The sequence below is a fragment of the Melozone crissalis genome, unplaced genomic scaffold, assembly GCF_028551555.1.
Source record: "Melozone crissalis strain CALT ecotype California unplaced genomic scaffold, PUWL_Pcris_2 ptg000045l_1, whole genome shotgun sequence".
Classification (NCBI taxonomy): domain Eukaryota; kingdom Metazoa; phylum Chordata; class Aves; order Passeriformes; family Passerellidae; genus Melozone; species Melozone crissalis.
Window position 1 is genome coordinate 17,374,166 of NW_026535823.1, and position 144,179 is coordinate 17,518,344.

Sequence of the window (144,179 nt, forward strand, 5' to 3'; positions counted from 1 at the left end):
AGTAGTTCTTACATGGTATTTATATTTAAGTCACTTTATTATGTTATTCCAGCCATGTGAAGATGTACTATGAATTTACCAGCTCAGGCACAAAATCTATTCACCAATCCTTTCCCAAGGTGATGATAATGGACCCCCTCCCTTTTCCTCCTTCTTCCCTCAAATTATTATATTTTGCTTGTCTATCAAACAGTCATGTTTGGTAAATAAAATCTTGCAAGGTTTTAGTAGGCAGAATGACACAATTGTTGGCTTGGGGTTTTTTTACATTTTCTTGCCATTGTTCTCTGCAGAGTATTTCGTGCTCCTTGCTTAATTTTTGTGTGGTAACCATCTCATTGAATTTTGACACATGCCACTTTTGATGCAACTCTGTTAATGCAACATCATTTTTCTTCTATGGAGAATTTGGACAGTATTTTCTGATTTTTTAAAATGAAACAAAAAAGGCAAACAAAAGGTATGCTTTAGATAAAATTTTTATTTTTGTGCCCCTAATTTCAAAGTTATTATTCAGGTTTTTGCACTCTGGAAATTTTAACCAAATAAAGCTCTTCCAAACGACATTTCATGGTGATGTTTGTACCCAGACCACCATGTCAGTGCTGGGTACTGATGGGTGCCTGGGTTAAAAGGACCAAACTCTGCCTGAGAGAAAAGAGCAATGGCAGCTGGACAGGATACATGCTGCTCCTGGCCTCCTCAGGATCAACAAAAAGTATTTAACCACTTAACCATTGCCCACTCAGGCTGAAGCATATGAGGGGCTCTCTTTCAGACATATTTCAAAAGGAGCAGCATGAAACCTTATTTACTGCCAGCATTTCTGGGTGTCCTATGATCCACCCACCCTACAGCTCTTCCTGCAGGAGGATTTTCTTCTCCCCTTTGAGAAACAGCTTACTGCAATAGACCTTATTCCAACATTTGCCCCAAAGCGAGGACTCACTTGTGCATTTTGCAAATGGTTGTTTTGGGCACCTTACCTGTTTCTTTTCTATTCAAAAATCAATATGACACTTGCAAAGCAGCTCTTTTCCCCACCTCCTTGCCACCTGTGTTGTCAGAGATGCTGAAAATCAAAAATAAAGCAATCAGTTATTTTAAGCCAAAGCTTAAAAGGGTATTAATTCAGTGGGATAAACTGCAGTTAAGAAACTTTCATCAAGCAAGCTGGGTTAGGTGGTTAAAAGAAAGAAAAAAACCTCTAGAAAACATACAGTAGGTAGCAGTTTATGTGTCAAGAAAACTGAGAGAAATTTTGACACTCTGATGTCTAGCAGATAGCACTTAAATCATTTTTCTCCAAACTTCAGTCATAAAACTTCAAAGAGTTTTAGCCATAATACAAATTTTTAGACTAAGAAGCGGTGTTTGAAGTTATTTTATAGGATTTTGCTGTAAGGGCTCCAATTGATTTGTAGTAAGATAAAAGAAGAAAACTTTATTTTCGAAGCTTTGTCGGAAAAAGCTTAGCTTCCATTGGCCGTTTTGCCAATATGCCTTGAGGGGATGATGATGTCGACACGGATATTATATGCCTATACGAACTGAACTGAGTTTACACCTCCTGCTGTTTGTGTTATGGTTAAAATCTGTCACAAAACTGGCAGTGATTTATTAAATGTTTAATGAAGTAAGACAAAAACTTCAAGAACTACAAACAGAAAAGTAGAACATCACATTAAAGTATAATAATATAGGTTACACTTCTGATTTTTTCATATTTCTTTTGCTAAAAATGTGAAAAACACAATTAGAAATCAAGGCAGTATCAAAACATTATGGGGTGTCACAGATCAGTCTACCAAAGGTTGTGCTTCGCTTGTTCACTTTTTTCTTTCTAAACAGAGGAATGAAAAAAAAGAATATGAAATAACAGTACGCTCACAAAAAAAACCCAACAAACCGACACAAAGCAAAACTCAAGCTGGCAAATGGAGTATCAAGTCTCAGCCACAGAAAATTTTCCCTGTATTCAGAAGAGCAATAATAAATGTCATTCAGTGCTATTTCACTATTGCTTCATGTCCCAGTTAGAAGAATATTCTGCACCACACGTTTTAATGATGCTTTTCTAATAAACTGGTTTTAATTTTGACTAATGAACTTGACTGAAATTGTTATTCTTGTAAAAAAGTAATTGTTCAATGCAGGAATTTACATTATTTTCCAATAGCTTTCAGAAATTATCATTACACCTGATACAGCTTTATGTTTTCCATGTTATAATAAAAGACAATATTTGTATAAGCCTCCCACCCCTCAGTTTGGTGACTGTTAAAGCTCAGTAAGTGAACTCCTGCACTTCTTGGCAGAGATTATTTACATTTCTTTGTATAACAGAGACTAAGTCTATACTTTAGGTTTAATTATTTTTATTGTAAAATGTAATTCCTGTTATTTGATTTGCCGGATTATTTATGTACATCCTGAACTAAAAATTCATTAAACACAGCAGGAGGGGGTTTAAGAGTACAAATTCATGTTTATTCTGTTACTTAACTCAAAGGACATCAGCCATCAGTGCATCCATACCAACATGGTAATTCATTGAGGGATGTATGGTGAACCTTGTGGGGCTATTATGCCTCATGAGCCCCCCTAACCCAGAGGGTTAGAGCTGATCCATAGGCTTCCTCCTCCTGGTTCTCCCTTTTCCTCAGCGACATTTTCACATCCAACATTTTCTGTCTCTGGGAAAGCCAGCAGAGCAGCAGAAAGCAGAACTGCTTTCCAAGCCCACCTTGTGGTCTGCTTTCCAGAAGGGTTTGTCCTGCTCTGCTCCAGTTTCACCTTTCATTCCTCCAGGGTACCGGGGCAACCCCTGGCCAGCTGGCCCTGACAGAGCAAGCAGCCAGCTCTGAGTCACTTGCTTTACATTTCTGTGCTCCACAGAGGGAACATTAATTTGTTAAATAAAGAAGGTTTTCACACAGTGGAGATAAGCACAACCACCAATGTCATTGACAGACCCCTCCTATCATGAATGACTCGACCTTTCTCCCCTTCTCACCCTTTGCAGCAGCCCAGGATTCAGCTCTGTTTGCAGGAGGTTTGGCTCTGCTGCTGTACTGAAAGCCCCAGGTTTTAAACTGCATTGTCTCCTTTGGGGCATTGGTAACCAAATTAATAGCAACAAACCAGGAAATTTCAACAACAACGACAACAACAACAGCAGCAGCAGCAGCAACAACAACAGCAGCAGCAGCAGCAGCAACAACAACAGCAGCAGCAGCAGCAACAACAACAACAACAACAACAACAACAACAACAACAACAATAATAATAATAGTAATAATAATGCCCCAAAATAAATTCCAAGAGGCAATTCTTTAATTCTTGCACTGCTTTGCATATTTCCTGATTGTTGGGTGAAGGGCTGGGTGGCATTTTTCCTACAAGTGCTCAGCAGCCTGAGGGTGGTCACAGAGAAGAACCATGTTTTGAGCTACTTATCAGGTAAATTTAGATGTGGGGAAAAAAATGTTGTAGTTGTTCATTTTTGCCCTCACTACTGGATGTCACTGCCTATGGCTAGGGCAGAAAAATTCAAGGTTGCCATAATGCAGCACACCAAAAATAAAGGTGAATGACATTGGAGATATCCTTAATCCCTGGCCTTATAGAAACTAATCTAGTGGGATTTTTAAACAGGTGTATTTTTTCAGCTAGTTTTTAATCAAGTGAGTCTCATATTCCCTGTAATATATAAATGATCACAAAATAACTCATACTTCTTTTTCTTTTTTTTTTTTTTACTTTTGCTTAAAGAGCAAGACATAAATACTAGCTGCATATTTTTTGCTATCAAGTCTGAATTTTTTTAGCCAGCTATGTATTGTCAGAGGTTTTCCAGCACATAAAACAGGTCCATGGCAATTGGCTCCAGGTGACTATTCTTTCTATTTTTTCCCCCCACATGTGTTTGTCTTATATTAGCTTGCTCATTTCCCCAGTTCCAGTCCCATATTTCTGGCAAGCAAGCTACACCTGTCTCTCTGGGACTCTCCTTAAGGGGCCCTTGAGGAGAAAGAAGTGCAGTGTTTCAGACTTTATTTCCATAATTTAAATGGATTTTAAAAAATATTGATAAATGCTTCCTTTGCTTCCCCTGGTCTAAACATTTGAAAAAATATACGTGTTTGTAGAAGCTAAGGATGAAAGAAAAGAAGCTAAGGATGAAATGAAAGAAGCTACAGATGAAATGTATGGAAGAGGGTTTCTGGACCTCTCGTGGGCAGCAGGGGTTTGCAGAACGTAGTGTCAACTTCCTCATGTTTCTGAGCTTTTTCCTTCATGTTTCTGAGCTTCTGGGCTGTCCATTTTGTAACCCTGGACCTCTCCAGACTACAACAGAAAATAAAAGCTGTCTTCAATTTGTCTTCAGTCTCGTAGAAATCAACATGGAGAGTCTTGCACTCCTCTTGTAAAAGAAAAATGTGGCACCTGCTTCTATTAAAAATACACACCTTTAAAAAGAAAATAAATTAAAGGACAAGCTTGACCGCGGGGCAGGCAGTTCTGTGTGCTGAGAGGCCGTGGAAACCTTAACCCCAGCCCGGTCTGACAGCAGGGCAGCTGGGTGTCTGCCGGGCCTTAAAATACGGGCTCCGGCTCCGGCTCCGGCTCCGGCGCCGCTCCCTCCCTGCCCTCAGCCCTCGGCCCCGGCCGTGCAAACGCCCCGGGCCGGGCCGGCGGTGTACAGCGCTCCTGGGCTCCGCTTAATCCATGGGACATCTAGCGGCGGGCTCCCAAACAGCGCCGGCAGCCGCACCCCCGGGATGCGCAGGATGGCCCGGGCTGGGCCGGCTCCGTGATCCCTCCGGGCACGGCTCGGTGGCCGCTCCGGTACGGGGGATCAAACCTCAGCCTCTCTCGGGCTGGACTCCTCGGCACGGCTCTCCTCCTCCTCCTCCTCACACGGGAACGGGGTGGGAGCTTGGATGCGCAGGTGAGCTACCAAAAATGCAAACAGGCGTCACTTCTGCCCAGGCACTGACACAGCCGCCAAAATTACGGGGGGTGAAGGCACACGACATGTCTCGTAAGGTGAAAAATAACATCAGGAACACTTGAAAGAACACAAAAAATATATGTGATGTTAAAAAAAAAGTCATCAGGGGGTTTGGACTTTAAGCTGAGCATTTTGTTTAGGAGGATTTGTTTGGAGAGCAGTTATTTTACTGGGCCCTTTATGGAAAGCAAATTCCACCACTAATGTATGTGAGGAGTCACAGACACTTTGATAGTATCCTATCTGGCCTATTAATGACTTCAGTCCTGCTTTTATAGTCTGTACTTCAGGTATTCATTTTTAAGGAACATAAAATTATAATGGGCCAGGAAATATCATAGGTTTCCTATCTATGTAACCCTGTAGAAATTTCAAATGGGAGTGTACTTACCTAAACTATTCTGCAAGGGGGACCTCCACTGCTGTAGCCTACATTTCTTGTGCATCTCCAGCTCCCAGTCGCTCTGAGGTTTAGATGTGCAAGGTGTTCAGTCCCAGCCTATCTTTATAAAATAACAGCAAACTTATCCCTTGGCATTCAGCTTTGCTCAAAATTCAGTTCTCAAAAAGAGCTCCTGTTTATTAGAAATGGATTTCCAAATCCACAAAATCACACTTCTCCCCTTGATTTTTTCCAACTATATACAGGAGAGCCCTGTTGGTCGGAGCATGGTGCCAATAATGCCAAGGTCGCAGGTTTGATACGTGTCTGGGCCATTCACAAGGGTTGGACTTGATGGTCCTTCTGGGTTCCTTCCAACTCAGATTATTCTGTGATCCTGTGTCCATTATCAGGTTAATGGAGTAGCAACGATTTAAATTCCAAAGGTTGTAATGGATTTGTTTCAGCATGAAATGTAACTGAGTGTTAAATCTCATCTCTCTATGCCAGGATACCCAAGTGCACCATGCTAATTATTGCTAAAAGAGCTGGCCTGTGTCTCCTGATTAACAAACAGACAATTCCTCCAACAGAGCGGCTTTCCTCTGGGAGTTGTTGGGGCACGTTGGCCACACAAAGCTCCAAAAGCTGAGCTCAGCAGAGGCAGACCCCGAGGTACACCTAGATGGGCTGTGGGATCCCAGAGCTGACTCCTTTGAAATGGATGCTGATTTGGAAAGAGGTACATTCCATGTCTTTTAAATGAAAAGATTCAGAGTAGTCTTTCCTTCAGGAAAACTGTAGGACATTTGCTGCCCTGCCTGATAAGGGGTGTAGCTACATTATTTTACTTTGTAAGACATTTTCACAGAAATCACCCTTTTGGCCTGGTAAAGAGTTCCACCTCCGTGTGGTATTATGGCACAAGAAGAGGATGGGCTTGGAAAAGACACAGTGTGGCTTCCCATGCACTAACATTGTGCAGAGTCTGTTTTCTGCAGGATTTGCTTGTGAACTTCCCTCTGTTGGCTCCCTGGCTCTCACTGCACCCTGCTCAGCAGAGCACTCACTTCTGCACAGGTACCTGCCCCTCCTGTGCTGGCATCACCCTTGAGGAGCCTCCACTGCTGTCTGTGGGGTCAAGGGCTTCATATTGCTCCTTACCTGAGCCACAGGTAGAAGGGTGCACCCTTCTTCCCCACATCAAACTGTTGCACCCAGAAAGATTTGGACTGGAACAAGAAAACAGGATTTTTTATAAAAATTAGCATCCTCTACCAAAAAGATTTACCCCGTGCCAGATGTTCTTACTGGGTATGCATACTGTAAATTACTGTTATACTGTGAATATAAATACTTACATGCACATCCTGCTTTTTCACCCCTGCTGGAAAAACCCCCTAAGCCTTCCAAGAACCAAGGGAGGACTGGCAAAGGCAGAAACCAGTTCCAAAACTATGCAAAAATGCTTTGTGACTTTCCTACCAGCACTCAGGTGGCACTCAGAGCCAGCCCTGCTCCACCTCTGGCAAGGCACCAAAATGTGTTAGGATGTCTCCATCAGTTTCATTAAACCTCAGTTAATGCGATAACACAGAAGGGCTCATTCCTCTGCAGTTACAGATATTGATAACAAATTCTGAAACCTCAAATGCTTTCATGGTGCATAACTGTCTATTTCCAGCCAGCTGTAGTTACAATCCTGGTAACAATGTCAAACCCACAGGCAGAAAGCATTGACTGATGATTTAAGTCAATATACATGACATTAATGAAGGTATTGGATAGATTTTCTAAGGGAAGCAGTGAGTTTTTCACATTTTTTTAGGGTTCTGGTTAATCTTATGTTTTCCCTGGATTCAGGGGCATCAGTTTGAAATTCCATAACTTGCAATAAGCATATTCTACAGTGCCTTGAAAACTTACACAAGATGCACTTTTCTATGAGGAGCATTTTATTCTTCCTGTAGGCTTTTATCTGGCTAAATCTGCTCAATATAATAATTAAATATAAACTTCAAAGCTGATCTTGCAGTGTTCATCGACTGACAATAGCTGATGCTCAAGTATCCTCTCTTAAATGCATTGTTCTTGTTCCTTTGTAGCACAATACACAACCAAAAGGGATTCATAACTAATCTTCTTAATATTATCTCTAATACATTTGTGCTTAATTAATTTATCGAATTATCATCTGTCTGTTTTAAACAATTTATCTTTAAAATCACAACTTGTGTGCAACTTTTCTCCCATGAAATCCAGCTGGAAACAATGGCCTTTGGGGAGTTACACACTCCTAGACTGCATTTCTCCCTTTTTGTTGGGCAGCTCATTGCTCACTGTCTCCATAAGCTGTTGGAGCTGCACTGTGGAGAGGCAATCTCCTATCCACAGCGCATTCAATCAGCCCAGAGCATCCATGCAGCCAGCCCTTGTCCCACATCTTTGTGATGGAGCTGCCCCATCCACTCGTGGCCTGTCTGGGACGCCCCTCCACTCTCAACAGGAGGAGAGAGCAGCCTCAAGGCAGTTCCTTCAGGAGCTGGCCAGGCTGCTGGGAGGAGGAGAGCAGTGCCCAGCAGGGCTGCATCCCCCAGGTTAACCCCAGGGCTGGGTACTGCACAGCCACCTCTGTGCAGGACTGGGCACGGGATGGAGCATGGCAGCTGGACTGCATGCAGGCCGCTGGAACGACCACAACTTCCTATTTCCATCCCTTCTGTGAACAGGGTCTGTCTGTCTCCATTGACCATTGAGGGAACTTTAATTGCTATTTTAGACCAAGTGTTGCAGTGAGATGAATTCCCCCCTGTGTTATGAGCATCAGAACTCATTCCAAGGGTGGGAGCTAGCAGAAAGCAGCTCCTCTGCAGCAATTGCCTGCATCCATGCTCAAACCCTCAGTAAATGCAAGGTACCTCACTCCTCAGAGGAAGTTCACTTTGCATGTACCACAGTAAGAACTTGTACACATGCAATTACTGCCACTGCACTGTAAAATTATCCCCTAGCTGTCTCTTGGTATCTTATTCAGGTGCGCATACCTTTAATCTTGGTGTCTCCTGGCTCCCAGTTTTGCTAATACACTGCCTCTTTGCCTGCCACAGCTCACTGAGGCCGTGTACAGGTGTTAGATCCACCTGCATGAACAGCCTGAGGCTTCAGCCTTATCAAGTACAGAAAAACCTGATCCCTGCCTTTGCAATCCTCCACTCTAAATTCCTGCTGACAGTCACCTGCTCTCTGAACTTCCAGTTACAGGTTGGAACTAAAGCCTGCTGATGCTGTGGGAGTCCTTGCATTGATTTCCATGAGCTCTGGATCACTGTTTCCTGTCAGCCACATACGTAGACAAATACCTGAGCACCTTCACCTAAGTAGCTCAGACAATCAGAGTACCATTGCATTTGGAGATGCATTAAAAAGAAGGACATTGAGAGAGATTATTTATTCTAATTCATTATTAGAAACAAACCAGCACCTTGTATGCAATTGGAAAGGGCTCAGGAGATATCTGTTTACCAATTTTCTCCTGGTATCATCATCTCCACAGAAATAACTAAATCACCTTCACATTCCTTCCAGTGAAGCCATTAAGCCTAGAAACATGCTGGTTTGGGCAATACAGAAATCAAAGTGGTAGCACAGCAGAGAAGATCTGTGTTAAAGAACAAAAATCCACAGGCTGCTTCAAATATCAACAAGGAACCCTGAAATTTTCTATCAATTTCTTTTCATGGCCTTGTGACATTTTCAACTAAAAACTATATTGCTTAACATCAAGGCACTTTGAGAGAGCTTCAGTTGGAAAAGGTAATTTTTGAGTGAGACTCAGCAGAAAAAGGTAATTTTTCAGAGAGGTTCACTGGAAAAAGGTAATTTCAGAACCAATTGCTGCATTCTTTTGCTGTTATTTTGTCTCTTTTCTAAGTAGCCCTAATGTCATTCATGGGCACACTGTGTCAATACATCAGTACTGGCTAAGTCGTTTGTGCAAAGTAAGTTTACAGAAACTGTAGCTTTAGGCTATGTTATTCCAGGACTGTGAAGATCAAACAATGCAATTTCACTTGGAAGTTTCATCAATTTTGCATCAATGTTGATGCCAGAGCAGGAGACCTGCTCGCAGAATCATAATTTCATCCTGCTAAAACTTTTGTTTTTGATAGGGAATCTAATTTCACATTATAGGTTATGCAGTAATACCATTTATTCATAATACCAGTCTACCAGAGCCATATTGCTTTGCTATAAATTGAGGCAAAGGTAGAGAGGAATTTTTAATAGCTGATCTGAACCACATCAATTTATACTGGTTTGGGATATGAAGGGCAAAAAAACCAGTTTTTGAATGCAGGTGTTATTATGTGTTATTTGTACAAGTGGAAGAACAAGAACAACAGAAAGCCCAGAGCTTTCATCTGCTTATTTTCTGAAAGCTTTGGAAAGGGAGTAATGTATTTCAGCTTTAATGGCTTGAAATAAAAATCTCTGAAAATTATTGGGCCCCTCATACATGTATCCTTTGATTGTAGCTCTACAGAAAAATGAAGCAAGTCTTGCAATGAGACACAAAAGTTGATGTGCACATGAAGAAATAATAAAAAGCCTCTTATTTTAAAGTAAAATAGAAAGAATGACAGTCAAAGAGTTAATTCCAACTGATCTGTTATGCCTGCATATATGCTGAATATCAGATTTTCATTCATTTCCTCTTTGCTGCCTAAATACTCAGAAGAGAGTATCCAGTGTTCAGCATGTGGACTGGGATTGTGCTGGGATCCTGCACACAGCATCCACCTTTGGCACCTCTGTGGGGAGATTTGTTGTGGCAGGAACCCAAAGGACAGGGGCTTTCTTCAGCTTTAAACTGATCATCTTTCCAAACCTCTGTACTGGCTGTCTGCAGGAACAGGCTCAGGTACATCCCTCACCTCAGCAGCCCCACACAAGGCAGTAAACCACTCACTCCCTGCTGAGGAGCCTCTCAGAACTGGGCTGAGAGGGATAAATCCACTCCAAAGCCTCACACTTCATTTAGAAATGATTGGTTCTGTATCTGCTGCTATCAGGTGCACACACAGTTGTGACAGTGGTTTCCTGGAAGCACACAAACACAGGAATCTATCAGGATACAGTATTGTAGTGGTTCAAACCCATTTTTGGAAGTTCAGCCTAACTAAAGGCCATATTCATTAAAAAGTTATGTAGCATTTATAGATTTCTTTTTTCTTCTTTTTTTAACTACACAGAAACATGTGGATGAACTTTTCAAAGTAAAGTATACACTTTTCCAATCCATTACACTTCTTTTTTCCCTGAGCGCCAGCAGCTACCTTTCTGCCACGCTCCCAGGGATACACAGGGCAAAGAGGGGGCAGGAGTAATCTCAAAATCTATTCCCTCCTTCAAACACATGAGCTGTTGAAGAATTATTAAAAGCAAACCTGAAGAGACAAGCCCATAGTGTAGCTGGCACAGGTGCCCTGAGGTCATGCTCTGGGCACTTCCAGCTCCTGAGCACGGAGCAACTCTTCCCCTCTGCTGCTCTGGAGAGAGAAACACACACCAGTGTCCCCTGTCCTGTCCTGTCACCAAACTCACAGAGCAAAACTCAGGCCAGAAAGGGAAACAAGGGCCTGAAACTCTGGCTGCTGCTCTGTATGCCTCTTCCATAAACGTGCATATAGGCTCTACCCAGACAGTTTTGGGCAGCATTTTCTGTCAGAAAGGTTTGCCTCCTTTCTGGGCAAACGTCCAGCTGTGATGCTGGAGTTCTCAGCACACAGTCTCTTCCTTCTACCCTCACTTGTGCTGCCCTCACATCAGAGCTTTGAGGGAAAGATTGGGATTGTTTACTTCTACCCAGACTATTCATATGTCAAAATACGCTGCACTCCAAGCTATTGCCTGATTCAGATTACATACCTTTCTAAACTTATTTATAATTTGAAGGATGAATATTCCTAACAAATCAGAAGGAAAAAATTTTAAAAAAGAAAATCATTCCAAGGTAGAATTAAAAAATGCCTATTCAGAGTTTCAAGTGAGGTGGTAATTTCACTTAAAAATTTAAGAGACAGTTTACGGGATAGAATATTTGGCCTTAAGATGTAGGAATGTTCTGTGACTTGTTGCTGTAACACTGATGAGCATGGTGGGTGACAACCCTGCCCATGGTCCACAATGAATAAATCCCTGATCTGTTGATAAGGGTTTATCAACAGAGCCCAAGGCAGCAGGGAGAGGTTTCACTAAAGAGGCATGTGGAGCACCCCCATGGCTCCTGCTGCTCTGCACCTCCTCTCTCCTTGCTAAGGACAGCTTTTGCAGAGAAACCTTTCACTGTAAAACAAAACTTATATTGAGTGAAAGGGAACAAGGGTCTCAAGGTCTCTCAGAGCTTAGCAGGATGAGTCCTCTGTGCTGTGGAAGCAGCACTCGCATGAAGGAGCTCCAGGGTGCCTCACTGCTGCTCTGGCCTGCAAGGACTGGGGTTGTGCTGTGTGTTTGGGATTGCTGCTCTCTGCACAGCCCATCCCATGTGTATTTGGGATTGCTGCTCTCTGCACAGCCCATCCCATGTGTTTTTGGGATTGCTGCTCTCTGCACAGCCCATCCCACATGCCAGTCACTTGGTGCAGAGAACGAACACCAGGAGGACAATTGATTAGTGAGGGAGGGCAAAAGTCTGCTGCACAGACTTAAGGCATTTTATTTTTGCTTTCTGGTTTCTTTTTATCTCCTCTTTCTCATGTGGCTGGCTGGGATCCCTTTATTCTGCAGCTGTGGTGCTGAATGCTGATGACAGTGTGGCATTCATTTTAGGGGCAGTACATGCAGGCTGCGAATGTCTGACCTTTAGGAGGGAAAATGAGTGGAGACTGTGGTTTTATGGCTGAGAGATAATAATGCTTTACCTCTTGACACTTATTTGGGTGAGGGATGTCGATATACACCCGGTCCTTACGTGTATATTCCACAGCACAAAGCAAGTGTCCAAAGGAGCAGTAGCACACATAATTGATAGCTCCTTTGTGTTTTAATGTTGCCCTGCTTTTATGGGATTTTCTTCAAATCCTGTTGCTAGTTCTAGGCTGCTGATGACTTGATACTACTCAATCTCAGATGTGATACTATAAATATGATCCAAAGATGGGGCTGATCATGGGACCAAAATTTCAGGTATTAGTGCCAAGTACCTTTCAAGAATGGGTGCTGAAAATTCCCCCAGAGTGCCCAGCACTTTACAGCCTTATCTCTTGGGTCCCAGGGGAGTCCCAGGCTTGGTTAGTCCCACAGACAGGCCATGTTGAATTACACAACAGGTTTGATATCATCTCAGCACAAAGGCAGCCTCCAGGGATGCCAGCCATTAGTTCCTAATCAACATGCATGCAAAAATGCAGAGCAAGATTTTCAGGATGGAAGTGCTGGGCCTGCCCATGTCAGTATCTAGTCTTTGAGAGCCATTAACAGAGAGAACTTAAGCAAACTAACCTGTCAATGTGCCCAAAAAGGCTGTTCTTGCAGAAGTGGTAAGCATGGAGATGTAAAACACCCAAACATGCCACTCGCTTTTGAAACCTTAGAGGTAAAAAGGTTGCAGTTTAGATCAGATTTAGAGGAAAATAACCACTTAATGGTATTTAAAATCTTATAATATTATTTGCAAGTACCTCTACTATAAATAATAGACAAGTGCATATACATGTATACATATGTACCCACACATTTACATGTGTTTGTATATATGTATGAATGTGGGTACATATACTCACATGCATATATACATATATATATTTGTACTCATATACAAACACAATCTCAATAAGTCCCACCAATTACAGGGGTTTATGAACAGATCTTAATGCAAATCAGGGAAAGATGCCTACAATATGTATATGTAACATACATATAAGGTGCCTGTAATTTTAAGATACATATATTTTTATATACATATGAAAAAAAATAAATATAAGGGGGTGGGAGCAGGAGAGAGAGAAAAAGAATGATAGAGAGGTGATATTGGAAATGCAAACAGACCACCAGCCCAGGGGGTGAGAGATGTTCCCATTACTTGTCTGGAATATGCTGATGGCCTCAGCCCAAGTCCTGACAGACATGTCTGCCACGTCACTTCAGTGGCAAGGCTTGTCACAAATTGAGGGCACATTTGCTTGCAGACAGCAAATAAAGCCAAAGATTGAATGGCTATGGAAGCATTCTTATCCTGGCTATTAATTTAGGGTTTCTGGTATGTCCCAGGTCTACTGGCGGTGAGGACTATCGAACTAGCATCTGTCAAACCACACACTAATTGCACTGAGACAAATGGAAAAATATAATTTGCAGGTTTTGACACGTGGTAAAGTACAGTACAACGACCTGGCTGAGAAATACTTGCTTTTGGTCTCTGCTTCCCATGGAAAGCACATTCTATTAACATTTATGTTTATAATTATCCTGCAATTTTATTTAGGTTCAGTTGAACAGAGGCAAAACATGGCACTTTTCTCACAGATCCGAGCAGCTGATGGGCAAAGGTTAATTTGTCAGTACATGGACACATTAGCTTGTCACATCTGTTATTAATTGCAAACAGATATATTAGTCTAATTAAACATTGCAAAGGACTGACCTAAATTGTTCAATGGTCTGTAGCTACATATATTCTGCTATTAACACACTTCATGTTTCATGTTTAGCTTTTGCATACTGATGAGAAGTAGCACTCTTAATTGTAAAGCTAGTTATGTGTCTCGCAGTCACCACTTACTGCTGGTACAGTTAATGTGCTCCAAATGTAAAAATAAAACACATGTGACACAGCCATGTGAATTTTCTGTCAAATAGCAGCCATTCCTCCTCTGCCTCTGTCTCCATTGCTCGCCCTCCTCTCCTAAATGATTATTTTCCTTGGCAGCTGTCTAAGTGGCTTGTCGCAGTCTAATTTCAAACCTCATTATTAGGACAAACAGTTGTGGCGCATCAATAGCCCATCAGGATTAATTAAACTGGGAATCAGCAGCTGACTGTTAATCAGATCATTTGCAGTTGATCAGTGTAGGGACTATCATCAAGATATTACTGTAGTCATTTTTTATTATGCGTCCACAGCTCATAACAAACCCAGTAATGGCTTGATACAAAATATTTGCCTTGCAAACAGCAGCTTAGCAAGTGTTGGGTAGTGCAATTACTGCTTGGAACAAGACAACCTCCAAACTGTGCATTTATGACCTGATTCACTTTGTCCTGCTGGCTTTAGATGCTCCACTGCATGGGAATAAGCAAACCTCTCCTTTGGGGGAGTCTCATCTGGTCTTAAGACACAGGGTACCCAACAAATCACATCCTCTACTCTTGGTCTCACCTTTCTAAAGCACAGTTTCCCTAAAATACACAGAAGGAAATATTTTTTTTTGCTACAACACTCCTTTTTCTATGGTAGTTCTCTAGAAGAAAATATATATTTAAATTGCTAAAGGACTGTATATACACATATCATTTGTGGTCAATATAATCTGTTACAATGACATGCAAGACCTAAGGAGTCTGAAAATCATTACTGAAAAAAAGGCAACAGAGAGAAAGATGGTTCAATTTATAGCACAGGTCTTGCTTCAAAAATACAATTAGATGTTCCTAAGGACAAATCTTGCCTAAACACCTTCCAGACAAGTAACTAATTTCTAACTTACTATGGCAACAATTGAAAAAAGTTCATTGTCATATAAAAAGACTATAATCTGGCATGATACAAAAACTACCTTTAGCTTGTAGAGTGGTTTCTCACAAAGAAAGCTTGTGCTTCTGGGAACAGCTCCCTATTTACTCTTTGAAGCAAACTCAAACACAAGTGGGAAGTTAGCAAAGGGCAGGCATACAGGGAAGTTTATTCCTGATGGAAATGTCAAAGTAGAAGGTTTCTGTATTGTATTTTTCTGTTGTGTGGACAGACAGAGAGGCAACCACAGCAGCTATTGAAAGATCATCTGAAGGAGCAAAGAAAGAAAGAAATTACATAATTCAAAGAATGTCCCTATCTCAGGGTATAAAACAGAACGACGGAAACTCTCAACTTCATCATCACATAAACAGAGTCAGAGTGGAAGTGACATATTCACTCCTCTTTGCACTCAGGGGAGGCAAAAACCGACTATATATTTATCTAATATACATATGGTTATTTATAACAAACAGTTACAAAATGGTAGTCTGTGGGATTTGTATGAGCCCATAGAAAAAGAAATCCAATCAAGGTGAATTTCCTGAGAAAAGGTAGTACCCAAGGTATGGCAGGAGGAGGTATCATTGTTGATGCATGTCTACATGAAGAGAGACAAGGAGCTACAAAAAGCTATGTGTCTGTGCACTGTCCTCAAATGATTTTCAAATAAGCTGTGTATCAGCCAGCAAGTTTTCTTGTTCTGATCTCTGCAGTCCTCATGGAACTGATGAGATATGAAAATTCCTCTGCATATTATTTTCAGTGATCAGTGGCTACTTTGAGGTGAGGCCCTGGTGCCCTGTAAATTCTGGAGGGCCCCAAAAGGTGACTTGGACTTTGCTTTGAGCCATGCTTACACTAAGGTCGGTTGCCCAAGAAAAAGAAAAACCTCTGCCACTAACAAATTTGCTAAAACTGAACACAGAGTGTGACAGGACCCTCAGACCTCTTCTTCCTCCCTGCCAGCTGTAGCTCACCATGTTTCCAGGGTCCCAGTGGCCCTTCTTAATCTGCACCCCATTGAGGTGGCCATCGACAGCACCTCACTGCATTTCATTCCTTGTAGAATCCAAGATGAGAGAACAGCTGAAAAACAACAATCAAGATCCCCCCCAAGGCCTCGAGGAGAAAGGCAGTGTGTGCTTTCCCCAGAAAATGGTATGATGTGAGCATGCTGTAAGGGCCCCGGCCATTTCCCATAAACTGCACTTTAATGTGCATTTTCCCAAACAAAGCAAAGGGAGAAGTCTACCCAGAACCCTGTCTACTTGGGGTAGCAATGCTAATTTTAATGTGTGCCTGGTGGCTTCATTATCTGAGATTACAAAGATGGTTAAGTAAAATGACATACTCTGTGTTGTTTAGCCAACAGAAAATACCCCTTGGTGTGAGGAGTGTAAGGCAAGTGTCATTCCTCAGTACATTATGGCAGAAAAAAGAAGCTGGTATTAGACAAGGAAAAAATCCCAGTTCTGCTGTTTCTTGCCACCCTATCAGCCTCGCTGCCCTAGGCAGGAGCTGTATTTGCTCACACTGGAGGGCTGCCCCCAGACAAAGTACACACACGTGGCTGATAACACACATGCCCTAGGCACTGTGGTTTAGGTGACAATGAGGTCAACTCTTTACATTACAGATTTGTATAAGGCTCAATTTCTGACTTATCCTGCCATCCTAGAGGTGTTTGCTATCAGGAAACAGTGAGAAATGTGTGTCTGCCTTTAAAGTGTACTACGTGCCTCTTCTCCTTGATGATAATTGCTGGAGGAGCTGGGGAGGCTATGGTGACTAATGCTATGCCCATATGTTCTGGGTGCAGTCAGTAGCACAAAACATTTTTGTGAGCAATCTTTGATCAGCTTCTGACACTGATGAGATGGAAATTAAATTTTACATGCTCTAATGGCACTGTCTGGAGAGAGCATAGTGGAATTACAAAAAGAGACCCAGTGCAAGGAAACATACAAAATCTGCCTTTCTGCAGCCAGTTAGAGCTCACTGGCTGGTAAAATGCTTGTAGGGTGGAAAGGACAAACTTATGCCCCTATTTTAGTCTAGTACTCCAAATATATTCTAGACACTGACATATGAGAGAAATTCACAATAAAAAAGAAGAGATGGCCATATGGTTTACCTTTAATGATTGGCCATGTAAGTAATGTCCATCTGGATATGGAAAGCCATCAAATGCATGACAGTTTATGTTGTTTTAGAAATAGCTATGCATTTTAGACTACCTCTGGATTGTGGGTATGCTTCAGCAATCTGTGTGCCTCATACTGCTGCTATAGGACACAAACACCCACATACAGCAACTCTTTTCCATGGAAAACTGTGTGGAACTGCCTTTCTTTGAGACAGAGTAAGGTGTCCCACAGTCTACAGACAGCCAGGTGTGCTCTGAAAAGAAAACTCTCATCTATGCAAACTCTCAGGCTACAACACTGTCTGCAGCATTTCTTCTGGATCTTACAGTTATTTGGTCTTTTTCCACTTGAGGCCTCAAGTGGACAGGAGTCACAAGAAGTACCTTCATCTTGCCACTGTGGTGGAGCTGCTGCTAACAAAACACCTGGCTAGCAGCTACCAGAAGCCCACCTGCTCATCAGCTCATGGCAGCCCTCCTTCTCTCTTAGAAACAGCCTGACTTGGTTGTGTGATGAAAAGAAAATTAAACTGAGTCCTAAAAATGCAAGGAAAACAAAACTAGTAAAGAAATGTTAGGTAAGAAAATATAAAGAAAAGAAAAGTAGATCATCTTCTCTGACTTCTTGCACTAAGACAGGATCTGGTATATTTAGATGATCTCTCAAGGATCTCTTTTTTTTTGGTGGCTCTATTTAAGATATGGTTTGCCTGTAGTGAGCAACTTCATTCTGGGGAACAGTCAGGGACAGCCAGGCCTCAGAGTAGGCCAAAGACTCAGCACCTTCACCCCCAAAACAGAAAGCAAATCCTGCCACACTCTGCTGTCATCTCTCACCATGATGGAGAATCCTATTAGCCAGGTAAATAAATTGGTGGTTCTGAAAAATGATGTTGGCTCCATGGGTACCAAATCTTTTGATATCAGCTTTAGGAATAAAATCTACTTGTCTAAGAAAGGCACACCAGTATTAACCATGACACCTTACTGAAATCCAAAAGGGAGTGACCCAGCCAAACCTGAGGGGTGATCAGTGAGGCTGCCACCTACCTCCCAGCCCAACAGGGACTAACCCTCCACTGGCAGTGTCCTGTGGGACAGAGCACCCTGCCTGGGGTCTGGGATACCCTGTGCTGGAAGCAGATCACTTTGCACGTGCTCCTCCATGCTATCCCTCTCCCTTCACCCCCTTTTCCCAGGGCAGATCCATGTTCCTACTGTGCAGGACAAAATTTTTGTAATCCCACTGAGTTCTATAGTATAGGAAGACCTTTTCCCCTACTTATCCAGCTGTACTCATCTCTAATGAGCAGCTAACAAAGATACCTTAGTTGCATTCACTTGTAAGAAATGCAGATATTGACCTCAGCTCTGTAATTATGACAATTTCTGAAAAGCACTTTCGGAGAACTTCACTATGGAGATGCATTTAAGAGAAAATGCTTATGAACAAAGAGTTGCAACCCAACAGACTCTTCAGTAAAGGTACACTCCTATTTGGGGATTGGCAACACCTTGCAGTTTCTGGATATACTGGAATTACCTGGTTTTCATGCTCCTTGGGAGTCTCCCCCAGACACCTGACATCACACTCACAAAGCCTTGTGCAGTCACGGTGCCACAGCTGGATACTCAGCAGTAACATGCCACAGCAAAATCTTGAAAGCCAGATGTCCTGGGTGAAGGCCTTCACACAATGCCTAACATCACATGAAAACCTTAGGTGGCTCCAACATGGAAGAAAGAAATCTGGTAAAAGTAATCAAACTGCAAAACTCTTCCTTTTAGGCTATTTCAGTCTGGTTCCCCACAATTTCCCCACTCTCACCTGAAACACTAAAAAGGTTGGGGTGGGGATTACTGCAGATCTGCAATACAGAGAAGGACCACAGAGACAGAACCCAGCCCATTGCCAAGAGAGAAGACTATGGAGAGAGGACAGCACAGATGCAAATAGCCTCACAGCTGAAAGGGAGCAAAAGCAAATCAAACATCAGACATTCAGAGATCAATCACAAGAGAAGCTGGACAGCTGGTAAATCTGCTCACCCCTGTGGGGCTATTGCTTCTGAATCAGTCAGGGGACTTGGCTTTAAATTATCAGGCAAGGTTTAACACTGGAGGGGGATGCTGTCTGGAGGGGGATGCCCTGTGCTGAGCTGCACTGGGGACACTCGTGGTGACAGCTCAGGGGCTGCTGGCTGAGCAGGTGCTCAGTGTGTCTGCCACCAGCAATGCTTGGCCATGCTCTTGTGACCACGTGGAAAGGCCCTGCCCAGATGATGGCACTGGCCAAGGGGAAGCTCAGAGAGGTGATGCCAACCCAGATAAATGTTTTGCCTTGCCTGGGTGTAGGTGACTGAAGTTAAAGTGTAAAAACTGGTCTATTACTGACCTTTTAAAATGTCTTCTTCCTTCCACCACAGTAGGCTGGTACCCCCTTACTGCAGAAGCCACATTTTTGTGACACCATTACAGCATTACAGTGACAGTGTGGTTATGATCAAGCAAATGACTGAAAATTTACAAAAAAAGGGGTACTACTTACCTGTCCATGTCCAACTCCTATGCACCTCAAATTATTTGGAGAGTGCATTAATTGCAAGTGCTTAAGGAGAGGTGATGGAGGACTTAATGCTGAGCTGTGTACTGTGAGCCTATACAGCAGAGCAGCACAGTTGCGTTTTGTCTCATGCAGTGTCGATACAGGACTGGGATGTTTCTGATTCTGAATATTTATAGCTGTTAATGAATAGTGTGCAAAGCTGAAAGAGCAGAGTGTGATTTGCAGTTAACAGGGTGAGTAGGTGTTGCTGGCACCCAGAAAAAACAAAGGCGAGACTTGCACGCTGGACCAGCATCCTGGGGAAGGCAGAGATGGGCACCAGTTATGGGAGCAGATGAAGTCTTTTCTGCAGAAGGGTTTCCCTGATTATACCTATGCATTATGCCTGAATAGTCCTGCCAAAATGCAACTACAGGTCTCGGTCGTCGTGTTGTCCTAACAGAGTTTTGGACTAGGTCACATTTTTAAAGAGGGAGAGAAATCTTTCTGTCATCACACATAAGGGACTTACATTTGTGAACAGATTAAACTCTTGACTGTGAGTCCAAAAATACGCAAGATACAGTCCCTCTTTTATGCCCTCTCAAATGAAACGTGCTAATAACAGACATTAACAACTGAAGCCTTTTAAGATGAAAAGGACTCTGTATTTGTTCTCTTCATGCTTGTTAAATGTTTTATGGTGACGCTTATTTACTGTCAAGAAAATATTTCCAGTGGAGGCAACGTACATAATGATAAAAATAAGCAAGCCCTAAAACTATTTTTTTACTGACCAGAGCACCTTCCAGCACTTCCCCCTGGATTCTTTCACACAAAGAACATATTGTCATTGAGGCCATTATAGGGCTGCGCTGCTTTGCCAGGCTCGGCAGGGCTCAGGGGAAACGGCTATAGATTGCAGCAAAAAAGTCCATCAGACAGATCGCATCTGACCCCACTGTTTCTAGGAAAGAATGCACCAGAACACTCCGGCTGAATAGACAGATTTTCCAAATGTTTTAAATCAGTTTTGAGACAAAAAGGGAAGATGCTAAGGAATGGATTTGGCCTATAAACATTAAGCGATGTGATGCCCATTTCTCTAGGAAGCTGACATTAGGGGCTTTCTTGTTGATGGTGGACCTGAAGGAAAAAACCCACAACAATTAAGCAGCAATTGAAGAAAAGCAGGCAAGAAAAGATGGTTATGTATTAGTACAATAGCTCAGAGGCTTTTCATTTTAGGATACAAAGAGGGAGTAGAGAATGCTGTTTTCTTTTTAAAAACCTTTTAAAAATGGTAACTGCATCCTGCTCTTGTAGATGTATTACTTATGACATCCCAGTTTTCATCCGTTCATGATTTTACATTAGAGTTAAATCTCTGCAGCTTGAATCTCACGGCTGAGTTAGCCAGAGCCCATAAAATATTGAAACCTTTAGAGCAGCAGCCAGCCAGGTTGAGAGAAGTTCATGTCCAAAGCTGAGCTTTAGATTCTGAGACATCCCAATTGGAGTGTAGTACAGAAAAAAGCACTGATAAAATTTTCATAAAAATGAGCTAAGGATATTGCTAGCATGCTTCCCAGCATCTATATGAAAACTTAATCTGAGCTAATGGAAAGGATATGAAAGCCTTTCTCAATTCAAACACAGTCAGTGCATAATTCATAAATTATTGTCAGAGAAGTGATTCTGCTCTGAGATTTATTCTCTTTTGGATAGAAGCAACTGGATGAAAAACTGGGTCTTTTTGACCTTTAATGCCAGCAAATTTTACAGTAGAGCTGTCAATATAACCAAGTAAACCGGTCATTTCTCCAAACAGCAACAAAGTGCCAGTATGTGCTCACTGCAGGCTAATATTAACACAGCCCTTTAGGTTACTTGCAAACCATTCAAAGCAACTGAACCTAAAACATTTAAGTGAAGATAGTTACAGAGAAGAGAATGAAATTTCCATGTTTTCCATGACAGACACAAAAAGGTTCATTATGTTAAGAAGAAAAATCACGCAAAAATATGCTTCACTTCCTAACTCTAGTCTTCAGCTATGATTACCTTTAAAAGCCTATTTTCCAATTAAAAACCTATGCAACATTCCAATAGAAAATGCATACTGACAGATTTTTTGTTCCTTATATATGCCTCACTTCTAAACAACATAGCATAAAGTATGAAAACATTTATCCACGGGTAGTGATTAAATATTTCAGCTCAAGTGAGGTTGTTGCACAGTCAATGCACACAATCTGTAGTGAGTTAAAAGCAAATCTGACAGAAATAGTTGGAAATCTGAGGAAATTGTAAATGCAATTAAGTGCTATCAGTAGAAAAGGCAGCAGCTGGTTGATAACATGGCAAGATTTCTGTTTCCTTCAGTTCTGGAATTGCTATTACCTTTTCTCCAACGTAGCAGGAACTTGAAAGAAATCAAGAATTGGAGACATTTACAAGTTGTGGATCCTGGAGTGTTTTGAAGCTGTAAAAATGTATTACTGATTGGAGGCAAAAGCACCACTAAAAATGACCAACATAATCCCCCCCAAGAAAAACAAAAGCAACAATCCAATAAATCAGTCTGAGAGAGATATGAGGAACATTTCACCAGAAGAAAGTGCATTGGAGTCTGAAAATGATAACATTTGAGAAAACAGACTGATACAATGTCATGATTTCTTTCTTTTAAATTTAAATGTTTAAAAGTGATTAACTTGTGTATGGGTGTGGGGGGCAATTAATTGCTTACAAGCGGGTGCTTTAAACATAGAGTTGCCAACGAAGACAGACAGAAATAAGGGTTGGTTTGGGGTGCTTTTTTTTGTGAGATAATGGCATCAGAAAGCAAAAAGGCAGAGAGATTAATGGAAAACTGGCCAGTAGTACAAGGTAAAAGGAAGAAAAGGAAAAGAGAGCTGTGAGTCATTTAAGACAAATTCTTAGGACCCTACCCTGAGTTCTCACTACGGTTGTTGCCATTCCCCATGTGCAGTATCAGGTCGTATGTGATCATATCCCTCTCACATCTCCCTCCCAGGTACACAGGTACATTAATTGATAGGGCTCTAATGCCAGAGAGCTAATAAACCCAAGCCCTGCTGTAACAGGGAGGTGCTCAGATTAAGGGGCTGATCTCGTGCCCCTTGCTGAAGCAAAGCTCATACAGGGAGCTGGACTTCCTGGCAGAGCCTCATCCTGCACCTGTGCAGTGAGAGATTGTGTTGCCCTGCGCCCAAAGTTACTCTGGCCTTTGCATTCCCCCTTTACCTGTTGGAGAAGGAGGCTGCTGTTCCTGTTGCCAAAGGATTTAGCTGCAGTTACATGGCTTGCCTTCAGCCTAAGCAAGCACTGAATCCCTGTCCTTCAGTGGCTTCCTCTCACACTGCTATGCTTCACTCTGTAATAAAGCTGATTTTTAAAACTCCCATCTTGTCCTTCCCCAAACAAATTTTACTTAATTGTTGGAGGAATTATGCTGGTACATGAAGCTTGCAACTGATTTCCAGGCCACAATAATTAGCTTTATAACACTAATAGTTTTGAGCAAGTAATCTTCTTTGAGTGCTTAACTCATACTTGAAATAAGAATCAATGATTCACAATTCTTGAGAAAACGAAAACAGAAAATGTTTCCTTTTCTCATATCTGACTGCTATTATTTATAGTAGTTGAGTAAAAATGTGACTGACTGAAAAGAGCAACATTTTCCCTGGACCTATCCACACCAGAGAAGAAAGCCAGAATAACATCTTCCAAACAGAGTAGTCTACAGGTACTGCTCCTGTATATTTATTATCAGAATACTGCCTTCTGCAATACTCACCACCATCTTTACCAATATCCCTCCTTTCACTCTACAGAAGGCTTTTTTATTTCTGAAGGAGACATAAATGCAACATTTGTGTTGCACATAAAAAAAATATAAGAGGTAGTAATTATTGTTTCTCCAAAGTGATCTTGGAACTCAAGAACCAGTTAATGGAATTGCTTACCAGTAGATTGCAAACAAATAGGAGGAAAGAAGACAAATTTTAAAATGGAATTTTTTTTTAGTAAGAATGAACATCCAGGAGAGTCCAAAATAATTAAGTACCATAATGCAGTATTTCCTCCAATGTTTCAGTGTAAAGCTGTGATGTGAGCAGGCTGATAACACCCACACAGACACTGGTGGCTGCTCTGACAGATTTGGGTCCTGTTAGTTCGCCAATATAACACCCTGCATTGGGTCCTTCATGCTGAGCTCAACCTCGGGAGCAGGGCTGAGTCCTCAGTGCACAAACCCCCTTCCCACTCAAATATATACAGTGCATGTGTTTGTTCATACACTAAAATATTTTCATTATAAAGAACATGAGATTGACACTGTAATTTTGCCTGTAAACCCTATATTCAAATTCTATTTGATTGATGAATACATATTATACGATTTCATAAAATGAATAAATAAATGCAGCTGCCTAAAAATAGAGTCTTCTTTTCTTCCAGAGAGTTTGACAATGTTCAGCCCCAGCCTGTATTAGTCACTGAGAATTACAAAGCACAGCTGTATTCAGATATCTTTGGAAGGCAAACTGATTTTCTTCTTTCCCCTACCAGTTTACAGAAACAGACATATCTAAATAACATATATTTGGTAACAGAGCTTTTTTAAGCTTCTTGCTCTTGCCTTTTGTTATTTAGCTTTCGTGCAGCTGTAGCCCTGAGAACAATTCAAGTTTGATTTTATAAAACCTGATCTTCACCTCTTTCTTTGACTGCATTTAACTGTTGTGGAAATAAGGAGAGAAGGATGCCTATTGCAGCTGGAGAAGTTAACATACCTAAATGGCACTTCTTTTATAGAAGGAAGGTTGTAGTCAGTCATGTGATTTAGAGTAAAGGCAGCAGTGTGCAATGGGAGCAATTTTCTGCCCCTCAAACAGCACTTCAGGTGATGTTGTTCATCTTTCTGTGACTCACTGTGTCAAAGCATGCCCAGAGCAGAGGTGTTCAGGGACCCGACAAGCTGTAAGTGTCCAGCTGAAAAACCTGGGAGATATCCCAGGGCTCAAAGAATTCACTTTTTCAGTTGCTCTGATTTACTTCAGAATGCACCTTTAGGGAATTTATGTCTTCCATGCCTTTAGTTTCCCATTTCCTTTCTTGTCATCTTTAAAAATCCATTAAAGATCACAGAGACAGTTTCTCTGAGCTTCCATTTCTGAGGGGCTGTGGAGCTCCACAGAGCGTGCAGTTCCAGAGGTGAACTGACTCCTTTACTCTCTGCACCTTGATGTTGTTAGGACGACATTTTAATTATAGGTGATGGTTACAGGCTGAGAAAACATGCGGAATTCTTCAGGGAAACAAACAGTTTTCACTCATAAGGACTTAATGACAACTAGCTAACCAGTCCCTTCTGTCTGAATAGAAGAACATTAAAATGCAAGATAAAATGGGGAGGTTGATTTCTCAAGGTGCTTGTTTGAGAGATTTAAAATTATTGTAGTCCTATGTTTGCCAAAAGCAATCACTAGGCTTTTCAGGTGTTGCTAGAATAAAAATTTAAAAAAGTTAGCCGTCTTAAAAATAGACAGCTGCAGTAGTCCAGTTTGCATTTGTATTTTCTAGAAAAAACATTTTGTTAGCCACATATGTTGATTGGTATTTTCCCTATTTTACAATATCCTTACAAGTTCCCGTACAGTAGAGTAAGTTTACATTAAAATGCCACACCACCTTTGCTATGATTAATTTAGATTTGTCTATCACTGTGCGTGCTTGCTGATTTGCCCTGGGTATTATAATAACTATAGCCTGCTTGTCATTTGCTGCCAACATTGCCTCACCTGTAAAACTGCAGCAGATCTATTTCAGCTTCCCCAGCTTCTGCCATCGCCTCACCTATTACAGGAGAATAAAAGAACATTTCTCGGGTGCATGCATAGATATTTTCATCATATTTCAAATGCATTCAGAAAATGGCTGCATATTGGCACCAAAACAAATGAAATAATTCCCCATATCTTTTCACATATGAAATCTTTCCTTCCCTGTTGGAATGATGGCCAGCCTCTATTTATCCAGAGCTGGAAGGCAATGTTCCCACATACATGCAGAGCTAGTTGGTTTGTTGATACATGCATCAAATCATATGCCTATGCCTTAATATGCCTGTGTTCATACATGTCTGTCTTTTTGTCTTTTTAAAAATATGAAATCAGAAAACCTATAGTTTAAAGTGCAAAATTTAAAAAGAAGTTATAGGTCAGGTCATTTGGATATGGACTTGTTTTAAGGTAAGCAAAGCAGCATGTCATTAACACAAGACCATGACTGTACCCACTGTCTGTGACTGCACCAATTAACTGGGCAAGAGTGGTCAGACCACCACGACTGCCAGTGAGAGTGGCCACATGGACAGACCAGCCATGGGGCACAATCTCTGCATCTTTTGGGGCTGTCAAGCTTTGCTGTCCTGTTATTTTGGAATGAAGAAAATTCTTCTGAAACATTCTTCTGTTTCTAAAAACCTGCAAGAGCAGACGCTGCAGTCAGAGCAATTTTATTCCCATGAAAACACTCCTGTTCCTAATAAATGTAGCAGGGTGCTGAGAGGGGCTCGCATCCTTCCCTGGTGCTGAGCAGAGCCTCACCAGTGGCTATCATGCCTGTTCCTACCAGAGAGAGCTTGGCTCCCCTATAGCACTTGCAATCCAATCTAGAAGAAGATGCAATAAGTGAATTTATTTACCCACGGGGGGTGGGGAGCCAGCAATGAAAACAATGAAAAGACTGTGTGTTAACCTATGTGCGTACCTCGATGGCTCAGGTTTAGTCATATGTGCTAAATTAGACCATTAAACACTGTAAAGCCAATGGTTACTGAAGTGCTCCCACAGCCTTGTAATTTATACTATGCTACACAGGGCAGAGTAAGTTGCTCATAGTAAATAGGGTCTCATTGGATGACTTGTCTCTAACAGTACATTTTCACATCATTAAAGTGGACACAGCTTAGAAAAATTAAAAGGCTAGAATATAAAGCTCAGCTGCAAATAATATTAAATGGCATTATCAATAACAGAGATCCCAGGGTTTGCATATTAATTGTAAGAAGGTGCTAATTTGAGTGTTTTAAGCTTGCATTCACAAGCTTGTTTACATGCTTTGTTCCACCTGGACCTGTTTGGAGGTTTGTCAAAAACCTAACAAGCAGAAAAAGATTGCATTTGAAAATACACATACATGTTTAATTAAGCCAGGGCCACCGAACATTCCTCAATATATTTAGCTGTTGAGATTTAAGCACCACCAGAGCATCAGGCATTATCACCTTTTGAAGTACTGCAGAATCTTTAATATTTAAAGCACAAAGCAGACTTTAATATAAAATTCTAGCAGACCACAGAAGATTAAAGACGCATTATAAATGTGACAGTTTGTAAATGGAACACCAGTATTAAAGGGAACCCCCCTGATATTTTATAGCATATTTTTCAGGTGTATACTAAATTATAAATACAATTAAATAGCAGTAATTATTCTCTGGAAGGGGATGGCAGTTTAACTGTTCTAGAAAATAGTGATTAACAATAATGTAGGAAAGTGGTAATATGTGTTTTACCACACTGTTCTTGCAGTCAAACTTCATGCAGGCTAATTTAAAACCACCCTGGGGCCCTACATCCGTGGGCACAATGTGTTTCCTTCCATGAGGCAGGGAGTGGGAAGGGCTGTTTTCTTGGTGTCCAAAACTCTTGGCTTTTGCTTAGACTACACAGCTGTAATCTCCATTAGTGCAGATGCTGCTGCTTCCAATTGCAAGGGAGGGAGGGCAGCAGGGACACCCCAGAGGAGTTAAGTGGGTACCTCTTGAAGAATTTTAATCCTGAATTAAGATGGTCCAATGCTGTCTCTTCACAGTCATCCAAGGAATTTTGAAAGAAGCTAACCTTATTGTATACCAAATTAATTTGGCAATCACATATCTCTAGACCAAAAAGACTAATTTAATAGGTTGTACCAATCCTTTAATTTAGGGAATAAACGTCATGGGACCAGAATTTCCCCACTCCTTTTATTCTGCTCTGTTTTTCTAGAAGGGTAAATACCTGTAAAAGCAATAGCAACTATTAGAAGAGAGGGGAGACTCTCAAGGACAAGATTTGGGACAGAATTTCAGCTTGCCATCTCTTGTGGGGACTGGAGACTGGCAACCCAAAACCAGAGCCAATCTTTCCAGAAGGATGCAGGCTGATGGCAGTGGGCAGCACAGGGACCTGTCTCCTCCATGGCAGCCAGGATTTGAGCACAGGAGGCCTCTCAAGGAATACCTCTGTCATGACTGAGGTGCATTTACATTTCTCTGTCCTTGTCTTTCTGCCTTGACCCTTGACATCCTTCCCTTTACGAAAGGAAGCTCTTTTTATTTTTTCCCCAAAATAGTTTGGGTTTTTTTTAGGAGACTGTCAGACTATGATTAATAATAATTAGCAATTTACATCTTTGAAGAGGAGTTTTTGGTTTGAAGACCACATGCATCCAGACTCTTTCAACCTCACTGTGGAGAAAATCCCTGAACATTGGACATTTTGGGGAGCTCTCCACAGCTTGAGAGAGTGGCTCAGCAATATCAAGGAGCATTCTTGCAGAAGCCATGGCCTCTGGATCACATTTCTCTGGCCAGAAAAATCTCTTACTCACCCCTTCCCTACCTGGGATTTTGCCTATTTGAGGCTGCAGCATTGAGGTCCATGCCCAATCATCATTTAAACTGTTGGCAAAAAGAGTGATTCTGGTGTTGACAACAACAGTTTTAAGCAGGGTAAAATCTGAATAGGAGTGAAGAGGAGAAGAAATTTAAAACAAGATTCTAAAAGCACAGAAACCCAACAATTTAGCATGAATATTCAGGTCTTTGGTGCTGGGCCATACAACTCCAAGGTCTCAGTGCACAGCTAAAGCAGTTCTCAAATCTCTGGAGTGCCAGGCACATCACTGCATTAAGGGCATTTTAATATGCATTGCAGTACAAAAGCTTAGCATATTATTTTCATTTTTATTATCAAAAAAAGGAAAATATAGTGAATGTTATCCAACAGAGTGCTTTAAAACAGAATTTTCAAATAAAAAGTATAAAGAGATCTTAGTTATATTATTCATTGCAGAAATAAAAAATAAATTATACATATTCTCCTAATAGAGATTAAAATGGATAAATAATGAAAAGATTACAATAGCTATATTTCTCAGGGTCTAGTTTATATTGTTAACCTAAGTACTGTACACTATACATGATTAGGCACACTGCTCATATGAAAAATGCAGTGCATCTGCTATTCACAAAAGCAATACCCAGGCCATGCTTTCCACAAGACTTTATAGGAGCTGGATTGCTCACATTCTGTGCTGGCATAGGCACACCAGACTGTGCCTCATGTCTGCATGGGATTTTTTATCGTGCAAGAATGGCAAAGAAATTTTGGTTTTGCTAAATTACTTGTTTTTCCATCTCCCAGACATTCTTACATCATCTCCCTTTCACTGCAGGTTGCAGCTTCCATGAAAACAAGGATGCCTCTACCTTTTTCCAGATTTTAAAGAGTTAAAATAAACTAAGTATTTTCATTTGGAATAAATACAAGATTTTATATACTTAACAAAACAAAGAAACCCACAGGGCAAAAACCCAACTGCACAACAACCAGCAGCTCCACAGGCACACTGTCTACCAGGGATGCTGAGGATCCCAGAGGAATTCTCTCCCCTGGCATTTCTGCCATTTTTCCCTTCAGCTCAGGAACTGCAACCTGAGAAAAAAGGCATCTTCACTCAAACCCGACATTCATTCCAAAGAACAGCTAGCTTAAGCAAATGGCTGTTTTGTAAAGCAAACTGGTTTGGTTTTAGATGATATTAAAATTCCCTGTGTGTCCAGCTTTGCCTCCTGTTGTGCCGGGGCAGAGTGGGTGAGGAGCAGACCTGTCCCCCAAACCAAGGCGAGATTCCTGACTAGACCAGCCAAGGGCCTCCCTATCTGTCTCCAGACCCTCAAATCTGTGGATTCCCAGGGCAGTTTGGCTGATCTGAGCATCAGCCCAGCCTTGCACTGGCCCCACACACCAACCTCACTGTGCCCCTCCACGAGCTTGGGCAGGGTTTGAAACCATTGAACAAAACCAGCACAGAGTAGATGCTACTGAGTGTGCTCATAAAGAAAAGGCTTTTGCAGTGAACGTTTTTGTCTTTAGTGATGGAAATTATGATCTTAATCTGCTTGCAAAACCTGTATTTAAATGGCTAGAAAGTGTTTCATATTCTCCAGTGCAAGGGCCCAAATCTGTTGATATTACAAGTGTCGTCAACATTCAGCAGCATGGCAGCTGTCACCAGGCAGTTCAGAAAGGCTGATTTAATTGATACTTTCCATTTCAAATACAATTTGCAGTCGGCATGTGGTGAGAAATGCATCTCACCATGCAGATTTTCATGATGCTGGAGCACAAAAAAAAAAAAAAAAAAAAAAGAGGCACTGCTTTTCTTTTGAGAAGCTTGAAATGTAGTCCAGGAAGGAAATATTCAACTCTATATGTGAAAGTTGCTTCCATTTAAAGGAACTAAATCATAGTAAATCCCAGATTACTTATTTCTGTATGTGAAACAGCATATGTGGCAAAATGTGGAAAGTAGCGTACTATTTTTGGGAATGAGAAAGGAGGCCCTGTTTAGCTATGGGGTTTTATCTAAGGTCTGCAATTCAAGCTTCAGCCTGGAATCTAATTCAGGTTAGATGGCTTCAAAATTCTCCAAGACTTTCTAAGGAGTTTTTTCTCCTTTTGCTTTTTCTAAAATAACACAAATCTCACAAGAATAGCTGATCTTATCATTGAATGTCAAGAGATTTTAGCAAACCCAACTCCTATGACTTTTCCTATGTAGTTTAATTAATAGAACCTAAGGGTAGGCAGGACCACTTGACCATCTGAACTGACATCTGCATCTCAGCCCATCACATCGTACCAAACTGCCCTGCACCAAGCCCAATAGCTGGTGTCTGGCTAAGCCAGAACACTTATTTTCTTTCCTTCAAGAGACCTTTTCTCTGAACTGCACCTTTTTGTTTCTAAGGACTGTGCCTGCCTGCAGGGGCAAGTGCCACATTGCAAGACAGGGCTTTGAATACAAACACAGAGGCAAAAGCACACACTGTTCATCTTACTGATCTGACTTTTCATGGCTTGCTCTCCTTTTTAATCTATGCAAAAGAAAAAAAGGCTTTCAGATTTTAAAATATGAAGCTAATTTTTTTGCCTGAGGAAGCCTAATAGCCAGAATTGGACCTTTTCAGCATAATTTCCCACCAGAATGGCTCTTGGATTCCAGCAGTGCAGCCTTAGCCGTGGCTGTGCTGAGATCCCAAGCTGCACACAGCCTCCTCAGCCTCTGCTCAGATCTCCTCTGTGGCTCAAGCCTGCTCAGCCTCAGGCCACAGGGCAAATAGCCCACCAAGGGCATGATCTGTCATGGTCTGTGCCCTTGGCACAGGACTGTGTCCCCCAGGGAATCAGTGGGACTCACATCCTTGAGCCTGGCTGTGAACCCACCCTTGCTTTACACCTCCTTTTTATGGAGGAGATTTAGAACAGGAGCTTAGACTGGAAACTCCTTTGACATCTTTTAATGCATCTCGTTCAGAACCCCTCCATCCAGCTGTTCCCATCCCTGTTTTAGCAGACAAAGCAGTGGCTGAAATCCTTTTTAATTCAAACATCGCAGAATGTTCTTCTCAAGACACGACAGAGTGCTCCTGGCCCCCTCCCCCTCCCTGTGTCTTGGGTGAGCACATCCTTAGATCCCCCAAGCACAGTGATAATTTCTCCTTACCAGCAGAGCCAGTCATTATTTATTATATCACTCTCTCACTCCTTCAGTCTCTCCTAGTGGGAACATTGCAGTGGCTGCTGGCTAGAAAATTAGCCAAGGGAACTTCTTCTGTTGGTCTCTTTCCTCATTATACTAGTAAAAAAAATTTAACTGTGACATTCTCCCTCTCTCTGTATATATATATCAACGCAGGTTGGAAGCACACTGTAGGGGCTAATAGTGAGTAATTTAACTGTGGCTCTCTCGCACGTTTTACCCTCGTTCTTTCTCCAGAGTAGCAGCAGCAGAACAGTATGTTCATGTATTGTTGCTCCACATTACAAGCAGAGCTTGCAAGTTTATCTTACTCTTTCCACTAGGTTGTTTTGTTCATGGGGATGTGATGCAATTTCTTCCAGAGTCAAGGTGCTGCCATAAATTAGAGAGATTCAGGTAACCCTCAAAGAAAAGTTTACATTTTTTCACCATAAAAAATACCTTTAAAAAACCCAACAGGAATATCTGACTGAAACAAAGTTCTGCATATGGACATAGGCTGCTAAGGGCCATCACATTGATATGTGCCCTGAGAGGTTGTTCCCTTAAGATGGGAACAGACTCATTCACACAGCCTGGACAGAACTGCTGCTGCTCCTTGGTCAAACAGGAGCCATGTGAAGCAGAAAACAGAGGAACATTTTTCCTGGCTCCACTCCCGTGCTGCACAGCACAGCTTAGGCAAGTAATGGGGTCTGGTTTCAGTTCAAGAAAATTAGTAAGTGTGTTCAGGTGTTCAAAAGAGCTCTGTGCATGCCCAGGTCACTGTTTTTATGTGCTGGGATATGTCTGTGCCAAGTGCATGCATGCAGCTCCATGGGGAGAACAACCACATGATCGAGTGAATAAAGAAAAAGAATTGAGTAACTCTGAGGGACAATGATATATTTGGGAATGGTCACAATAAATCATATGACTCACTTCAGAATACCTTTTAGAAAGAAACACAGAGGGGAGCTGCAAATGACAGCATCACAAATGCTCAAATGTCTTGAAGACTCAGGATTTTGATGTTCCTGATTTTGACCCAGATTCATTACATAAAAATGTGCATCTTACTAGGCATGTAGACAAAGTACAATTTTCTGACTTATGGTAAGGGTTATAAAAAGACAATCCTGCCTAAGTATTTTGTAGAAAGTGCAAAACATGAGGTTGGGGGGTAAAAAAATCATGGAAACACGTTCACATTTTCCTTTCACCCAAACTAGTTTTTGGTAGTGGAGCTCTGCCGATCACAGATGTGCAACGCTTTGTCTAGAACAGGTGTCTTCAAACCTTTATTTACTAAATCAGCCACCAATGCTGAGGAGAGCCCATTGGCAGCAGGAAGCAGCCCCTTGCCCTGCGCTGGCCAGTGGCTCTGTGTGGGCAGCAGGGCCCCCTGTTTTGCCCGTTTTGCCTGGCGCTGTCCCGCTGTCCCCGAGCCCGTCCCCAGCGCGGTGGCTGGTGTGTAATTGCTGTAACTCCCTGTACCTAGCAACGCAGATGTCACACGCTGCCTCTTGCCCAAAGGGAAGGAGGACAAGGACAGTAAACAAAGACCTCGGTGTCCTCCATTTTGGAGCGCCTGCTGCAAGTTTGACTCTCTTCACTTTGAATTATAGTGGCAGTGCTTTGAGCAACTACATCTGAAGTACTCCAGCAACATCACACTCTTGTTCCACTACCACTCTGATGACCACCAGTATAATTCAAAGAGAAAGAGTAAAAACTCACCTCTAGGTATAAAAACGAGAGAGAGTTTATTCCCTGCCAGAAGAAACAATACGACCAGAATTATAGCAGTTTCTACCCTGAACTGTAAAAGTAATGCTTTCTGTTAGCCAATGAATAAAACTGTCCTTTTTCAGGAAAACCATCTTTCACACTTATAATATTATCTTTCCGATAGATGTGAATACACTGGTTTATTATATCTAGCTTGCCTTTTTTTTTATGAAGGAAAAGGTACCAGAGAACAAAAAGTATGGGGTTTTTTTTCCCTGCTTATGAAAAAGGAGGAAAGGAGAGGAAATCTTTCTATATTTGCATTGCTAATTAGCAGAACGCGCACAGATAATACAGTGATCAGTACTGTACACACGTTTTGAGAGATGAACAAACATTGCACTAGATTTGAATATGCAAGTGTACCATTTGTGTAGTTTATGTTGCATCCAGGCTTTTCCACAGGGCTCCACAAAGGACACACTGGGAACTCCCGATGGCGGACTGGGGGGATGTTGGGGTATGATTTGTTTACCCTGCAAAGGGCAATGCAGGGGCACAGCTTGCTTTTCAATGTCATATTGGTGTTTCTTCACCCCCAAACAAATTCGCCAGCTGGGTTGACTGAGGAAAAGGATTTTAAGAGACTTGTCCAAGGTCACCCTAAGGAATGAGCAAGTCAAGCCACTTACTCAAGGGCACTGAGAGCTTCTGTGGCCCAATCTACCTCCTCTTGCTTCAGGTTGTTTGTGCCAACCTCTGCCCCCTCACCACACAGCCTTCCCCACACCAGCAGGGCAGTGTAAAGCTCACAGCAAATCCAGAGGAGTGCCCTGCACCATCCATCCATCTTCTTCATGAGATAAGAATAGTTCCTTAAACCTTTGTTCATGGCAGATGTTTTCCTGGTTTGATGGTGTTTTTCTAAGTGTCAGTGTCTATCCACAAACCATATCTTGATGTACATCCCCAAGCCTGGATATATGAACAGCTTTACAAGATGAACATAGCTTGAAAAACTGAGGTCAAACCTGAGGAAGGTTGAAAAATCTGGGGTAGTGCAAGACATTATATAGCTTGAAATAAACACAGCCTCATCTCATAGAGGTCATCTCTTTTGGACAATGCAGTAACACTTGGAAAAAACCAGCCACGTTATCAAGCTTGACATAAGCTTTAGCTTCTGCTCATTCACATATGTGGTCTCAACAACAGCAAATACCTCATCTGCAGGTATTTCTTCTCAAAGGTGAATCCATAAAATCAACTGCACAGACATCTCTTTTCTCTCTAAATCCCTAAGTTTCTCTTACCTGAACACAAAGAGTATACAATCAGCAGTAATTTTTCAGAATTTAAACCAACACAGCCATTGTTTTTGCCTTAAACACATCTTCATTTGCCTGGCAAGTGATACATTGAGTATCTACAAGAATAGAGTATCTACTAACAATGGAATCATGTACAGGGTTTGATGTCCAGACTGACAAGTTCAAACTGTTAGAGGCTCCCTCTCCACTCCTCCCTTTCCCTGGCTAGGCTCGCTGTTATTCTGTAGGTCAAACCAACACAAAATCATTTTTATGCAGGCAAAGCTCTTTGAGCACATGACACCAGCTCTGCTGCCACCCAGGTTTAGCTTGATCTTTCACTGATCTGACTCTGGTCTTCTGCTCAGCTGGACTCACTTGTCAGCATGGCAAGAGCTACACACATTGCATGGGGGAAAGCTCCCCAGCCCTTGCCTGGATCCATGGATTTGGGAAGTCATGTCCCCAAGCACACCCCTCAATCCTCACCTGCTGACTTCAGGGAGGATAGCTAATACGTGATTTACCCATCAGAAGATGATTTTTATCTGCTCCTCTTGCTCCCCCTGAGTGTGGCTGTAGAGCTGTCTTGAAATCTGGACTCTGACACTTCACTGCATAAATGTTCCTTGCACTGGAGAGAAAATAACTGAGCTCTGCTGTTGGCAGCTCTGCTCTGACACTGCCACCCTGCACCCTCACATGCACTGTCTGAGGGCAGGTCACTGCACTTCCTAAGGTCCCAACCACCTCCATGCCAGCCAAGCACACAGTGACAAAACCCCTGCAGCAACCCTTGCACCTGTGTGCGGATCTTGCCTGCATCCCAAGAGTCCAGTTTACAGCCCTGAGCCCTGTGCTGAGAGCTGGGGAAGCTGCACATGTCCTTGCAGGTCTAGTGGTCAGCATCAGTCAACTATCATACTCTCCTCCCAGTTACATTAATGGCAGGTGATGAGAAAGCTATTTATGAGCAGTAGTATAATTTACAGCCCTAAATAATGTATTTTTAGAAAAGTGAAGGTATTATTAAATACTGTCAGATCGCAGTATGAAAAGACAGTTTCAATATTTTCTTTTGTAAATCTATTTTCTAATTCTAATCAGATTCTTCTCACCAAGGCTCCCTCAGCTATCTGCTGAGGACAACAGAGGACAACCTGTCATCTGAAGCCATTTCAAATACAGTCACAAACAAATACTTGCATTAATATTAAACATGTAGCGGTTTCAAGAGCATGTATTTTTTTGTATAGAGATCACACTATTCTTTTGAAGAGCCAATAGGGCTTTTGTTCCCAGCTCCTTTTAAACAATCTGGATATTAACTTTTCTACTAACGCAAGCCTCTGAGCAACTTCCCACAATATTCTCCAGACAGGTGTTTGCATAAACTGTGTCTTACAAAGACCTTGGGCAGACAGCTGAGGAGTTTTACCTCGTGCATATTAGCAGCCCAAGTGCTTGAGTGCCACACAGGGCCCCAGAGATCCTATGGCTGGCTCCCTGGTGCTGCAGAGCCTGTTACTTTATTGGTAGTACGAACCAGAGGAATGTTATGTGTTGTTCAGAGAAAGAGTTATGTGCTTTGTGTGAGTGAACGTGAGACGAATGGAGAAGAGCAAACCAGCCCATCCCAGCTCCCCACTTTCCCCTCGGTGTCTCTGTGGCTGCAGACCCCCCTCTAGTACAGGTTTCTTCTGGTCCCCATGAGAATGGAGAGACAGTCTTCAGCAATTAGCCCAGGGAGGGAGAGGCTAATTGCACCAATTAGCGCTGGAGCACCAGGTGGGGAGACTTCGAGGCCAGTCAAGGGGGGACTGATAAAATGACTGTCAGGGTCAGTGAGGCAGCACCATTTGGGGAGAGGAAGGAGACAAGGAGCTTCTGATTGCATCTAATTAGGCCTTTTGTTTCCACCTTGAAACAGTCTTTTCAATGCACTTTGCGAATGGGAGGATCAGTCAGCTCTGTGGCTTGCACCATCCTTACAGGGGCAGCAGGGTGAGGAACAGCCCAGGTACAGCCACCAAGCCCAGCCCCACCACCTTCCCTCTCTGCTCCTGTGGCTCAGAGCAGCCTTGTTCTCCCCCAGTCCCCAGGGCAGCCTCTGCAGAGGCCCAGAGTTGCTGTGTAGCCACACTTGCAATGTTCTCCCACATTTTAAGCACTACAAGGTCCTCACGGGGTCTTGCTCAGAGTATAATGTCTTGCCTAGCTCAGGTTTTCCTCCCTTAGCTCAAGGTTCCTACATGGAAACAACTGTAAATGGAGGGCGCCTCAATCCCCCTGTGCCCTGGATTCAAACTGTGTTACAGTGACACGTGCTCAAGTGACAGAATAACACACCTGATCGCAGTGGATCACATTATAACAAGGTTGTTGCAAAACACTCATCAACCTCGTTTTTGCAACAGCCATTGGTCTCTCCGGGTTTCAGTGCGGTGCTCAAACCCGACTCCAGGACATTTTGGAGTGAGGCACACAGCTCCTTGCTTCAGGTCAAAGCCTGGCCCTCTCCATCAGCTACCTTCCACTACTCTGCATCCATGGGCTGAATTTTTACTCCAAAAGCACACTATAACTAGCTGCTAGTGCTCCAACAACAGCCCAAATCAACTGTATAGAAACTGAACAATTGAAACAATAAAAGCATCCAATCATACAAACTACAAATACCTGTAATGTCACAGCTTAACTACACAGCTACTTACTAAGACTTCTTGGGGGTTTCTTTGTACGAGGTCTTGCTGAGTGATCCTGTTTCCCCTTCTGCTGCTGTAACTTGCAGGCAGACCTCTGCCCTCCTGCAAACCACAAGCTGTCCAGAGCAGGGCTGCATTGAAGGCACATCTCATTCTTTCCACCAAAGGCACCCCATTTTCTAGAAAGGAAGACAAAGTTTGATTTACCACATGCCGGGACTCTGCACACTGCAGCTGCTGCTCTTCCCACTTACCTAAAGGGAGGACATGTCCTACAGTCCCAGCTCCATGGCTGTCACCAAACTGGCCCTTCACATGAATGGCATGCTCAGTGCCTGCAGCAGGGAGCAGAACAGAAGGGTGGTACTTCAGCTCCCCCCAAAAGGCGGGAGTTACCCCTTATTTTCCAGCTTCCTCTGCTGGTGAGTGTTAGCACTGCTCAAAGGCTCCACTTCTTGCATGGGGAGCCCCAGGAGGAGCCTCAGGGCTTTGGACTGCCCGGGATGAAGGCATTGCAATGGCAAGACACTCGTGCCTCAGAGGTTGTCCTATTTTCTGCATGAAACTGAGCCCTGTCCCTGCAGCGGCTCAAGCAGTCCCAGCCATGCTTTCTCACGGAAACAGAAGGTGGTTACTTGGCCAAACGCTCTCTTTCTGAAGCTTAAACTTTTTCAAAACAAACAAGCAAACAAACTAAAAACCCCTTGAGGCTCAGAGAAGAGCAGTGAACCATAAAGACCTAGTGAGACAGCCCAAGTCCAAATTAGCGGCACTGAATTGTGGGTCAACAGTGCAAAACCTTTCAGCTTCTTGCTACCAGTATCAGAAGAAATCCAGGGTGCATTTAAACTCCAGCACCTTTCCACAGTTTAACAGTAAATGGCCTATATTGAATAGCTGGCAACACATGCACTCTCCTTGTTTTCCTTCCTTGTTAAATGTTTCCTGGCATGGTGACAGGTAAAGCATAATACAGCTTGGCAATATGGCTTTTACATGGTGAAACAGCTCCTCCGTGCTACGCTAGAGTACATATTACTGTGACAAGGGGCTTTATTCTGAATTATCTGCACATACTAAAAGCCAGTGGGAAATTGGAGGAGAGTTTAGTGAAAACTACATAAGATTTTGTTACCGCTGAGCGGAAAATTTTGGATGGAAATCACGGAGTGTGGGGCTTAATCACAGCTCCTTCTGCTCGGCAGACTACGGAAGGCAGCCCCAGCCATTAAAAATTCACTTGGGGAAGGTGCATGGTTATCCAGCATTAAGCATGTTTGTGTGGCACTGAATTCTTCAGATCGCTTGGGGAGGTAAGTCATCCACTTTTTAACCCGACAGTGCTTGTTGATAAAAACAGTACAGAGAACTGGATGGAGCACTTACACAAAGCTGATAGTTGAGCTAGATGGAGAGGATTTATCCTGTGGCAGGGGATCTGGTTAGGAATAAAGCTGTGCTGACTTCTAAGCATAGAGATGATGAGGTTATGCAATTATTTCTTAACATATATGAGAGTGATGGAGAGCAGAAACCCACCCAAGCCTGGTCTGTGCTGTACTTCCTTGGACACAATCCTCCCCAGAGCCACTGCTGTGCCTCACAAAGGCATCTTCACTTGGCAGCTCTCTGAAACATAGGAGCCATTCTGCATTTCAAGTTTGTGAGACATTCTGTATCAGGAAGCTGCTGTTTAACAAAGGTCTTACTTTCTCTGTGAACTGGAGATACAATGCTAAATTCTGACTGATAGAAGTTGTTGAGAGCTTGAGCTGAAGAAAATGACCAAGAGGAGAACAGAGAAATTTCTGAGCCAGCAGGTTGTTCTTTCTCTCTCCTGGACTTATTTTCACACTCAAAATTTTCTCATTCCTGCTTTGCCTAGTCTGTGAGAGGTTTCATGCAATGGTCATCTCTAGGGTGTTAGATGGGGTTTTTTCCCCTTGAAGTTTGTTTCTATTTAATATCAAAACAATGTGCTCACTTCATATTCTCAGATTTTTAAACTGATTTTGAAAAATTCAGTCTCAGGTTGTTTTCACCATCTCACACCCACCACAGGCCTCATACAATGACTTGATAGAGAGCTTGAAGACCAAGAGAATGTAAGTAAGTGTCCAAATGAATAGGGCCTAAGGCAAAAAAAAGAGTCTGTGCTGGTGTACAGCACTTTATTAAATGAGAAGATTGTTGTCTTTACTGTCTTGGTTATCTTGGTCACCATGAAATGTCACAGGAAGACAGAAACCATCTCTCTGGCGTCCTCTCTAGAGCAGTGTGGGAAGCACAATCAGAAATACTGAGGAAACAAGTGATTATATTCAGATGTTGTCTACCACTGGCCACACAGGGCATCCACCGCGCAGGGCAACCAGGTAAACTGGATAAACAGAGGTTAGTATTGGGAAGCAAGGATGAACAAAGGCAAGAAATGTTCTTTGCCATTATTGTTACATGAATCCTGGAGATGTGCCTTAGTGGAGACATTCCAGAATAAAGGTAACTCTGCCAAAAACTGCAAGGGAAAATGAGAGACCTGTGGTTACCTCAGCCATTTCTGTTGGATGCTTCTTAAGACCTCCAAGTGACTAACAGAGTTCTCACCAGTTGAATCTCAGCCCTGCAGCCTTCATCTGTGCTCCATGCTATATGACAGGGAGCTGACCACACTTTGAAGTCAGGAGGCATATTTCATAAGTAGTCTGTCAGCAGAATTATTTCTGAGGCCCTTGATTAATAATGTAGGACATCAGTGATCTCGGAAAACTTTAACATCAGCACTGTACTTGGCTGAACAGAACAGCTGTTGACATCCTTGTTGCTGTTTCTTGGCTGAGGACAGATGTTTGTGAGGTTAGATGGAAAAGGCTGGAGTGTATGAACATGCTGGAGTCAGTGGAAAGCACTCACCGCTTCCTTTTACTTTCGTGGTGACTCAGTCTGTATTCCAGGAACAATATTAGATTATATTTGTTCCATGGGTGGAACCAGTGGCCTCTCTCAGGAGCTGAGACACTCCTGATACTTGTATGATGAAGTCTGAATACTCCTTGTACGACAGAGAAACTACAAGTGCATTAGGGAAGGGCAATAAACACCATCAGCTGCTCTACTGGATTAAATTTTTGAAGGGTGCTCTGGTCTCAGAGTTAATGGAGTGGCTTAATTTTCCTTGAAAGGGTCATCATAAACTCAAGAAAATATAATTCAGGGATGAGGCATAGTATCTGGTGTTGAAAACAGGCTGGGTGTTCTTAATGGCTAAAAAAGATTGCCCACCAGAAGATCAGGCGTGTAAAAATATGACCTCTCTAATGCTCCCAAGTTCAAAATTATTTGCTGGGTAAGTGTCATTTGAACAACTTAAAGCTTCACAGTTTACTAAAGGATGTGTTTTGTATTCTGGTCCAAGTATGACTACACCGGAAAATGCTTTCCCTGCATCATCTAAAATACCAAATGTAAGGCAAAATTTTGCTTCAAACCTCCATGAAGAGCTAAAGCCTCTCCATCCACAATAATATACAAACTACATAGTAAATCATCCTTCTGAAAACATTTCATCCACTTTGTGTTTTCAGCCAATGATTAAGGGCTCCTATAAGTAAATCTCTTCTTTCTTTCAGGGAACAAAACTGCCCTGAGCTCACAGACACTTTCACCTTGAGGATCCCATAAGAAAACAATTCTGGGGATGGAGAGGTAAGAACACATCCCAGGAGGTCCTGGGGCCCTGCTGTTCTCAGACCTGTCCCCTCAGACAGTCCCACAGAGAGAAACATCAAAGCAGGAAGCAAGTTTCATCCTGCAGAGGGAAGCACCTGTGCCAGAGACGTGCTCAGGAATGATCAGAACTGTTACAGGTACAGAAATTTTGCTGTGATCAGTCTTCATTCCTCTTTCTTCTTTCCAGCTTTATTTCTCAGGCTGTGAACTTCTCTGCCTGCACAGAAGCTGTTTCTGTAGCCCCTAAAGAAGTCACCAGGAGCCCTCTCTGTCCATGCTGTGGGAGCGGAGACCTTTTCCATGCTGCCCAGTTACACGGACAGGTGAACTCAAGATTTTGAGCATTAATGCTCAAGATAATGAGCATTAAAGCAATAGTGGGAAGTGGGGCTAGCAAGAAGTTTGGTGAGGGTGATCATGGTTTTCTGAAGATCTTGAGGTGAAGGATGGCATGAACTTGTAAAGAAGCCAGAACAAGTAAGCTCACCATGTCTCTTGTGTTGAGAAATAACCCTAAGCAGAAAACAAATCACTGTTCCCAGGCCCCCTGGCCCTTACATTGAAACCATTCCAGCACGTAAGGAGGGTGACAGCCACCTCCCTTCTCTGAGCCAGGAGCCACAAGGCAGAAACCAGCTGGAGGGTGCCCAGAGCTGCTCCTAGGCTACGGCCACGAGGGGGAAAAATCAACTTGTTTTGCTGCTGCAGATATGAGGCAGGTTTGAAGAGGTTCACTGCTGTAGGACTAACAGTTCTAAGCCCTGATTAGCTGATAGAGGATTAAGCATGCATTATTCCAGCCCATAATGGACTTTCAGAAAAATCACCCCGCCACCAGGTGTAGGCGATGTTTGTTATTATGTAGGTGTTACTCAATGACTTGGGAATTAAAACATTTCAAAATTTAAATGCTATAAATTCTAGGGAGAATTAATAGTTTTTTTCAAAGTTCAGTAATTTCTATTATTACATCTGCTTTTGTGTTTTGCAGCATTGAACCAATAATTATCTTCCAGATACACAATAAAACACAACCAACAAAATAGGGTCCATCAGACTGTATCATCTACCATTATTTATCTATGTTTGTGCCACAATTTCATCACTTGATCAAATAATAGCAGATTCCACAATATGTCATTCACGTATCCCCAGTTTATCTATAATGATTTTCCTCTTGTCAGCTCATTTCTTGAACCTTTGCAGAATCTGGTTTCAATAGTACTATAAACAATCATCATTGCATTGTAAAACTGGAAACTCTCCACTAAAATAGTGTTTTGATCTGGGTTGCCATAGTAATAAGTCTGTGCTCCCCTCTTTGGAGGCCTTGTTATATGAAGTATCTGTGATTTGCTCAGAATGGCCCCAGTTCATCTGTCAAAGTAGGTTTTTCCTTTTTTAAAATAATGATCTAGAAAATCCCACAGTGGCAACAAATATTTTACAACCATAACGAGAAACATTGTATCACTCAAGCTTTGTAAATCTATGCCATTATTGCATTAGGATAAATCACTTTCCTTAGGTATATTACTTAGAAATATGCAATTCTAATTTTAGAGCGAGTATTCAATAGGGGGTATTTATTTTTATGTAAAGAGAATTATTAACTTTGACTTCAAAAATACATCACATGTCAGATTGTGTTTAGAGGCCCTGCAGCAAAAAAGAAAAAACCTGAAATTCTTTCTTATTTCTATCAAAATATCACAAATATCCAGTCAGCTTCAGATTTAGTTACTCTAGTCCATTCTTAGGTGCTGATTTTTATAATGAGATCAGATATTACCACAGATTTTACAACTGCACACTTAGATAAATGATATTCAGATTATATACTTGTAAAAATTAGAAGTCCTGAAAATACATCAATGGCATTATGAGAATATATCATGATACATTTTTTAACGCTCCAGTAGGTTACAGTAATTTGATACATGAACTATGATATTTCCTCCTGCAGGAATGAGAGTAAACAAACACTACATCAACACGCCAGTGACAGACTCCACCGAAAAAAGTGAGGACAGGGACCATATTTTACCCAAGACAAATGGTTTAGTTGGTTACTTTATGCAAGTTGCTGCCAGCTACAGGATTACTTCATGTAACTCGCTGTCAGCTACTGCCTCATAATACCTGACAGAGGAATATTAAAATCATCAGTGGGAGAAAGTATGGAAGGTATCTATCTCTCATTCAATGAATTCTAATTAAAAAGCAATTACCTTTCAGTGAGGGCTCTGCCAGCCTCAGCCCCTCCTCACACGTGATGTTGGTTGGCTCCTTGGCAAACAGAGGCAGAGCAGCTGAGCTGCATTTGCATATTTCCTTACATTGTGCCAGTAACTTAGTTCTAAGTAGTGCCAGATCATGGGAAGTCTTCAAAAATAGTTTTATATCATTTTGCCAAGTGGATCCCCAGAAGACGCAGTGGGGGCAGAGGTGCTACACATCTTCTGTTATAATTGACCTGGGCTTTGAGATTTCTCTGTCATGATGTATCCCAGAAAGATGCATGATGGGAAGAAACTTGTTATTCCTCCAGCAGTGCCAAATGGACAAGATCAAGTAGGCCTGGGACTTGAAAAAAAAGCAAGAAATATTGACAGATAAGTAACCACTCCAGTAAATGACAGGCAGGCACAAGAAGCTTGATTTCCTTGGGGTTCAGAGGTAATCTATTAACCTTAAAACATTTCAGTGCAAATGTGATAGATTTTTTTTAAAATGCAAAAATTTAAGATGCTTAATTGAAACTATTAGATCTGTTTTGATTTCTTTTACTCCTTGCAAGTTAGCAGAGTGAGAACAAAAACCCCCCCTTGACTAAAAAAGCTACAGCCAGACTTAATTCAACCCAAAATATTCATTTATTAAATTACCAAAATTCTATCTGTAATATAGTTCGAGAATATTAAAGGTGTCCTCTGAGATGCTGTCATTTTTTATGGCATTGTGAATGACACTGAAACATTTGTTTTGCAATTCTTTGGACAGTAGCTCATCAACAGCCAGGGAAATGCTAGGACAAATTGAGGTCAGTAAGGTGGGCCACACTAATTAAGAGCAGACTTTGTCTCTCGAGACTCCTGTCTCTTCAGTGCACTCTGTGCCAGCCCAGCCCATGCTGGTGCCTGTCCTGGGGCCCAGGAGCAGCAGAATTCCCATGGGTGCTGGGTACACACACCTGGTCACACAGCCAGGACTCAGCATGAAGCACCAGCTCTCCATCCTGGCATGATCCAGAACAGAAGGAATACAATACTCTGGATTTAGGCTCCATTATAGAGGATTTCTGTAACTTTTACTTTGAGATGTTCTCATCTTCCCTGTGTTTGCATCTGGGAATTCTCTTGCACTGAGAGGTATCCTCTTGGCCAGAAGCAGCTTTGCTGCCTTACCCGAAATTCTGTTGACATTTGGCTGAGGTTCCAGTTAAAAAAATCATTCCTGCTCTCCCCTGTGTGTGTCCCTGCTGAATTCTTGTATCCTGCAAGGCTCTCTGGGTCAGCCACATCCAGACTCGTGGCACAGCAAGAGCAATGTTGTACATTGCCTCAGGCCCTGCTAAAGAGGTTGCCAGAACAGAGAGGGAAGTGGATGAAGAGGCCAAATTCCCTGCACCTTGCAACTCTCTAGACAGCCTATATTCCTCCTACAACCCATTCTCGTCTTCTGTTGCAAGACCAGCATGAAGAAAAAGCTTTAAAACAGTGGAATACAAAAGGAAACAGAGGATGAATCGCCTCGGCCTCACCATGCAGTCTACCTCCAAGCATTCTTAATTGACATCTTCCTTGCTACAGTTTAAATGGATTACACTTTGATCTGTCCACCCTTGAGAACAGCGCAGTAATGGAGTTGAACACACAGCACAATAATTTCCTCTTTTCTCCCCATAAATGTTTGCATATTTGTTGATGTCTGCTACACCTTCTTAGTTACTTTCTCTGGGTTAAATTAAACCACTCATTCAATCCTCCCAAGTAGATTATGTTTTCCAGACCACTGGCTGCTTCTGTTCCTCTCCTTTGGACAGTTTCTTATTGATCAGCTATTCTGGAGATTAGTCCCTTGTTCTGCTGTCACAACAAGCCAAACAAAGTAACAGCTGGTCGTGGAAATGAGTTATGTTGATGAAAGAGGGAGGTTTGGTGCTCACTGGGATTGGTGGAGGCTCACAGGAAAGTTCATACAGATTTGGTCCCACAGATCCCTTTTTTCAAAGATGGGGTTCTAATTCTGGATGGATCAATACTTTCTGCCAAGACCCCAACATATGCTCAACATGAAGTACATGAGTAATGCATTGAAGTTAAGGAAACACAATGTGTAGATTCAAACTTATGCCTGCATTTTACAGAAACAGGAACTGCTTACAACATACCTACAAAAAAAATTCCCCCAAATACCGCTTAATATTTCCAATATTTAATTTTAATTTTTTCCCTAGCTCTACTTATACATTAATAAAATTAAATTATATTCCCTTTTGATATCTTCTCTTTTTAAATTACATGACACCAAATTCTCATTTATACCAGGACTGCTTTTGGCTTGCTGTTAATAATAGCATGTAAATTGCATACAATAAAATATACTCCCAGCTAAATGTCCCTCTGCTCTGTCAGAGTAATGTAACATAGCATTAGCAAATGAATCATGGGCCTCAACTTTGTAGATCCATTTTGATTTTTAAGCTTGAGGTCTTAGTATGATGCAAAAGCAGGTATGGTTGTATTTCCAGTAAACGGTTATTATGTTCATAATGCCATAACATACATTTTCAAAAAATAGTAATGTAGTTTTTTCAGTGCATATCTTGGTGGCTTGGGAATATTTGAAGAGGGAATGTGATGGACCAGGATTCTGAAATATACCTTAATACCTACTTGCTAATTATTGTTGGGCCATCTGGAGTGCTCTGCAGTCACTTTATGGGATTTCTCTCTTGACCCATCCCACACTTTCCATCAGCTCAGTATGGACACAGCATTATCCAGTTTTCTCATGCTGTGAGGGGTTAGGTGAGGCAAAGGCTCACACACCAGTCTTATCCTATCTCTTAAATCTTCTTTTGTCCACCTGAAGTCTCCTAATTGTAACAGTGAAGAACATAATGGGAAGAGTATCGACTTGTTTAATTTCAAACAGGCTATGTGAATTATCTTTACAATAACTACGTGTTTCAATAATTTATGACTATGATGCTATACCTGACAAAATGATTCACATAACTAGAGCAATGTGCACTTTAAGTTTAAAGTCAAGGTCTTCCTTGCTCATTTTAATGACTTCTCTTGTGCACAAGATATTAATATTCCTGTGAGCAAACATAACACTGACTCATTAATCAATAGGGGCTGGCTCCTCTACATAATAACAATAGCTGTACTAGATAATTAACTTTTGTTCCATTTGCTTCAGTTTGTACATAATTTCCAGTGTCTGACACTGGATAATAAAAAGCTTTGCAGATGACAGACACCTTTTAAAATCCTTTTTACTAGTTTTGGAAAATGATCCACACCTACTGATATAAGTAAAATACAATGTAGGTGTCTGTGTGTGTCCATGCCATACTTAAAAGGAGGCAACTGACAATAAATAAAAGATCTAATAAATATTGTAAGGCATCAGTGAGTCCTGCTGTTAAATTGTAGCATAGTGAAGCATTTGCATTTTCCTGTCATGTAGTTATAAGGCAGACTAGAGATAAAGGTATATCTACAATTAAATGAGTATTCTAGGCAACTGGCAGATTTCCTGAATCCAGACTGGGGTAAGAAACACAGATATTCCTGCATTAGCTTTTATTTCCTCAAACACATTTTAAATATCAGGGCAAGTTCAGTAAAGGTGGCAGCAGCAGAACCTGTACTGCAGCCCTGAGAGGTTTACCATGGGGTGAGGTACAGCATTGTGCCAGAGCACAGAGGAAAGGGTAACTTTAAATCCAACCCTCTGGGTTACTCATTCTGCAGGAGCTGCAGCAGGAGCTGCCGGCAGCCCAAGGGCTGTGGCACAGGGACAGGCACAGCCCGCATGGAAACAGAGCCCCAGGGCAGGGGCACCCACACCGTGCCACTGAGGCACCAGGAGGGACGGCTCCTGGCACAGAGCATCATTTTCTTTGCTTCCGTTGGTATGCATTTTTAGTAATTGGAGATACTATTTATGCTTTCTTCCTTAAAACAAACAAGCAACCCAAAACACAAAGGGAGACAACTTGGTGTCATTAGCAGAACAGGCTGGAGAGGGATAAATCTGCTGTTTGCAGGACTTGGAGGGTTCACAATCTACTTTCCTTCCAAAGTAAAAGTAAATTTTTCTTTGAAATTAAAAGAAATCTCAAATCACTTAATGCTTTCTTTTGACATTTTACATGTTTAAATTGTTTTCTCATCGAGAATATAACATGGTGTTAAATAAACCACACGAGTGTTTTGTAAAGCAGAAATTGAAATACTATATATCATGGCTATCAATCTGTCTGACAAATAATGAATTTCTGCCACCTCTATATTTCTTTCTGACTCATATGGGTTGTTGGAGAAGTCAGCTGGGCATTCTGCAGTTTCAGAGATCATGGAAGTGCATTTTCTGAAGAAAATAATGTCCCACTGAATTTTCTTTAACTGGACACTTACTGTAGACATCAGTTCTGAAATAAAATGTGCTTATAATCCAATGTAGCAGAAAACAGTTCAGTATAACACATGTATCTCATCTGTAGCTACTGTTTCCTTTGTGACACCGAATGTTGCAGGGCCAGAAACTCAACTACGAAAATCACTGCAGCTCATTGACACAAACTGAGCTGCCATGATTTGCCCAGATGAAGATAATCCCTTAGATCTGATGTTGATAAAGCATCCTCACAAATGTGAGCATGAACGATTTGTGAAATGTTTCTGCTTTCAGGTTCAAAGATGAAGATAGCTATCACCCTTATTCATACAAAACACCACATGCAGAGAATGCCTTGATTAAGCCTTAAATCAAAAGCTAAAGCATGTGAAACAAAGGACCCTCATGCACCTGTTAGGGAAAAATGTAGGCAACAAAGTGAGCACCTATTTGCATTATACAGTATGTTCTCCAGCAGGTATAAAATATACTGCAAGTCAATGGCCCGTCAGCTTCTATATAGAAGGGAAAACATTCTTGTGCTCAAAATTGTGGAAATATCAATATTTCAAAAGGTAGTTTTACGGTTCATTCAAGCACTGATAAGAAATCATTACACTTTTTAAGAATATTGATGATTACGGAGAGGCATTTAATGGAGGGAAAGCCTTTTTTTGCAGTTCATTAGTTTGTGCATGTCTAATTGACTCTTCAAGACTCTTTTGTATGAAATCCTAAACACAGTTTTAACCAGGTAATTTTTATACCATTTATAAGCAAGCATCTCCACCTTATAGTAATTTCCTTTCTATGTGTCCCCAATGAGTACTGTCAAGCTCCAGACAGAGTTCAATGCAGGAAATACATGAAAAATCAGCACTTAAATCACCTATTTTTTTCCTACAACTGTAGGCAAACCAAGGAGCTGATTTAGTAGATTAGACATTAGATTTGGAATATGTAGGCCCCTGGACAAAGTAGGTTCACCTCCTTGTCTATCAAGATAGGTTATGAGGATTGTTTCTGTGGCAGCTATTACATCTTGCTTGAGTTATCTGGGCATTAGGAGTGGGAAAAAAGGGTGAAAGAAAAATGTGTAAAAACTCTACCAGCTCCAGTGGCACAAAGCAACGCAAAAGTACCCACAGAGCTGCCTGGAAGATCCCTGTCCCCAGTGGGGCTGTGTGGACACTCCTGAGGTTTCTCCCCCTTAGCAGGCTGTGGGCTATCTAGGGCAGGAAGAGGATTATGGTACAGCTGAAAGCACAAGGATAGCTGTGCATGTGGGAGGCTCTGGCTGGGCTCTGCAAAACAGCGTCATTAAACATGACCTCCCAGGCTATTGCAAACTTCTGTGGTGCACAATCAACTATTAAGTCAATGAAATCATTTGTATCAAAGATATTGTGACACTGTCTGAACATGGGAATGGAAAATAAAAAGACGGCCCCGCATGTACATATGGTCATGGTCCAGTGCAGTGAGTGTTACTGCTTGGTTTGCTGGAGCATGCTGGACAAGCTTTAGAGCTTGTTATTTTTCCAAGAAGTACAGAGGAAGAAACATCTGATGTGTATTTCAGTAAAAAACACAAGCAGAGCCAAGGCAAATGTAAGGGAAATATTTTGCAGTTTCAGCATCAAAAATGACACTCTATGCAAAGCTCCTGTGATTACAGAGAAATGTCTCCCCTGTGAATATTTCCCATTTTTATTCACCTTGGTTCTTGCCCCAGAAGATTGAAAGCAGAATTATGGGCCTCTGTGCAGAGATCCTGTTCTCACAACATTCCTAGGCCTCGATTTGCTGAACCAACAGATGTGGATCATTGGGATGACTCTGACAAGCTCTAGAATTTTAGTTGCTTAGTGGCATCCAGAGCCTTTGGGGATTTACTCAGCATTAGTGAGAGGAGCTGTGCCAGCCCTATCAGCTGGTGTGCACTAGTTCCCTTTGCTCCCAGTTGGGTCTGGAAGGCACCATTCCCTGCTGGGCCAGGCACAGGCACCAGGGCACTGCCCACAGCAGCTGGCTCTGCCTCCTCGCCAGCTTCTATGGGGACACCAGTGCATGGAGATCCCCCACTGGAGGAGACCTGGCTGCAGAGCCCATGGGGCTTGGTGCCACCTGTGGTAAAACACATGGGGCCCTGCAGGCCATCAGGTATTTTTCAAAAAGGTCCTGGAGTCCAAAGATAACATGACCCATAGCCTGCCTATGCTTTTGTCATATTTTTTTTTCCAGTTCCTTATTGTAACAATATTATGTGAGATTGAATAATAGCACCAGGCTTTTGTCCCCATATTTAGCTGGAATGAATGCATTATCTAAGGAAAAAGAACACAGAACTCTACTTGCTGACTTTTGTACTCTCTAAACCCTCTTAAATTTAAACAGAAGCATTAGCACTCTCCCCACCACCCCCAGAAAAAAACCCAACAAACCAAACCAAACCCAACCAACCAAATCATAAACACCAAGAGAATTCCCCATCTGTGGTATTATTACTCACTCTCTGGATGTTCTCTGTTAACAGCAATAAAGTTACTTTACAGATCTTCAAATTCTTCCTTACAAAACTCTACTCAGCCTGTTACCACAAAAAGAGAGAGAGATGTTTAGAGAGATAGGGTTTGGGGCTTTCTCTTGTCCCAGCTGAGCTGAGCACATTTCCTTGTCCCCTTCATGTGCTGGCACAGACAGAGACATCAGCTCTTTGGGGCTCAGAGTTTCATGGTCAGTGCCCAGCACAAGCTGCTCCCTGTCCATAAACAGGACATGAGAGCTACCTTAATATGAATAGAGACTGGAAAGGTTTGGTGACCCAACGTTTTCCACTGTTCGCATCACATACACCTTCCCACTGCTGCCAGCTCTGCAGTGCCACAGGCTGCTTTAAATGTCAAAGCCTGGAGAAGCTGAACTCCTTTGCATTGCTACTAAACCCACCTCTGGGACTGCTCAGATCTGGGGAAGGAGCATTCTACTGTTTTATGCAGTGGAAGTCCCAGACCCAAGCAAAAGACCATTAATAGAGAAAACTAGATTTCTAATAATGTGCTGCATGAGTTCTCAAGGTACCTCTTTACTTAGAGATGAGATCCCTTTCTTCTCAAAAGCCAGATAGATGTGTTCATGTGCTGGGAGTGATCAGGGATTGCAGCCAGATTTCCTGCCCTCCTGGCTGGTTCTAGGCATATATAGTTGGAGTCTTAATGTGATTCACACAAAAAACCCCTCATCCCTCTCTCACCTGATTGCTGATAATTTTTTAAAAAATAAATAGACTCTTATCTTTCCACATGCAAGTCAGTGTCTCCAGAAGTGTCCATGTAAAGATTGGTGTTACCTACCAGTAGCTGCAGAAATGATAAATGAAGAAGTATCTCCACTTAGTCTATCTGTATCTGCATTAGAATGCCTTGTTGTTAAGAAAATGTAGTGCCCTCATCAGGGGCTTTAATACCACTTAAATTTTTACCCAGATGATCCACATCAGGATTAGTGACACTGTGAATTAAGGATTTGGCAGCAATAAATATGGGTTACCTCACAAAGGACCATTATGGAAGAATGATCCCTAAACCTGCACCTCTGCCACATATGCATTAAAAATGTCCTGCTGACAATGCTGTGCAAAGAAGCCAATTCTTTCACACTCCAAAAAAAGTTCCAGCCTTAATAAATTCCTATAGGAACTGTTCTGGGATATTGAGGCTGTGTAAATCCATCAAGGGTTTTTCTTAACCTGCAGATATTCACTGGAAGGAAATGCATGCCATGCCCTGTTGGGTGTGGATTGGGAAAAGCCCTTTTAGGGACATTCATCAAGGAAGTGAGCCAGGTAAGCAGAAGTTTGCTGCCCTATTCTGACTCAGTCAGTCCTGGAGACAATGTTGTATTTTAGGAACTTGCCACTAGCACTATGTTGTGGATTTTGGAAGACAGGATTATCTGTCTGTCTGTACCTCCTTTGCTCCAGAAGAGTTTTCCATATAAAAATAGGTTAAATATATTTACACCCTCTTCATCAATTCTTCATCTGCTGAGAGGCTTCAGGCACTCCTGCAAAGAGGCAACGCATCCCCAAGTTTGCACAGTGGCAATATGCATGGGAGCCTGTCTCAAAATTAGGCATTCTGGAGAAAACAGAGTGGGGTGGGCACAATATCTCCTATGACTTCCTGTGCAACAGCTTGGAAGTGACCATTCCCTACACTGAAGTGAGCATTATTTTATTTTTGATACCTTAAAACCTGTACAAAGTGCAAGTTTTAGGCAGAATATGCTGAAACTGAAAAAAGCAGACACATTTAAATTTTACTCTGGCCAGTAAAATTTCAGCTAATCCCTGCAAAACAGGAGTACTGCCAACATTAATTTTTCATCCAGCTAACTCATATTGAACATATCATCACTAGTTACTTAAAACTGAATCTATTTTTAATAGAAAAGTTGATACTTGAATATGAAACATGAAGTAACACATCATTGTTCTGCAAAAGACTAAGCTTTTAAAGATAGCATTGTAGACTGGAAACAGACTGAAAAAGGTAAAAGGTTATTTCCAACATTAAAAGTAATCTACATGTTCACCAAAGCCTAGATCATCTCAAAGCAGTAATTATTCACTGACTGTAGATAGCCTTATTTTGATATTTGCTGTATGTTTATTATTCATCACAGCAGATAATCACAGGATTACTGCAACATATTTTTCCTTTCAGTAAAATCTTATTTTCAGGTAATCTGGACTTTTTTTGTCCCCCTTCACAAAATCTGCTTTCATCAGCCTCCAAGCCTGACTTATAGCCAGTTACTTCAGTTTCCACATGATTATCCCTTCTTGCATTTTATACAAAGATATCTAAAACTCTTTTTTTTTTCCTGTAGTGCAAAGCATAATTTTAAAATTCATAGCCATCAAATTTGTGTGCATGATAGCAGGAATGGTTGCTTCTCTTTCATACTACAGGGCAAACAGCCAGACTTTAAAGGCTTCATAATTAGGGACTTTACCAGATTGTAACAGAAGATGCATTTGCCTATTTTTGCTGTAAAGTCAATTATAAATATGCAAAATTCAAAGTGTGAGTGACCAGGCCACGCTTAGCAGACATAATAAGACTGCGGCCAATTAAAACAGAAAAAGGTTGAGTTCTCAGTTTTCTGCCCTGTGTGTTTCTGGTGATGACACAACAGCTGTGAGCTCCCAAAGTCATCCCAGAGAGGTGGCTCAGTCTAGGCCCTGCCAAAATGAAGGATTTGCCCTAAAAGCCAGATGTTCTTGCCAGAATTTCCCACATGGAACTGACAAAATTGCTGCTCAGCTTATGGGAATCCTTATACCACTCAACGATTTCTTTATAAGAATATCAGTCCCTTGAAGATGCAGCATAAACAGACAGGAGGACAAACAACCTTATGGCATTAATATCCTGAAATTTGTGCTTTTAATCTTTCTAACAGGACTATCTGGGTATATTATTGTTAATGGAGCACTTGAGAACTGTAATTGAAACAGTATATAAATACTTTTTAAATTCTTCTTCTCCTAATATAATCATTACGTGAGAAACACTAAATTAGACATTTGACTTTATTGATCTTTTCATGGACTAACAGTACAGGGAGTCATTTTCTGCCTAGGCTAATTAATTGATAGACTAATTCATTGATCAGGTTCTCCATAGCATAGTTGGTATTGACGAACACTGAATCTTTTTCCATCAGTTGTATTAGTTTGCACCAATTACTTTGTCTGTTTCACTTAAGCAATTACAATAGCTCAAAAGCAACAATCAGATCCTCAGCTGGTGTAAATCAGGCTCTCTCTCCTGAAGTCAGAGAACTGTGCAGTTTGATTCAGCGTGGGCTTTTTTGTTTTTAAGACTTAACAGTGAGCTTTAAAACATCCAAAACAGCAACAAGGATATCTGAGGCAAAACTCCATCATGTTAGGTGAAACATGTTCATCATAGCAATGAATAGTAAACATGTTAAAGGCTTGTGTACAGATGCATGACTTTTCTCAGAATTCATACACAGCCTTAGAATGCTATCAGGTGCAGAGTAAGGTACCCATGGACACAAATAAGCATTTGGAGTCACATTAAAGTTAGATGCTCAATAGACTCATGTTTTCCATACCTGGGTGATCTGCAAATCAGGTCCTAAGAATATCTTGCTTCCAAGCAGCCACTGACTTCCAAGTTCATGGAACATTATACGTGAAATCTTCATTTAGACACCTGTAATTTTTAAAAAATATTCAGCTTGCTGAAAGATTTTAGGAGAATGTAGTGGTTTCTGCAGGGCTTTCTCACTTCTGGATCACTGCTGAAAGAATGGGCACAGCTGCTTCATGTGTTGAGCAGAGCCAACAAAGACATGGGATCACCAACACACTGCCAGAGAAGGGAAAAGGACCATATGGGAATTCAGTAACTTCTGTGAATTTTCAAAATAAAGACTAAGTAAAAATTAGTAAATTGAACTGATTGTTCTCTGCATAGATTTTCCTTAACAAATTATTTTTCAGATTACCCAGGGAGTCACCAGAGTACACGGCTGTTACACAAGAAGGAGACACTGCGGTGATTTTTCAGCTAATGATGAAGAAATTAGTTTCCTTTCAGAAACAGACCATCTCTGTCAAGTAGGCCAATGTTGAAAAACGTGAGTCAGTGTAAACTTTCCATTAATCTCTGGTCTGTTTCTCCTAGAGCATTATGGAAAAAATGGGCCCATGCAGGAAGTAGTCTTTGTGCTTTGGATCTACCTCCCAGCTTTGAATAACTGAGAATTCATTGAATACAGACATTACCTGTTAGCCCCTTCTTCTAAAGTCTCCAATCACTTTTTCTCATCTTTGCATGCAAAAATAGAAAATTATATACTCTCCAGAGACACCAGCAATAGCAAGAAGTCGTCATCAAGACTAAAAAAATTTTGCTGAGGCAGTTTCCACACAGTGCTCTAAACCCAATTACTTCCTGTGCTTGACATGCTCATGGAGGCTTCCTCTTTGATGCATGGTATAGGGTAAAATAAAGTGCACATTCCTCATTAAAATGAGTGGTTTTCCCTGGCATGATTAAAAAGAAACTCCTATGTGTGTCCTGTCAACAATATTTCCATTTGCCTCAAACCCATGTAAATGCCAACATACAGGTCATATTTGTAATGTTTTTGCTTAACAAAGGGTGACCAGAGTACCACATCACACAGTGCAGGAACTGCACAGGGAAAAGAGGCATGTGCAGGCAGAAGTGGATATGGAGAACAGTCGTGGTAGAGTACAATCCTCCTAAAAGTATGCCTTGTGCCCTTCCTGCAGCTACAGGGAGAAATTTGCAACACACAATTCAATGACATGTAATTAAAATCGATAGAAAATTGACATTACAAACCCAAAACAAATTAAAGCACAGATTTGATCTCTGTTTCTCATTCTGGCATTTGAAAGGGAGGATTTGCTATGAAGATATACTGTTAATAGGCTGATATGTATGTATATACTGGGTGTGTCTTAAGCAATCAGTCTTTATGTTTTACAATTATGATTCCTTACCTGTGAAAAGAGCTGTTCTACCATCCCCTTGGCTGATTTTCAGCGTAGAGTAATCTGGCCTTACTCTGATCACATGTCAATTTTAAACAGATACCTTTATCATAGTGGGATTTTTTTTTGAGTGTCCTACCACTTGAACAACAGCATAATTTCATGCAAGATCAGGTTGTGTGAATCTGATGCCTCAGAACTTTGCAATTTTCCATTTTAAAGGTTCTGTTTTTCATAAAGAGTTGCAGAATATGCAAAAGCAGAATAAATCTATCTATTCTCGTATTTTTCTATTTTTGAGATGCTATTATCTGTAGTAGTTATATATGCTGCAGGGCAAACAAATTATTTGAAATGTTATTAAACTACATTTTTCTTACCTAAATCCGTGTTGCTATCCTCTGAATGCAATATTGTCAAACCTCTAAAACTGCAGAGCATCCAGGGAGAAGCCATGCTAATGGTGGTGCTTTTTTGTGCTGGAAACATCCTCAGCCCATAATTCCATCTGACCCTATTGCACACTGCTCTTATTTACATGTGAGACCAAGGGCCTTCCGTTTATTACCCAGTTTATTTTTGCAGAATCGAGGACCTAGAACATAGAGGCTGATATAGCTTTTAGTTACCAGTGGCCCGTGGGGTCAGGGCAGACACACTGACCTTGGCATTGTCAGCATCAATAGCTCTGGTCTCTGCTTCAGCTCCCTGAATTCTTCCACACCAATGTTCCATTGCTTGCATCCTGGGGGCAGTGAAGTCTTGCAGAGTTTCCAGCATTCTCAAACTGTCTGTCTCACCTTGAGTACTTCTGAAAATGATACCTTCAAAGACAGACAGGAAAGTCTAGTTTATGTAAGATATAACATTTTGCAAGTGTGTCATTATTACTAATAAGCTTGTCTGTGCATTTTGAGTCAATCAATTGTGGTCTTTTATACACTACTTAATTTTTGAAAAAAAATTAAACAAAACCAGAACTGATTTTATTTTACATGGAAATCATGACAACTGATGGGGTCCTGAGTAACTTGATCTAGTGGGGCAGGGGGTTTGGAATTAGTTGATCTTTAAGGTCCGTTCCAACCCAAGTCATGCTATGGCTTAATATTGCAAATTCAAGATTGTTATTTCCCACTCCAATCGCAATGGCAGACTCTTATGTATTGCTCATGCTATGAGCTCTTAGCTCCTTTGAAATATCTGCTCTTGGCCCAGGTCACAGTTAAGGCATGGTTGGTGTAGGATGATTATCTCTCTATTTCTAAGGCTTTGGCCATCAGGTCCTGTCCATCCTCCTGGCAACCGCTGTGGCAGCACACTTGCAAACCCATGGTCATTGGAACTGATCCTTGGCAGTACCTGGATTACCCTACAGCAGGAGTTTGGATATACAGGGTTGGGCTGCTGCTGCCACCAAAGGAACAACTCCACTGTGCTGTGTTGGAGATACCCCTGGGGGACAGAAGCCAGCTCTGCTCCATTGCCCTCCACCACATTCCGTGGGATGCAGGGTTGGGCTGCTACCTTGCCCCAAACTCTCATCCAAGTTTGCCAGCCTTGCTGAGCAGCTTTGAGCCAGCTTTGGCTGACACAGCGTCTGCAACTCACCATTTAGCCCATGGCTGTGAAATACAATAAGCGAAGATTTACAGTGTCCTACTGTGTGACTTAGGTTGTGTCTACGTATTCTGCCTTGTTTTTGTTCAGAATCTCTACAGAACAACCTCATTTTCATTCCCAGCAGGAATGAAGCCCCTTCCCCTCACCCCAAGGAAATCTTAGGGTCCAGTTTTATTTCATGCTCCTCAGTTACAATCATGGGCAACAGAAACTGGTTTTCCCGCCTTTTTTTCCATCTCTGCATAATTTCAAAATATTAAATTTTCCTACAAACCAATAAATTACCTAGAGAATCTGACATGAAATTCCAAACTTGTTAATTTCCAATTCCTGATTATAAATATTTACTACCAGTTGTTTCAGCTGAAATCACAGGCCACCAAAACCCCCAAATGTTTAATTGAATTATATCTCAACATATTACAGTCCTCATGCTTCAAAACTATGCTCAGAAGTTGCCAGAAAAGCAACATGATTTAAATGTTTTATTTACTGTTGCAGTTTTCAGCAGGAAAGTTCATTCTGTCTTCAGAGTGACAGTAAGAAACAATTATTGGAAAACGGCACACAGTTCCCTAATTTAGATTTCAATAGTTGATGAATTAAATGGGAAGTGTTGACCACCCTAGGTCACAGAAAAGTCATTTTGTTAGACTTCTGCTCCCCTCTGACAAGTAATACACTGAACAGGGATGGTTCTACACAATGTCTGTTCATGCAAAACTTGGTTTCTTATTATCATTGAACACAGCAGAAATCTGCCTCCTCAGTCTGAGCAACTGTTTCTCAATCAATAATTAAGTAACTTTACGGTCTAGATCTATACAAGGATATTGATATTTTCACTGAAAATGAATCAATATGAACAGGGTAAAGCATCTGAGTAAGTCTTTTTAATGGCAGTGTTTTGGCTGTGAGAAGTAAATTAATTGATTAAATGAATGACGAATATTGGACAACCAAAGTAAATCTTTTCACACTTCCACTAACCTTTTAAGTAACTAATTTAAATTCTTTTCTTTGTTTCCATTTTTTTTCCAACTTTATGTTGTTTTAATAGAATTGACAGGCCTTCCTGTGAGTATGTAATGCTAGTTATGTCTTTTAATTTTATATTAATAAGTAGGGGTCAGATGAATTTTATAAAAGGAGAAGACCAAGCTGAGACTTATGGAAGAAAGGGCATTTTGTGGGTGATAGACTGTAAGGGATCCTGCTGAAAAGGCTACAGTGGGAGAAAGGAGATCTACTGGAAGAATGTAATGGAAAAATCCAGTGAGAGATGGGAAGTGGTAAGGGACAGGAAAATACATTCTCACCTTTGGTTTGGTGGACAAGAAGTAGTTCTGGCTAGGTCTTTTCTACCATCTTCTTAAAAACCACACTTGTGAGAAGCCCAAAGTAGCAGAACTGGACACAAGAGGAAATATTCTAGCAGGTCCCACAGAGATGGCTCCGCTTACAGAGCTGTCAGCGTGCTCCCACAGACACCCCATCCATCCCAACACATCCATCAGGATGGACCTGTGCCAGGGCTGCGCTCTGGGGTGGAACCAGAGGGGCCCCCTTTGCTGGGGGTGGATTGGCAGCAGTTTGCTGCAGGTTTGGCCTGAAGGCTCAGGCATGGAAGTGCTGATTCCAGCCCAACCAGCACTTTGGTGCCTTTACAGCTCTCTCTAGGAACAGCAGCAGAAGCTGCTGGCCAGCAAACCCACCCCATGATTCACAGGACACAGTGAATGTCCAGAAATCACTGGGCCTCCAGGGATGATGATCCTGCCTCCAGAGCTTGATGAGTGTGAGCATTTTGCAGCCTCTTCAAGCAGGACTCTGTCTGGAGGATCACAGTCTGAAAAACTGCCCAGCAGTGGGAAAAGTCCTGTCTGCAAGGTCACTGAGGCTGGCACAGTCTGTCATGCCACTGGAAACAGAAAGACGACAAGGGGCAACAGTGAAGAGACCAGGAGAGACAAAAGTGACTCATTTCTTCCACTCACAATTCTATCTCATGTTCTGAGTTAACAAATTCAGTTCAAGGCAATGCTATTTTAATTGCTGGAAACAGGTACAGTATAGCCTCGCCCAGGGCCACCCCAAGAATGAGAAGGGAATAGAAACCAAAGTTAGGGAACCATTCTTCAGGAACGTTTGCTGTGCAAAGAGAGGGGAGCCATGCAAATGGGCAAGTGGGACAGCAGAAGTGTCTTTATTTCTCCATGTATCCTTCTAGTGACAGTGAAGTGAGCTTCCCTCTTTTCCGTAGCCTTTCTTTTCCCATCTTTGTTCCCTGGTACACTTCTCCCTGTTTTATTTGAGCTCTTTATTTGAGATAGTCTTTTATCATTAAAATTGGCTTCTTTAACTGTAAAGAAGCAGGTCAAAGAAACCTAAGCCTTGCACTGGCCCTTTGTCTGTATCAGCTATCAAGTGGCAGCTTGATTCTCAGGCCATTACTTTTGCTGCTGATCACAGAATAGTTCTTCATCACCCCATAGGTCCTGCAAGCTATTGTTGGGACATCAATTTTCTGAAAATATTTTTGAGTTGGGTGTCTTCTCCATTATTATTATTAAATGGACAAACATTCTCATTTGTAAAGGTTAAAACTCCACTTTTTCCATCTGTCTCTGCCCTTTTTGAAATTGTATGTCCCCTGTGGTGTGCAGCTCAGAAGTGTTCACTTATGTTCTGGTAAGGAAAAAAACCCCAAGAAGTGTAAAGAATGAATGTGTGACAGAATGGAAAATATTGAACTACAATAATTATCTTTAAACTGCACAAAGAAGTTGCATGGTACAGGCAGACCCCACTCATAAATAAATATTAATCTGTCTTGCATTCAAAATTGAAAATTAATGTAGGAGAGGGCACACAATCCACTTCCCAGTGTAAAAATGTTTTCCCCTTTCTTTTTTTAATCAACACTCTGCACTTTGAAATCACATGTCCCATTTTAAGCACTTAAGATGTGACTGGTTTGGTTATTTTAAAGAAAATCCTATTTAATATTTATGCCACAAAATCTGATGATTCCTGATGTGTGTTTCCATTTTAATTAGAATCTAGTATCATGATTCTAGTGAAAATGTGTGCCTTTGTTGAATATGGCACAAAAAAAAAGTCTAGCAGTGCAGATAAAAATGAATTCCCTATCCCCAAAATGGTAAAAATCACATTGCCTGACACTGATAAAACTTTGTTATTCTTAGGGCACAACCTATGAACTAATTAGCCAACATCTACAGCTCCCCAGACTGGCTGGAATATTATTTCACAGACACCCAAATGTACAAAAGCAGCAGGAAAGAAAATAAAAATCAAAGTAGAAAGCAGTGGGAGAAAATCTAGATGAAGCATGAGATGTTACCTCTTAATCCGGGGTGGGGAAATTTCATCTTGCACAAGGTCTGTTCCCACCCTATGCCTGCACCTAGACAGGGCAAGTGTGAGACCCTTCCTGCCCCCTTCCTAACAGAGCCTCAGCCCCTAGCTGCAGTGCTGGATCTGGAAAGGAGGTGTGTGGAGTGCAGCTTCGGTCCCCTCGCATTTTGGCTTTCCTAAATCTGTTTATGCTCACTCAGTAATATATGGGACAGAGGGATTCTCCACGGTGCTTGAGAGCAAGACCCTGTGCTGCACCTTTGCTCTGCTTTGGACTGTCCCACCTGGGCAGTCTCCATCTCGTTCTGGCTGCTGCTGAAGGCCGGTGCACATTTGCAAATCTCCTCACTGCCAGCTGGCTGGAAACACAGGGATCACTCCCTCTTGTTCTCCACAGCTGGGCCAGGCAGCTGAAGCTGCTGGGGCAGCCAAAAGCACAGAGGCAGATTGCTGAGTGCTTGCACCAGTGGTAGTTATCACCAGAGAAATTGTACTGGTGACACAGCTTGGTGTCTTGGTATGAACAAAATGCAGAACTCCTCCAAGCACACCAGCCCAGCTCAGCAGGCCACACATGCTGCAAGGAGCCCTTCCAATGTGCTCTGCTCTGCTGGGACAGCCCTGCTTGGCACCCCTGCTGAACCCCAAGGGCAGCCTGAGCCCAGCCTGAGCTCAGTTTTAATGTCCCATCTCCTCTCTGAAGCAGGGAACAACTACACCCTCCTAGGGACCATCTCTGGCCTCCCTGGTGTTTGACCCTGGCACTGCACTGGCAGCTAAAATGCTGGATGGCAGCTAAAAGGCTGCACAGGAAAATGTGCTGGACGCTGCTCCAACAGGCTGGAGGTTTGCTTCCAAGCAGGGAGATCTGTGACACAACATGAGATAGGGGGTGAAGGGCAGCTGGATCCCCTTGCTGTCACAAATCAGCAAAAAAGAATGAGTAGGACTGGATGTAAAAAACACATTGAGGGTCAAGAAAGAAAAAGTATTGCCCTGGATTCTATCTATATATTCACAGGCTTACCTCCATCTGATCGTCTCAGTTATGGCCTTCTCAGCTCCATGCAGTTCTTTCTCACCACCTGTCCCCATCCTGTGTGTGAACTGTATCAGTGATGACAAATGAATTATCTCGCCATTTTCCCTGGGATTTTTTTTTTTTTTTTTTTTTTTTTTGTGGAGAACAGAAAACAGTATGATATGAAAAAGGAAAACAAGTTTTGAAGTTGGTGTAAAACTCATTAAAACAGTGCTTTTTCATTTCACTTTAAACATGGTTCTCAGAGTTTATGAACAGCTTTTGTTTTTAGTCAAATGAAATACTGTGCAACAATACTTTAACTCTCTTTTGCCGGATTATCAGTTATTTCAAGCAAGTGTTAAAATCTCCATCACTGGCAAAATGAATTACGTTTGTTTGTCAAACTTGCACCAACATGCCCATCAAACTGGTCAGGAAAAGACTCTTTAATAATGCAGCATAGGTGCGGCTGCTTGTGACTGTAAATGCACCTGAATCTAAATTTTGCAGCTATAAGGACCTCTTGCTTTGCAAGAGGTTTTTATTTTCAGAAAAAGTTTCAAAATAGTTTGCCACATTACAGTATATTTTTAGTCCTTTCTTGTAAATTCTGTTAATTAGTAAACCTGCTTCTCCCAGACATTACTTCTATTTCATTTCGTGAATCATCCTTTTTTTTTTTTTTTTTTTTTTTTTGCCTACTGTCATTTATATGGCTTTCAAAATACTCAGCAATGACAGCTACATAATAAAGGCTGGAATGCAATAAGCAGAGTTCATCCTTTTGTGAGGAAGTCAGGTGGTTTAGTTTATCCCATCATCTTGCTTTGGGCCTCATTCTGTGATGAGAACAAGTTTCCTCCATTATTTGTCGATATGCAATGAGACACTGACACAAAGTCCTTAGTTTCACAGTGTATTTGGGAGAGCTACAATGACCAGTCACAAACATTTTCCTCTTTGTAAGCAATGCAGGTTGGCTCCTTTATAGGATGTAGCTGTTGCTTCAGATGTGGGAAGAGTTCTAGAAAGACAGATCTGCCTATAAATGAGGAAGAGCAAATTTGAGTAAGGTCACTTACACAGATTGGTGTTAATACTTGCTGTAAGAATGTACTTACCCTCAGTAGTCTGTAATGGGGGAAAGAAAGGCGACATTAGGACATCTTATATAGAGAGAGACATCAAAATCTGCCTGGTTCATTTCTGTCTAACCTAAAGAAATGGACAAGATAATACATCACATAAATTTTACTGATGAATGTCAAGACTTTGATACAATGCAAACCCATAGAAAGCACTGTAAACAACATCAATCTTCCTAAAGGCAACACTGAGACGAAAATAGTATTACCATATCCAAGGATGGAGACAGTGTCTGTGCTTAATAACATAGAAAAGCCATCCCAACACAATTTTAGGGGGGAATCAAAACTTTCTTAACCACCTTTTTTTTTTTTTCTCAGGGTCTCTAAAGGAAATAAATTCATCATTTATACACCCAGATAGTATTTGGTGAGAGTGAATGTGCTGGCAGTCTGGAGAAAGAGGAAGACAGTTTGGGATGGCAGCTGACCTGAGAGGGAGCTGCACATGGCCAGTGCCTCTCAGGGCAAAACCACCTCAGCTATGCCCAGGCCAAAGTCTCCACTGACCACCACTGGAAAACTGCACATTCTTCATTCTCTTTTGTCTCATGGTTCTTATACCGCTCAATAAAACCCCACCAGTTCAGAATACCTAGCAATGCCTCATTTTTGCTTAAAGTAATAACCAACAAATCCAGTCAGGCAGGGACAGTGTTCCTGAAATCACAGGTGACTCTTCCAAGTATCTAACCTAAGCCTACTCTCTTTCAGTTTAAAACCATTCCTCTGGTCCTGTCACTACATGCTCTTGCAAAATGTCCCTCTCCATCTTTCCTGTAGGCCTCTGTCAGGTACTGAAGGCTGGAATTGGTCACCCCAAAGCCACCTCTTTTCCAGGCTGAACAATCCCAATTTTCTCACCTTTCCTTGTAGGAGAGGTGCTCTGGCCTCTAACCATCTTGGTGGCTTCCTCTGCACTCTGACAGGTCCATGTCCTCCCTGTTCTGGGCACCCCAGAGCTGCAGGTGGTGCTGCAGGGGGGTCTCACCAGAGCAGAGGTGCAGAATCCCCCTTCACCTGCTGCCCATGCTGCTCTGGATGCAGCCCAGGACAGGGCTGGGTTCTGTGCACATTGCTGGGTCACATCCAGCCTCTCATCCACCAGCATCCTTGAGTCCTCAAGATGGACTTTCCAATGCACATTGCTGGGTCACATCCAGCCTCTCATCCACCAGCATCATTGAGTCATTCTCAGCAGGGCTGCTCTCTCTGTCCATCCCCCATCCTGCACAGTTGCCAGGATCTGGTGCAGCACCTCCCACTTGCTCTTGTTAAACCCCATGAGATTCCCATGGACCCACCTCTCAAGCCTGTCCAGGTCCTTCTGGATGTCAGCCTGTCTTTCAGGTGTGTCATCAGCACCACTCAGCTTGGTGTCATGTGTGAATTCCTGGAGGGCACACTCGATCCCAGTACTGACTCCTCAGGGACACCATTTGTCACTGATGTCCATCAGGACTCTGAGCTGTTGACCATGACCCTCTGGGTGTGACCATACTACTCTCTGGAAATTTGCTTACAAAGAATTGCTGAAGACTCTTGGATCTAAATGTAACCTTCTTAAAAGTAACCTGTGGGATGTAAAGAAATACAAGCATTAAAGTCAGGGAAGAAATGTTATGTTGCCTGTGAGAAAACAGTGAGGTGGGAGTACCAGTCTGCCATTCCATTTTTTTCTGTAATAATTTCTGAGCTTATTTGTAATTATAGCATGGACCAGACATAAAACCATTTCCCTTTATCAAGTAAATAAAGGTCACACCCCACTGTGGTAGACCTTGACAGGGGTTTTATTTCATCTACCTTACATAGTACCACCTTGCTTATGTTGTGTGAGAAACTCCCACCAGTGTGGAATATGGAATGACAAAGTGGTTTACTTGGGAAAGTATAAGACAAGAACTCACCAGAAGTTTTGAAATAAACCAAGCTCTTCCTTAGAAGATAGAACACAGAAGAGAGCTGTGTATTTAGAAGTGTAAAATCAGGAGCATTAAAAAGCATTTTAAGATTGCAGGAAGTTTTGTGTTTGGAGAATGTACATAGTCTCCAGATGTTCTCAGAGACTGTGTTTTGCTTTCCCCATCTGTATGGGCTCCAGCCTTGATGTCTTTTGGAGAGAAGGGCAAAACTTTTTCTGCATTTTAGCAGCACAGAACTAGTGCACAGCTTTTACACCAACCTTTCTGAGATAAAACCTCTACTAAACTTCTACACTTGCAAACAAGAAATTCTGCTTTTCAAATGTATTAAATCCAGCTCTGAGTTTGTGGCACAGATTTGAGACTAACATGCTGTTTGATTTCTCTTTACATGACTAGACCCACCAAGTGTGCATGTGTGTCCATGTGTCCCCTCTTGTACCCATTTCTATTGCATTTTGCATTTCTGTCAATATAGCCTCCAATATCTGAATCCACTGATAGAACAGATGCAGTAATTGCAAACAGCTGTAAAGTATTACTCATCTTGCTAATCAAAATGACTTTCTGTTAAATAAACCATGAAAAAAGCTTTTCCACCATCAGTGAAGTGGAGTGGAAATGATACAGACTGTAAAGAGTCCACCATGGAAGTAAAATCAACAGATCAAGTGTTCCTACAACAATGACTCTCTGTGTTAATGCACATTTCCAAAATTGGTATAGAAATTTCTCTATGTTTAGGAAAATGAATTTGTGTAAAAACACAAATGTTCCTCCAGGTATTTTACATGACACCACCAGATACACAGAGCCTTGAAGAACTGCCTTATGCTTTCTCAAGATTCATAATCCAAGGGGAGATAATTGACCTGTACGGTTTTGCTTGATGTCCATTACATGCTATACTATCTTATTCAAAAAACCCCAAAACTCTATATAGACATAAGCATTACAAAGGGACTGTTTGTGAGCTTATAGGAAGTATAGAAGAGGCTGGTTGAGGAAAAAAAAGTCATTCCTAAGTAAAACTCTTGACAGAGAACTTTAGTCTTTCATTAGTCTGTCCCCTAATGAAAAAGCTCCTTTTCTAGCTCATTGTGCTTCAGTTATCCTATTTTCTAAGTCATATTCTTTAATTCTTAAAAATGCTATTAGAAAAGATATCATCTCTGGTTATATACTCTTCCTCTATTCCCTTATGCCACTTAAGCACTTATTGCTGTGGGCCACTCCAGTATAGAACACTCCAGAGAAAACAACTTAGCCCTGAGTTATTTCTCTCACTTCTTTGGGTCACACTGAATTAGGAAGTAAGCAATCTTCTCCCACAGCTTTCTGGTACCATAAATGATTTGCTGGGAACCTCAGCTCTTCTATTATGAAATGTAACTAGAAGTTAAAAGGCATATAAATTACAGATGTGCTAATTTTGTGAAGCATGATGAACTTCCAATTACCAAGTTTATATATCTGCAGAGAAGGGAAGAAGAGGGAAAATTAAATGAGATACATATCTGATTATAACACAGGAACAAAAAGAGCAAATCTACTTTCTCTCTGAAATACTTTATGTTCTCCATGACTGGATGCAGTCTCCTCCAAAGGAACTCAGCAAGTTCTCTAGTTCAGTTGCCTTTCTGCCCCAGTTTTTCCTGGTTTTCCTTCCTTGCATCTTTTTATTTTGCCTTCAATTTTTTCCTATGCTCACAGTCATCCGTGGACATTCAGTGCCATGGCTGCAGCAGCATGACCTGGTCACATCCAAGAAACCCCAGGAGAAGCTCTGCACAAACCACAGCAGACAAAAGAGACCACAACAAGGGAGCCCAAGGCCACTGTCTAGGGTGATATAATCCTCACTATTAAAAGAGTCATTGTAAGACTATGATTAAATAAAGTGATTTCTCCCATGATAAAGTGATTTCTCCTCTGTTCTTGAGGATGACAGAAAGCATCAGAAGAACTGCTTAGAAAGTCTTGACCAAATCACTCTGATATATTAATTTATCCCTCTTTGCCCACTTTCCACACAGCAGCTTGATTTTTGAGCAAGGAATGAAAATGGAGAAACAGACACTGTTTAATTAAAAGCTGCATCCTTCTGAAAAAGCCCATAGTGTACAGAGGACATTAGGGTATGTCAGAAGCAGTGAACCCAGGCCCAGACACCTTCACATTTTCAGCTCCTCTCCAGCCCTTGGCACAAGCATGCACAGTTTTCACATACCCATGGACATTTCCATCCTATGTGAGGTTGCACCAGTTGCAGTTTCCACAGCTAATGACTGCATCCTCCCACAGCTGCTGGTAGTACAGCATGCCTGCTTTACAAATGAACACAAGGCTACAAAGACCTTCCTGGGTGAGCGAGCTGCATTGTGGTCATCATACAGTCCCTCCCAAACAGCTGAAGCTGCACCTTAAACACATTAACTGTGCTTGCCCTTGATGCCCCAGCTGGGGGCTGTCCCAGAGACATTACTGTTCAGCCAGATCATCCTTCCCATTCCAAGCCTACAATTACCCATTCTTTCTTTAGTCTAGAACCATATGGCTTATTTTAGCAGGCAGCAATGCAGCAGAGCCAAGCCAGAATCTATCTCTCAAGATGCTTTTTATCTCTCAGAGCTTTTTATCATCTGCCCTCACACAAGTTTTCCAGAAAGACATGCACAACTCAAATGTCAGCACACAGTTTCTAAGTCAATGTGCAGCAGTGTGGGGTAGATAATTTCTTTTTACCAATTTCTCTCCATCTACAACTCTCAAAATAGGCATGATGGTCCTTTTCTTTTCTCTGCCCATTAAATTATATATCTTTCACTCTACAGCCTATAAACTGACTCAGATTATTCTGAAAAAAATTTGGAAATTCCATTTTTTGCTCCTTACAGCTCCTTTCATGGTCATATGCCCAACATAGGTCAAATCCAGCAATTTCCTTCCTCAGAGTTTGAGTTCCTCTACTAGAAGTTTTCAAGATGTAACATACACCTTAAAGTGTGAGAACTGAATGAATAAACTCCAACCATGGAGAAGTGTGAGGTGATATTTCTAAGACAGACTAAAAAGCAGGAGTGGAGCTTGTTCCTGAGACAGAAACGGGGAGCAGGAAAAGGAAGGTATTTCTGGGGAAATATTTCCTTTGGGAAAAAAAAACCCTGAAAGCTATAATACATTGCAAAGTACTTTTGTCTCCTCTTATTGACTTATTCTTTGTCTCTTTCTTATCGAGAGCCCAAAACAGATTGTAAGAAACACAGAGACAGTCAGACCCAGACTGTGGCGATCTTCATTTAGGAGGAGCTCCCTGCCATGGAAAAAGTCAACCTGAGATCTTCCCTGAACGGAGGAAGCAGCAAACCCTCCATACTGCCAGTGTGACAGCCATGAAGAAAAGATCCCACAATATGCCCTTGACAGTCCATTAGCAATATCTGGACTCTTTACCAGTGAGATGTATTTCATGTGAAAGAGCCACTTGGGCAGAAGGGGCACTTGAGGTAATTAAGAATCTATTTACATTTTATAGAGCCATTGATGCCCTTATGTCCAAGGAACCCATATTAAAAGTGTGCTCAGGGTATTTTCCTATCAATAAATATTAAATGGTTAATCTGCACTTGGTCTGCTAGCTGCCTGCCATGGCTGCAAGCTGTTAGCAAGCAGTAAAAAGCAGACAAAAGAATGTGTCAGACCAGAAACCAATCTCTCAATCTATTTCTTTTTTCTGGGTAAGTTTCCATTTATTATGTGGTACACTCTCTTACTTTCATGAATGAAATATAGAATATTAAAAAAAATGAAGAAGTCTCGAAATGGTAAGAAATAAAATGAGCTCTTGATTCAAATATACTCTTAACTTAAAAAAAAAATTAGCTTGGAGTGATCTTTTATTCATTCAATTCTCAAACACTTCCCTATCCATCTGAAATAATCTTTAAGTGCAGAACAGATCCAATCTTATGTGTCCATTTAAGTTCTGCTGGTGCCTATTCTAACTCTGGGTTGTCTCAGAGTGCTCTTGCTAGACACAAGCCCAGGAACAATAAACAGCAATCTAAACTCAGCACAAAATCACCTTAAAAAATGCAGAAAGTAACAGGAATTAATCAGCTGAACAGGCAGTCTTCCATTGCAACCCTTGTTATTTAGACAAGTGCAGCTAATATACATAATGTAGCCATAAATAATTAAGTAAAATAAATTACAGCCCAACAAAGTCCACATTAAACAAGACAGGCCTCTCTGAAAGTCATGTGGGACTTACTATGTGAAGATCAGAGTGAAAAATGAAAGAGCATGGCTCACATGATCTGTCTGTTGCTCTAATTTTTAAAGATGATACCTAATCATTGTAGAAACTCTTGCCTAAGAGAGCTGGACCATGCTAGAGCTGATCTGAGTCATAAAACAGCAAGAAAATGAAAAATGATAAAGAAATGAGCATGTACATTTTCATCATGCTCCTATTGTCATGACTCACAAACCCAACAGAAAGAAGAAACTCCACCTAGAGCTGTAAATTCTGGTCAGCTCAATTATTTCACATGTTGCAGCCTGACTTAAGTTATTCAGAGCAGAGAAAGGCAGATCCCTGATGCACCCTTCTATAGTGCTGGACAGGGTGAAAATAATAAATTGGTCATTGGGAAACATTGGATGAGAAACAGCATATTTCATATTCTTCTCCCATAGCTGCCTCTTGATGGCAGTAAATGGTTTTGCCAGGGCTGTCACAGCTCAGCAGAGAAGTCCTGCAGCAAAGGAGAGTCTGTTTCCACTCCCTGTAACATCACCTTCCTTCCATGGCAGCTGATGTCCCACACCCTCCTGGCTCACAAGCCGCAACACACAGCTCTATACTTCGTCAGTTTTTAAAGACTGCTGGGAGCCTTTTGCTGAAAACCACCAGGCCACATTGACCTAGACCTATGGGAAGTCAATAGTTAGGAAATCACTCTGTTTTCCCCTGATAATTACACTGGGTCCCAGGAGTGGAGATGTGGCATTTCCAGTACATCAGAGGGCCTTTCAGGAGAATTGCATCAGGTTTTGATGTTGCTGACTGTCTGCTTCTCCCCTAAGCACTAGATAATCTTCAAAAAAAAAAAAGGTACCTTTTGATGCTCTCACTTCTATTAAAAGAACTCAGCAACATCTCAATTTCCTTATCCAGAATAGGCTTTGTGGCCAATGGAGTGGAGGAGTCAATGTTAGAGGCCTTCTCTTTTTCCATAGAAAGATCTGATTCTCACCTCCTACAGGTTTGGGTTTTTTCATTTTGATTAGTCTGTTGTAAAGGGTCTGTGGCAGCTCTTACTGATGTCAAGACCTCTGAACATGTGAGCCTTGATATCTCAGTCTTGAAAAGGACCTGCATGAAGAGAGAAAAGGAGCAATGATTAATCAACTGCCTTCTAGATGTAGAGGCTATCGCCCAAAAGCAGAGTTATGGTGCCTGCTTGGACTGCTGCCCAGCTTATTTCCTGGCTGGTTGGAGAGAACAGCACAATTTGCACAATGAACATGGTGTTGTGGGCAGATTTTCAGTCCAAGTAAGCGATCTTGCACAAGTAACAAATGTCTGTCTGATGATAACTCAGGACTGCACTGGGCCCCGTAGCTGCAGCCAACAGTGAGAGGCAATACAGAGCTAACTCACCCCTAGCAAGAGGGTGGAACAACATTTCTGAACACACATTCACTTACCCCATTCTGGACAGATGCTGAGACAAATTTCTTTATGTATCTATCAGTTTTGCTGGTTAGCAGGGTTGCATGGATGCACAGGAACCTGCCTTTCTCTAGTGGAAGTCCTGGCTCCTTCCCAGGCTCCTGAAGTGCTGCCCACTCTGTGGCAGTGGGTGGTAGGACAGCATTCCATATCACACACATGAAACTGGTTATTCTATCTAATAATTCATTTAATGGCATGAGTGAAGATTCTTACAGAATGCATTTTTCTAAGTACAGTAAAACTGCCAGGCTATCTGCCAAAATTTATTTTGATTTGTTTTGAGGTTCAAGGAAACCTACCAACCAAAGATTCAAGACATAGCTCTGTCAAAAGATATTTACATCACCCATCAGCATTTCAATTATACACATCAGGCAGAGCTGTAAGACCTTATGAGAGGTCTATAAATTGTAAGATATGCATAGATAAATCAGATAATATGTGGCAAACAAGGCATAGAGCAGCAAGATTAGCTTGCATATCAGAATCTTAAAAAGCAGACGCAATTAAGAGACAAGACAAAGAAATAAATATCTTGTGAACCTTTCAAAAGGCCAACCACATTATTTTAGTATTGCTTAACAGTAACACTTAATAAAGGGAACATCATGATTGTGTGAACTAAATTTTCAGTCATAATGAATGCTACAAACTTAACCTCCCAAGTTTAAATAGGGTACAATGCCTTGGGAGAGATGCAAGAGAAATTATTTGATAAAGGTGACGGTTTTTCACACCTGAAAATAATGTTTTTCTACCAGGCTCTCTTGATCAACAGTGTGTAGCCACACATTAAAGATAAAATCTCAAGACTTACAGTGTATACTTGTCACTACTTGCATAACTTAGTAGGGAGAGAGGATCACAGAGATTTTGAACATAATTTCCTACACTACAGGAGATTAAATAGACTACATTTGAAGAAGGCAAGAAGCAACTCTGGCACCTGGATAGCAGAAAGTAAGCTTCAACCAGTTTCTCCATCATTTATTCAAGATATATAGTCTTGTCTCCTACAAAATTTAGGCATAAGCATCCTGTGCAGCAAGGATGTGTATTTGATTTAAACAATTAATTGCACAGGAGTGGATTTCTGTTACGGCTTTCCTGGCACAAACTAAAATCATTACATAAATCAGCTGGAGAGTGGCAATTTTACCTATATGAAGATTGATCGAACATTCACAGCTAGAGTTTGTTCTGTTCCCCATACTCATCAATATAGAAGCAGCTGGGATCTGAAAGCTTTTCTGGGGTAAAGGCAACACTAAAGAGCATGCTGGAAGAAAACAATCACCACATCAGAGATATTCCCCAGATCATTGTTCTATGCTACAGCTCCTTTCTTCATCTATCATGCTTTCTCTGATTGCTATTCATTTCCTTATTTAATGAATATTGTAATGAACACAATGCATTTAAAGATTCATTGAGGTTTTTTTTATTATTATTATTTTTAAATGCATATTTACCACTATATATCCTGAGAGGGAATATTAGCAGCTCTATTAAGTGATGATCTCGTTACCATGATAAATGTGTATCCTGTGATAGATTTTATGTGAAACCCAGTGTACATAACTCACCAACAAAACTAAATCATGTATCATCTATTTGAAAACTGTCACCATTTTCTAACAGATAGGAAGTATTTTCCCAGTGTCTGTTGCTTATTACACTCTGCTCGTCAGAGGGACTCTGACATGCCAGCATCTCCTATAACAAAAGAAAAATATACAGTCATAACCAAAATTTACCCAAAGAGGGAATATATTTGTTGGCTTCAGTGGTCATTAATGAAGACACTCAGATTGAACAAAGCCAAATGATTTGTCACCTTTTAATAATTTAATTGGTTTATTTTCTTATTATATACATATATTCTCACATTAAACCCTTGAATCCTGTGCTGGTAAGCACAGGGTCAAGGCCACTGGTCCTACTGCTAATGGCATGTAAGGGCTTGTTTTGAACAGCCGGTGGTATTTAGAGATTGTCTGGTTTCTATTCTGAAAAAAAGCTTCCTATAATACTCAAGGAATGGACAAGAAGTTTTATCCAGACCAAGAAATTTTCTGTCTGGATCATGCAGAACAGTAATTTCTGATATGGTTTTAGTATTTTCTTTTATTTTCAGTTGGTTCTGGTTTGTTTAGTTTTAAAGCTGTACTTGAAAATTTGTTTTAAAAAAAGCTTTCCAACACTGGAATTTTTAGTTTCAAGAATACTGAAACAAAAATATTTTATTATTACCCTTACCCAAATTGAATACTCATTCACATCTTTTCCCCCATATAAGATTTTGATTTGCCTGCTATTTTCCAGAGAAAAAGTAGTGGGGGAAAAACCTGCCCTGATTTATCATAGACCTCTGCGTGCCATTGGACCCGTTTCCAAAGAAGCTGGCTTCCTTCAAGGAACTGAAACTGGGACACTGAGGGTTCTCCTGCCTATTTCCCTGATAAAGCATAGCTGATATATTGACTTTCAGCCTGGATCCCTCTCATAAGGTCATTTAAGCCCCCTGACAGGACGGCTCGCAGAAGGTCCACAAAGAATGAGCTGCCTGACGCTCTCCCAGAGTACAGCTTGATACAGGTGTTTTTCTTTTCCTGCTGAACACCTCCTCATGAACACCACAAGCTCCCACAGCCACACTGCAACTTCAAACACAAGGAATTCTGGGGCGACACAAATTATGGAGCTGAATTGCATCACCCATCCCTGCCACCCCAGTCCTACACCCCACTCTTTGGCTCCCTCTGCCCTGCAGCAGACAGTGCTGAGCTCTCACTGCCCCTCTGGTCGGGCAGCAGTGGGGAAGAAGGGCTGAAAATGGATCTCTGCAAGTGAGGGATTCAACCTCTTCTGTCCACTGAACTGCTGGAGGGATGCAATTGGGCTGGGTGGTGCTTCTGCTCCCAGGCAGCAGATAAAAGGCAGATGACTTCCCTCCCCAAACAACAAGCATTAGGAAGAAGCTCCTTGGCATGCACAAAGGGAGACCCCTGACTTTCTTAGGTTTACTCCAAGTGAACTTAGAGAGAAAATAATGAGATATAACAGTACTGTGCTTTTAAATTCAGTCTTCATTACTTCCTCTCCCAGTGCCTCTGTGTCAGATTCACTCAGTCCTGCCCAATAAATGTGTTAATAGTACCTGTCCAAGACAGTCAGTGCTAGATATGCTCCCAATTTAGTCCAAGATTTAGATTACCAGGACATTTAATTTCCCTCTATAAATGATAGTTAGTTCTTTCGGTCATTTTCAGTTCTTCAAGTGAAAGAAATAATGAGCCTAAGAGTAGGATCCATGTCTAGTTCTGGAGGCCTGACTCCAGCAGAGCTCCTGCTGTCCTCAATGACTGGAGTCTTGCTGTGGATGTTAGACCTTCAGAATCTGGATCAGTACACTCAAGAATGTGCAAAACTGGTACAATGTGGCAACTGATCACAAGAGGTATTTTCATCATTAAGGAACAGGAGCTGCCCTATTTTAATGCTTGTTGTAAGAGCTATTTTTACATCTCAGCATCTGGATAAGACATGTCTGAAAAATATTATTTTCAATCAGTGTGAAATACCTCCTTAAAATTCCTTGTGTTGGTGATGTGCACCCTCCAGGCACCTTTGAAAATGTTGGGGAGAAATATTCCTCTATTGAAGTCAGTGAGAGTTTTGCTACTAAGCTCAGTAGCACTGCATCTTGCAGCTGTCTACTGACTTCAGTCATTCTGAGTTCTCTGGTTGGCTGGGTTATTTAAAAGCTGTGGGAGGAAAAAGACTGTCTATACCCAATTTTTCCACCAACAAGATCACTACTGACTTATTCTCCATTTAAGCCATACAAAGGTGTCACAACTCCATAAAATGCATGTGTTCATACATTATTCCTAACAGTCTTCATATATATTATATATTATATATTATACATTATATATTATATATTATGCTATATGTTATATATTGTATATAATATATTATATACAACAGAGTAGGTTTTTAATTTGCCTTTTCTATATTATTCAAATTATTTAATTTCATTAAAGGGAAATAATAAATAAAATAAAAGATCTTGTTTTATAGGAAGGTGTCTGTAATAGTCTACCCCAACAGACCAAATCACCACACCTTGTAATGGTAGTACTACTGTGTCTAGGTTATTTGTATTATATATGTGGTTTACATTCTCTTTTGGATTCACTGCACATTTCTACAAGATTCATTTTAATACACTGAGAAGTGGTTGTTCCTTAAATGTTTATCATTAATGTACCAAATGCACTAACTATAAAATGATTACACTAAATTATATTTTGTAGGATGACAAGCCCTGAAATGCTGCCAAATAAGAGACCTAGTGACCGTAAGTCTTTTTGACTCTGTCACACAAAATAATTGGTAAGTGCTGTGCCTTCATGCTTGTAGAGGAAATAATATGGGGGGGAAAACCCAACAGGTACAGGGTCAGTAATAGCAACCTCACAGAAATACTGTAACACTGCTGGCATTAATAATTAAATGTACAAGAAATCTCAATAAATATTAAGTTATATGCTAAAGAAATCTATTCCAATGTCTTTTTGCATGTGTGCGAAGACAAACTGATTTGTATCAGAGAAATGGGAAATCTGTTTTAGTCAATCTTTTTTTCTAGTCAGAGCTGTAGAATTATAAAGCACAAATCTGCTTAAGTTGGTCTTTTTTACATTTATAAAGGGCCACACTTGATTTAGCAATACTATTTTTATGTGTAATGACATGGAATCATTTATTATACATTCTGCTAATCTTCAGACTTACATTTTGACAGGATTAGGAATTTATACAATATGTAGACTTTAGGATGCACATTAAGACCAAGGCACTTCAATATATTTGGTTTTTTGCAAGCTGAGACTGAGTATGTGAGAAAATCATCTTGTGTTTCCTGCTCTCTGAACAACAAGCCACAGTAATCCTTCTGATGGTAATCATACTATTTTCTATTTAAGATTACATTTTGTTTGTACATTTATAATGTCACTTAAAACAAAATCCAGCAGGGCTTTTTTTTTAGGTATCTTTTAAGAGAAGTGAATATTTTAAGAAAATGACATAGAAACCGAGTTTTCTAAAAGGTACATACTTCCCAGTATGTATTTTATAAATATTTAAATGAAAGATGATCAGAAATGTATAAATAATTGTGTTAACACTTTAGGAATTGTTACTGTGTTCTGCAGCTCAGTAATAAGTAGATTTCCATACTGAAGGGATTAAAGGACCTAGATTTGGTGAACACAGAAGCTGCATTGTTTTTTTTCTTTTTCCTATACAGCAAGCTGCATCACTGTTTTTATACACAGACTAGTTAAATGTGATATTCCCATCTACAGAAGGTACATAATGATAATTGGCAAAATTATTTACTTAAAAAATTAATGCAGAAATTTACAACAGATTATTTTCAGTCCTAGAGGAACTTATTATTCATTTGCATGAGAATGGCAATTCAGTGTGGCAATAGAAAGCTTCAACTGCATCCCTGCACTTTATTGCCTTAGGTTTGCAAACTGCTTTAACAGCCATCAGCCAAGAAATGTACATGTCATCTGCAAATCACAAATCACAGATCTTGACTCGAGTGATTGCACAGGGAGAAGTGCTGAAGGGTTCATAGTGGCCAGAACAAGACTTAAAAGTGATGTGAAATAGGGAGCAAAAAGGGCTGCAATTGCCTTGGAGCCTAAAATAGACTGAGCTTCAATGCCATGGAAAAAATCACCAGCTTCTCCATCATTTCTTTAAAGGTCAGAATTTTTGTAGGTGGATTGGGAGCGCAGTGGATTGCAGATGCGTTTAACAGCAGGGTATTTTCCGCTGCCATGACCAGTTAAGGAAGATTTTCAAAAACACATCTGCTGGTAAACAGTTTGGCCCTACTCTGGGTCAGCTGCCTTATCTGTGCTCATTGCTGCATGAATTCTTACCTGGATGAAGTCCCAAACCTCACATCAGTCAAAGTTAGGCTTTCAGTACACTCCATTACATTTTTTAGAGAGGTAACTCCGTGGCTTTCGGTTGGTTTTATGATGCAAGTCTGCTTCTTCCCAAATGTATGAAGCACACTGGCAGGAGAGACAAAGGCTGCTCCTTCCCACTTCCTGTTCACGTTTCACTCGTCAGCAGGCAGAGCACATCATGAAAGAATAAATGAAGGGAAAACAGATGACTTAAAGAGTAGCAAGGATGAAGAGAGAGAATTTCTTTGTGCGGCAAAACGGGGCTGAATTCCAATATAATTTTGCATCATTTCAGACAACTAATATTATTCAGAAATTGATTTAAGAGGAATTTAAAACACAAATTGCCTTCAGACTAATGTGGAAGGCAGTAAATCTATTTTCCTTTTCAATCTCTCCCACTCTGCAGGTGACTAAATGCCCTCGGTTTAAGATTTCTCTTTCTCCAGTCTGTTGTAACAGAATCTGAAATACTGTTTGTTACTGGAGAGGTTAAAAAATGATCCTCTTTATTAAATGGATAGACCAAAATGCAATTAAATAAACAAAGATCTTTGCAGGTTCTGTTTTATGCTGGAGAGAGTGTCTACACTTTACACATATTTGTATGATACTTAAATATCTCTAAGTAATTTAACTTTTCTAAATGTTTATTAGTCCATGGTGAGTGCACTGGATCCTCTTCTGGGATCAAGATATGAATTTATAAGAAGTGTAAAGTATTTAGATAGTTTCAAACATATTTCAGAGCACTTGTAGCATCTGGGGAATGATTTCTACTTGGCTATTCTACTGTTAACTTCAGAGAGAGATGTAGGCAGTTAAACAAGCTGAAATTCTGTGTACCAGTGATAGCTGAGCCTGTTGCCTAATGGTTGTTATGAAGAGGGTGTTGTTTCCTTGGAGTGCCTTCCCTCTCAGATCGACCTCTGCCACCCAAATAACACTAGGCAGAAATGAGCTTCTACATTTCTATAAAATAATATCTCCACCAAAAGTACATGCCATGGGAAGAATTGAAAATTCTTCCTGACATACTTTCCTGGGAACTGAGACATTGGAAGAGCCTCAGAAAGCAAAATTAAGTAGGCAGTGAAAACATAACAGCACTCTTAATGAAATCCTCTGCCTTGGTCATGAAAAGACATTTTGCTGGGGCAGCCTACATCTATGCAATCACTACATCTAACTCAAGAGGCTTGCAGTTATGTCTTCCCAAATAGCTCTCATAGTGCACCTGAAAGGTTTGTCTGCACATTTATTATTCGAAGCTTATGCTGTTCACACCTTGGACTTGGATTTTCAGTTTAAAAAGAACAATGCCATATTTTTGTTCAGTTTTTATCTCACCTTGTGTTCACCTCCAGTGGCAACTGCTTTTTCTACTGCAGCCCATCATGAGGTGGCTTGTAACACCAATCACAGTCAAAGGCTATCTCAGAGGACCAAGCATTAGTTTTTAACATAGTCAGGAAGCACTGGAGAAACAGTAGAGGAGAGAGAGAAGGTGAAGATACCAGAGTCCACAGCCACTGGTAGTTCAGCATTTAATAGGAAACTCTATTGCAACTGGCTGAAGCCCTTGTCTCTATGATACAGCCCAGTTCTGCAGCTAAACCAGACTTTCCAAATTCCCTGCCAGTTTTAAGGGTCCTGCATTTTTTAACAGATGCTGCTGCCACACTGAGGAAGAGCTGTGATTGTACATTATGATGTTCCCTCCTTTGTTTTCACTTAGCCAACCTAAAGAGATTTTATTCCACTTTTTCAAACTCCTCTGGTTTTCTATCTTCGTAACAGAATAATACTAAATTTTGTTGCTTCTGCTTTTGTACTAAAGCTATTTGTGAGGGTCATAAACCCATAAGCCAAGGATGACTTTCTCACCTCACTCTTACTAAGGCAAATCTCCTTTGCTTTACCTGGCCACACTCAACAGCTCTTCTCCACTGAGCTGCCATGAGTGCTGAGGGGAGCAGACAGGGTGTTTCATGAGGAGGGAAAAGAATTGACCTTCTCCTTGTAGAGGCAGCTTTCCTCAGGTGCTCTGGCTGTGACAGAGGCCTCTGCTGCACAGAATGTTCTCTGCACCTGTACAGGGAAGCAGGAACAGATAACTGCATGAGCTGAAAACACTGAAAGAGAGGACCAAAAATGTCACAGACATGGCGTAAGAAATAGAGGTCGGGATGACCACATCCCAAAAAATTAATTGGACTGATAAGTCCTCAGTGACATGCGAAGATGGGAACACTATGGTTTCAACTAACAGCCAGAGACTGACCATATTCTGGTCACTATGAAGACTTCATGAGACTTTCAGAGTTCATAGTATTTTCACATGTATTTTCCAATTCAATCAAATGGCTTTTTGAGGAGAGAATAACATAACATGAAATTAGTCCCACTGCAAATGAGATTTGATGCCATTTCTGAATCTTTGCTTCTCTCTTTCTTTCTCAATGTCCTTCTAGCCCAATCAGACAATTTTCCCCCAACATTTGGTAACAAGGGAAAGCAGTTCATTTCATTATTTCTTGTTCCTGGTTTTAACTAGATGGTTCCAAAGTTATAACATTATCAATACCATTATCAGTTGGTGACTCCTCTGTGCTTGAAGAAGGACAGAAGTGAGAGGGCAACCCATAAGAAAGTCTGTCATTACTGGGAAAAACAGATGGATGAAATGTCTACATTTGCTCCTTTTTACTTCCTTCCCTTTCAATAATTATCTAAGGCAGCTACTGAGACCTAACTACTAAGGATCCATGCAAATATCTACTGTGCTTGTCTGATCAATGATTCAATAGGCAAAGAGGGGCCTTTTTTCCATGCTCATCTTTGATTTCTGCACAGAACTATGCTAAGCTTGTGTTTCTCAGATGAAAGCAAGTGGTACAGTTTATGCTAAAATGACAAAACAATTTGAAAGCGAATGTGTATAACGGAGAGAAGAACTTAAGCGCATGGTTGACATTATTACGTTTATTTCTCAGTGAGACCTGTCTTTTCATGACACTAATCAAAAAACTGGGTCACCTCACAATGGTAATTTCCTAGGAATCTTGAAATTCATGAGTCAATTTGATCCCTTTTTAGCTGAACATTCACTAAGCACAGTGAGGCTGGTGGAGCTCAGCTAGCTCATCAGACTTGTCATCGACTATATGTGAAGAGTTTATATCCTTAATGGGATCAAAGGTTTTATCAGTGATCCTTCGTAAATGTAAACAGATGAAATATTTTTCTATCAGCATTGATTCCACACCTGACATTTCTTCTGTTGATCAGTTAATGGTTATTGTCCATTATAAAATCAGAGACAAGGAAGGTTTATTACTTTCTTAACAACCAAGAACCATGCCAAAGAACACCCCCTACCCTCCCCCTGTTTGAATCCATCTTGCTACAACTGAATATTAATAACATCATTTGCCATTGCCAAGGACAGATTTAATGTGATGCTAGTCTGGACATCATGAGGAACTTTTCAAAATGTTGCATGGTGCTTTAAAATGCAGCTCTCCCTTTAAAGTCAAATAGAAGTCAGTCAGCTAAAATCCTGGAGATCCTTCAGAAATTTAGAAGCAGAAAGGGCTCCAGACAAGGATTTGTGAAATTAAAGCACTGGCAGGGAGTGCCACTCACTTAGCCTTTTTTTGTCAACACAAAATTATGCTCTTCTTTAGTGTCTTTTAGTGTTAATTCTGAATATTCCTGTGCAGATCTATGCATCTGAGAAAATTCTGACACAATTCTGAAACATGCTACAGCTATCAATGAATTAAGGCTCATCAGATTTTTCAGCTGTGCAATATTACCCTTGTTTAGCATAAGGAGGAACAAAGTGATGAAAGTGACTTGTCTATGGTATTACAAAATTACAGCAGTGCAGAAAAAGAATTCCATTTCAGTGAATGATTTTAGGGGACAGGGTGAAGTTTGCAAAAAGAAACAGTTCTAGAAAGAAATCATACCATAATTGGATACAGTTAAATTGCAATAACAAGGAAAATAGAATGTTTCAAACCCTATAAAAACAAACGAAAATATCTTGTTTAAAGTCAGACAGAATTTTTCATTCAACCTCAAGTGAAAGGTTTTCTGAGGAAATTTTGATTCATAAAAAAAAAAAACCACCACTCTGAAGTGCACAAATTACCTGCTGCAAGAATGATCAAACCTGGAAATATGGCAAACAATATCAATTTAAAAAGAAGAAAGGACATTTCAACCCAGATAGAATCAGACCAGTTTCTCCGGGCAGAGCATGAGTAACTCAGTCAGGTTCATGCGAGTCAGTCATAGCCACAAATGTAGAAGTGAGCCCCTGGGCTTAATATGCAGTATGGAGTTGATCCCTTGTCCCTAAATCAGCATCAGCACTGACAGCTGGATTACCAGGAGTATGTCTGCACAGCACAGAGCAGGCTTGCAGACACTGCAAGAGCCCTGACCCAGAGCTGGCACACACCAGGTAAAGCTCTCAGCTCACCTGGGCAGCCTCAGTGGGCTGGGCAGGGCAAGAGCCATCCAGAGACACTGCACCTGCCCTGAGAGCCACCCAGAGACACTGCACCCGCCCTGAGAGCCACCCAGAGACACTGCACCCGCCCTGAGAGCCATCCAGAGACACTGCACCCGCCCTGAGAGCCATCCAGAGACACTGCACCTGCACTGAGAGTCACCCAGAGACACTGCACCTGCCCTGAGAGCCACCCAGAGACACTGCACCTGCCCTGAGAGTCACCCAGAGACACTGCACCTGCACTGAGAGCCATCCAGAGACACTGCACCTGCACTGAGAGCCACCCAGAGACACTGCACCTGCACTGAGAGTCACCCAGAGACACTGCACCTGCAGGGAGAGCCATCCAGAGACACTGCACCTGCACTGAGAGCCACCCAGAGACACTGCATCTGCCCTGAGAGCCATCCAGAGACACTGCACCTGCCCTGAGAGCCATCCAGAGACACTGCACCTGCCCTGAGAGCCACCCAGAGACACTGCACCTGCAGGGAGAGCCATCCAGAGACACTGCACCTGCCCTGAGAGCCACCCAGAGACACTGCACCTGCACTGAGGGCCACCCAGAGACACTGCACCTGCAGGGAGAGCCATCCAGAGACACTGCACCTGCACTGAGAGCCATCCAGAGACACTGCACCTGCAGGGAGAGCCATCCAGAGACACTGCACCTGCACTGAGAGCCACCCAGAGACACTGCACCTGCAGGGAGAGACATCCAGAGACACTGCACCTGCACTGAGAGCCACCCAGAGACACTGCATCTGCAGGGAGAGTCACCCAGAGACACTGCACCTGCACTGAGAGCCACCCAGAGACACTGCATCTGCAGGGAGAGTCACCCAGAGACACTGCACCTGCCCTGAGAGCCATCCAGAGACACTGCACCTGCCCTGAGAGCCACCCAGAGACACTGCACCTGCCCTGAGAGCCATCCAGAGACACTGCACCTGCAGGGAGAGCCATCCAGAGACACTGCACCTGCACTGAGAGCCACCCAGAGACACTGCATCTGCACTGAGAGCCACCCAGAGACACTGCACCTGCCCTGAGAGCCACCCAGAGACACTGCACCTGCAGGGAGAGACATCCAGAGACACTGCACCTGCACTGAGAGCCACCCAGAGACACTGCACCTGCCCTGAGAGCCATCCAGAGACACTGCACCTGCACTGAGAGCCACCCAGAGACACTGCACCTGCCCTGAGAGCCATCCAGAGACACTGCACCTGCCCTGAGAGCCACCCAGAGACACTGCACCTGCCCTGAGAGCCACCCAGAGACACTGCACCTGCACTGAGGGCCACCCAGAGACACTGCACCTGCAGGGAGAGCCATCCAGAGACACTGCACCTGCACTGAGAGCCACCCAGAGACACTGCACCTGCCCTGAGAGCCATCCAGAGACACTGCACCTGCCCTGAGAGCCACCCAGAGACACTGCATCTGCACTGAGAGCCACCCAGAGACACTGCACCTGCCCTGAGAGCCACCCAGAGACACTGCACCTGCACTGAGAGCCATCCAGAGACACTGCACCTGCACTGAGAGCCACCCAGAGACACTGCACCTGCACTGAGAGTCACCCAGAGACACTGCACCTGCCCTGAGAGCCACCCAGAGACACTGCACCTGCAGGGAGAGCCATCCAGAGACACTGCACCTGCCCTGAGAGCCACCCAGAGCCACTGCACCTGCCCTGAGAGCCACCCAGAGACACTGCACCTGCAGGGAGAGCCATCCAGAGACACTGCACCTGCAGGGAGAGCCATCCAGAGACACTGCACCTGCCCTGAGAGCCACCCAGAGACACTGCACCTGCACTGAGAGCCACCCAGAGACACTGCATCTGCAGGGAGAGTCACCCAGAGACACTGCACCTGCAGGGAGAGCCATCCAGAGACACTGCACCTGCACTGAGAGTCACCCAGAGACACTGCACCTGCCCTGAGAGCCATCCAGAGACACTGCACCTGCCCTGAGAGCCACCCAGAGACACTGCACCTGCCCTGAGAGCCACCCAGAGACACTGCACCTGCACTGAGAGCCACCCAGAGACACTGCACCTGCACTGAGAGCCATCCAGAGACACTGCACCTGCACTGAGAGCCACCCAGAGACACTGCATCTGCAGGGAGAGTCACCCAGAGACACTGCACCTGCACTGAGAGCCACCCAGAGACACTGCACCTGCCCTGAGAGCCATCCAGAGACACTGCACCTGCCCTGAGAGCCATCCAGAGACACTGCACCTGCCCTGAGAGCCACCCAGAGACACTGCACCTGCCCTGAGAGCCACCCAGAGACACTGCACCTGCCCTGAGAGCCACCCAGAGACACTGCACCTGCAGGGAGAGCCACCCAGAGACACTGCACCTGCACTGAGAGCCACCCAGAGACACTGCACCTGCCCTGAGAGCCATCCAGAGACACTGCACCTGCCCTGAGAGCCATCCAGAGACACTGCACCTGCCCTGAGGGCCACCCAGAGACACTGCATCTGCCCTGAGAGCCATCCAGAGACACTGCACCTGCAGGGAGAGCCATCCAGAGACACTGCACCTGCCCTGAGGGCCACCCAGAGACACTGCACCTGCACTGAGAGCCACCCAGAGACACTGCACCTGCCCTGAGAGCCATCCAGAGCCACCCAGAGACACTGCACCTGCATGTGAGCTGTTTCACTGAAATTATTGTGTCCTTGATTACAAGATGGGAAATTTCAATTACTACTTTGGGCACATTTTCAAAACAGCAAAACTTAATTCAGTTTTACTGGGGAATCATTTTTCTGAGAAGTTACTGGACATCAGACTGCTGCGAATGGAAGAAGGTGCACCATTAGCAAAGTGATGCTCAAAGTTTTGTAATGTAAGCTTTGATTTCTAGGGGCTTTCTGTGTTAATTTTACTTACCTGTAGTGTCCATGTCCAAAACAATATCAGTCTTGGGGGGAAATTTAGGGAAAATAACTTCTGCTATTTCAGGTTTTTTCTCTCTCAGCTTGGTTTCCTCAATATTTTAAATTTTTTAATACCCAGCGAGATCAGGAGGTATATGTGCACATCAATAAATGGATGAGTCAAGGGCAAAAAACTTGATTAATTGCCTGGTTGCATGCATTGAAACCTGCTAAATGAAGGAAGAAGTCAGATTAACAGTGCTCTAATGAAAAGAAAGGTAGAGAGCACATATAACATTGAGAGAAGAGTGACAGTAATTTCATTAGAGCACTGGAAAAATATACTGAAAAATCAGTCAACTATTCAACCTACTCTATCAATTTCACATCAGCACTCACCTCAATGAATTTTTGCAACTCAACATGTTTCTTTTGTGAAGAATAGTCATCACCTCCAGACCTTTTACTTAATGAACTTATTCTTGAAGTATAGAAAAAAGTACAAAAATGTGCTTTCAAAAAGGCAAGATAAAGACATTGCCAAATTGAGCACTGGAGACTTGATTGCTTCCTAGCTTAGTGCAGGGAAAGAATGTGATTTACCAGGAAGTCAATAACTCAGAAATAAACTCCCAGAGAAAACATTTTCTAAAAATGAAAAAAAAGGCACATGCAAATAGACATGGATATATTGGCACAGCATTCCACTTCAGTCCAAACATCTGACAGCAAGCAGAATAGTTTCATCCCTAGCTCTCTGCATTGAATATTGAGCTACAAATCACTGAAGAACATTTTCCTTCTGTCTTTCTGTCATAAGATTTCCAATTCTTTGATTGAGCTGGGCAAAAAATATTGCCAGAGAGGACTCTCCACCCACACTTTTTCTTTTTTTTTCCTTATTTTATATTTCCTTTTTCAGCTGAAAACACATGGTGAGGATATCACAAAAAAAAAAACCAAAAACAAAACGCCAAACCAAAACAAAACCCAAAACAAAACCAAAAAATAAACAAACAAAAACCCAAACCATGAACAAGAAGGAATAATTAGCAATTTCTTAAAAACTAAATTCTGGTTTCTCCAACCAGCAACTGGACTGGAATTTGGTTTATATTTTGAATGTAAGCCCTCTGTTATGCAATTAAATCTGTCCTTATTAAACCAAAGTTTTAGAGAACTTTCCATGATTAAATATGCCACTTTGGCACCACACAGGAGCTTGATGCTGCCTAAGAAACTGACATTTAAGCGTGACACTGGAGCTGGTTTTGGCCTCAAAACGATGCTGGTTTTCCTCTGAATTCATTTGTGTCTCACATCAGTATCTAGCCCACTAGCCTATAGTGCGGACAAAGAATCTCAGAATTGCTACAGAAACCCAAAGCTGAGGCATTTTGGTTATTTTACCACACAGTCCAATGGAAAACATCTATGCAATTAGCAGAGACACGTACAACACTTACAGATGTGTCTTTTCTGTCAGCTCTGCAGACTTTGAAAAGTCAGAAGCCGCCTCACTTTCCATAGCTCAGTCATGGCTGCATGTGCGGGATAAAATTCACACTTTCACAGGGACACACGCCAGCTCTGTGTGTTTGGCCACCACCACACAGAGTACACGGGCCCAGAAGAACCATCGACTTCACAGAATTTTAGAGGCATAAAGATGTTTGGAAGGCACCTGTCAGATCTTGCATGTGCATGGGGTGTCAGGAAAAACTGGGCTGGTGTCAGTCAAATTGTCTTGTTCATCAGTCTTTTAGGAAATATACTGAGAAGCCTGAAACAAGATGTTGAAAGAGATGGTGTTATTTCTTCTGTGAAATGAGGGGTTGTTTTATGTAGCAAATCTGACAATGAATTTCCAACGTGAAAGAATCCGCTTACTACATCTTAGCTTCTTTACTTGATCCAAGGTTTTAGAATAACCTGAGATTGTCAGTCAGGAAGAAAACAGTGTGAAAAGACCTGATAAAAACTCAGAAGTTCCATCAGCCAAGTCAAATGAAAACAACCAGAAGGATCAACGCATCAAGTTGGCTTTTCCTTTCTTCTCCCATTATCTGCTGCAGCTTTTCCTCAAAACTGGTTGCTCTAATTTGATAAGGGAAAAAAAGAATTCATTTTTGATTTTCTACTCAAACTTGCAGTAACACTCCAGTCCATGTATGTCCATCACTTCTTCATATACAGATTAGATGGGCCCAAAAGAAACAGAAACTAATTAAGTAAAAAAAGAGCGTTAGAAGAGTAACTACCTTCTCTTGGACAAAGTAGGAGGGAGGTAGGGATGGGTATTTGTACCTTTCAGCATCAAGCATCACACTTGTTAACCTAACTCCTCTCTATTGTGCATGTTCCTAAAAGAGTCATCCAGCCAAGGTATCAGCAATTAAGAGGTGCATCATGCCTCTGCAGTAAGCAGTTTCATTGGTAGCAATATTTGAATCTTCTCTTAGTGTCATGATGGCATGATAATTTCAGTGCAAAATAGTACAAATAGTGCTTACAGCCAATGAGAGACCCTAAATCTGGAAAATGAAAAATAACTGACAGATCTGACAGATAAAAATAGAGTGCTTCCACACAGGATATGCTGAAGCTGCTGGAGATATTGATATAGTAGCACTTAAAATAATTACAGCAGTCTCAATAGGAAGCTAAAAAATCTAATGAAATATGAGCACAAATCTCAAGGTGTCCTGCTCTTGTTTAAATGCCCTATTTTGGAGCATGTCAGATGAGAGAATAAAAGGTTGACCCACAGCAAGGATATTACCCAGTAGTCCTACCAAGCTCCTTATCCACTAGGAGCAATCTCTCCATTTCCCACTTAAAAAGAGAAAGTGATAAGCAACATTTAGGCCATTCCTCATTTCACAAAAAGACTGGAGTTTATAAATATTTTCTGCCACCACCTAATTAAATTTTGTGCTCAAAAAGCTAGTTTCATCCATATCAGTGTAGAAAGAACATTTTAGGAAAGATTTGTTGCTGCGCATTTTCCCTTGGGCTGGAGAAAGAAGGAAACTTTATTTGTCATCACATGCTGATCTTACTGTTCCAAAAAATATTTGCAGGTGAGGACAGAGAGGTACCTGGGGAAACTTGGTGAAATGAGACAACTTTTCAATTCTTGTAGTGTTCTTTAGCCACCCGTCCAAGGAAAACAGTAATAAATACTCAAAGAATGCTCATCCGTGTTCACATCAACAAAAAAAAAATAGCAGTTGCTTTTAACTACTACAGATCCCTGGATGACTCTTCAGTTTATTTACAATCTCTCATGACTGCACTTTCTTGTATGTCTTGCATCCCAAACATCAAGCATGACATGAAAAAATAAAGACCAACATGTTCTTCTTGCTGGGTTGGGTTTATTATCCCCCTCTTCACACCAAACCTCTGCAGCAAGTGCCAAGAAACTTTCAGAGCGAGGTGCTGCTCAGCGCTTGTGGAGGGTGCTGCCCTTGCAGAAGGGTGGGAGCTCTCATGAACCACTGCTGGCAGCAAGCAGGAAAGAGGCAAGGCTTTACTGGGGAGTTTAAACAGCTGGGATTCAGATATATTCTCATAGGACAATATGAGGCTCCCTGGCCACAGATTCCTTGTGAAGAATACAACTGATAATAATGTTTGGGTTTGGGGTTTCTTCAAATACAGTTGTTCTACTATTCTACTATTTCTACAAAACATTTAAACTTTGTTTCTTGAGGCCAAAGATTAATCTTACTTCCAAGTTTTTCTTTATATTTATTGTTTTTAGGAAAGTAAAGCAAATGGCAATGAAGAGCACTTACTCAATTCACTGCTTCAGCCAGCAGGCCTTGGTCAATCTGAGTAAAGCCTTGACTAAGTTAACAGCAAAATCTTGGATCAGGGACTTATATATCTGCTCTTGTTCTTAAACAGTGTGTTTAATTTGCAACTTTCCGGTAATCTTCAGAATTATCTCAAATTGCCTATTAGAAAGGTTAATGTTTAAAAACTAAAATAACTATTAAATTCAAAAATCCACCAAAAAAAATCCTTCATCTTTCATTGGATAATAATTTTAACAAGTAATTAACCTACCATTATGCTACCAGTTATTCCATGAGTCTTATCTTGTATTATTCAGCCTACACTTACCTTCCAGTGCTTTTGAGCTAGTTAATAGTAATACAATCTGGATTTCCCCTCATCTAATTATTTTTTAATCTATTTTTTCCACATATATTTTAACTTTGAAATTAGATTATTATAAGAAAGAACTATTTAGTCAACTAATATATGCACAGACTTTTTCCTTTGAGAACAGCACAATTTGTACCTGCGTACCATGCAGAAAACCTGAAGTGTAAAGTTTTAGAAAACAGGTTTCCCAAGACCACAACATACCCATACCATTGGTTAAAAAAATCATATAAATTCCTCTGAGTACACTAACAGCTGTGCCCACTTGCCAATGCATCTGAGGTTATACACAAAGAGAAACAAAACCATGCTCTTTCACTTTACCACAACCTTAGAGTTTAGCTTTAAATGATTTCTGAGGAAAGGCTTCCTGCAGACTTTTCACTTAAGTAGTTGTAACTACAACTGCAAAACACTGTTGACTGGTGGACTCCAGAGACTTGTTCATTACCTGTCATTAAATGTTTTAAAGTTTGCATAATTGATCCAGCCAATAAGTCATCATTGATTTATAGGGGTCTGTGCTGAAGAGTTGCTCATTAAAAATTCATAACACTGGTATGTGTCTTTACAATCCATTAGCTGTTTACGTACCCACAGTCCTAAGATTGATTGACCTTGGACTGAGATTCTCATGGACTCTGCTTTTTTTTTTTCAGAAACCCCCCTTTTTTCCATAATTTTACACAAGTCCACAGTATAGAAAAGCAATACTTCAGACTTCTCCCTTGACAGCTATACTTTGATTTTTTCCTCTCCATCAAAACCGAAACTTTACTTGAAATAATGAATAAATAAAGCATACTCCATAAACAGCTTTCCACTATTATTTAAGCTTGCGAGCTGTGCTCTGTTAGTCTCCTTTCCCCACCATCAGATTCAAGTGTGTAAATGTTCTAAAAGGCTTTGAATGTTTTATGATGATTTCAGGGAATGATGGAGTAATAGCTGAAGAGCGAAGCTATTAGTTTTAATATTTATATTGAGTGCTCTGAAACATTAATGTGACAGGATGTAAGATCAGAGCAGCGGGACATATTTACTTCACAACCACTGCCACGTGGCAAAAATATTTATTTTCTGAAGCTCTGAGGCCAATTTTTTTTCCAAAAAAATATGAAGTTCAGCTTATATTAGCTTTTCCTGAACTTCATACTTATTTTTTAGGAACTAAAATATTGATTACTGAATTAGATATAACTTACTTCATTTAGGTAGGACCCAAGCATAAGGATGCTGGTGTTGGCAGTGCACCTCGGCCTCTGTTCAGAAAATTTCTAAAGCTGATAGCAGCTTACAAATTCATTTCTTCCTGTCTGCTGTGACTGCTTCCCATAGACCATCTTAGAAAAAAAGAAAAACAGTCATTTGTTGCTAAAGAAATGGGATGGGCTCAAGAGCAGAATCATCATTAAAAGGTTGTTTCATATTGTCTTCCAATATTTCATGCATGAAGTAAACCAACGCTATAAATGTCCTAAGTCATTGTGCTTGGTTCTTCTGTTCAAACTAGCAAACATATTAAGGTAAGTGATCTTAATTACCAAGGGTCAAACAGTGCTCACCCCACTTGTGTGGCTCTCATGGTCTTCAGTGAACAAGCAAGGGAGGTAGGATGAGATCCCTGGGGAGAAATCTTCCTATCAGATTTGCAGAGTGGATCCTATATAAGTGGAACAAATGATGACTTATTGCTGCTACATTATGAAAATGTGATTTCTCCAGATGCTTCCATGCTCTGTGTAAGGACTTCATAGGCTGGAAACACTGTCAGGAAGCAGCTCAGAGACCTCCAGCAGGAGAAACACTTGGGTCTTCTGGGTACATTTCAGCCAGATGTAAGGAACGCGGCCTTAAACTACATCAAACAGCCTTACAGGAACAGCAGCGCTGGGCTTGCCCCTCAGTGAGGCATAAAAAGGGGGTTACCTGAGAAAGTGAGGTTACCAGTGCACTTTTACAGTGTTCACCAGAGGCCTCCTTATGCACCCTTCCATAGAGCCATGGTGCATGGGGGGCTCACACAGCCGGGAGAGCTGGGGCTGAGGGCTGGGGCACAAACTCGCAGGAGCACCCGACTGCAGAGCTGACTAGGGTGGCTGCCCTGTGCTTCCCCAGCCCTGCCTTTCCAGGAAGGCAAAGAAAGCTCCATGAAGGTCTCAGTTATCTCTCACACATTTCATCAGCCTTAATAACTTCTGACTAAGTCCTTGGTGACCTCCTTTCCCAGCTACCTTCCAAACCATCCCCACAACAGAAGCAGCCAACAGAAATGCTTATTGGAGCATTCTTCATTCAGTTCCAACAGGGGACAATATTCAGCACTTTCTTCTGAATGTGTATTTCACTGCCCTTCATGTCTAATGATACATGAGTGTCAGTTTATCCTCCACCATTATTCTGAATATTCCACTAATTGCATCAATCCCCTATGCTTTATGCATGTCTATAGCTGCAAGCCAGCATTGTCTTTCCCACACTTGCCTCTGTTCTTAATTTGCTTATGTTGTTTAGGAAGTATTTCTAAATACAAGTCTTTTAACAATTAACTGAATCATACAATGCACAAAGTAATAGATTAGAATTTTAAATACACTTAAGGGGAAAAACAAACATGCTATCTGCACCTGTGTGCACAGCTACTTTACAGTTTCTTGGCCCTCTCTGTATCTGTCAGAGAAAACAATTTACAAGTATCTGCTTCTACTTCTCCGCTCAGAAACAGTTTTCCTTGAGTGTTAGGCAAGACTTTCTATAAGGAAAAAAAGTAGAAATGAGCATAGCAGGCACAGGGAGAATGATTTACATCACTGAATATGTGGGAGTCACATTCTGACCCATGGCTGCCACAGCTTTTTAGAAAGGTGGGAGGAAAATGATGAAAATGAGGAAAATTAGGAAAATCATGGGTTTTGCTGCCTATCAGGACCTTCCCCCTTGCAGAGCTCCCTGAAAGCACATTGCCCATCAAAGTAATTCTTCACCTTGTAACAGCGCAGATATCACCACACTGCACAGATGGGTATAGAAAAGAGCAGGAGCTGTTATTTTAGCACTGAGACCAAAGCAGAAGGCAAGAGAAAGGAAGGCTGTGATGAAATCAGCACCCTCTCTTCTGCTGGTGATGTCCTCAGGACCAGAGTTTGGCAGTGCACAATCTGTAGCAGCAGCACCACAAACTCAGTCCTCCCAAAAAGTGACATTTTCAGCAGAAAAAGATGTGACAGTCTCGTTTAGCAAGGGGTTTCCACCCAAGTTCTGGAATTATAAATGATACTGTTTTCTCAGCAGGGTGTTCACCCACAGCTACGAACTAAAAAATTACAATTTTAATTTACAAACTTTACATTCAGCAACATGGTGAAAAGTGCTTATTGCCATATGAAGCCTCTGCCTGGGGTGTTGGGGGAAATGAGTGCAATTTTACCTAAAAAAGGTCAAATTCATCTGTTATTACACCACTGGTATTTTCTGAGGTACATTGGTGATAAATTTTGTCCAGTTTGGTTAATGGGGTCATTGTTAAAAATTCTATTTTAATTACTTGGTTATTTCCATTTTTTAATACAGATTAACATTACATAGCCCAAATCAGAAGTAATCTTTTGTTATTTACTCCAAGCTGGATAGCAGTGATGTACATAACAGAGTACTGGGATATCCCTAATTATCAGGAATGTGACTTGGTATATAGTTTGCATGATATACAAATGGTTACAGGTTTGCTTTCAGATTGTAAACTTTTAAAAAGCACCATAAAGACCCCATAAAAATACGACTCTGACTAGAAAAAGATGTAAGCTGCATAATGCCTACATGGATATTTTTCCTTAGAGATCAGGAGAAATATGACAAGTATGACTGCTATTATAGTTATATAGCATATTCCATTTAGCAATGATGTAGCAGAACTGTGAAAGCATATCCTAAGGTATTTTCACTTCATGCATTTGACATTGATATTAGTTATTACATTTAAGATACATTGGGCTGTTTATTGCTGACTGTTTCCTCTCACTGAGAATGTTAACCACAGCAAAGGAATATTTGATGTTACAAATTATTTAGCTTGCTACTCTTCATTTTCCTTTTAGTATGCAATTATTTGTTTGGTTTCACTGAGCAAATGAAATTTCAAGGGCATTTCAAGGAAAATAAATAAAGTACAACCCAAAAGGGTTTTTTTTTTGTTTGTATTCAGGAAGAGCACTGAATCATGCATATGTATGAATCAACAAAATCAGGTTAGCTAAGAAATTGGAAATTGCACTCCACACTAGAGCATTTTTCTTGCTCTAGAGATCTTAGCGATGGATTTGAAGGACTAATAAAAAATCAGCAGCATGACTGGAACAGATGTTTTTTATGGACTCAGCTTGTTAATAGTCTTTTTAGCTTCTCCTAAGGACTTAAAGCAAGTTCCTCCCTTGTCCTGAATATCTGAGATGATGTTAACATTGTCCAAAATGTACACTAACAAGCAGTGGTGAAGAGCTAAGGTCTTACACCTGGTTAGGAATAAAAATTCAAGACATTTCTGTGAATTGGATGAAACCCCAAAATGGGCAATGTTACAAATGAAAAAACCAAACTTATTGACTATATCAAACCCACACAGTGTCATTCTCTTGAAAGGGAGATATTCTGCTAAAGTACTTCAATGCTCTGAGCTACATGTATTTCAGAAACAAGGGTTATTACAACTGAAGAAATTCCCTTTTACTTAAGCAGTGGTTCACTTCTGCACACAATGAGAAGTGAAACAAAATGAGCCAGATCCTCAACCACTTAAAGCATCTGGGTTTTATTGGTTCCAGTGGTATTGTGTCAATTTATATTTGCCATACACGTTTTGTATTCTCGTTGTATTTAGTGAATGTCAGCAGGTAGAAAAAAGAAATGAGAATACTTGGGGAAAATAAGAAATCAGAGTCCCTGTCACAGATATTTCACTGGTCAAGTAGTGTTTTGTTTATTCTGTTGTTGTTTTATTCACTCATTTTTCTACAATTTTCTATATTCCTCCAGAAGTTCATATTCTGCCAAAAATTATGTTTTGTTCATTATGCCTGGCTCTGAGAAGGCAGGAATCATCCTATAACTTGTCATTGTATCTAATGGCACTGAACTGTATCACCCACACATGGAACTGGTCCCTCCAAAAGTCAATCACTGGAAACTGCAGAGGTATAATTCACTTAATTTACTTTTGCAGCTTATGGCTTTTTTCCTTTTTTTTTTTTTTAATAAGTACAGAAGCACCAAACTATTACTGGCATTCTGGCATTGAGTATTGAGTATCATAATGTCATTACTCTGTCAGGTGAAGAAATACACCTTCATTCACTTCAGCCAAGGGATGTTTCATCTCAAATAAATGGGATTTCTTTCAGTAAGGAAGGACTGCTTTTCCTCTACATGTAAAGCACTCTTTGAGAAATTTAAGGGACTGAGAAAAACAGCTTTTCCCTTAACAAGTGACATACTCAGGTACAAAAAAGGACAACTGTGTCCACTCTATTTTATTGTGAGTGCTGTTCATATTCTTCTCTTGGAGGAATTTTTGACACTCCTGGGACTAATCCCACAGGAATGATTGGGGATTGACCTTGTTCCTTTCTCACTGAATTATCCTAAAACTTGTGGTGGACAGGTGCTCTCAGTGGGCTCTACTGAGACAGGTCTTTTAGCCCACTTATAGGAGTAGCTGAGGTGAAACTCAAATGTGGAAAACTTGCTATTATGCATACATATTGTATGTTGTTACTTGTTGCCTCTGTTATCTTTATATTTAGAACATCTGGCTTTGGCATGTGAGAGCTTTGATTTATAAATAGCTTGAATTTGGAATATTTGATGAAAGACTTCCCACAAATGGCTGCAAAAAAATCTAAAAAAATACCAATTACTGCCAAAAAGTTCAAATCTGATTCAGTAAACGCAAAGTAACCTCATGGACTGTAATGACATTCTCCCAGATTATGCAATCTGACACAAGAATTTGAGCTCACTCATTCCAGGTTATGGACTCTGTCCATACAAAAAACAATGAAAAAAGGAGAAAACGCACTCATCCAAATTATACACAATAATTGTCTCCTTGCAGGCTTTTTGATACATTATAACCTGCTACTCCTACTATCTTGTGACTTAGAACTGCTTAAATCAGAAGGCTTAATCTTCTAGCATTCATTTTAATTATAATTAATTAATTAATCAGTATAATTCATTTAAAAAAAATCAATCTAGACAAGACAAAAAGCAATGAAGAAACAGGTATGACAAATAAACATACAGTTCCTGAGTCCCTCCACTATTTCAGATTCTTCAGGCCTGTGAAAGCATTTACAAGAAAGGGTGGGAGCTGAATTTTTCACTAGTAACACATACAGAGACTCACTGAAGGGAATCAAAATGCAGACGGTTTTAAGGAAGATATTCTGTGACTTATCCTGCACATAACATCCTTGCTGCCTTTGGACTCACAGCTCTTGGGTTTTGGAAAAGAGCTATCATCATTAACTCTGATTGTTTAATGAAAAGGAAATTATCCTACCTAACAGAATCCCTCTCACTTAACTGAATGAAAATGTAACATATTTTCTAGTTAGTGGGTCATGATATTATTTTCTTGGTAGCATCTTCTGTACCCCATCACTAGCCTTATGCTGCCTCACTTTTCTCAGATTGCTGTTGGAACCAACAATCTTTGGCTTATTTCTGCTCTACCCTGATTTTCTTCCTGGTACTATAGGAAATCTAGACACCTGCAGCACTGTTAATGTAGTACTTGGAAAATTCCAGAATAATTTGCTAAGATTTTATGCCAGACAAAACTGGTATTTTGTTTTCTTTAAATAATGATAAAACGCTCTCTTTCCTTACAGCTGACCACAAGAGACACAAGCATATATTCTTCCTTAATAACATTGAAAGCAAATGTTAGCAAGACCTGCTGATTATCTGGTAAAAACACAATTAATTTGTGCCCAGACTCATTAATCTTTCTTAATACATGTCAGCCCATTACATTTGATCCATGACCTCTGTCCCCAGCCTTGCATAAAAATCTCTCAGGATCAGAACCACATCATGATTTGGCATGGAGCCACCAGCTCTGGCAGTTGCCTGCAAAAAGCTTCAAAGCCATCAGCAATGGCAGCTGCTGCATTTATGTGCACATGCCCGAGTGATAAGTTCACAGCTCCTCTAAGGCAGACTGAAAGGAGCTGGCTGCTGCAAAGCCTGAACCCTGTTAGAAATACAGCTGTGGCCCTATTTAGATCAAATGATTACTCATCTTGACTCTCACTCCTGTTCCCACAGACACAAGGGCCGTGTGGGGTGCTGTGCTAGTCCCTGCAAACTCTTTCCCCACAGCTTTTGCAAATGACACTTAACAGCCAAAAATGTGCAGCAGTATTTGAAACCAATTGCCCTTTCACATATGGACATCCATGGATGGAGGATTTGGTAAAAAAATCACTTATCAGAGCCATACCTGTGTCCTTTCTGCTTTAACAATTACCTCAAGACAGAGTGCTGCAAATTTTTGCAAAAATTCAGGCATTTAGGCTAATGAAATCACCTGGCTTGCTAGTGGACATGAACACAGGGCTTTCAGTGCTTTTTGGCAGCCATCAAAATACTTCTCCATCCATCCAAGGTAATTCCAATGGTTCATATTATAATTGCTCCTAGAAAATAATATGTGCCTAAGAACAAACACCAAGTCTGGGATGGTACATCCACAACCTCCTCCTCCTCATCTATGTAATATTTTTTTAATTGAAGCAAGCATTTCTAAGCTGAATTCCTTATTAATTTACAGCCTAGAAAATTTCCTGTCATCAGCCAATGTTCACTGGTAGGACAGAAGTGACGAATTGGAAAATGACAGAAGTTGAATGATGGCAGAAACAATGCTAAGCTCTATTTGAAATGCCTTTTTTAAAGCCAAACAGCAAAGCTTTATTTAATGTGAATTTAATTAAAGTGTTCTTTCCCAGGTACATCTAACTCATTTTTGTCACCCATATATTCTGTGAAAAATATGTAATCATTCACTATATGACAGGGACCTAAATTGCATCACTCAAAAGGAGTAGTGTTCCTTTTCCTGGTTAGCCCTGGATGTTGTGTTTGGTGCTTATCATGTGAAAGGCACAATGCTGCCACAGCAATAACAGGCAGCCCATGGCTTTAGTGGGGGTTCTTTTCAGGGCTTTTCTGTGACTCTCAGCTCTATGAATGGCTTTTACCTCCTCTTATGTTCCTTCAACCCAAGAAAACAGATGGAAAACCTTGCAATATAACTGCCAGTTCACAGACAAAGTATGCAGTACTTCAATTATAAGCAACATCTTCTAAGGTTTCTAAAGAGCAACTTCTACTACTCATTGTTTCATCTGCAGCCACACTATTTGCTGATCATGTTCTAGCAAGCAAATGCTTATTTTATTCTTATTAAAATGTCAAACAGGATCTTAATCTTATCAAAGTGATTATACTGCAGCTTTGAACAACTCAGGAAAAAAAAAACACAAAAAAAAAAAAAAAACAACCACAAAAACAAGACAAACCAACCATTCACCCATTAATCACTCACTCATGCAAAGCATAAGAAGGTGAGATTGTCAGGAACTTACCATGCCCGATGGGCCAATGGTGAAGGGACTCAGCTCAGCTGCTTGCCAGCTGCCCAGAGTGGTAACTCTCAAGGGGAAGGAGGGGAAGAAAAGTTCCCATCTCTGCTGTCTCCCCACAGAGGCCTTTTCAGGCCATGCTGTATCCAAAGCCATGTGTCTGTGGAGATGCAGAATGAACTGGTGCTTCCCACCTCCCCAGCATGAGGATGGTAGAGCTGGAGCTCTCCCTTCCCTCTTCTCCACAGACATCAGGCTGTGGTCCATCATCTTCAGATGCTTCTTTCTAGGGACAAAATAAAGCTTGAGGAAATACATGTGGTTGTCTTTTCAAACTTCACTGCAAGCACTGCAGAAAAATTACCCACTCCTCTTTTGGGAGTTTTCTCCAGCTTTAAACAGATTCCTACCATACACACTGCCAGGCCAGGATCATGAGGAAATCTGGTTTTTAAAAGAGCAGAACTGATGCAATAATTGTCACAAATGCCACAGAATAAGCAAATTTGGTCTCAACTGTCAGCCTTATTGCCAGACTGTCAGAAGATCTGAATCCAGAGAATAATTTAAATGTCAAATCAAGACACTGCAAGCACAAATTTCTGTGATTTGCTATGCTGCTGAGAGATAACATGACCTAAGGGTAAGAGAAGAGCTGGCTGGAAAAAAAAATCTGTTTTTCAGGGGGTTAGGGAAATTTTTGTTGTAAATTCACCAAAGAAATTGGAACATGTAGGTTTTTTTCAGGCAAACCACAATGGTACCATGACAGACAGCTCTCCAAAGGGGCTTTGCATCTTGTCCAGATATACTTGCCTTGACAGATGTTGCTACTGCAGGAATTAATAAACTCACTTTTGGGAAGTGCTCTGAAATCCTTGGTAAGGAGAAGGTCAAAATGCCAGTTATTGCTATTTTTAAATTAAATATTTTACATGGAATTACAGACTTCATACTGCTGCTGGAGTGGACTATCACAATATTTTTGATAAAACTTGCACTGGAAATGTAGAAACTAGAAAATAAATACATATTTTAAATGATAAGCCTTTCTCAATGGCTATCATTGTGATGTTATTCACAGCTTTAGGGAGGATTGTGCCTGAATAAGGACTGCAGAATAATGCCCATATTAGGAAAACCATATGAATTGAACTGGAAAGAAGAAAAGAAAAAAAACAGGTTACAAGCTGTCATTCTGAAACTCATTTTCCCCACCATGAAGATGAACTCTTATTACCTGTGAATATAGAATTCAAATACTATTTTCAAGTTTTAAATATAGGTAACACTTTACATTATGTGTCATTCTGGTACCAATTACAGCATAACTCTAATATTATAAATCTATTGTGAGACGGCTGAGCCAAGAAGTTTTGTAGTAGCCTGAAATTCAAGCAAAGTTCAAAAATATTTTCATTTTCTCTTCTAATACAAGCCCATATTCAGAATGCTGGGACACGTAATGCCTTGGAAACAAATGCATGATGTTTCTAATGTAACAAACTGAAACATCTTGCACTTCTTTTACATTTCTCATCTATTTTATGGGTGAAAATGAGATCACCATCTACCCACTTTCCCACCTTAGTAGCTACTGCAAAGTTTTCTTTATCGCTAATTAGGAAAGCCTGCATCCCCTGTTGTTGTGTTTGTAGTCTGGACAAAGGGAAGCTGAATGTTGCCCTGGGTCCACATCCCAGCTGTCTTCTGTTGCTGTGTTTGAAGCCAGCTCTTTCCCTGGCTGACCTGCAGTGCTGCAGTTACAGCGACAGCTCTCCAGCTAGCCCCCTCTTGACTAGGATATTATCTAGCCCTCAAAAAGAGGAAAAAATAAATATGATGGTTTCAGGGAAGCTGCTTTAAAGAAAAAATGCAAGGCTGTGTCTTAATCCCTGAGAGAAAATCTTCAAGGATTGAATACAGAAGCACAGCATTGCTGTAGGTATCTAACTGGTGTTTAGTAGTGATTTAGAAGCTGATGGAAACAAGAGGAGTTTCCATGGAAGACAGGCAGATTTTTATAGCCTTCAGAGTATTGACTAGGACATAAAACCATTTCTAACGCTCAGTGAGGGCAGTGGAGAAATTCCAGCACTGGACCATCACTCCTTCCCAATTACTTAAAGCCCAGAATGGACCCTGGACCTTCTCTGAAGAGCAACAGGGCACCATGTCTGAGCTACTGCTTTGCTGTAGAAAATTTAACAGACAAATGGCTCTAAGCTATTGAAGCATACAAGCCATGCTGTATTCAAAGGAAGGAAACAAAGAATCTACATTTAAACAATAAAATAAAGCTCATTTCCACATGTAATTTTTAGCTAGTCTTGGAGTCTTTTTGCTGGACTGTGCTTTTAACCAGAAAAAAATAAAACCCAGTGTAAAGGAAAAACCATCTATGCACGTGATTCACTATTAGTTAATTAGGTGTGCTAGACTATTTCCCTCCCAGTGAATGGAGCTTGTGTACTGGTACCTGCCATCAACACTAAATGGGGCTTACACATGCAAAATCCCTCTGGCATTGAGAGGGGAAAAAATCCCTTCACTTTCATAAATAATGGATCTGTAGCAAAATTAGCATTTCATGAAAAAATTTAAAAACTAGAATGAAAATATAGTATCATTTCTATTTTATGTGTCCCAATTTGCCAGTGCATTGTGTGATCTGACACATGGGTCATCTCCTGTACATCTACTACATAACCACATCAAAAATTCTCTCAGTTATCTGCAGACTCAACTACTCACCTGTGACCAATGTCCTCTATGGTATTAGGAAAGTAAAAATGCTCTTTTTCTACCAGAGCACTGTGGCACTGGGTTAAGTTTCTGGTGTATGAATATTGCTGTGATTTTTTAAAATTGAATTGTGATAAACACCATTAGTCTTCTACTACCAAGTGTCTGCTTTTCTGTACCTGTTATGTGACAAACTTGCACACAAAAAAAAAAGATTTTTCTGCAGATACAAATTTAAGAAACTCTTGCCTATTGTGTCCCCATCAACATTCATGTGGAAAAAGCTATATTCCCAGATTATTGAGCATGCACACTGCACACTGTGTGCAGTATACTGGGTAAATGTGCACCCATTCATGGCATCAAACATTTCTCCTCCTAGTCAGCTCACTTCATTGCAGTGCTTTCCAGGGTGACCAAGATATGCAGCAACCACCACCCATTTCAGCTGTACTCTACCCTAAACTTTGTTTGAATCACCCAGAGTTCTGCCACAAACCTTGGTGCAGCACAGATTGCAGGCTGCTTCTTTCAGAACATGCTGAAGATCTCACCTAAGCCAAAGCCTGTCTGTGAATTTGCCCATTGGAATTAGGAATAGAGAAGAAATAGCCCTGCAAACTCTCCTGGAAATCTCCAGACATGGCCCATGTGTGGTGGTGTGATATAAAAGGGCAAGAAATCATTCACATGTGAAGACAAGTGGGAAATTATTTTAGCAAGCCCACACACCAAGACACTGCCTTTCCCTTCTTTTCAGGATTCAGTCTCAATCCCATGGCTTTAAAATCTTAAAGCAAAACCTACTAGTATGGGTTTTGTGTTTCCAGTGGAATAGAAATTGCAATACCAGTGGGAAAACAAATTTTGAGACTCATGTTTTTGGGTTGTTCAATATTCTGAGCCCAAATTTTTCAATTTAGCTTATTTTTTTTCCTCAGTGGGTAAATACACATTTAGAGCAGCTAGATGCAAATTCTGCAGCCAGGCACACACAGCTACAAAACACTAATTTTGAACAAAAAGAAAACAAGTGACTTATAAATAGTAAGCATTAACTTATCAAAAAAACCAGAGAGAGATGGGAAAAGTTACAAATACATTAACCCATACTCTAATTCCATGACTCCTACCATTAGAAATTCTGCTCAACTGTTCTTTTGGAGATTTAAATATTTTTTTTAATTCTCCATTTTAAATTGTGCTTTATTCTATGGTTTTGGTGTTTGTAAGCTACAAACTTTGATATCAAACAGGGGTTGTGATTATATTTTTTGATTCTTGATGTCATTGTTTGGTGTACATGTAAAATGAAAAAATTATTACTATTTTCCCAATGGATCAAACATGTTGAATCAAAAGAGAAAAATAACATCCTTTCTGCGGCTGAGCAATGTGATTCCTATTCCCTCCTTCCAGCTTTCTGCCTGTGGGAGCATCTGTCAAGGCTGAATCAGCACCTTCCCAGGAAAACCCCATAAACATGTTGGAAGACATTTCATTTTGTCATCTACCTAGGCACATTGGACTGGTATGCAAATAAGACAGCACAAGAACAGGACCACAGCAGCAGTGCTAATGCTCTAAGTGATCTTTCAGTATAATTAGAATTTGTTTCATCACACTAATTTGACATGGCAAATTAGTGAAGCTAAGATAAGGGGGTTTAGTAGAGCCAGGGCGCTGGTATGTACACAGAAACTTGTCACTAAGTCCATTTGCACATGGGAGTTGTGTAACATTGCAGAGAAGTGACAATTAGCAAAAGCTCTGGAAAATATCAGTTTGTTTTATTTTTAATCTGGGAACTTGATAGGTTATATTTTCTTTGGCTGCTCCCTTGCAATAATGGTTTAGGGATCTTAGCCTCTTCGCTGCTGAAAAATCTTTCAAGACTTAGGAAAAGCTAACATGGTACCACAATTATACAAGTTTAGTCAAGTCTGGCCCAGTGGTGCACAGCAACATGCTGTGCTAACACATGGGAATTCAAGGGGCAACTCTGTGATTTCTGTTTCACAGAATGAGCTAGCTGTAAGCCATGCCAGGTGACAGCAAAACTGAGGATAGTGGCTGCTTTTCTTTCTGCACCCTCCTGCCCCAGATCATGCAAGCTCAAGAGGGACCATGCACATGAAATGAAAACTGCTCCCAACTTCTGCAAAGTAGTCCTGAAACTCAGAGGATTTTAAGAGTAGGTGGAACAGGCAGAGATCTGGCAGAGGTCTGACAAAAGGCTTAATTAAGGAAGAGGACTTGTCCAGCACTAAATAATCTTTAACTTCCTGATTAAAATGAAGATTTGGGATTGTTCTTAGTTTCCTAAATAATTTATCCCTAATATTAGTATAATTATGTTACCTGACCTTAGATGCCACACACTGTCCTTTTGGACCTGCTGGGATCATGAGCCAGTTGAGAGTGGCTGGCTGGAGATGTGATGGCACACTCCCAGCTGAATCACAAACCCACACACCACCCCCAAAAGATGCAGCTTCCTTTTGCATCTCACACTCCTGGAGGAAATATGGCCAAAGAGGGTCTGCCCTGAAAAGCAGCCCAGAAATCTGAGAGGGAATTCCTATCCTGTGCCTCATTGTGTTCTAACTGATTCAGAATAATGTCTCTGGTTATAATAATACCAGTTGCATATAAAATTTGCATCATATTATGAGATGCTAAGACAGGGCTTATTACTTGGAACTACCACGAATAATGTAGTAGGGAAAGATGTACCTAGATAGGCATATTTAATCTGATTATGCTTTCCCTGATAGAATAGTGACCTATTCTTTCGATTACGTGCATTGGACTGCTTCTATAATTTGACACAGTTCTGAGGATAATTTAAGTTACCTTTAGGAAATGCTGTAGAAGCCAGTCTATTCCACAGTTAAAAAGAAAAGAGAATGGTACTGGAAACCCAAGGAAGTTTTGAGTCAGTGTGGAAATCCCCACCATGGAGCCTAAAGGGAATTCAGAAGGGGAGAAGCAGAATAGCCAAGAATGTAAGCTGCCCTCCAAATGAGGAGACATGCGTTGGTATCTGCAAGTTCCACACATCTCAAAGTGGTAACATCCAAAGCACTGACACAGAATAGGCATCAGGCAAAGTCAACCAAGGCAATCCCAGGGACTCTGGATATCAACTTTCTCCTTCCTTTTCATGTCTTTGGCATGATAAGAACACCAGATCTTTACAAACCCTGGGGTTTTGGGTACAGTTGAAAGGTTACCTGTAAGTACACTCCAAGAAAAAGGCAAAGGAATTTCCTTACAAATAAAACCTACTTCTTTCCTTGGAATCACCTTTTGTACTTTTTTTGGCTAAGAAATAGGTGTCATGCTCTATAAATCTGAAAACTGTAGGATGAGGAATCTCCAAAAATGTGCACAGTAGAATTGCAGTTCTGAGGTACAGACACATGGAACAGAATCGTGAAAGAAAGCTGCTTTTCTGTTCACTCACATCCCAAGAAAATTTTTTGGACTATCAATTATTTTATAAGGATTTTCAAGACTTATTTTTTGTTGCTCTTCTTTTTGGTGTGTGTTTTGTTTTGGTTCTTTTTTAAATAGTTTCTTCTCATTATCGGAATCACTTGGTAGGGACACAAAATAGCATTTTGATTCTTCATTCCCGAGAAGCTTGGCCAAAGAGATATTGCCACACAGAGGCAGAAAGAATCTCTGTTTTTGATGATAAAAATAAGTTATCACCAGCTTCTGAAAGTAATCAGGTATTGCTCGTATTTCAAAGCTCAAAAAGATAATATTGTTTCAGAGATTTTTAAAAGAAATGCCATTACAATTAGAAGCTGAGATTATGGCAGAAAATATTCATCACAATACAAGCCATAAAAATGTCTTTTTAAAAGACAGAGGAAAGGCCATTCTGTAGGGAATATTTCATGGCTAGTGGGAGGGTTAAATAAACAAATGATAATAACACCAATCAGACCTCTTTGCTTAAAGCCTGCGGAGTCAATCTGCTTCTGACTGTGGAGATACCAACCAGCAAAGGCAAACTAATTAGACACAGTCAAACACTTAGGCAATCACACCTTGTGAATGTAAGCGTCTTCCTGTCATTTGGCAAGTCTCTCAGCTGCCTCTGAGCGTGAGACAACAAATCCCCTGCAAACAAGTTCTGCACTCTCCCTGTTAGTGAGATCTAACCGAGCACAATGGCTGGAGGTGAAAGGTGGCAGTCTAGTCAGGTAATGACATCGTCTTGAACAGCCCACATTAAAATAGTGGCACTTGTTTAGACTAGCCTATTTGCACCTACCTGCAGAGGGCCTTTTTAATGTAATTATTAGCCTCTGCAGCTCTGCTTAGGATTTGAAAATACCATTCATTTTCATCTTGCTTCAGCTACCGCTGCTACCTCCTGTTCAATCTCAGTCACCTCATCTCCTCACAAGTAAGTGCGGAAACAGAAGCAGATGAGAAGAGTTGAATTAACAAGAAACAAGTTGGCAGGTGAGCTGTGTGACACAACAGTAAAAAAAAAAGTTAAAACATTTGACAATATATTCTAATCACTACCTGACTGTAGCAGAGCTGCAGGCATTGAAACAGCTTCCTGGGAAAAACAGAAAAGACAGCAGGAGAATGGTCTAAAACCCAAGGGCAGGAACCAACCCTTATGAGCATTAGAACAAATATGTAATTACTGTCTTCCAAAGTAGTCTTATTTTCTCAGGAGTTAACTATTCAATATTGACAAAAGATGACAAGACATACAGCCTGAGGAGAGCAGTAAGAAAGCACCCCCAGTTCTGGCCTGAGATACCCACACACAGCTGACTGCAGCAGCCCACAGGAAGGAATGGTGTAGCCATAGGGCAAAACTTCCATCCCATTTTCCCGTGAGAATCCATGCTGCAATGGGGAGGTGAAGACAGTTACCTCACTTTCCTGTGTCTTCATTCACAAAAGCTCCAGCAGAAGATTTCTCAGGGCACTTTGGAATGTAAACGCAGCACCTGCCAGGCAAGTGAAGCAGGATGCATCTGGAAAGTTCTTCAGCAGCATGTGGCCAGTGGAAAAAAGGCTAAGGAACAGAGGGACTGGTCTATGAAGGGAAGCTGTAATATCCATTTCCTCTTGCCAGGGAAGCACAGACCTGTCAAGCATGGGATCATTGCTCTGAAAAGTTCTACAAAAAGAAAAATTGAATGAAAGACACATGGAGGAGGAAAAAGAAAAATTCTGCTTTCTTTGTAAAGAGGAATTTCAACCTATTTTAAGGTAACATCAACAAGGAATAAATTATTTAGTCCTTGCCTTGTGTAGCAACAGTCTCCTCACAGAAAGGACATCTTGTTTACAAGATCAGTGCTAATTTCTGATAAAGAGAAGGCTCTCGAACAGCCTGTGTGGAAGGTTTGCTCAGTGTTGTATTTTGCTTTTTGCCACAAGTACTTTGGGTTCTATTCTTTACCTTGCAAATATATCCCAGGCTGTACCAGAAAAGTAAATTTTGTGCTGTCAAGTTATTCAGGTTAATTTCTCCAGCACATGGTGGTTTCACAGAAGACTGTTGCGGTGTAGGTTACCGTCTTAATTGGTGGCTCTGCCCAGGTTCTGTGCTGAGGGACTGCCAGGGAGCCACAGCCTGTCCCAGGCATTCCTGATACCTACTTTGTTTGTTTGTTTGTAGCTTCCTCCTCCATCTGGCTATGACGGATGAGGGTCCTTTAGCTACACTTGTTCTGTAAACTGATATTATGCATCTGACCTAAAATGACAGCTGGAATCAGGGCCACACTTAGAGATAATCATGCCCAACACAAAAATATAAGCGAGTTCTGGAGGGTGCCAGCCCTGGGTCAGTCTCAGCTTATTTGTCAATCTGCCAGTTCACTGCTCCTCGGTGCTGTCTCCCCCGAGTAGCAGAAGGCACTGCTTTCAGGGGCAGCAGAGGCTGAATGCTGAGAGACAAGCAGTTGGCAGGAGTCCTTATGACAGGGGTGGGAAAAGCAAGACAGGTAGCCAGATGGATCTGGTGCGGCCCAAGGCAAGCACTGAAGCAAAGGGGTGAATCAGAATCAAAAGGTTACCATACCATGATGGGAATCGCTGATTATAGTGACACTGCACAAGCAAACTCTGTGCTCTGCAAGCTCTCAGCAGTGCTCTGGTCCTACTGCAGCGTCTTGGGCAGACCTTGTTCTGCAGTGGCATTCTAAGGCATTTTACTTTGCTGCTACTATTGCTACTAACATCAGTTTGTCTCTGATCAGTCCATCCTCCCTTTTCCACTTGGTCTCACTTTGATACTTGAGAGGGGTTTTTATTTAGTATTCACTGATCCTCTGGGTTCTGTATTCATTTGCTCTCAAACATTTATATCACTTCCATTAGAAACCAGAACAACTTATACAAACTGACTTTATTGATTAATAAAGCAGAATATTTTGCAGACAGAAGTATAATCTCTCATCAGACTACCTGATAGAAAGTGGGGAAAATGGGGAGCTGTCCAGCCATCATATCCTTCAGCTAGTTATGGTACCCTGACACATCACAGCTACTGTCACCACAACATGCCTATTGAAAAAACTGAAATTTTAAATGAACTTAAGGAATTCAGTTTGAAATTTTCAAGACTAGAGGCTGAAAATAATTCATTTGGTCTGGATAAATTATTCAGTGTTATTGCACCACTAATACTTGTTTATTTATACTTATTTATGCCACGTATACACAAACACACCCTCCCCAACACACTGTTACTTAGCTTAATATTTTAATTGTATAAAATATTAAGTGATGAATACAGTACGATTTTGAATATAATATGACCTTATTTTTCAAGCAAGGGTGACAGGGTATTGAAGCATCAGTCTGTGTGTGAATCTCTGTAATGACACACCACATCATGAGAAGCAGCTGCCTCACAGTATTGAAACAGCCTTTGCTCACACAAGCCTGTCAAAATTAGGATGTGACTGATCCCTGTACCTGGAACTATATTCCTCATGATGCTCCATCTTGTTTTTCAGCAGATTTCATCCTGCACCTCGAGGGTCCTCGCTTGCAGGTTCAGGATTTAGAGGACAGGCGAAGGGACAGCTGCCCTCTTGGAAGGCCAGGGACAAAAGCATTAGAACCACTGTTACCTGCAAAAATGGAAGAGACAGTGTTTTTATCCCTTTGGCCACAGGACTGAAGCAGGGGTACTGGAGAAAATCAAGACACCAGAATTTTGTCACAGCTGGTCATCCATACTCGTCCCACATTTCCCTGCAGCCGTCAGACCTGAATAAAGACAGAAGGGATGTTCATGGAGCAGTTAACTTCCTCAGACAGCACACATCTCCTGGACCTGGCACCAGCTGTAGGAATGCCCAAACAACATTTTTTTTCTCTTTCCTTTTCTTTCAAATGGTACTTTAAAGATAACCACGTTCAAAGAGGGAAACATTTCCACAGAAAGGAGCAAGCAAGGAGATGGCTCAAAAGAGACCTGAGGCAAATTAAAGCCCAATTTAACTTTTGCTCAATAACTTCACTTTATTTGGATGAATCATTTATGTGGTGAAAAACTTCAGCTTACTACACTAGAAAACTCAATTAATTGCCAAAGTGCTGAGAGAATAGGGAAAGGGAAGCATGGAGGCAGAACTCCAGGACCAAGTTAAGAAGCAGAAATAAAAGCCTTTTGACACAGAGCATTAGAAACATTGAAGAGGAAATGGGAAGAGTTGCTTTGCCCCTGTCCACAGCAGGAAGAATGCTTGCATGGGGGAGTTGATGAATGATAAAAGAGAATAAATCCAGGTGCAGGACTCAGGAATGACTTGTACCACACTGTGCCATTGCAGGTGGGCCCCAAATGCCAGCCAAAGGCCACAGGGGAAGTTTGAAGTGGAGAGGGACAAGACTGTCAGAGCCTCAGCTGCCCCACTAGAACAGTCAGCGCCCCACTGCCTCCTCTGCTGACGGGTCAGAAGGAGGGTTTGCCTGACTCTTCCTTGGACTATGGAAAGGATCTTTTGTCTTGGCTTGGAGACACATTTTCCCAGTTGCTCAGTGCCATTCAGCATAAGGACTGGAAGCTTCTTAGGGGCTGCTCTGCCTCTGCTCTCCAGGCACAAGGTGCCAAGAGTATTGAGAACAAAGGGAAATCACAGCCCTGCCTCTACTGCCAAGAGATGAGAAGACAGAATCAATCTACAGCCTTTTTCACATTACTGCTTTTCTTTCAGATCTGTAACTACACAAATTCCTCTTAAACACACAGGAAAGTAAGTCCCACTTAGCAAAGTATCAGACAACTCAGTTGTAAAGAATCCATCCCATCAAAGTGTGAGAAGCCAGTTGTGGGGTGGGAATTGATTGTGAATTACAGCTTTTTTTCAAAGGGAACAGAGATAATGAACACTTTGCTGTCCAGAAAACTTAAACTTAGCAGCAGAAACCAAATTTTTAACTAATTTTTTCTGCTGGCTCCCTTGTTTGCTTATTAAATGTAGAGGAAGGAATATTAGGTTCAAGTGGTAGCAACAGAAAAAAGGAAATTGAATGATAGCTTGATTCCTGTGCTCTCTCAGGTTTTATCATGTTGGAATATGTTTAACCCTTCAAAACCTGGTCACTTCTCATCTGTGGTAGGAAAACTGCTTTGTTAGAAAGAGAAAAATGCACTGGTGCATATGGTATGCCATTAGTAAGTCTCACACCCCATAATAGGAACATTTGTACACAAATGTGGTTTTTGGGATCTAGCCAAGAGCAGAGCACCCTGTGAACCATAATGCACAGCTAATGAGTTATTTTTGGTAAATTTGGCACTCAGAGTTAATAGAGCCAATTTGTCCCCAAAAAGCTAAATCACTTATCGCTTCTTTGGAGGTGCTAAGTGGATCTAGAACTTCAGGATGCTGTCAATAAAAATGAAAGAAGCACAAAGCTGCCTGTTAATTTGTGCTCCTCTCTGCTTCTGTTTAGAACAAAGCTAAGAAGTATGAGATGCTCTGACAGGCCGGGAAATTCATTACAGGAAGCAACAGTGCAATTTAGCTGTGCTCCAGGGCTGAGGCTGGTTGCCTGAGGTAGGTGACCACAAACAACATAGACTATTAATTTTGGGAAACATCTGATTAAACAGCAAGACCCAAAGTGCAGAGCCCTGAAAAGATGGGGAACTGCCCAAATCCTAGGCATGGGAGATGTGGACCTTTGGTTCAACCTGCTACTGACTGCCTATAAATTCAGATCTGAAATAATATTTCATATCCTTATGAAACAGAAAGGTATTCAATTCAAATTGAATTTGAAGGGAAGACTGGGAGGTTAATATGAGGTTTTGGTTTGGGAATGTCTCTGGTGACAGAAAAAAAGTCTAATTATTTTCCATTTAGCGAGTATGTCTCCAACCCAGAAAGTCACTGTTACAGCTGTATTTCCTATGGGAAATTCCCCTTAACTCCTCCCTTTCAGGTGTAAGTTGTCATTAATGCCCTTGCGATGTTGAGCAAAGGAGCTGCATATGGATGTGCAAAAGATATCCACTGAAGTTTCCACTTTAATATCCAATGAAAAATGTATTTGGGTAGGGAACTCTAGTTTTGAGTGTATAGCAATTGTCTGCATTAACCAACCAGCCTAAGTGGAGTGCACTGAATAGGAAATGAGAGTAAAGCAAAAGTTAGAGCCATGCCAAACTACCTGAGTGTAATGTGGATAGCAGTGAACTGTGACTCATGTCATGTTGTGTTATGTAGCGTCAAATCACCGCGCGGTGTGACACAACGTAAGCAGTATGAGTGGCGTGAATGTGACACAGCACAGCCTTTTTCCCTCTCTCCTTCTCTCCCCTTTTTTTTTTTTTTTTTAAGAGCATTTTACTTTTAATCAGATAGCTGCTGTCAATTCAGATAACAGCTGCCTGACCCAAATTTTCAGCTGACTGAAGTGGACGAATACTGAAGTATGGACTTTCTATTGCAGAAAGTTAACATTCCAGACTAGCCTGGCATCTAAAAATACTCCTGCCTCATTCTCTTCCCCCTGTCTGCTTCTTCCTCCCTTTACACCAGTTATGTTTTCTTACTGATACCAAATCAATAATTTCATTTCTATATTACAAATCTTAAAACAATGCTGGCAAAAAAAGTATACTGGAATTTTACTTACTGATGTTTAATTATTAATGTAGGCTTCTTTAAACATATTTGGCTCTCTGAAACAGCTCTTTAGAGCTGTGTTCCATTTCTTATTGCTTACCTATTCTGTTTGTTCTCTGCCTCCCTGATCCTTTTCGATTTTCTGCAGGTTAGCAAGTGCTGTATTGTCTGCTTTTGAAATGTGTCTTTAGGCATGCTTTTGTTTGACAAGGAATGCCAAGGCTGAGCTGACAAAGTCTGTTTGAAAATCTTTTTCCAGGTATACAAGATCAGTGAGTCTGTTCAATGTATTCTGTGATTAGTATTTTTCTTCAGATATTTATATCAACATTTCAGGTTTAGTGAAAGATGTTTTCTGAGCATACCTGTCAGTGGGAAACCTACTAAAGGTAAGTAACACTATCATTTATATATTCAAATGTATAAATATATTTATGGTAAATAGTTGACATCTCTCTCCATATAACTTAAAAGAAAATATACCTTTAACAAGCACTCAGCCACTGTTCTTTTCACAGGTTGAAACAAATATCAGGGTAGGAAAGCTGTCTTTTAGGTATTTTGGCTCCAGCTCTTTACAACCAGGATCATTTTAAACATAATATTTAGATTTCTGCACCCTTTCCCCTGCAGGGGCCAGGGTACTGGGGATAATGTTTGTCCTATAAGGCAAACTTTCAGGTGAAAAAAGCATTTATGTATTCAGAAACTACACACTCATGAATTCCAGCTAGGATTTTTTGCTAATCATTTTGGTTTTTTTTTTAAACTGAAGACACATGTCTTGCCTTTTACCTCCCCAGTTGCAAGAGAGATGACATCCTTGACAAAACAATTTGGTGGAAGCTGTACACAAAGCCTACCTAGAAGAGGCGAAGTGAACAAAGGCAGCACAATTAAAATATGTAAACTCCTCTTTTAGGGACACATCTCCTATTTGCCATGGGATGCAATGGCCTCAAGAGGCAACATTCCATGCTAATGACTAGAGTGAATTTTGTGAACCCTTGGAGAAAAAGCGCAACAGCCCCAAAATCCTACTTTTTATTCCTCTCCTCCACAGAGCTGCCATCACATAATTCTATTGTCACTGTGATCAAGGATGGAGCCTGGTGCGCACTGTCTCTACATGAGGATGTGGGAGCAATGACTCCCCTGTACCTGGTAGTGCTGGGATTTTCCAGGTGGTGCAAGGATTCCAGGCACTTCCCTCTGAGCTGGAAATGAGGGTCTGTGCAGAGGATTTGACACCACACGTCAGTGAGTGTGCAACAATATGAACTAAAGGCAGACCATGGACCTAAGCTGAAGAACAAAAGTTTAAATGTAGAACTGAGTTTTCTTTCTGATCACCACAGCAAATGCTTGTTGGAAAGCAGAAGGCAAATAAGGGATTTGTGAATCACTCCCATGGTGAGATTAGCTCCTGTCTTATCTAAAAGGCTGAAGAAATTCTTCAACAAGAAAGAATTCTCATTTTCTTGTGATTGAAGCTCTAAGTACTGGAAGGGTCAAACTCTTAACTGTAAAATAAGCTACACTTTGTTTTATGTTCTTTTGTTTGTTTGTATCTTTGTTTTTCATAGAGGACTAAGCCAAAGACCTAAATTTTGAATGCCTACACCTAAACTTTTGAATACCTATACCTAAACTTTTGAAGACCTATACATTTGAATATATAAATGATAGTGTTACTTACCTTTAGTAGGTTTCCCACTGACAGGTATGCTCAGAAAGCATCTTTCACTAAACCTGAAATGTTGATATAAATATCTGAAGAAAAATACTAATCACAAAACATGAAAATCAAAATGCAGACTCCAATTTTGTAACCTTAACCTAAAGTTGCTTTACTGTTATTGCATTTTATGATTCTCTTCTCAATTGATAAAGCTCACATTTACACATCCTATACCTCCATCAGGCAATAAGCAAAGAGATTCCTACATCAACTGGGTGTGTTAAAATTCCACTGTCCTCTCTTTCTCCATATACCACTAAATTTTAAAACAACATCAAGATAATAATAGGCAGCCCAATCCTAGCAAGGCATGACCTTGTCAAATCATGATCAAAAGAGATGAGCATGCATGCTCCGTGTTTTTTCCCAAAGGGCATGGTACAGAGCTGAGAAAGACCATCAGAGCCAAGATTGGAAGCTATAAAATATGTGTCCCTTTAAAAATGTATTTTACTTTCCCTTAATTTCAACTATACTAATGCTAATAGCAAAAAAATCTGTGGGTCTAATAATCCATTGCACATTCCTTGCCCAAAGAAAGAAGTAATAGAAAATGTTTGGGTTTTATGTAAATAAAAACCATAAATATTGTAACAGTTTTCTGATACAGCAAAAGTACTAAGCTACTGCATCTGAAACTAGAAAAGGAGAACAATTGATCTTAACTTTGAAACATGCAAAAGTATTTGCCTCATGATCTTTTGCCATTGAAAATGAATCTAGTCAATTCAAATGTAAGAAGTTGGTCTTGTTTAAAAGGTGCATGGCTCTCTAATTACATGAGAAGTACCTTTCTTTAATAATTCATTAGAAATATGGGGGGGGCAAGATAAAGTCTAAAAATACCCACCATGTAAACTCCTGAACTGCTCTCTTAAAATTAAAAGCTGGAATTCTTTGACTGTCTCATTTTCTAGCAGAACACAAGAAAGGAATATTTTAGTTGGTTCTCACCCTCCAGGCAAAGTAGTATAAAACCTCTGGCCTGATTCCAACCCCATTATCAAAGGACCACTCACCTAATCTAAAAAAGCAGCTCTTCATCAATTTATCATTAACAAGAGCATTACAATATAATGTAGGAAAACGGCTTTTCACCAGGGATTCAGTTAATGGGAGTCTAGAGCCACATAACAAGCATGGCAGAAGATATTCCACAGTAGGTGAGGATAATATACATATATTCTACACAAAGAATACTGCAAATAACTTCTATGTTGCTGATGAGCTCTCTCAAATACGTTTTTTTTTTTAAATTTAATTTTAAAAGTTGAAATATTGTTAAATTGTGCAGCAACATACATAAATGCGAAGTAATTAGCTGCTGACTCCCTGTGAAAATATTTTATACAATATATTTGGTATTGGTTAAAGTGTGACTCTGGTAGGTTTTTGTGGCATTTCACTAGTGCTGATTCCTGTTCATTGTCTATCCCACCACCTCTAACGTCAGAGTTCAAAAATCACAAGCCAAATATCTAGAATTCAGACTTGTTAAGATGTCACAAAAAAACCCATGCAAGAGATCTTTGACTTTTTATTCTCCTTGTGAGAATTAGGAATTTTCTTCTCAATCTAAATCCGTAGTCCATGGGGTGATTACACTATTTTATAATGTTTAAACACAAGTTGAATTTGGACATTCTTTTATGAATTCTGTTTCAGGCAGATGTGGGTGCTGTCAGGCAGGCCCCAATGCCACAGCTGATGAGGGCCATGCCAGTGGCCAGGCTGCTCTACCACCCTTGGTCACTACTGTCACATCACTGCATCCCACAGGAGGAGCAACTCCAGCCAGACCAGCCAGGTAAATAACTACTTTATGCAGCTCACCAGAGCCTCCACACAGAGTTGGTGACATATTTTTGAGCTGAGATCAGCTTGGAGACAAAAGATGGCATCTGTTCCAGCCTCAAACCTGCCATGTAAAGTTAACCCATCAATGATGCTTGAAGGAAGGGGAGCAGCAGAACGAGCTCGTACCAGATCAGCATTTTGCATCATGAGGCTGCAGGTTTTTGGGGACTTTTGGCAGGATCAATGAGACTAACTACATCCTGTGGCCTCATTTGAACTCAAAACAATAAAGAACATAGAGACAGCACACTGGAGTTTCACAACAAAGACAGAAAAACACTCTCACATCATCTGTATTTCTAAAATAGCTTCATCTTAACAGAAACAGACACTGTTATACTCCTAATATTATGCTTCCTTAGCATATAGGCTTACTAAACTGTCATACTTTAAGATACTTAAAAACAGTATTTTAGATTTACTTGGTGCAAATGAGCAATTTCCCACCAGTTGTAAGAAATTAATCTATTATAGCCCATTCAAAAAGTTCCTGTGCTTAGGTGATGATAAAATAAATTATGGGGGGGGGAAAGCCACAAAATTCATTTACCTTCAGTCAATTATTAGATCTGATGAAATAGGGAACCATGTGACACTTCCATCACTTCAAATCAGATCCAGGAGTGAAGTTATGGATCCTGCAAAAAACACCAAGCGTTGCTGTACATAACAGTTCATCTGATCAGCAATGCAGGTCACAGCAAACACTTCACCCCAGTGCTCTGGCTGACTGTGCAGGGCTCCCTGCAGAGTGGAGACGAGTTCAAGGTCACTACCCTGAAATTTGAAGTGCACTGCAGGACTGGCCCCATCTACCTGAGAGACCTCCTTCCCCTTCTCTGATCACAGCCTCCCATGACAGCTGCATTTCTCCAAACAGTGAATCTGACAGCCAAACAGGCAAGATGCTCCTGAGAGGAGGAGATGACTTTTGGAGGAGCTGGACATGGACTATGGACCTTCTTCCCTGAGGAGAGAAAAATAAACTCACTTGCAAACTTCATCTTTCCAGCTGAACAGCCCTCAATAACATCGTCAAACAAAGTGAAATTCTATAAAATAATCAAATCCCTTCTCTGAAAGGCTGAGAAGAGACAGAGGGAAGTGCTTCATACAAAAAGACGCATTCACACACACACACACACACAGCTCTTAGTAACAGAGAGTGTTTTGATATTACAGTGCATGAGGGGATGTACACCAGAGCATACTGAGAGCAAACAACACAGCTACAGCAATGTTTCAGGAACAGGATTAGGAGATGTACCACACTGCATCAAATACGTAATGAAGTGCTCACACAGATATTTGATGTTCTTTCCTGTTGGCCTCCATGTGTTGCCAAAGGAGCCGGTGTCCTCATATACAGCTTAAACACAAAAGTGACATTCTTTCTTGAAATATTTTGAGCATCATTGGACTGGGGATATTCCCTTCCAAAGCAGCTGGTGGTGTCTGCTAACAAGTTGCTTTTGACAATAGCTTCTTATAGCATGGCAGATAATTTCCTTTTGCCTCTCTCCCTTCAAATGAGGAAAAACAAGACCAGAATGGCTGTGCATACACAAAACCATGTCCTGCCAGTATTTTCAAGATTTCCCCCCTCACTTACTCTTTGTCTTACCCAAGACAAAGCAGCAAAACTGAAAAAAGGGCAGAAGGGTCATGCACACCAAAATGAATGATGCCAGTAGAAACTCTCCACTTTGATATTTCCAAAATATTTAATTTTTATTTCCATTTTTGAAGGACATATTTTGCTACCCTATTCATGAGATATTTGAAACAAGACAAGGGATTGTGTCCTGTTTAAAACATATCAAATCAGAATGCTTAAACCTCAGAAAGGATCATCCAAGAATTTATTGGCATTTATTCATTCTGATTAAATGTTTTCATTTAAAGGAACTGACACCCTTCAGGGAAAAATCCACTTTGCCAGAAAATTCCCAGCCAAAGCCAACAAAGAGCATCCATCTGAAAAGGCTCAGGAAAAAGCTCTGAGAGGGATGGCTCTGTTAATGGTGGACATTAATTTGCACACGTGACAAAGTCAGGTCAAACCCATCAAGAAGATACAGAAAGGAGTTCCCTCTGCACGCCACCATGGAGCCCCCTGACTGCATCCCACTGCAGGCAGGTGTGGGGAAATGCACAGATTGCAGCACCTTCACAGGAAAAGGCTGATTTCAGAAAACACAGTGTCTGTACCAGTTTGATAAGGGATCTGACCAGGCAAAGCACAGCAGTGCAGGAGGAGAACCAGGCTGAGAAGCTGTAGGAGCAGCAGTAGGAGACGGGGATAAAGGTTACTGAAGGTCAAGTACAGCTGGCGCATCGCTGCTGGCACGAAATTGCTGCTGCATTCCAGGAAATCATTCCCTCTCATCTTCCTGAGCCTGTCACATCCTATTTCACTTACTGGTTCCTTTTCAAGGTGTTCGTCTTATTTGTCTCCTTGGGTTTGCTGTTTATCTCCATTTATTCTCAGCATAATTTGAGGCTCGTTGTGTGAATTCTGTGACTGGTGGGCAGGTGGGGGAGAGTTAACCTGTGTAATGATTTGGAGAATCTACGTGGGAAGGAGAGAGAACAAGATTAGTAGAAGTGATTACAGCAGGAGTTGTGATGGGAATATCATTTCAGCAGAGTGAGCAGTGGGGGACCAGCTGGCCTGTGTCTCGTCATTTTTGCAGAGAAAACTGAAGGAGCTGCGTTACTCTGTGTGAGCCGTGTCCGGGAGCTATGAAATCACCTACTGATGAATAAGCTGGAAAGTTGTCTGAAATAAAGTTTAGGAAGCACTAACATACCTCACGCAATTCCAGCTTTATGGTAATGTCTGTTAGATAATTAGCACCAATGGGTAAGAGGCATGAATACTCATACATGGAAAGCAAAGCATTAGCATATATTTAAGAGATTACAGTTAAATTTATCATGAGCTACCTGTCTCTGCTGGAACAGTTCTTACAGCAGCAATCTGAGTCCTCTTTGGAAAAGAAAAAGATATTAGGGCTTCACATTTGGCTTGCAGGGTGTTCTTCTGAAGAAACCAAAGCCTGCTGTTCAGAAGTGAGCTGTGGAACCCCCCACCCCTATCACCAGCCTGGGCCGTGGGGCAGCCCCTGGGAAGAACAGCTGGGGCTGCCCCGTGCCAGACACAGATGGTCCCAGCCAGCCCAAACCATCCCCTGCAAGGCAGGCTGAGCCCCCAGCCATGCACAGGGCACCTCTGGGAAAACAGACCTCAAGGAAGGGCTGAAAATGGCAGGTGGAGAAAAGAGGAGGGAACACCAAGGTCAGAGGAAGACATGCCCCATAACAAAGCAGAAGTTCCCTGCAGCCCATGGCAAGCCCCATCCTGGAGCAGAAGAACATTCCTGACAGGAATGCAGCCCCTGGAGCCCACTCTGGAACAGAAGAAAGGGGCAAGGAGGAAGGAAAAGCAGAGAACGGTGATGGACTGATTGCAGGCCCCAGCCTCACTGCACCATTCAGGCAGGTGTAGAGAAATCTAGAGTGAAGTTAAAGCTGAGAAAGGGGGGATGAAAGGTGTTTGAATGTTTGTTTCTCACTACCCAAGTTAATAATTAAATGTTTGGTTTAGCTAGCAATAAATTAAACTCATTTTTCCCCAAGCTGAGTCAAACATTTGAGAGAGACTGTCTCCTACCTTCTTCTGAACATGGGAATCTATGTCTACATCTTCACTTCAGGACAAGTGCAGATGGATCTGGGGCAACTTGCCTTTTCCAGAGGCAAGATTTGAAATCAGCTCATCTGTTGTGCCTTGCATCTGCAACAGGAGCTAAAGTTCCTTTGAACTACACTCAGCCATGTCTTGCATTCACAACAGCTTCCCTCGGCACCCTGCCCTGGGTGAAGAAGCATCTTCTCTGGCCCTAGTCATAGCTATAATGTATTTTAATTTTAGCATTGCAATATGTCAATGTGTGCACTGTGCAGGTCTTAATCCTGTTGCTAACAGTTTACCAGACAACTGAGTAAAAGATATTCTGTGCTCTGAATCTCTGGGGTAATGACTTAATTACACTAAACTTGTTTCCTGGATGTCTCATCCGTTGCTATGCTTGCAAAACAATTCACATTAAGAATGCTCTATTTTTACAACCTTGCCCAAGTGCAATTCTTTTAATTTCTTCATCCGTTTCTTCTGGGAAGTATAAGAAAATATCTTTAAGTTACTGTTGAATTAGGGAGAAAATAATCCTCTACTTGTTCAAAGAAGAAAACCCCAGAACCTCAAACCACACTTTTTCATCTATGCAGTCCTAGAAATAATGCTGAGGATTTATCATTTCATGTATATTGCAAAACCTAAGTAAAAACCACTTGCATCTTCTGAGAACAAAAATGAGAAGGAATAAGATGAATAAGAAATGCTACCAGGAGAAGACAGAAAACTAAGTGTAAATGGAGGTAAGCTACAGCTAAAGTGGCTGTAAGGTTACTCACGGATGGAATACTTGCACATACTCTGATACATAAAATCTGCAATTAAATTTTAAAAGAAATTCCTAAGCCAAGTATTTGGTCCATCTAAGAGGGAGAAAGATGCTGAGATTTAAGGACTCTACTGTTGTCTTGGAATTCCTTTTTTGTTGTCTTGGAGTTCCTTCCTTTTCTTCTGTCTCTGATAACGACAGAGCTGTTTCATACACTGACTAATGCTGCTCATGTTATTCCAAGACAATTCGCAGATAATATTTTTAAAAGGACACATAAAGAAAAGAGTTTTTGAGGGACAGATCTTATTTCTGTTCACATGCCCAGACTCAGACCAAGCAGTTCTCTTTTTCTGAGTGCATGAGTGGAATCCTAAATTGAGAGTAAGATGTCAGTATTTCCTTGTGACATGGCTGGGATACACCACCAGGAGTTAAGAAATGGAAGAGATCACGTGTCTGACACTGAGAAACACATCTGTACCTGCTTAAAACCTATATACTGGCCACAACAGGGTCTGATAGAAATAAAGTAATCAGGGTCAGAACCACAAAAGTAGGTTCTGGATAAATCCAGACAGAATGGCCTCCCATACCCTCCTTCCAAGGCACTTGGGAAGCACAAGAATAAAGCTGAGTTGTGTTTCCTACAGATATAACTAGTGAGCCAAGCAACCCAGTGAGAAAGATGGGCAGAGAGATCCACGCCAGAGTAGACTCCAACAGAGTCTCCAATAGTCTCGAGTTTAAAAAACTAACATGAGACACGGAGGAGGCCCCAGTATTGATCTGGCAAAGTAGCTTCTGTCCTCTTCGTTTTTTGAGGTTTTGGGATATCTTAAGACAGACTGGGAAATGCATTTGCCATCCAGCTCTTTACACTACCAGGATGAATCTGTGAGAGTAAAAGATGTAGAAACACCTGAGGTGCCTTGAAGGGAAGAAAAAGGCTGCAGGGAGTATGGCAGGAGACAAAGAACAGGATACTTACATTCATTTTACAGCTTTCACTCCTCCTCTGGCCAGGAGCGCAGCAAAAGACAAGCAAAATAACAAAGAGTAACAACATATTTTCTGTGTTATTTAAAATACTATGAATGCAGAAATTGAAATGTTCTTTTCTTTTGTTGATTCATCCAGTTGCACCTGTTTAGACAGAGAAAAAATACAAACCAAACATGAGGGTTCATTCTTATTTGCTTGATTATAAGTGTGAGTTGAGAAAATGCAGCTTTCCTGAGAGGACACCTGCCCCTTGTTTTCATGATCACTGTGCATTACTGTCACATGCAGAACTGCTGAGGATGCTGCTGAAACAACATTTGCTTCTTTCCAAGCAGAGAAGTTTGCTTGAGATCTCTGTATATATTGGCTTCCTGAACACTAAAGTTATGTCTACAACTTTGCTGTTTATGTGCAACATTTATCCCATTTTGCTTGCTCATGTAATTTTCATCCCAATAGAAAAGTGTTACATATCTATAGAATGTATTTTTCAAACACCTTTAGTGCCTTCATGAACTGGATTTTCTTACTTAGAAAGAAAAACACTTCAGGAGCTACAACACAATTACAAGTGACTGTATCTGCAGGAGGTCCTGGGAACAGAGGTTAGGCAAGGCTTGAGTATGAGCTATGACACCAAAACAGAAATGGGATTTCAGTACAAGCTTTGGTACCAGAAAAATCTAAGCGAGCACAGCTTTGCAAAAGAGCAGAAACTTGGTTGCTTCAGAATAAATGGTCTTTACATGAAGCTTCTGGAGAACAATGACCATGGAAAAGCTAAGCCAAATTTACTTCAGATTTAAACAGACATCCACAGAGCCATTCCTGACATCTGTTTGGTCATGTTTCAGGTTTGGCTGTGAAAGTTTTGCAGAATCTTAAAAAAAACCCAACCAAACAAACTGCAACACCCTCCCTCCAATCTACATTTTATAATAGAACACAGTCTTCACAGATTCAATAAATTATTCATGAGAAGGCAATATTACTATTAGACCCTGGGGTCTTGGGCTCCCTGCATGTAAAAGATCTAACTCTACACAATCAATCCAGTAGGATAACTGTTATACTCTACTTAACCCAGATTGCCTAACAGGGTTTGAAAATGGATTACTGGATGATGAGCTCGTTTTAAAAGCAATATTATCTCCCTGAAAAGCAGAGGATAATTCCTAGTAGCCGTTTTAAGAAATAAAATGATCCTGGGTTTGAAAGAAACTTTTCACATATTCTCTTAACTAGCTAGACACTGACACATGCAGTGACCAGAGCCATGGCAGAAGCTAAGCATCAAAACAGGCATCAATCAAAAAATGAACACTGAGCAAAAGTTGTCTTACACTCTTAGAGTAGAAAGAATCTAGATTGACAAGAAGGTATAAAAACTGGCTTATTATTGAAAATTCTCTGAAAATCCTCTGTGTGGGGGCAAGTAAGATTTCTGGAGTGGCTACAATTCTTCATCATTACAGCAACTCCCATGATTAATACTGATATACTGATGATATGCTAACAGATTTCTAATTACAGAGAGAGTCATGAAATGCTGAAAGCATTCTAAAGACCAAATGGTTCATTACTCTCTATTTTAGGTTACTACTGAACATCCAAAGTAACCAGCAAAATTTACTACCCATAGTGATGGTTTCGATTTTTATTTTTCACAGAAATCTCTGCTTGCTATCAAATCTCTGCTTGCTTGTACTGTGGCCATTTTTTATTTTGCACTTGTCAAGATAGCTCTGCTTTCCTTGCATGCATGCATTTTGTTTGTTCATAATATTCCCTTGAAACAGAGAAAATAGCTGGAAGTCGCTCTGGATTGGACACAAAGAAAAAAGCACAGAGACTTACCTCTACATGAAGATATAAAGATTTCAGACAGAGAAAAGAGACATATTCTGAACTTCCTTCAGAATCATAGCATTGCTTACATTAGAAAAGACCTTTAAGAACATTGAGTCTAACCATTAACCCAGCACTGCCAAGTTCACCACTGAATCATGTCCCTAAGTTCCACATCCACACATCCTTTGAATTCCTTCTGGAATGGTGACTCCACCACTTCCTTGGGCAGCCTGTTATAATGCTTGACAGCCCTTTCTTTGAAGATTTTTTTTTCCTAATATGCATCTACTGAAAACAGTTCATATTCTGAATATCAAATCTTCGCAGCAAACTGTTCATAGGCAAGCCCTAGGCTGAAAGATGTTCGCATAAAACATTAGTTGAATAAATTCAAACTAACATATTTCTGAATCCAGTAGAGCAATTTGTAAGAACAAATTCTACCACTGGCATACATGGTCACTCCAGGATTCTGTGAAAGCAGACAGAACCCCAGAACCAACAACATTTTTCACTGTTGTAAATATATCTCTCTTGTTAACAAAATGGCAGCATGACAAATGTAACACAGAGGCACTGCTTGGCCCCCTTTGCTTAGCACATTTCCTCTCCTTTTATTCTTCAGTACTTTTTTTCCCAACATGTTTTTTTTTGTTTTCTGTGCTGCTACCTGGCTCTTCCCTTTCAGACAGCCTCTTCCTGACAGTTATCAGGGTTTAACATACTGTACTAGGAGGCTCGTGAATATTGCTCTTTGATTTTTAGTGCTTTATGATGAATGGCTAGAAATCATTGCTGGGAAAAAAAAAAAAAAGGGAAAGAAAAATAGTTTCTGAAAACCTTTGTGCAATTGAATTCTGCCTGCAAATTCTCCAGCACTGACTTGCTTTGCTACAGGATCACTCTGTCACTCTGCGTGCTACATGTAATACACCATTCCCCCCCACCCCTGAAACAGCAAGGTATAATGTGGGAAAAATGAGTATGAACCCTAAGTTTAATTTTCCTTCTGGATTTTTTTATTGTTTTGGTTTTTAAAATCTTTCCAGTTGTATTTAAATTTGAGGTACTCTGCATTTTGAATCCTTTGTCACTTAATAACAGACCCCCATCTCTTTTTTCATTACCTAAATAAAATCAGGGAACTAAGATTTTAAATAGTGGACCCTGAGTTAACAAAGATTATTCAGCTCAGCAGAAAAATACTTTTACTGCATTTAGCAACCTAGAGAAAGGATAGGGTGGAAAAGTCAATGGGAGGAAGGAGGAAAGGAGTACCTGTAAAATAGAAAGGCGAGAGTCTGTCCAAGTGCACATCTCTGCAAGGAGTGTGAAGGAAGAACTCTTTCCTCTAGGTTTCTTCAGGGGTGTTGTCATTGACCCACATGCTTTCTGCCAGTGAAATTCAAGGCATTTATAAACTTGTTCAGGTGAAATATATCCCCAGAGGACTGGACTAAGTCCATTACACCTAGACAGAGCAGACACAACAGGCTCCACACCTTCCAGAAGCATTGGCAGCATGCTTGTATGTGAGAAATTCCAGGCAGGAGCAGGCCCACTCTGTTTCTGTGTGCTGCCATCACATCCACACAGCTGGAAATGCAGCCTGAAACCACTGCTGGTGACCCTTCCACAATGCCCTGCAGAGCAGGAGGGATCCTGGTGGGCAAAAGCAGCTCTTGATGCCATTTCTGCAGGTCACAGAGAGGCAGCACAGCCCCCTTCCCACTCTCACATCAGGCTGTCCCCCAGTCCTCAGTTATGGCTGTGGCACCAAGTTCAGAGCAAGAGAGCACTGGCTGGTCCACAGGGGATGAGTGGGATAATCTCCCCCTCTCCTCCAGAAAAACAAGCTTCCTGTTTCCATTGCTTGCTGAGAAAACAGCCCAAAGTTGTCAATACAAATATCAGGCAGCCAAGTTTACTTTGTGTATTTTTAACTCTCTTTAAGACAGTAAGTCAAAGTATACAATAGGCCAGGACATACTGCTAGTTCAGACATGAAAACATTTTCCTAAGAACACACATACATGAGGTCCATCAAGCACTGCTGATGCCAGGGAAGGAAATAAATAGATTTCCACCATTTGAAGTCCATTTTCTGGAAGGTGAATCTCAGTCTTTTCTATTGTTCTCCTGAACTTAAAAATACCTTTATTTCCTTGATTTCTCTCCTGCTGTTTCCAAGGGCCATAGTTTCCCAGTCTGGGCCAAAGAAATACTCCAGCCAAAGAGCTGGAGTCCCCACCACAGAGGGCCAGCAGCCTACAAGCAGTAACAAAGAGCACAGTGGCGAGTACCAAAAAGGGAAGGAAAAGAAGCATTTCTTGGTGAACTTGTCTGAACTGAAAAGTTCAAATTTATCACCTTCACTTTGCTATCTTCTCATGAATGGTAAACTTCATCTCCAGAATAGTTCAGCCATTCCCTCTTTCACGATTCATGTGCTTCAAGCAACACACAACAGTGACTTTACAGCATCCAACTTTCCCAAACTTCTTCAGCATGATGGAAAAATACAGAACACTTCATAGCATGGCATAACTGGCATCCTGTTATTCTCCAGCTGGCATTCTAGCATGTTTCTGTACCTTTCTTACGAACTGGTTGCAACACAGAAGAACTCCTATCTGAACCAGGAACTTCAACATTCTGAGGCACAAGGAAATCCTATGACTTAATCTTGAAGGTTTACATGCTGGAAAAAATAAAGAACCAAGTTTAAAAGATTTAAACACTTCTTTACTTTATTAACCAACCACAGCTATTACTGTCAAGATGATCTGGGTGCTAGGCATGGACCAAATGCCCATGTACCAGAGGGAAGAGGAAGGTGATTTTGGAGAAGTAGTCACCCTGATTGAGCACCCCATTCCAATTATGTGCTATGGCTGTCCCCATGTGTCTGTACATATCTACATTCAGATCAGAGATGGCACAACAAGATGGGCATCAGTTCCCTCATTGAAACTTGCCCATTTCCCAGGGGGTTTGTAGGAGGCAGACCTGTGAGCCCTACAGATAGTGAGGCTTGGCCCTTGGCCTCACACACAGCTCAGGCTCCTCTGAGAGTGGGTAGAGAAGCAATTGCTGCCACATCAGCTCACATTGCTCACTGCCATTTGTTTCTCTGGGACAGGAGGTACTGCCAGCTGGGTTTCCAATGCATCAAAGCTCTCAGTGTAGTGGTTCTTTGCATTTCACCTGTACCTTCTAACATCACATAGATAGCCAGATCCTGTTCTCCCATCTGCTGGCTCACAAGTGGAGAAAACTGTCAAAATCAAGCAGAAAACCAGCATTCAGTGTTGCATGCCCACAGAGTAGGCACTCAGAGCACAGATCACTGTAGTACCAGATACACCTGTCTAGCATCAAGTGTGCAAGAGTGCTTTCACCAAAGCCAATGATGAAGAGCCAGAGTTACCCGGAAGACACACCAGTACTCTTTAGTCCCTACTGACTTGTGTGTTAAAGGGCTGCACACCAGATGTGGCATTTCACTAAGAGGCCACTTTGCCCTGTGAAATTGGAGTGCCCAGGCCTCAGATGAATACATGGCTCTTGACTTAAAGTCAATTTCTTTCTTGCTAAGTCTAATTTCTTTTCTCAGTTGTACCAGATCAGTCTGACGGATTTAATGGGATTCATGGGATTTTCATTTTCCTGAGAGCCTACTACATTTATAGGCAAAAAATACTGTTTTGCAATATTTCTGTAAAATAGCTCCACCTTCTAGGGGTCTACATTAAATTTTTTAATACTACAGAGAATCCTTGATTTGCAACAGAATATTCAGAGTAGAAGAGGCTTCCTTTGCAACTACACCTCCCATCCTTTAACTTTACAAAAGTTTCCTTCACAAACTTCCAAACCACTCTGGTTTAGATGCAGAGCACTGAGAAAGCTTAACACTAAGTTAAACTTTTTTTCCTTTGTACTGAAGTGTGCGTTTTGGGGCAGGGTTGTTAAGCAAGAAAAATAACAGAAGATCCTCCACAGAAAAGGTCATTTCTGGCAAGAATTTCAGTTCATACCTATTAAATGCTCACAAGGAGCTGGACTTATTGTTTATTTGTTTTAAAACTAGAAGCAACCGTCAGTTCCACATTCAGAATTTGTATGTCACATTTCAGCCTGGAGCATATTTTTATGGTTAAGTTATAAACCTTTAAATTAAGAATTTATCATAAAAATACTCAACAACTCTCTTGCAATAACATTGAGAACATCACCACTATAATGATAAAAATGATTAAATGCTATCATTCTGTTCAAGATGTTGCCAACAGATTTTGTGTTAACTGCCGGCAATTAAAGGTCTGTCTCTTTTAATAACAAGATATTAATATGAATTCTGCCAGTACTTTTTCAGCTTCCAAAATATTATTAAAATAAATAAGCTCAGGATGAGAAAGAGTAGCACAAACAAGAAAACAGGCTGTTTCACAATGATAAAGCCCTTGGCAATAGAGAGTTCAGTTTTATAATAATAAGCCTGAATTCCTTAATACAGGTTACCCAGAGCAGGAGACAAGTTCTGTACTACCCTGATTTAACATGCCTGCCTGGGAGTACTGAGAATTCAAAACATTGTACTTTGTAACCTCCCAGAGCATCCTAATGAACTGAGGGAGCAAGATTAAACTAAAATAAATAACTATTTTTTTTAAGTATTACAGAGGGGCAGCAAGAAGATTTCTACATGCAGTAGGATGCATATATTTTTCAGTCTCTTCATTAGTCATTACAAATAAATTAGCTAAATAACAAAAATAGGCACTAATTAGAGTAGTGGCATAGTCAACTGTGTGTATTCAAAGTTAAAACTTAATTAGAAGTTAAAACTATGTTGTTTTATTGATGTGTACTTAGCATTTTTAGCCCTTTAAACATTAAATGGAGGTTCACTTAGGAAGGGACATTACAATGAAACATTTAAATACACTGCTAATTTTCTCCTCCAGTTAGTGATACTTGCCTTTCTCCTGACACAGTCACTAGCACAAAAAGAGCGAAATGAGAAACCTGCCAAACATGAGCAAATATTTTTACCTTTTTCCTAGAGTAAATTATTGTCTCTGAATTGCCACTCTTCTTATTCCAGTTTTATTCTTTTCATTTGCTGGCAAGGGAATTCGTATGCCCCAGCCCTCCTCCTGCCTCCCAACAATGATACTGGGCTAATAAATTCTTACTGCTTTTTTCCACCTATCAAAACCAGTGCATAAATCGCTGCCTAGGAGTCCCCAGCACTGAGCCACACATACTGCTGACCCCCCTGGGGAACAGCAAGCAGAACCCTGTGCCAATCAGCAATTATAAGATAATGGTACTAAAAAGCCTGAACCTGGGAGTTATTCAGTTGCTCTGCCAATGCTTGTAGGACTCTTTTATGTGCCTGGGAATTAAGTAATTAACAGACTAATTTGTTGTTCACTATAAAGGATTTTTCTCTCTCTAGTCAGGTTTGACATCATTCACCACTACATCAGAACATGCCAATTGTTCATCCTCATTTCCAAAAAACAAAGAAATCCATGAAAACACTGCTTCATAGCTTAAGCTTGCTTTGAAAAAAAAAAAAAAAAACCCAAGTAATAAAAAATCACTGTCACAATTTGAATGTTGTCCTCCAATACAAATATACAAGCTTTAAATAAAGGGAGTCCTAAACTGACAAGATGTGGATAAGCCAAAACCATCATTCCAGTTGGTGGTGAGCACATTGGTGCTCCTCACTCTGCAAAGTAAAGCACAAATCTGTTTTTAACCATTGTGCAGACTGCATGGGATGACCTAGAACATTTTCCCTACAGAAGCTACAAAGAAAGGACAAGCTTAAACTGCTGGTTGCAAGGAACACTGCTGCATGAGCCTACAGTCCAAGCCACAGCCAAGAGATCAGTGTTGGAGCATGGTATTACAACCTGTTTTCTAGCTGATACGCAGTATGAAGGCTTCACCTGCATTGCAAATACATATTCTGTTTAAACAAAAGCAGGAGAGGTTACAGTAGAGGAAGTGATGACTGCAATATTATATTAGTCATCATGGTCAAGGGGAAATTGTGTTAAGCTTCATGGATTAAACACTGGTAGAGAACAACTTTCTGATTCTGTACTCTAGGTCTTTTCTTCCAGCATAGAGGAATCCTGCCAGTTGACCTTTGCAGAATCTGAAGGAAGGAATCAGCCAAATTTGCAACAGAGGAAAGAAAAAAATAAATCAAAAAAAGCTTGGAAGATCAAGAATGTGAATTAGAGATGTCAAATCTCCTTTGCTAAGGTTTTGTTAAAATAAATAGGATAAATACCTGTTGGAAACAATCAAGGTATATCCATTCTTGAGTCAGTTCAGGTTATTGACCAGCTGTTCTCTCAAGACTGCTCCAACTAGAATATTTTCAGGATTTTAGTACCTGCAATGTTGTTCCTGCACCTCTTCTGGTCCAGTCACATCACTCAAATCAGTCTCATCAGCCAAAGTTTAAAACCTGCCAAAATGACCCCATGACTCTGGGTTACCACAGAGCAGAAGAGTCAAATGAAAACTTCCAGGACTGAGAGAGCTGAGCAGCCTGCAGAATGACAAGGAAGGTGTATTTATCAAAAAAAAGGAATCACAGAATTCTGGTAAGGCTGGAAAGGATCACAGTGAGTAATCTGGTCCAACCTCCCTCAAGCAGGGTCATCTCAGAGCACACTGCACAGGATTGCATCCAGATGGGTCTGGAATATCTCCAGTGAAGGAGACTCTACAACTGCTGTAGGCAGTGCCCAGTCACCCTCACAGTGAAGAAGTTCTTTATCGTGTTCAGGTGGAACTTTCTGTGCATCAGTTTCTGTCCATCACCTCTTGTCCTGTTGCTTGGCACCAGCCAGCGGAGCCTGGATCCATCCTGTGACCCCTCCCTTCAGACTGGCACTGGTGAGGTTCCCTCTCAGTCACCTCCTGGCTGCGCAGCCCCAGCTCCCTCAATCATTCTTGGTGAGATTCTCCAGTCCCTTCATCGTCCCCATTGTCCTCTGCCAGAGCAGCTGAGGAGCCCAGAGCTGGGCACAGCACCTCAGATGTGCCTCGCTGGGGCTGAGCAGAGGGGCAGGATCGCCTCCCTCGACCCACTCACAATGCTTCTCCCAGCGTTGTCCTTCTTGGCACTGCTGGCCATGGACAGCTCGTTGTCCCCCAGAGCCCCAGGTCCTTCTTTGCAGAGCTGCTCCCCAGCAGGTCAGCCCCAGCCTGGGCTGGTGCCTCCCCAGGAGCAGGAGCCTGCACCTGCCTTGGTAAAATTCAGGTGGTTCTTCCCTGGCCCTGTCTCCAGCCTGTGGAGGCCCTTCTGAAGGCCTGCACAGCCCCTGGGGCCTCTCCTCCCAGCTTTGTGTCACCCCAGCCAACTTGCTGAGGAGGCATCTGCCCCTTCATGCAGCTCATGGATAAATAAATATAAATATAAATGAAAATACTGGGCCCACTTTGAGCCCTGGGGGACACCACCAGTGACATCCTCCAACTCTGCCCTGTAGAAGAAATTGAAGAACCTTCCTGAGATTCACAGAAGACTAAGCCATGCTTTCCTGACTTGGACAGAGGAGGACTTAACACTTCTTGGTAGAGGAGGCAAAAAAAAGGCTAAAGAATGGCGAGTTTGTTAAATCTAAAATGAAAAGTTATTAAAAGAAAAGTGAAAATGCATGTCACTAATAAAAACCTGGCTGAAAAGTTGTATTGAAGGACAGCACAGAGAAAAATCATGATACCAATTCATAATACATCATGCAAGTATTTTTAATGAACTTTTTTTTAGTCCCTAGCTCAAATCCTGACATTTATTATTTCAATGATTTCAGATGCTCTTTCCAGGATTTCTGTGAAAAAAAAGAAAACCATTTTCAAACCCTGAAACAAATTGGCTCCTATATGTAAGTTTAAATTATCCATCACCCTGAAGGAGGATTCAAGCAAAATCGAAGGCCATCTTGATGAATAATCAAGGTAAATTTGTCACATTTTTTACTGTGCTGCATACTTCCAGAGTTTCATAAAAAGATCCACATAATTAGTTTAGCTTACCAAGAAAAAAAGTTGAATGACAAGGTCAGGCTCTTGCCCTTTCAGTAAATTAGAGAAGATTGCCATAAATTGCATAATATAATGAAACACCAATTTGCATATTTGCTGCTATATTAAAAGGGATCAGTTTTAGCTCGCAAAGCAGAACAAATAAAAACATGCATTTTAATAACTCAAATTACTCCCAGGAAGTGACCCTCAGCAGAAAGCCTGATTATCACTACTTAATTAGAAGCCTTGGAAATCTAAATCCTCCTTTAAATCCTATTCTGTGTACAGTGAAAGATGAAGCCGTGAGTTTTGTCTTAGATTCAATATTTACTCTTTACTAATATGTTTGCAGGGGAGACTTTCCAAGCATTATGAAGACATGCAAAAAAATTAATATTCAAAGAAAGAGTGCATAAAACCTGTGTTGGCTTGCAGGTGCAAAGCAATTAACAAGCTGGCATTTGCAGTACTTTTAATTAATTAATTAAAAATTCAAAGCTGACTTTCATTTCTTTAAATGTTTGAACATTTTATCCATCAATAATGAACCACTACTTACTGCTGTGCTACAACAGCTGGTAAATGAAAAACTTAGTCCAGCACTGTTAAAAAAGTGCGCAGGAATTTCACATTTTGCTTTCTCCTTGCAATTTAAAAATGCACTAGATTATGAAACCCTGTGTGATGTCTAGATGGACCTTGTGTGTCTGCTTAGCTGTAAAAATAAATTGCATTCTGTATTATGATTCAATCTAGAACAGGAATTAAAATCAAAGTTTCAATATAAAATGTATTTCGGTTTAAATTTTAATTTGACTTGAAAAATTTAATTCTGTCTGCTTTGGGAAGTCAAGAGATTTTTCTCAAGAATAAAGTGTTCTACCCTAATCCTGAAAGGTTAAAATTATACTATAAAAAGACACCTGGAGTAATTGCTAACTGGTTGCAAATAATAAATAGTCATAAAAAGATGCTGCTATTAAATTTACAGGTTGTTATCACTTGAATGAAAAATGCATTGTTTTCAGCAGAAACAATTTGATCAGTATGCATTTAAAAGACATTATCATTAATATACTTTAATTAAAACATAAATACTACATTGCTACCTCACTAGGCATTCACTCAGCTGGAACTAACTGTATTTGCTTAATCTACAATTTTAGATGTATTAGCAAAAATAAATGTTGGTGAATGTAAGAGCCTGATTACATATCTTGGGTAAATTGGTGATAATGAGTCAAGAGACTTTGTGTTCATTCACATATATTAGAATAAGAATCATTATGAAATTAAAGCTAAGATTAATCCTGCTAATGACACCATGGAGCATCTGGGAATAAGATAACCCAGATGTCAAATTCACTGTGATACTGTGCTGCTATTTGATAGAGTAACCCCTTGAAGTGTTCTTCTAAGGCAGCTAGCTGGTACCCCACAGTCCCAGCACTTGAAATGCAAATGAGTGACAAGATAGACTAATAATGAGAGCAGATTCTAGCAGTAAGGAAAATGAATTAATTAAAAAAAAAATCTGAACCACTGATAAGAACAAGCAGCAGGCAACCCAATGTCCTCAATTAGGGTGGATGACATCTGCAGTGTATTTCTCTCTAATAAAGCCCTCACTCTGTATTCCAAAGCACACGATTCTAACACTGTTAACATTTTAATGTCTTGGGCGTGCATGGTAACATTAATTACAAGATGATTTGGATGACTTCTGAATCTCTTTTATGTCTTCCACTGAGTAAAAATCTGAGTTGCAGCTTTGATATCATAAATAAAATGTAGAGACCTGCCAAGCATTAAAGCTCTCCTGAAGTAACTCAGATCTGCTAAGTTACATTAAACCTTTATAGCTAAGTAAAGAGCATTCTCTATGAATTTAAAGAGGGTCAGTGTCTATACATTTTAATGGCAAAGCTTTACACATCTCCAGCATTTTTCTTTAGACTGCAGCTGTTGTTGTTTTTAATTACTAATGAATTTAATCTAATGTTTTGTTGAGCTCAATTTACCTTCTCCATAGCATTTGTTCAGAAACTCACACCAGGATTAAGCTACTTGCTTCCTAATTTCCCCAACCCTCAGTCTTCTCCTCCTGCTAACTGCTCTGCTCCTTGTCTGGAAAGAGCAATTGTTAGCACAAACACTCCCAAACAAGACAAAGATTAACTCCAGCTGAAAAAAGCCACACTTAACCATAGCACAAGCCTCAGTGAGCAAACGAAGAGCAATCCAGGATCTCCATGGGCTTTTCTGAGTCACACTGGAACATAGTGGGACTTCATCTCCCTTGCAGTTAGGCACACCAAGCACCCCCTGCACTGCCATCAGCGGCAGCTGTGTAAATACACTCAGCGCAGTGGGGAAAATGAACAAGGGACAGCTTTTGTGGAGGGAAGACCCTCAGTGTCCGTGGTTCTGTATTGCCCAGAACCTTCTGTATGTCAGCACAGTGAAAGTGAGGAGAAAGCTTTTCACACAGCTTCACAGCCCACTTCCTGCAAGGAGCAAAGCCATGCAGGATGGAGCTCTTATTTCCTAAATGGATGCCTGAGGCAATGAACTTGCACTAGAGTTTGGGTGGCTGAGTGAATATGCCCAACCTTCTTGCAGCTTCACTTGCAAAACCTCTCACAGAACCTCACTCTGCCATAAGTTATGATACACAGCTCAGTAAGAGCTTCCTGAGAAACATCACTGTAGGAAAGGCTTATATACATTTGAAAACCAGCATTTCTTTGGGGCAAATGAGCAAATGCAAATATCTTCATCTCTTCTCTGACACAGGGACACAGGTTGACCAGTGTCTTCGTGCCAAAGGCATAAGATTCAAATTGAGTCATTTCCACACATAATTTGCAAGAAAAATAAATAGCAATATGTCAATCCATAGTTAAGATTAGTGATGAGAAGCCACTTAAACCATTTCACATTGTTACAAACTTCTTCCCTCAGCATCTCACATCTGTGCCCTTTTCTGATGACATTTCTGGGACACCACCACTAGTCTCTCTTCTGCTTTTGTTCCACATACATACACACATCTCTGTCCTGCCCACCTATACATGTAACCACATGCACATTCTTCTTATTCTGTCCCACTCCTCCCCAAATACATTGATAAGAGACATTTGCTAGTCCAATTAATTTTTTTATAAGTCTGAGACAAGATAATTGAAGAGAAAGTAAGAGGAAAGCAAACTGGCCTTGGGATCTCTGCCTTCAAATATATTTTTGGCGCGTTTTAGAGGGTAATTTATACAAAATCTCATTTAATGCAGATGTTCTTTCATTTTTCAACCTTCACAGCCTCAAAAATTAATGAAGCACTGAGAAATTTCAGAGAATGTCTTGATGTTAATAATTTTTAAAGTCTTTCTCTGAGGAGCATGGATAATAATTTCTACCATTATTTTGTTGCAGCAGATCTTGTCATCCAGGGGAGCGAACTGCTGGCACAGCCATGCTCTCTGTATGCCAGAAATTTGGGGAGGGGAAGGAATTTACTATTCAGAATTGAAAATTGTTTTTGTTGATATAATAAAAAAATGTATCCTTTCAGATCCATCAGCCCATTATCTGATCAGTCAGGAACAAGATTTACATAAAGTTGCATAAAAGGCAGAGACTCTTTCCCCTAGACAAAGATTTGACAGCACTCACATCTTCAGACTTTAATTGACATTCCACAGCCCTGTGGATTTTCCTTTCAGCCCTGCTTTTTAGCTTATATTGGTTGTTCTCCTCTCAGCATCTCTAGACCAGCTGCAGAGGACTCGTGAAGATGGAATAATCCACTCATATCCTGAGCCATTCAGAGAACTGAAAATTTTGCTCAAGCACTCCCAAAATTAAGTTAAAATAAAGAGTTCAGCATGTCTATACCTATAAGTAAATCTGTACTATCAGCTCTAGTAATTGGAATGTACGTGGAACTAGAACCATGGATTATTCAAAAAATATTCTATTGCACGTTCACGAGATGAAAGCACAAACTGCAAATCACCCTCATCTGCTGTCCTTGATACATGTCATGTCTTTGTTGGTAGTCTTTGCTAAGAGACAAAGACTGAGCTTGACCCAGGCTACATCACTTATCCTATCAATCAGCATCTTAATGACCATTCCAAGTGGCTTTTGAGCAAAAGACTAAGCACCCACTGTCTAAGCACCCTTTCATTTTCGGGAGAAGCTGTCTCCTCCTAAAAATGGCCTTGCATCCTGCTGTGCCTTTCTACTCCACCCTGCTCACCCCTGCGATGAGCTGGCAGTGAGCTGGAGGCACCAGAGCCTCCTCAGCTTTCCTTCCTTGGAGCTGGCTTGCTGGGCTGCCTTCACAGAGCCCTGCATGCATGCTGCACGTGTTCCATCACAGTCTGCACTAACCACAAAATTTCAGTGGAGTTTTAAAACCCCATGAGCCTGTACCTCTCCTCTGACAATACTAGCAGATTCATTCCTTTGAATTTTTCTGTTAGAAAATAGTGTGGTGCACCTTCTTGCAAGAACATGGAGTAATTGTATAGCCACTGGAGCTTTTTAAAATTTATAATATAAGCTTCATTATAGGAAAAAAATTAAGTATGCATAAAATGTGGCTTTTTAAATAGCTGAAATGCTTGTAATGTAACCACAGGGACAAACTAGAGACCCAGAGGGAAGACCACAGAACAGATAATAGAACTACCCCTTGAAAAGGTAACTGTTTTATCTACACACCACCATTTTCACAGGTAGGTTTAGCAAATTACAAGCCAGCAGGTTCCAAGAACAACTATATAGGGAATTTCCAAGGCAAAAGTTTAAGTCACAGTTACACAGGTCTTGTCTTTCCCTGTGCTTGGGCAAAATTGCCATTAATATTAATGGCAGACAGGCATGCATGTAAAGGAGAGAAACCCCTAATTAGTGTCGTAGCACATGCAACATTCCTAACAGGGAAACCATTTTGTATGCCCTAATTGCACAAAATTGGCAACAAGTTACCGTATGCATCTGTATCAAAGGCTACAGAAGCTCATGAATTCTCCAGTGGTAGGAAAACGTGCCCATACTGCAGAGTTTGGGTGACAAAAGCAGTCTGCCTGTGCGTTATTCTCACAACCTCTGCCACCTAGCAAAGGTAGCCCTCCAGGGGCTCCTCACTCACCAGGGCCAGTGCCTCATGTCTCACAGGGTAAACACAAGTGCCTGGGCTTTCCATCAAGGCACAGATATATTTCAGCTTTTTTAAATTAAACAGATCTGACTGATCAATCTGTGCTGATATGCAGATATTACAAAACTGCAAAAAGAGCACTGCAGCCTTACAAGAATATCACTGAGTTACACTGATCATATCAGAGAGTGGGGCCTTCTCCCTCTAAATTACAGGACGTTTCTTCACTGCTACAAATCACAAGAAAATTCATTTGGCTGCAGAAAGATGTTCAAAAGTCCCCGTCATGCACACTGTGATTTCCACTAAATACAAAGCATTACAATTTCTGAAAAAAAAATACTTCAGAACTCTTCTCACTTTTAAGTCAAATTCAATATTTTTTCTAAGTAAAACAATAGGCCAATTTTATCTGCAAGCAAAGGTAAGTGGTTAAGTAGAATTCTATGAGCAGAAATTTTGTGATAATGTTTTTACAGAGAAAACTCCTACATTCTTATAATATCTACCTTTTTAGATATTTGAACCTTTAAATGTGTATTTCTTAAGCATCTGTGTTTTCCCCTCCTAAAAACATCAGGACAAGCAATTCCTCAAGGAACTCAGTTGACTTCTCACTGATGCAACAGAATACATTTTTGATCCAGAGATTCAGAGAGAGAAAAATATCTTATTCAACATCTTTTAATTTTTAAACTGGAGAAAGGAAATACTGTGCAAAACATTTTCACCTAAATACTTAATTGGAAGTCAACATAAATAGAAGACTGGCATCAACCTACTTAACAAGAAACATGATTGACTCACTTGATATTTTCTTCACTTAATGTTGAAGTTTCTTTCAAAAAAGAGGTTCTTTTTTGTCTGTTGCTTTTTTTTTTTTTTTTTTTTTTAAGCAGTGTTATGGTTTAGGTTAATCTTCATTCTTCTAAAACCAAAATCTGGAAGCCAAAGCAAAGTCTAAGAATGCAAACATTTAACCATCTAGGAGCTCAGGTAGCAACAGCATATGCACTTCACCAATTACAGTAACACCAATCTGCCCATGTTATATTTCTGGATAGATTATTTGGCTCTCAATACCCAGCTTGGATGAGTTTAATGTTTCCCTGGCTGGTCTACTGTCATGCCCATCTGTCAGAGTGGCATGTAGCCCATTCACAAGGTAGGATGCCAGTTTCAACCAGAGCATGGATGCTAACCAAAGACCAGTTTAGGAGGAAAGCCTATTGGACACAGCTAATGACACCTTATTTACAGAGATCCTCCTGGTGTCAAGCCGTGCCAAATTAAGAACACATGCTACATTACAAGGATCACATCTGTTAACAAATATTGGCACTTTGTCACTGGCATCTGCCTCTTTTGTTAATCCTCTTCAGTAGTGAAAAGGCTGCCTCAGAAGAAGAGGTGTTCAGGCCTCATCATTCACTATAATCACAGATTTTACTCATCAAGCATTTCCCAGTAACAGGCCAAAGTTTGTCAGCATTACCTCTGTAGTCAGTGATGCCCTATAAAAAGCTGTGAAATTATAGAATTCTAATACTGCTTCAAATGACCTTTTTCCATGTCTTTGAGGTTTTACTAAACCTACTGTCATCTTATCAGCAACAAGAACAACATGATTGTAGAAAAAAGAGTGTCAAGTAATTAAAAAGTAGAGAAATTACTGTTGTATATTCTTGGTACAGCTGAGTTTAAAATCTAAGTAAAATATTGAATTAAATACCTCAGCCCAAATAAAAAACAAAACCAATGAGTACCAAACATGATGTTCAATGCAATGGTTTTGGGGACTCCTTTGCACACGAATTTAAGGCTTTGGGGGTGTTTTTGGTTTGGTTTGTTTTTTCAAACTGACGAGTATGGGTGTGTTAAGGCATGGACAGCACAGGCCAGTACAAAAAAGGCCCCTGTGCTGAAGCACGCAGCTATACAATTTCCACGTTAAGATTATTTCCGGTTTGCACCATGAGAACAGTGAGCAGTTTGCCATGAGCCATGGCACAGATATCAAGCCCAGAAGCTGCCAGTCCTTGCCAGCAGTCTCAGCAGTGCCCTGTGTGGGAGGGGAGGTGGGCTGGCTCTCCATCCAAGCAAGTGGGAATATCAGCAGTAGGGACTCCTCCCTTTTGAAAGCTGTTGCAAACATCCAATTTTGCTGGATGGAACTCAAAGGGATCTGCACTCCTAGCAAGCCTCTCACTTCCCCTTACTCCAGGAGAGAGAAAGGAAGGCATGAGAGATACCATGAAGTATGAGACTGAGGGAATGCAACTGGCTCCTGCCTTCTAGGGTAGGAGGAAGCCAATTACAAGGATCACCAATATGCAAGGCTGGTGTAAAAGCATCATATATAGCAAAAGCAGGACACTTGTACTAACCTGATTCCAGGCACCTCACCTTGGTGAGGAGACCAGGATTTTATTCTCTTTGCTTTGCTGAGATACAATTATCTGGCTGACCACACTGCATCAGCTATGGGTAATTTACAATAGATTTGGAAGCTCCTGGACTGAACTAATTGATAACAAGCTACTTTCACTAAAGGTACCTTAAAGAACGAGCCACATTTCCTGGAAAGACAAGAGGAACATCAGTCCTGAAGAATCTCTTTCTGTTGACTCTGGAAAGAAGAAATTACATTTAGACCTTTCTAGGACACCAAAGGTTGGGAACAGGATGATGCTATTTGGAACAAAATGAAATGTTTTCACTTCCTCATCAGATGCAGCTACTGTTCAATAAATCTCTGTCCAAGAAGGACCACTAAGTACTACTACATATTTCATGTGATCTTTGGTATTAAGAGATCTGGCTCTAGCCCTTTTCTCTGTGAAGAGTTTCCTCTGGCCACTCTGTTCTTTCAGTGACACCAACCAACAGGCAGGATCAGTACTGTGAGCTGGCTGAATTATAGCACAGCTCACAGAGCAAGCACAGTGCTCCTCAGCAAGCATTGATAATAAAGATGGCATAAAACTTCAGTCTTCCTGTACTATTAGACCAGCTCTGCCCCATATCTCATCAGTAAGCAGTGATCTTTGTGGAGGTTGGACTGCAGGCTTCAAAGTGAACTGGCAAGATTATTAATTTAAAATGAAATGAAGACACAGGGCTGTGTGCCTATGCCTTTGGTGTATGTGGAGAAACCTCTCTGTCTTAACACCACAAGCCAGACATTTCTTACACGCTCTTAGCACGATTAAAATGTAAAGCAATGGTTTGTTTTCTTTCTGCTGTGGGTGAAGACCACTCAAGCCCTGAGCTGTGCTCTTCAGTGGCGCCACGGGTTTCACTCACCAGGCAGCAACAGTTTAACCAGCCAGGATACACAAAAATGGACTGAAGATTTTGTTGAATGGTCACAGGAAGCTACAGTTCCCAGGGATGCTACAGATGGTTCCTTCCTCTTCTTTTATTGGGGCAGGTCTTGAGCAGAGACATCACATAACCAGGTAGAAATATGCAAGTGGGACAGAAGACAAAAATATCTTACATTGTGCATAAATAAGGTAAGTTCTCTAAACATCTCTAAGCCATTTGTCAGCCCAAAGACCTGTATAGCTTCCAGACAAACAGGCACACATTGAGAGGCATTTAATAACAGTTAAAAAAAAAAAAAAAAGAAACAAAAATCCACCATTAAGAACAAAAAACCAATTTTGTCTTGAAGAACTGAATAAAGTCTGTCTTGTGACAATCTATTCCAGCAAAAAGTAACACACATATGATGATACAAACATCACCTGGCCAGTGATTTATCTTGCTCAAATAGTCTTGAAGCACCAAATGACATTTGTGATAATGTCATAGGGGGAAAATGTTTAGCTGCCTCCTGGATTTACCTGGCATGTGAAAGATGTAATCCTAAAGATAACGACAACGATATTCCATTTCTACATCTCATGCTATCCAAATGAATTCTTCTGGTTTTCTAACTACACAGGAATATCTGTAACCATAAAGCTACAGCCAGTACTGGAGACTAACAGCTTAAAATAGGAAATCAGAATTTCACCCACCCGGCATCCAGCATGCGAACCACACGGGGTGCAATGTGCTTAACCACAGCTCAGCCCCTGAGCTGGGAGAGTCCTTGGCATGTTTATTGCAGGCTGAGCACACACATCCTCAGGATCAGGCTTTCACCTTGCCTGTGCACACAGCAATCCCAGCAAAGATGTCATTTACAAAGAGTTCACCTAAGTCAACGCCACTTAACCTGGTAAGAAAGAGAAGTCTATTAAAGCACCAGAGCTTTTCCCAGCAGCATAATGGTTCCAGCACAAACCCTGGGCATATCTGCCTCCTGCTCACCAGGGAAAAGCATTGGCATCCCTGTTAAAAGTGACCTATGTGGCTGTGGAGTTCAGGCTACACCCCTCATTTTAGACACATACAAATGATATGTCTTATCACTCAAATGCTTTCTCTGGAGGATGCACATCTCCAGAAGGCATTTCAAATCTTAGGTCAGTTAAACTGTCCTTTTTAACAATCTCTCCCTCCCCCACAACTAGAAAGCCAAGGGTGATGTAGTCTCCTCGAATAGATCCCTAATGCTTGGTGGCAGAAGTCACTTTTCATTTGATGCCCCTAGTTCAGAGAAGCAAAATGGCATTTCTTGGCTAGTGATGAATCAGAAAATACCTGTTTATCTAACCTTAAATGCCAAATCACACCTCTTCAAGGGTTCCTGTCTGATCAGGCACTCCAGGTAGGCTGCCTCCTGGCCATCTGCATCCCTGGCCCTGTGGAGGCTGCAGGGAGCTGCTGGCCTGTCCAAGATAGCTGTAGGCCCAGGCAAAGCCAGGGCAAAGCCTTGCACACAATTGAGAACCAGCACCAGCACAAGAGAAGGTTTTGCCTCTAGCACCATGACAGGGCTCCACAGGTGCCCAGCCACACAGATCTACTGAGACTCTGCAGCAACAAGAGATTTTTGCTGAATAAAATACTAATGCTGAGATGACTGCTTGAAAATCAGTGGTAATAAAAAAAATAAAATAAAAGGGAAGGGCTAATAGACAAGTGAACCTATTCATGTTTTATTCTTTTGCAATAATATAAAATTTAAAATATTAATTTATGTACATTTAAAAGGCTAAGGATAGAAGATAGGGCTGCAGGGCGCAATTTCTGCAAACCTGTAATAATAAATCCATCTCACACCAATTCATATTTATTAGTGCAATAAATCCTTACATTTCTTTCAAAAATTCTCATCAACCCAAACATTGTTCCAGGCCCCAAACAGATCTGAAAACTTTTGTCAGAGATCGCTGTTAGGAGAGTCACTGGAGTGATCTGCATGTGTGTCCCTCGCTCGTGGGGAGCTGGCTTTGAACATTTTATCAAATGCTGCCCTCTAGCGAGGCGCGGCTCCCAGAGAACACGGGCTGAGCCAGCTGCACGGGCTAAATGAGAAACTTAATTAAACCACCAAAGTGCACACCAGTCGAGACAAAGGAGTCAAAAGAGATGTCTGATTCATTAGCAGAAATTCTTACCTTGCTCTATCATTGCTGGTGACTTTTTCTCCATTACTATTTTATAACCATCTGAGTTAAGTGCATTTAGCCATTTCTATGTATTCTGTACCCTCCATGTCTCCAGCACCTCGCTGTCAGACATTTGGATTTCATGGGTTCAGGTTTAAAAATATGTTTCACCATTCTTGAGACTCCAACATCATACAGGTAAGCCTGTTCAGAGTTAAATTCTGAACCTTAAATTAGCCTGCAAGACAGCAGAGTTCAATGGCATTGTATAGAAACAAATGTGTAAGGGAACAAAAATAACAGTGAAAAATGCCTACCACCATGTCTGATTCATATTATTCTCCCTTTCTCTTGAAAAGAATGTCTCCCATACTGCACTTGCTTACACAATTTAAGTTTGTGCTTCCTACCCATTGATGAAAAGAACTGCACTGACAGACTCCGAAAAAAAGAATGAAATTCTCATAAACCATAGGCATCATTAAAAAAAACACAAAAACCCACAAACTACACCTCTCCAGCTCCCACAATAACATGCATTTAATAGATTCCAACCTGTCAACATTTACAGTAGCTCAATATTTTAGTAGCTTTGGTCCACATCAAGTACTAATATCACTCTTTAAGGTAGAACTTAGTTGCCTTGTAGTTTATGAGTAGCATTTAAGTCAAGGGGTTTGTTTTTCATGGAATAATTTTCTTTTAAGTGCACACTGGTAATATGCTCCAACACTCAGCTTTCCTCCTTTTGCATATTGCATATGCTAAGTAAGTTCTTTCAGCAATAAAATATCAACCCACCACTTATCACTGCAGTCCAAAACTCCATGTGTAACAGGGTCATAAGCAAGCATTTCTTTAAGGTTGTGCCTCCCAGTATTTTCTTAAAAAACAGAACACTTGTGTTGTGTTGAGGGTGCACGAAATAAAACATGTAACATTAAAAATTACCTTTCCAGTCACTGCTACCAAATAGATATTCTGTCCACTACAGTGGTGGGCAGTCATGTGAATTAGTTTGAAGCCTCATCCTCCAATCCATCTTAGAAATCTATTGATTCATAAGGTAGGAGGTTCCAGCATTCTGTGCATAGGAAATAGCCAAATCTTGGCAGCTGCTTGATTTTTTTTTTTCTTCCACAATATCAACATGCTGAAGAGTTTCACTGCAAAGGAGAAGCAATGACAAACAATGGCAGGTCTTCAGAAGAACTGGCAAATCTGAGGGCATCCAGTTCCAGGTGGCTACCCCCACACAGCTTTGGGAGATCTGCCTTTTAGAACATGCTTAGCACTTACCTCTTTAAAAATAGGCTCTTTTCAAGCTTCTCAGATGAAATACTACCCAACAGAGATGCATGGTGGCACATCACATTTTTGAAACTGCTGATGTGGCAGCTTTGATTTTAGCTTTATATCTACATCTGAAAAGCCAGGAATGACGAAAAAGAACCCCAGCAACAAAAACAACAAACTGGGAGAAATAGGGGGAAATATATTTAAGAAAATAGAAAATTCAGGTTTTTGTTCAAATTATTTCAGGCAAATTATACATCACTATCATGTAAAAAGATCTGTCACATGTGTCAACATGCAGGGTTTATATAATGCAAATATCTGTGGAAGGTGATGCACAAAATGCAGCACTGGCAGCGACTGTTCATTCACAATCATCATGGGCCACTCACTCCTTAGACCTGACTGTGTTGCAGGGATTTTTCAGGAGGGTGTGCAGGAACACAGCTGCATGACTGGAATAAAAGCAGGAAAGAAAAGCCAAAAGATAGACCAAAATACTGTCCAAACACATAAAGTTTCAATAATCTGTTTTATGTTTCTGTAAGAGTGCAGAGCAAGTGTAGGAATCATTTTCAGTTTTGACAGAAGACTGCCTTTTCCTTTCTTTCATCCTGCCTTCCAGGCAATCAGAGAGTCCTCAGCAGCACTCCTGCCTCAGAATGACAGTCTGCTCCCTCTCCAGTGAGTGTGTGTGACCAGGATTCAGGGACAAAGATGGCTGGATGGAGCATTAGCTTTGCTGGGTAAAGGCCTAGCACTGGCAGGGAGAGCAGAGAAAAAACTGACCCATTGCTCCCCAAACACCCACCAAAAGGAGCTCATGGACTGCACTGTGGACTCAAACATACTTAATTATGGCATAGGGAGATTAATGAACTCCGTAATTTGTGCAATGTGGAGCGCACTGGCATCCCACACAATGAAGAAATTCAGAACGAACAAGGCTTGGCTCTTGCAGGAGGACTCCCAGCACTGTGTGTGGGATGCAGTGCAACAGCCTTGGCTGCACCTCACCCACCTGAGGGGCTGGCTACAACCTGAGCAACATAACGTGCAAACTAATCCCTAGTGCCAGTTCTTGTGGTTTTATTCCAAATTACATCAGTTTTAGGTAATTTCTTGCCTGTGGTTGTCTGTCAGCACAGAGGGGTCTTTTGGAGACTGAATCAGTGCTGAAGTGAGGGCTTTGCTGGAAATGTTGTGCCCAGTTGGTGCAGTGCTCGTTAAAGTCTGCCTCCAGCAAGCTGCAGCCCCCACCACTGCTCCTTGTGATGCCCAGGCTGTGTCACTGACACACAACTTCTGCTGCTCCCCCTGCCCAGCCAGGCATGGACCTGCCACTGCCCATGCAGTTTAGTGTCATCAGTTTGAGGGGGGCCCTGGGCAGAGCCATGCACCCAACCCCAGCGCTCACCCTCCTCCTGGAGCATGGGGAGCTGCAGAAAGAGCAGGAGAGCTTTGCTCTTTTCTGCACACTGTTTCCCATCTGACCAGCACAAAAATTAACAACCCACTTTGTGCTGGGCTTCTGTGCTGGTTAGACACCTGCTAACTCCATAACTCCCTGTCCACCAAAACTTCACTGCAATTTGATTTTTCTTTCCCGAATGTCACCAGTTACAGGTTATGCCACTACTCCCAAAACACAGTTCCTAGCCCACAACCAAGCATTGAAATGCTTTGCATGTTCCAAAGCAGCAGATTACAACAAGCACTGGATGCAGTTTAACCAACCTTGAGAAACCCACACCAGCAGCCATAAGTAGATTGATTTTTCTAAATATTTCCTTGAAAAGAGTGTGTAAAGGAACATTTCTCCACCTGCACAACAACAACTTCCATTCTGACAACTCTGTAGCTCAACCCAAATGAGGTTGAGGGATGTGTTTTCCTCCAAGGTCTATTGGTCACAAAAATCACACATCCCAAGCCTTTCAATTTTCACCTTTACTCAAGACTCCTTAACTAATCTGTATTCCTGCAAACACTGGAGATAGAACTTCCTAATCCACATAAATATGAGAAGAGAGAAGTCAAATCAGGAGTTAAATTTTATATGGGTCAAAAATCCAAAGTAAATCAAGAATTATTTTGCATATACCATTTCCAAAGTTTGTCAGTAAAATCACCCAATATAGCTAATTTTTCCATTAGCTAATCGAAAAACTTCATCATCCCTCCTTGTTTAAGGTGGATTTTCAGTAATGGCGCAGGTAGTCAAGCCCCTAATAGAATTCATTGCTGACCCTGTGCTTCCACATCAGCTCCTCTGCTGTCTGTTGCCTGTTGTTCATTGCAAAAATCCATCATCCACCTTACAACTGGCAGCATTCTGGCAGGCACCAGACACACTTGGCATGGTTAGGAGCAGCATCCCTTCCATGAGTTAGGCTCAAATGCTTTTCTTCCCCTTAGTTTACACAGGTAGATGGTTTAACTCTGTTTGGACCAGGCTTTAGGTTGCAAAGATGAAATGCATTTGTACATATGCATGTTTATAAAACACAGCTACTGAAGTCAAATAAAAGCTCTGCATAAAGTCTTTTTCTCCTGTAAAATGATACTTAGTTAAAATTCATGCAAATATCTATTTAGGTAAATACTAAGACAGTAAAATCATCACTGTCAAATAGGTGTCAAATGGAGTACTGTATCCTACTTACCCTTCAAAGAGTGACAAAACCCCCTTGATTGCAGCAGAAGAAACTCTGACATCAAAATAGCCACTACCCGCCAAATATGTTGTCCTGTTAGCATTTTGCAATTAAAAAGAATTAAAATAACACAAAAAAGATCAATTAAATTGGCTTTGCTTATTCATTTCCATTGTTTTCTGAGCTGTTATGAAAATTGCATACATGTTGGCTGTTGTCTAATTTTTACCAAAGGAAAACACTGATTTGTTTGAAAATTTACTTAAGAAAATGCTCCCAGGTTAAGACCTTGTATGCCAAGTTTCAGCCCAGAGTGAATTTTTATGACCGAGTTATAAACCTTTGAAAATAAGAAACTAATACTGCAAGGATTTAAAATAATAGAAAATGTTTCACATAATATAAATCTATAAGCAGAGCATTATATTTAAGTCTTAATATCTACACAGTTGGATTATCTTATATCTTGACAATCATACTAAGTAATCTTGCCTCCTTTCCCCATCTTCTGATTCAGTGTTTCATTCTTATGCATTAACAATGCTCTGGGCCATAAAATACTGTATTAATATTAGTTTGTCACAGCAGACTAAATTTAGAACAACTCATTAATATGGGAGAGTAAAAGGCATTCTGCCAGGAGTGTGAGTGACTCTACAAGCTCTTAAGGCTATAAGTTATGCAGATATGCCACTTGAACTAGAGAGCTAGCAATTCCTTTTGTTATTAATAAGAGATTCTATTAGTTGAAGCCATTTCTATTTCTAATTAAGAAATGTGGAAAAAGGCAATTTTACCATTGGATATATCTCTGATGTGTAGCCAGAATAAGCCACACGCCATCTTTCTCTGCTTTCTGGTCAGATAGGATTAGTGGCACACGCACAGAATGAATTTTCCCCTGCAGTACACAGGAAAAAACAAATGTACTACAGTATTTTCTTTGGTACAATCGTAATCTGTGCATCAGGAAGAATGTCCAGCAACCAGAGCTGTTTCAAAACAGATCTGATAATGTTTAGAACTGCCCCAGTGAAGAGTTTTCATTTTTCACAAATACAGTCTTTCATTCGTATAGTTTCATGCCAGTAATGCCTTCTCAAAGGTTGTCAAATATTAATTTTTTTAAATTTAGTCCCTTGCTAAGCTACAAATATTCATGTTTAACACCAAGTAGCAGTTCAGGGGCTGACAACA